The 115,700-nt window shown below is 39.1% G+C and overlaps 1 protein-coding gene across 1 annotated transcript; it reads left to right on the top strand.

Annotated features, from left to right (window-relative positions):
- Positions 1-11,604: 11,604 nt before the first annotated feature.
- On the top strand, positions 11,605-114,124 carry FRK (fyn-related Src family tyrosine kinase). Its single transcript, XM_010856573.1, has 8 exons — positions 11,605-12,564; positions 74,460-74,581; positions 95,816-95,979; positions 98,111-98,279; positions 100,999-101,157; positions 109,790-109,971; positions 111,639-111,804; positions 112,184-114,124. The coding sequence occupies exons 1-8, from the start codon at positions 12,191-12,193 to the stop codon at positions 112,390-112,392; spliced, it is 1,545 nt and encodes a 514-aa protein (XP_010854875.1). The 5' UTR covers positions 11,605-12,190; the 3' UTR covers positions 112,393-114,124.
- The last annotated feature ends 1,576 nt before the right edge of the window (positions 114,125-115,700 follow it).

The raw sequence follows: 115,700 nt of genomic DNA on the forward strand, positions 1-115,700 counted from the left end.
TGATGTGCTTCGGAGAAGGCAATGGCACCCCACTCCAGTACTCTTGCCTGGAAAATCACAGGGACGGAGGAGCCTGGTAGGCTGCAGTCCATGGGGTCGCTGAGGGTCGGACATGACTGAGCGACTTCACTTTCACTTTTCACTTTCATACACTGGAGAAGGAAATGGCAACCCACTCCAGTGTTCTTGCCTGGAGAATCCCAGGGACGGTGGAGCCTAATGGGCTGCCGTCTATGGGGTCACACAGAGTCAGACACGACTGAAGCGACTTAGCAGCAGCAGCAGAGTGTGCTTTCTTCAGTCAGTCTATTAGTAACATATGGTTTAATTTTCTAAAGCACAAGTGTTACACACAATCGCTTCTGATAGGCTAGTAGATGAGTGTTTCAGTAATTGAACAAAATTCCAATTGCGTTGGACACACCTGGGCAATGGAGCTTTAACAGATGACTTCTAGTGGCTGGAGACCCACCTCCACTGGAGGACAAAGTTGAGAGTGACAAGAGGGAGGTTTGTCACATTCTGTACAGTTGGGGCTGGGTTTGTAGCATGGATTTGCGTCTCAGTTCATATGTACTATTTTAAGTTTTGATATTCTGAATTTCTCTTAACTGGGGAAATGTAAAAATGTGTACAAGGGAGCCTGGTGGGCTACTGTCCATGGGGTTGCAAACAACAACAAAAATGTGTACAATCAACCATAGTATAATGAATACTTTTTTCTAAAGATGAATATAGCATGCAGATTATAGGTTTTTCATGTTAACATGAAGCAAATGTATGTATCACTCTGTACATAAGGGTCAAGATGTGACTTGTAGTTTAACTTCAACTGAGGAAATGTAAACTACCTTCTAATAGGCTCTTATTATATGCTGAAAATATTTTCTTTGATAATTCTCCAAGGAACATAAACACTGAGACTTGGTTACATTTCCAAGATGATCAACCATCTTTCAAGGTACAGGACAGCAATTACACCAAATATTACTCTGTAAATCATTGTGCCATTTGTACCTCTACATGTTATGTGGTTTAACAAGAGATTTTTTAATATAAATGTTGCTAAAACATCATTATTATGAGCTTAGTTATTAAAATGCCAGAAGTTTGAAAAAAAATCTAACCATCCTAAAGAGTATTTTGTTATTTTTGAAAATTTATTAGAGGTATTTATCTGAAGTCAACCCAAATATTTCCTTAACCTTGACTTTAAATAGTAGGAGTTTATGAAAATAATAGGATTTGTCTTTCTTTTAAATCAAAGGAACAAAGGAAAAGAAATACTTAAAAATGAGACCATTAGATAATAACCACTTATTGGAAATCTAAATGTTGTTACTTAGGAATAGTTCAGTATCAAAATAAAGAATGCCAAATATACTACTTATTGAGACAAAAAAAAAGGACTGGCTGAACAGGAAATTCTTGAAGCTCTGCCCAATTACTTGGCATGGACATTGGAAAATTCTAAATCTAGGAAGTTTAGTGTATTTAATAATATTTTCTTTGTGTTTATATAAAATCATGTATGTATAAGTAAGAACCAGTACATTTGTTATTGTTGATGATGAATAACAGAAATAAACCTAATATAATCTCTTTTAATTGGAGAATGCCTGTTGGACATATGGCAATATTCTTTTCACCCTTTGGGTTAGGATTTTGTGAAAAAATTTTTGCAAGTTCTAGGAATGCTAAAAAAAAGTACTATTGGGACTTATAGTTATCATAAATGCATCATTGTAGAAAGGGAAGCCTGGGTTCAGGTTAAATGATTCATGGTCATGGAAACCATAATCATTGCTGCTGTTGTTGTTTAGTCACTAAGTTGTGTCTGACTCTTTGCAACCCCATGGACTATAGCCCACCAAACTAGGTAAGAATACTGGAGTGTGCTGCCACCTCCTTCTTGAGGAAATCTTCCAGAACCAAGGATCAAACCCATGTATCCTGCTTGGCAGGTGGATTCTTTACTGCTGAGCCACCTGGGAAGTCCAGACACCATAATTCAGTTCAGTTCGGTTCAATTCAGTCGCTGAGTGGTGTCCGACTCTTTGCGACCCCATGAATCGCAGCACGCCAGGCGTCCCTGTCCATCACCAAGTCCCAGAGTTTACCCAAACTTGTGTCTATCTAGTTGGTGATGCCATCCAGCCATCTCATCCTCTGTTGTCCCCTTCTCCTCTTGCCCCCAATCCCTCCCAGCATCAGGGTCTTTTCCAATGAGTCAGCTCTTCACATCAGGTGGCCAAAGTTTTGGAGTTTCAGCTTCAGCATCAGTCCTTCCAATGAACACCCAGGACTGATCTCCTTTAGGATGGACTGGTTGGATCTCCTTGCAGTCCAAGGGACTCTCAAGAGTCTTCTCCAACACCACAGTTCAAAAGCATCAATTCTTTGGCATAATTAGAAGGATACAAAATAAGTTGTCCAGACTGAAAATAAGGAGATTGGAGTCCTATCCTGAAGCTCGCATAACCTGGTTCTGGGATCTTGAATAGGGCCATATCAAAATTATCCTTGGTCCTCTTCATCTTCTACTTCTTGATTCCTCTTCCCTCAACTATGACAACCAAAGATTGTATGGAATCCTCTTTTGACTGAACTTCTTGAAGCAGAATTCTATGTGGTGGAAAGGAAGGATCCCTCCGGGGCAGGAATGCTGGATATTCCTGACTTTATCATCAATAATAGCTCGGTGACCTGAAGCAAGTCACTTCTCATTTCTGAGCTATTTCCTTCATTCTAAAAATGAGGTTATTGGGGCTTCCTTAGTGGTCTAGTGGTTAAGAATCTGCCTGCCAATGCAGGCAGGGACATGGGATTGATCCCTGGACCAGAAAGATCCCACATGCCACAAGGCGACTAAGGCCCAACTGCTGAGGCTTGTGCGTCCTAGAGCCCGCAACAAGAGCACTCACTGCAATGAGAAGCCCAGGCACCACAAAACTAGAGAGTAGTGGCTGCTCACTGCAACTAGAGAAAGCCCTTGTGCAGCAATGAAGATGCAGTGCAGCCAAAATAAAATAAATCGAATAAATTAAAAAAACAATGAGGCAACTGGACTAAAAGGTCTTTAAAATCCCTTTCAGGATAAAAGAAAAAATCTAAGAGACTAGACAATAGCATTTCTATCAAAGGTAACTGATTGCCAACTGAGCATTTATATGCTGGTGTCTTGCTCAGAGAAGCAAGCTGAGAGTTGTCACTAAATTTCTGCTACACAAACTGTGGTCTAGAAATCAGCAGCGAAGGCATCCTCTGGGGCCTTTTTAGAAATGCAGATTCCCAGGCCTCATCCCAGATCTACGGAATCAGAATTTATGTTTTTACACAAGCAGATTCAAGTCTGAGGAGCAGCTGGGCTAGATCAAATTCGTGAATGTTGATGCCGGCTCAGTTATGCTTTGTGTCAGAGGTGAGAGGGACGGAAGGAAGTCCAAAGCCCAGCCAATTTCCCTTGACCATCTTCAGGTCCCTCAGCCTGAGTCCTTTCTTGTTTGAAGTGAGAAGTTAAGCAGAGTTGAGACTTCTCTGGACCTGCATAAGATCTCTTGGAAATGTCAAGTGAGGGTGCTGCTGCTAAGTCACTTTAGTCGTGTATGACTCTGTGCAACCCCATAGACGGCAGCCCACCAGGCTCCCCCGTCCCTGGGATTCTCCAGGCAAGAACACTGGAGTGGGTTGCCATTTCCTTCTCCAGTGCATGAAAGTGAAAAGTGAAAGTGAAGTCGCATAGTCGTGTCCGACTCTTAGTGACCCTATGGACTGCAGCCCACCAGGCTCCTCCGTCCATGGGATTTTCCAGGCAAGAGTACTAGACTTTAGTTTTCAAAGCACACCAGTTCTTCTGTTTCCTCTGGCTCTCTATGCTTGCTTTCCTTCCACCTGGCACACTTTGCATCTTTCACTCCCCCTTTCACTTATTCTTATTTCACTTATTCACTTATTCTTTCTTCAAGAATAAGAAATTCTTGTGTAACCTCATGAAACTCTTTAGTAACTCTTATTCTTTCTTCAAGTCTCAGTTTAGATGTCACTTTTTCTAAATGCCCCCTTTTCCCACATGCTTATCTGAGATATTTTTCTGTAGGTTCCAATCTTTCTCATTAACAGAAATATTGTGATGTGTGTGTGCATGTGCACACAATAAAATAATGTGCATTATTTTATTGCATGTGCATGCAATCTATTTACTAATGACTCTGTTAACTTACATGGCTCATACAGACCCATTCTCAGACTTTTCAGAGGCCCTTCCATATTGAAAGCAAGAGCAAGAAAGAGACCCCTCCACCCCTTTCATGGGGCTAGGACATAACAGACATGAACAAAGGCATTCTAGTGTTTCTGTAACATTATTTTATCATTTGAAACTTTATAGTAAATTTTGGTATTTTGGTGTCTTTCAACATCAAATCTTAAAATAACACAAAATATAAGATGGAAACGTATCTTAGTTGATCTACTTGGGCGATGCAGGTGTAATTTTAATTTTAGTTCACACAAACTTATAAATTGTTATTTTCCTGAAAGAAAAATGCAAATGAAAGAATGATGAGAGATGAGGAGAGGGGTGCAGTTGGGGAGGGTGAGAACTAAGAAATGATGGGTGGGATAGTAGTCATATGGAGAGAATTTCTGGGGAAAATCAGAGATTTTAAAGGATGTTTTCCCATGCAATCTGTTTCCTTCATATGCTCACAGAACAATAGTTTTGGCTATGTATGTAGCAATGCTTTTGAAACTGGATATGTAGCCTGCCTTTTACTTTTGCTTTAAGTGGGGAATGAGTTGGAAATGTGACAATTTCCTTAGTCGCTTTCAGGAGTACAAGGAGAGGGCACCTCTGGGTACCCAGAGGTGGCCCAGTTCATATTTTCACAATAATGACTAATATTTATTGGAACCTTTGTGTCCTGGACAGTGGGATAAATATTTTACTGTATTTCCACATTTAATTCTTATAACTTTATAGGGTAAACATTACTGTTTAGGAATTGTCAGCGTGTTACAGAAGAAACTGAGGCTCAGCAGTCAATAATTTATCCAAAACCACACAGCCAAAGAGTGCCAAGGGAACAGGAACTCTCACCCACAAGCCATGCTGCCTGTGACAGTACACCAGAACCCGCCACCCAAATGACATTAACAAGCAGTGACATTTGGGTTCATTTCTTCAGCCAGTTGTGATTCTATCTAACTTCACTGTTATCTGATGTACACCAGAAAAATCTTCCTAGCAATGTTGATTAAGAATTAATCTTTTGACAGGAGTTAAACCCCAACAGAGGCATGGCTCCGCTAATCTTATTTTGCACATGAAGTTTGGAATTAGTCAAGAAACTTACAAGATTGACAGTAGGAAGCATACTTTAATACTATACATGCTCATGCTCTGTCTATCCAGCCAGAAATTTTCTATCTCAAGTTTGTCAAAATAACAGAAGGGCTTAAGGAAGAAGCAAACAAACAAACAGAGACTTCTAGGTGTTTCCATTTTTTATCATTTGGGGAAATTGTGGTGGTCGCTAACAGACTAGAAAGATGCCTGGAGATTACTAAAATAATTTTGCTGCTAGATAAATGAGAACCTTGATGAATGAAACGTTTAAAAGGGAAGGACCAACCACCTGAGTGAACCATGCATATCTATCCTCGTCTTAGAAAAGGCTTATCAGCTGCTTCCAGGAGATTGTATATATGAGAATATTAACTCCTTTTTGAAAGCAAGTGGAACTTCCATTGGTGGGCCAGTGGTTAAGACTCTGCTTCCCCTGCAGGCTTGACCCCTGGTCAGGAAATTAAGATCCTACATGCCAAGTGGTGCCACCCAAAAAATTAAAGAAAGAAAGAAAATTCATTACCTCTTTACAGATATCTCTAGAATATTTGGTTAGTATCATGCTGAAATCTAGACATAGTATGTCTATTTCAAGTCCTTTAGTGCCAAGAACAAAACAAAGAGCTTTAAATAGGTTTTACCTTTCTTTCGTTAAAAATTTTAAAAAACTTTCTGAAGCTAAATTGATTTACTTGCAGGTAAGAGATTCATATCAGTAAAGAAATTCACTGCATAGTTTACTGAGGGGGAAAAATGGTGGTTTCTGAAGTATGAGAAATGGAGTTTCCTGGTTATACTCTTGAAAACATGCCCTCTGGATAGGACAAAATGAGTTCAGCATTTGCCTATGTTTAAAGTAGTCTATTGTCGCTGGTCAGGAAGGATGCCTTAGCTACAGTAAGGATCTAGCATGTCCCTCAAAATTCATACCCTTCAATAGTTTTACCTTGTTTCAACTAATTCTGAAACACAGGTTTGGCTTTGATACTCACCTCAGTGCTTCTATCCAAGGTGGCCCAGTGGTAAAGAATCCACCTTCCAGTGCAGGAGATGCAGGTTTGATCCCTAGGTTGGGAAGATCCCCTGTAGTAGAAAATGGCAACCCACTTCACTGTTTTTGCCTGGGAAATTCCGTGGACGGAGGAGACTGGCAGGCTATTGTCCATGGGGTCACAGAAGAGCTGGATACCACTAAGTGACTGAACATGCATGCGTGCACAAGTGCAACATTGTGAAACATTTTCCCTTTGCAAAAATTGGAGTTAATTTGGCTTTTTTTTTTTTTTTTTCATTTTTGAGTCCATGTTGGCGTCTAAAAATCAAGATGTCTGCTGAAGTTCTAGCCACCTCAACTCAACCGAGTTTCAGGCAAGAGGAAAAAGAAGAGAGGGAAGGGAAAAAGAGTAGATTCTCCAGCTGAGTCTGTTTTCTTAAGGGATTTTCCTGAAACTCCAACCAATGACTTTTGCTTACTTTCTTTTCTAATTTTAACTGGAGGATAATTGCTTTACAATGTTGTGTTGGTTTCTGCTGTACAAGGATGTGAACCAACCCTAAGTATTGATCACTTCTGGTTGTAAGGAAGGGTGAGAAATGTAGTCTCCAGCATTTCACTTCTGTAAAGGTAAGGTTCTGTTGGTAGGAAGAAGAAACTGGACACTGGGTAAGCAAGTAGATGTTTTTGTCTCAGAAGGAAAGAAGGTGCAGGGATTTGCAGAGGTAAATATATCTTTTTGATGCAAGAGAAGGACACTGAATCTGTTAATGTTGAAGAGATTTGGAATTTCTGTGAATTTCAGTGACAAGTTCATCACTAGAGAAAAGGGATATTTGCAGACAGTCTGAGAAGTATGGGGGACGATTTGGAATAGTGCTATGAAAAAATGACAAGAACCACATCTTAATGGACCGGAATATAAAAGGATGGTGATAAGGGCTTCGCAGGAGCTGGAGATCATTAATTTGTCCTGGAACAGAACTGAATAGCTGTGGGATTTTCAGCTATTCAGTGCTTAACAAATCAGATATAGGAGCATGCTAAATTCATTTAACATTGCCTGTGCGTTGGATGTGGGGTTGTAGGAGCTAGGAAAAAATCAAGGAAGAGAAAAATTATTTTGGCAGAAATGGACAGAGTAATTCCAAAGGAGGTGTGGGGTTTTTATTCAGGCCTCAAAATGCAGGCAGGAGTCTACTGAGAAGGGAAGGGACACCAAGAAAAAGAATGAAAACAGGATCAGAGATGGGAATGAACAAGACCTATTGGAGATACAGTAAGTCTATTTGGCTGAGTAGGAGGGTTAATCTAAGGCAGTAATAGAAGGCAGATATTGAAAGAGTACATCTGATAAAGACCGAATAAAGAACAAATTCTTTAGTCTTGAAGTCCAAGCCGTATTTTCCAGGCAATAAGAAACTGGTGAAGGTTATTGTGCGGGAGAGTGATTTAAGAAGACTGATGTGGTGGCAGTGTGCTGTACGGATGAGAAGAGAGTGGTTGTGGAAAGGAAAACTGGTTTAAGAGGCTGGCAAAGGACTCTAACATTCGGGAGATGATGCATGGAAAGGAGGGGACTAAAAGGCAATAGATCGAAAGTCACTAACGTTCGTGCTCCCAGCTCTTTCCATACCTGTGCTCTCATTTGTGAATACTTGTCAAAGTGTTTATCTTACCACACTGTCTCCTTCCTCATCCTTCCTTCCTTCCTTCTTTACCCTCCCCTCTCCCCCACCCCTCTTCCCTTCCTTCTCTCCCTCCCTCCCTCTTTCTTCTTTCCTTCCCTCCTTCTACAAATACTTACTGAATATTTACTACTTACATACTGGACATTTTATAAGGCACTGAAGATTCAGAGAAGGAAATTTTATTCCCTTGGGGAATGCAAACAAGTAAGGAAATCAAGTGGAATTTAATAGGGGATCAAGTAGAAGTGTGTGTGCCAGCTTTTAAGGGCACAGAGAATAGGGTCCTCTAATCTATTATGGCAGAGAAGATGCTACTTTAACTTGCCTGGAAAAATCACCAGGGAAGCAGGTAGAAGAGGGAGCAAAGATGCAGCAGGAAAGAGGACCCTGGGCCTCAGGGGCAGCTGGTGGCTTGGTGAACCTGATCACAGTGTGTCTGTGCAGGAGCAAAGGACCGTGAGGTCCAAGAAATTACCAGAATCTTGTGTGCCCTGCTGAAGACATTAGATTCTATTCCAAACATGTTTTGGAATAGGATTTTACAAAGAAGAATATTAGCCTTTTAAAGAGTCACTGAAGGGGCTTCCCAGGTGGCTCAGTGGTAAAGAATTTGCCTGCCAATGCAGGAGACACAGAAACACAGGAGACATTTGTTCAATCCATGGGTCAGGAAGATGCCCCGGAGGAGGAAATGGGAACCCACTCCAGTATTCTTGCCTGGAAAATTCCATGGATAGAGGAGTCTGGCGGGCTACAGTCCATGGGGTCACAAAGAGTCCAACATGACTTAGCGACAAAGCATGCAGGCAAAGAGTCATTGAAACAAAGGAGTTAAAATTTCAGGGCTGGAGTCAGATTGAGATGTTACTGGTGGTTCAGCTACTTGGGGACTGTGTGACCTCGGGCAAGTAACTTAACCTCTCTGCCTCAGTTTATTCTTCATTAAGAAAAGAAAAGAAAAGAAACAACAACAAAAACTACCTTCCTTGTAGGTTGTTTTTTTTTTTTTCCTGATATTTAAATGACTCACCATTATCCTTAGCACAGTGCCTGGCACTGAGAAAGCCCTCAAAACTGATAGCTGCTTTTACTAGTACTCATATCGCCTCTGGCATTGTTACTACTACAATAACTGTTCTGGGAGTGGTGTGGAAGATGAGATAAGCTGGAGGAAAGGAGATTTGTTAGGAGGCCTCTGCAATAATCTAGGGAAGAATATTTGTTTTATCCGATACTTAAATGTCATTCAGAAGGAATAAAAAATGTAGAATAAATGAAAAGACCAACAAGTAGAATTTAGTGACTGATTAGCTCAAAGAAACCAAGGAAGGAGTGAAAGATGACCGCAAGGTTTCAAGCTCAGGTGACTGTAGAATTCTGATACTATCTACATAAGGAAGCTCTTTCTCTTCCCACCCATTACCTCAAGCTTCTCAGGCCATTGCTCGCCTGACATCTTTCGATGGTCAGTTCCTTTTTCAGTTTCATTCACTAGGTCGGTGACTGTGCTATGTAGGTCTGCCACTCTGCCTTTTTCTGGAATGCCTTGTCAAAATCATAATGAAGGCATATTTGAATTTAGAACCTTCAAATTTCTGAAGTCTTAAACTCCACTTAGAAATTGGGTTTGAATAAATCTTCCAATGTCTGCGTCCTAAGTCGCTTCAGTTGTGTCTGACTCTTTGTGACCCTATGGACTGTAGCTTGCCAGGCTCTTCTGTCCGTGGGATTCTCCAGGAAGAACACTGGCGTGGGTTGCCGTGCCCTCCTCCAGGGGATCTTCCTGACTCCTGGGAACCTGCTTCTCTTACATCTCCTGCATTGGCAGCCAGGTTTGTTACCACTAACGCCACCTGGAAAGCCCATATATCTCTCTATATATGAGCCCATATATCTCTTTAGATGCTTCCAAATCTTATTTCATATTCTAGATCATATGTTTCATATTCTAGATATTCTAGATCACGTAGCTATCTCTAGAAAGACTTTAACATTTATGCCTCTGTTTAGAAGCATTAATAGAATTCTACACTTTTTATAATTTACATTGTGTTGGAACAAAATTTTATTATGGCCTCTTAATATTATATACTCTTTATTTTCTCTTCTGTTTTATACTGGAATTATATTTTTGGTTTCACATCACAAATAAAAAAGCAATCAAACCTGGCTTGGCTTTTGGCTTTTCTCTTTCTGCTCTTTCTGCTCTGACTCTGAGGGGTTCCCTGGTGGCTCAGTGGTAAAGAACCTACCTGCCAACGCAGGAGACACAGGTTTGATCCCTAGGTCAGGGAGATCCTCTGGAGTGGGAAATGGCAATCCACTCCAGTATTCTTGCCTGGAAAATTCCATGGACAGACAGCCTGTTGGGCTACAGTCCACACAGTGGCAAAGAGTCGGACACAACTGGGTGACTAAGACACAAACACTTACACACACAATCTGACTCTGAAGACAATTGGAGAAATCTGGAAGTATGACATGAGACCTTGTTTTAACCAAATGATCTGTTCATCATGAATGCCTGATTTCAGTACAAGGAAATAGGAAAGGGAGACTAAGGCCACAGTTCTTTTCTTTCTTTTCTTTTTTTCCTGTTTTTCTTGAGTTCAGTTATTCTGATTACTAAAAATGCTTTGCTGTTTGACAAAGAACAGAAATTCTGAGTTTGGATGGGGTTCAGGGATCCAGTAACATTCAGAGAAATTGTTTTTAAGAGAGAAACTTTAAAATAAATGCCTTATACAAAAATAAGTAACACAGCCTAAACAAGTTGGCAGAGTTCTCTGCTAGTGAAAATGGCCTTGTGTTGATGTGTCTAAACTCTCTGCCTAGGTTTCTTGGGATCGAGGGCACCTACCTGTGAGACAGCTGTCCTGAACTAGGGGAAGTAGAACAAAACTCACTGCCTATTGGAACCTCTGTCCAAGAGCTTGGCTTCCTTAGTTTCTGAGTTCCTGCTAATGAAGTTAGCAAGAACTAGTGCAGGCTTAGAGGTCAAAGTTGAACAGCAAGAGCTTCCACACCAGTTCATATGCAACCCTTGTACTCTTTCTCTCTACTGGTCACCTAGTCTGTGTGTGTGTGTGTGTGTGTGTGTGTGTGTGTGTGCCCCTGTATTTCAGAAATAGTACACGAAGGATGGGAAATTGTCTCTGTAGGAAAATGTACTATTTTGGGTTCTCAGCATTTTAGTCATCTGCTCTTGTATTTTTCCAGACTGTGAACTTATTTTGAGGCTATTAAAATCTATTCATGGTGATAAAAAAAAAGATAGGGACTCAATGACTCTTTCCCAATTGCCCTTTTGTCTAGTAGCAAATACCCAAATGCTTTACTTTTCATTTCTATTTCCCTTAGTGGTGGCAAAACAATCCTACTCGTCTTTATGAAAGGACCTATCTCTGCCTTTATTTTCTGTGCTGGTAGCTCAGCAGGACAAAACAGTCCCTGGGCTAGTTTGTCTGTCCAGGAGTAAGGATTTTGGCAGCTGCTTCAAGAATTGGCTCCCTGGTGAGGGCGCTGGTCTCCCTTGGGTGTGGGAGAAGGGAGAGGCAGAGGGGACTGGAATCCCATTAAGATCACAGGCACAAAGGAACCAGGAAGTAAGAAGAAATTATTACAGTCTGTTCATCGCTCAGGATGTTAAAGGCAATAGCCTGGGCAGGTTGGTTAGTCATTAGCAGAAAAGAAAAAGCGCTGAGGGTCAGGACCGGTCAAACCTCTGAGACGGACTTGAGGTGGGGAGAGAGCTGCTGGCAAAGGCAAGACGTGGAGACAGGCTTACTTGGAGTTCGCCTGTTTCTCTTGGTAACTTTTTCCTGGGACAAGAACCAAGATGCCTCTTTTCTGTTCTCAGGCGTTTGTCTAAATAAAGCGTTCTCAAATTTCTTTTTGTGGTGGGAATCCTGAGAAACCTTCCCACCGATCAGCTGCCCACTTTCCACCTGGTTTTGCCTTGGGGGCCAGAGAAAGCGAGCCGGTGAGTCTCTGCAAGCAGGTTGGCCGGACGGCTGTGAACGGGGCTTTGTACACTCTCCCAGAGCCGGCAGGACTGGTGCTGATTGCAAAGTTTCCGGGTGGAGGAAGAGAAAGTGGATCTGCAGAGACTGAGGGGAGAGGGAGAAGCCCCTCTCCCCCACTCCCCCTGGGGGCGCCATGGGTAACCTCTGCCTGAGGCTCCGGACCTACCTGGATCGTTGTTTCCCCTGCTGGTGGTCTGAGGAGGTGGACAAGCCTGGGGTAATTCAGAACCCATGGGCTGACTGCCCTCCTGATCCTCCCCGGCCGCTGGCTCCAGAGCCCGAGAGAAGCCAGGGCCAGTTCTTTGTGGCTCTATTTGATTACCAGGCTCGGACAGCCGAGGACCTGAGCTTCCACGCGGGTGACAAGCTCCAAGTCCTAGACAAGTCCCACAAGGGCTGGTGGCTGGCCAGGCACTTGGAGAAAAGGGCCGACGGCTCCAGCCAGCAGCTGCAGGGCTACATTCCTTCTAACTACGTGGCTGAAGACAGGAGCCTCCAGGCAGAGCCGTGAGTACCACACACACTATTTCTCAACTCTCTGAGGGTGGGTAATGGGTTTTTCTTTCTTACCTAGCTGCAAACCCATTAATTTTCAAAGAGCTACTTAGAAAGTTATGAGGAAGTACTGGAAAGATCCTTCTAATTGAAATCCACCTCCCCTGAGAGGTGTGAGTGAAACTGGAAGGTAATTGTTGAAGTGACTTCCGTTACAGTGGCATACTCCACCTGTCCTAGGGGCAGTTTCATCAACGTAAACAAACGGTGTATTTAATACTCTCTCTTTTCTTTGGCTGTAAAAGAAGTCAGGGCTTCCCTGGTGGCTCAGATGGTAAAGAATATGCCTGCAACAATGCAGGAAACCCAGGTTTTGATCCCTGGTTGGGGAAGATCCTCTGGAGAAGAGGATGGCAACCCATTCCAGTATTCTTGCCTGGAAAATCCTGTGGACAGAGAAGCCTGGCAGGCTACAGTTCATGGGGTCACAAAGAGTCAGATACGACTGAATAACTAAGCACAAAAGAAGTCATGCCTCACATTAACATAGAACTGTGTTTCTTTAGCAGGTAGCTCAGTCGGTTAAGAAACTGCCTGCAATGCAGGAGACCCGGGTTCGATTCTTGGGTCAGGAAGAACCCCTGGAGAAGGGAATGGCAACCCACTCCAGTATTCTTGCCTGGAGAATCCCATGGACAGAGGAGCCTGGTGGGCTACAGTCCACGGGGTCGCAAGAATCGGACACGACTTAGGGACTCCACCACCACCACCAGCAGCAGGTGTATCACAGGTCTTCCTTAAACCACACTTTCAAACCTAAAGTCCAGCTCTCTCTTTTTCTAAACTTTTGAAGCATCAACTCCAGTCCTGATAGACACACAAAGGCTAACTAACAAATTAATAGAAGGTCACATTTATAAGATGTCACGTTTTCCTAGTAAAATCATGACTGGATATTCTTCTTTGAATCCCATTTGGTTTTTATTATAATTAGAAATTAGCCAGCTACAGATATTCAAGAGGTTTTAACAAGGAAAATAATGACATTATTTCTCCAGAGAAGGGGATAGACTTTACCCTGATATTTGAATAAATCCTATGACTTATAGTGGAACCAAGGAAGAAAATTTTATGTACTTAGGCACTTATCCGTCCATCTGTGCACCTATCCATCCATCCATGCAAGTGGCAGGTGGAGCAGTGGCATGGGGAGTTGGGGGAAGGGCAAGGTTATGCTAGTGGTGGTTTGAATATAAAACAGATAGAGCAAGGTCTTGACAATGGATTCTTGGTGTGTGGTGAGATGAGAAGCAGGCTCTGACTGTTACTTGCCCAAACTGTTTCCACCTCGTTCCAAAGAAACCCAAGACTGGGAATGTTTCTCAGGACTCATTTTATAGAGTGTATATTCTTAGTGGAGGAACCTCTGGGGACTCACTCATTTTCTTATGTGTTTTCTCGTTTGATGTGAACTGCAGCATTTTTTACTGGTCTGGGGAAAAATATTGTAGGAAGAGCTATGGTGCATTGTTGCTGCTTTCCAAACTCAAATTCAAATACAGAGAGGGTTAGGGGACTTTGCGATTCTTTCCAATATCAGGGGTCTATGAATGTTAAGAAGTGCCTTATTTTAAACCTAAATAGAAATGAATTGAAATCTAGACTTCTGACAAATGGAATTGATCTGTTCTCAGATGAGAAAATCAGCTGTATGAACATTTATTTCTGTGATAATCTATATGAAATGTCTTTATTCACTGAATGCTTAGTTATATGCATTTATAATATGATTTTTTCTACTACGTGATTTCCATGTAAGGTATGGTATTATATATGTTTTATATTCAGTTTAACATACTATTAATGCTGCTGCTGCTGCTAAGTCGCTTCAGTCGTGTTCGACTCTGTGCGACCTCATGGACTGCAGCCTACCAGGCTTGTCCATCCATGGGATTCTCCAGGCAAGAACACTGGAGTGGGTCATAATATACTAGTTTTGAATATATTAAATTCGTTTAACTGCTTAGGGCTCCGTTTCCTCATCTGTAAGTTCTCTGGGGTCTCCTAGTCCTCTAGATTTCTCTATTATATAGGAACATGACCTCTTATTTTCAAATGTAGTGGTTCAACTACATTCATACTTGACAGAACAATAAATGCTGAAGACAGCAAGTGAATTGAAATAAGCATTTCAAAAGCAATAATGTTTTGGGTAACAGGATCAAACACAGCACCCTTACTTACTTCTTTAGATTCTTTCTGCCAGTTACATTATCATGGCTATTTTTCGATTCTCAGGGGTTGTCTGTAGCCAAGAATACTTTTCTCCCTCTGTACGAAACTCCTGACCTTTCCTCTTGGAATTAGTCCTCAGCAGTGTTCCCATGTGTTACTACAATCCTGTATATTTGTGGTAGGTTTTTCTTGGGATCTTCACATCCACCGGCATAAAAACTTGCTGCCCAGGAATAGAGACGCAGATGTAGAGAACGAAGCTGTCGACACAGGGGCAGAAAGAGAGGGGGAACAAACTGAGAGAGTAACATTGACATACACACTCCCATGTGTAAAGTGGATAGCTAGCGGGAAGCTGCTGTGTAGTACAGGGAGTTCGGCTGTTGCTCTGTGATGACCTAGAGGGGTGGGGTGAGAGTGGGTGTGTGGGAGGGAGGCTGAAGAGGGAGGAGATATATCTATACATATAGCTGATTCACATTGCCATATAGCAGAAACTAACAGAACATTGCAAAGCAATTATACTCCAGTTAGAAAATAATTTTTTAAAAAAAAACCTTTGATGCTCAGATATTGCTCTCATGCCTCCTGGTCAGCAAGAGCCACTTGTTTCCTTTTAAGTGTACACCATGACTTTCACCTGTGAACCCAGGTTGCTAATTGAGGTTCTTGCAACCAAACAGCTAAATTGCTTCAGTGCTGTTTATGCAGGTGGCTGTAGCCTCTAGAATTTCACCCCATTTCAAGTAGAAGCAATTTTAGTCTTCTAAGTGAAGGTATCCAAGTGACCCACAGTGCCTTAATACCCCGGGGAATTATTATTATTATTATTTTTAAAAGCTTCTTTTAATAACTTTCTTATGTGAGTTTTTAAACTTCTATTCCTTATGAATAAATAAATAAACTTCCTCTTTTTCCTTATGAATTCTATGAAAGTTAATGTTTATTTTACAAGGAGCTCAGTATATAGTATTAAGTAAAGATTATTATCTTCACATGTGTGAGATGAGAGGCAGTGGGGAATCAAGGAAAGTTATCATCCAGTTCCTTATTAGACTGGTTTAGTGCAATGCATTTTAGTATTTATTGTTAATATCTTAATCCTTGACTTGCATTAATAAGAAGACAGTGCAAATACTTTTGGAGTAATTAGTGGCAGGGCGTGTCAGTTAAGTTTCAGTGTTGGTTTGTTCCTTTGTTTCTTTTAACATTAGGAAATAAAGATGTTAGAAAAAGAACTAGACTATTATTAAAAGACAAACTAATATAATAATTGATTACTAAATTCCACCTAGAAATGCTTTACCTTTTCTGAATACTTTACATTAAATGATATAATAAATTCATTCTTAATGATTTGTTTCTAGGAAGAATCACTGGTTTATCTTCAATTTTAATCCCTAGATACTTTCATAGATGAGTGTTTTTCTTCCACATCTTCAACATGGAATCCCTCAAAAATCTTACTCTTAGGCACTGATTACTCGGAACTCACTGCACCCTTTTAAAATTCAATGTTCTTAGAGATATAGTTAAAGTTCTTCCAGAAAATAATGGTATGGAAATTACCTATGAATCTTGGAGCCAAGAACAATGGCTTTAAATTCTATTGCTAAAAATTCAAGTGATGAAATATATTGGTGAAAAGCAAAAAGATCAGTAATTGTATGTTGCTAAGCTGCTAAGTTGCTTCAGTCGTGTCCGACCCTGTGCGACCCCATAGATGGCAGCCCACCAGGCTCCCCCGTCCCTGGGATTCTCCAGGCAAGAACACTGGAGTGGGTTGCCATTTCCTTCTCCAATGCAGGAAAGTGAAAAGTGAAAGTGAAGTCGCTCAGTCGTGTCCAACTCTTCGCGACCCCATGGATTGCAGCCTACCAGGCTCCTCCATCCATGGGATTTTCCAGGCAAGAGTACTGGAGTGGGTTGCCATTGCCTTCTCCCCAGAATGCAGCTGCTGCTGCTGCTAAGTTGCTTCAGTCGTGTCCGACTCTGTGTGACCCCATAGATGGCAGCCCACCAGGCTCCCCCGTCTCTGGGATTCTCCAGGCAAGAACACTGGAGTGGGTTGCCATTTCCTTCTCTAATGCATGAAAGTGAAAGTGAAGTCGCTCAGTCGTGCCCAACTCTTCACGACCCCATGGATTGCAGCCTACCAGGCTCCTCCATCCATGGGATTTTCCAGGCAAGAGTACTGGAGTGGGTTGCCATTGCCTTCTCCCCAGAATGCTGCTGCTGCTGCTGCTGCTAAGTCGCTTCAGTCGTGTCCGACTCTGTGCAACCCCATAGACGGCAGCCCACCAGGCTCCCCCGTCCCTGGGATTCTCCAGGCAAGAACACTGGAGTGGGTTGCTATTTCCTTCTCCAATGCATGAAAGTGAAAAGTGAAAGTGAAGTCGCTCAGTCATGTCCGACTCTTAGCGACCCCATGGACTGCAGCCTACCAGGCTCCTCCGTCCATGGGATTTTCCAGGCAAGAGTGCTGGAGTGGGTTGCCACTGGCTTTTCCCCAGAATGCTAGTTACTCCTAAAGGAAATGTACAACATCTTAAGAGTCAGGTACTTAACTTCTAGTTCAAGAACTGTCATCACTGATTTAACTTTTTTTAAAAGGTATGATTCTGATTTGTTCTTGCAAAGTCGGTCATTGATTGAGGGCAGAATTTGACATAGGGTAGAAATTGCTTTCGACTCAGCAATTAACACTTTCAGTCATGTCCAACTCTTTGGGACCCCATGGACTGTAGGAGAAGGGGGTGACAGAGAATGAGATGGTTGGATGGCATCACTGAGTCAACAGACAGAAGTTTCAGTGAACTCTGGGAGACAGTGAAGGGCAGGGAAGCCTGATGTGCTGCAGTTTATGGGGTCACAGAGTCAGACATGACTTAGCAACTCAACAAGAAATTGCTTTCAGGGATCTGAACATTTATAAAGGCCAAAGATAAACTAAAACATTTATATATTAGATAGAGACACATACCAAGTTGTTAACAACAGTTACCTCTAAAGAGGGATGGTGGGGAGGGGGAGACCTGAAGAAAGATTTTCCTTTTTCATTCTGTATTAACGGCACAAATTAACCAAGTTTTCAATTTTTGGTAGCATGAAGTCTTGTGTTATGTAATGCTCAAAGCTGAATAAAGACTCGTTTTAGTTTGTCCTCTTTTTCCTATCAATTATACCTTCCCTTTTTTCCTTCTTTCCTCAAATAAAAACTTATTCTGAATAAAGTTCATGGGGTCGCAGAGACTGTATAATTTCCGCAAAGCATCAGTCATCTATGAAGAGTTTAAAAGTTGTTCCCCTAGTTGTTTCTGTGCTTTTGGTGGTTCCCACCTTTGATGTTAAACTGGACTAGACTCAAAAGTACTTTGTGAAAAGATTTGCCTACTCTTATTGCCATGTAAAGGTAGATTGGGCTTCCTTCATGGCTCAGTGGTAAAGAATCTCCCTGCAATGCAGGAGATGGGTTCGATTCCTGGGTTGGAAAGATCCCCTGGAGAAGGAAATGGCAACCTACACCAGTATTCTTGCCTGGGAAACCCCATGGGCAGAGGTGCCTGGTGGGCTACAGTCCATGGGGTTGCAAAAGAGTTGGACATCGACTTAAGGACTAAACACAACAGCAAAAGGTATATTGTTTACAGTTCCTCTCCTATTCACCATGATATAGACGGCCTTGAAAAAGAGCACAAGAATAAATATTTGTAACTTGTAAATTTGTTGTTAGTTTATGCTTGTCAGATACAAATGTTAGAATTTTATAAAGTTTTAAGATAATAGACTTTCTATTTGTTTAAGGACTATTTTTCTAATCATGCTCCTCTTTAATGTGTCAGACTAAAATTCTGTCAAGATTTTATCTAACTTAAAGTCATTGCTAAGGTCTGAAGAAAGTCATTGCTAAGTCATTGCTAAGGCTTGAAGAAAGTAGCATGGGGAAATAAACTAGTACATGCTCAGAAAGAGAATTCTCTTACACCACTATCTAAAAATACAATTGCAACTTTGCTACTTGGTTATTTGAATACTGTTGAATTTAATAATTATCCAATATAAGTTGTACACAATGTTCCTAGTTATTTTCAGCCTGCTGCTGCTGCTAAGTTGCTTCAGTCGTGTCCGACTCTATCCAACCCCATAGACGGCAGCCCACCAGGCTTCCCGTCCCTGGGATTCTCCAGGCAAGAACACTGGAGTGGGTTGCCATTTCCTAGATGTCAGTAGATGTCTTTCTTTACTAGGATATGAAGCCTGCATTTGAATCTTAAAGAGAGAGGAACAATGTGTTTTAAAAATTATTTACCATCAATAAATAAATAAAGAAAAAGGCATCAGGATATTCACAAATCAATCTAACATATCTACTTTGAGTAGTTGAAATCATTAGAAAATCACCTATGGGTAAGCAGTCGCATAAATATTCTTAATCCACATCATTTATTTCTTTTCCTTTGTTCTAGTTTTCAGGGAAGACTAAATGCATATAGGTAGAATTGGAAAATAAAATATTTTCAATTTCTCTCTTTGAAGACAAAGTATTCTTAGATCTATAGTTTAAAAAGCTAAGTTAAGTGTTTATTTTTATATAAAAGTAAAATGCATTATAAAAATACATGTGGCTATTTATCAAATTAAATGTTTTGGGTAATCCCAAGATAAGAATTTTCAGGCAAATAATTTAAATCAACAAAAGCATACTTCTATGCTGAGAGTAACTGGAAAACTTTGTAATTAAATGACTGCATTTCATTTAAAATTATGATATTATCTTATTTCTTTATCCTTTGATATAAAATAACAGTGTGATAAATTTATTGCTCAAATACTTTGTAAAAAATTAAGACCCAGCAAAGCCAGAAATAAATAAATAAAATTTTTAAAAAAGAAGTAAGTACTTTTAAAATTTATTTAAAAATTACATTTCAGGTATAGTATTACATGATTTTTCATATTAATATAATTGTACTACATTTATGTTTATATAACTGTTTATGTCCATTATTTAATGCATTATATATATTTTTTCATCATTTTTAAGAAAAATGATAATTAACTGCTACATTAAATACATTTTATAAGAACAATGGCAAAATCATAGAAATGGGGAAAAGAGAAATCAGCAGAACTTCATTAAAATCAGAGTAAAAGTATAAGTGTAATTAATAACAGTTAAAAATAGTTGATTAATAGCTGTAAAACTTGATTACATGCATCTCAAAATATTATTTCTTTGAGAAGCAATGAAGTACCATAGTATGGAATTATTAAAATAAATCAGGAGTCAGTCATTTAATTGGTAAACTTAATTTGGAAGTTTCAGCTGCAATATGCCTTTCAGAACCAGTCTCTCTTAATAAAAGTATGGGTTATTTTTTCCTTTTCAGGTTTTCAACAAATTTTTAGTGAGGGAAAACATTATATGTGCATGGAATATTAATAACTCATAAAGTACTGTGCTTCAGTCCTAAGATTAGAACTTAAATTCCAGCTTGATTGAATTCATTCTTTGAAAAAAGAAGAAAGATTCTATTGTTGTTTTTTTTTTTCAAACTGGTTTGATTTTGTTCAAGTGAATTTATTTAAAGGTTTGGTTTGTCTCTGTAGATAGATCCTAGTATTACTTTTTCAAGCATTTCACCAAACTGACATAAAAGTAGACACAACCTTCTATATAGTAAAGCAGGACTATTGTTAAGCAACCACTGTGTCCTATGGACTAGATCCTGAGGCTTCCCAAAGAGAAGCAAACAAGACTTTGCCTCAATTAAGTGTCTGATTTTCAGCTCAGAAAACTTTGCATTTCACAACTGCCTATACCACAGTGAGAATCTATACAGTAAATAAAAATCAGAGACATTTTTTAGTTCTTCTGGTGGATATTTTAACTTGGTCCAAATGTTAATGGTATAGAATTTTGATTGAGGTATAATGTTGGTTGCCTTTTTTGATTTGGCCTGTGGTGTGCTTAAAAACCAGGCTATGGGTCCCAAAGATCTGAATTTGAATCTGGCTCCGTCATGACCAAGCCATGTGACTTTGAGCAACTTACAGTAAACAGGAATAAAAATGACCCCTATCTCATTGGATCAACATGTGACATAAATTAATTAGGTTGTTGTGCAGAAAGCATGCACCATAGAGAACCTGACACATAGTCAGGACTTAAGAAATGTTATCTGTTATTTAGCTGGCCAGCTCTTCCTTTACCTCTCCCTAAATGGATAACACTTTGGACACCCTACTCCAGCCTCAACTCACATCTTTCCCTATAACAGCATCCACATGATGAGCATCTTTCCATCTTTCTTCCATATTCTCCTTTCCCTGTGGTCTTTAGCTTCCTGTGTGTGCGTGCCCAGCCGCTCAGTCACGTCCGACTCTTTGCGACCCCATGGACTGTGGCCTGTCAGGTTCCTCTGTCCAAGGGATTTTCCAGGCAAGAATACTGGAGTGGGTTGCCATTTCCTTCTGCAGGGGATCTTCCCAACCTATGGACTGAAGCTTCGTCTTTTGCATCTTCTGCCTTCTTTACCCCAGGAGTGGGTTATAGCGCTTGCAAACTCTCCCCCTTTTTTTTTTCCTGAGCAATTCTCATTCATCCCTCAGGTCTTACCTTGTTTGTTCCTCTCTCCCTGAAGGCTTTCCTGACTTTCTAGAAGACATCAGGTCTTCCTGCTCAGAGCCTTTAGTATCAGCTTTCATTATTCTCGTTATTTTCTCTAAGGCTCTAAGCTCTGTTTGTGGGAGGTGGGGAGATGAGCTATTGCCTTGGGCTCTGAAACTTCGTGTAGTGCCTGTGCATAATAAACACTCATAAATGTTGGTTGAGTAAATGAATAATTAAATAGTGATTGCTTATCTATAAATCTCAGGTCTTTTATTGAAATAAGAAGCACCTCTTTTCTTTGACTTTTTCTCTCTGAGTTACTTTTTTTTCAACCTACCAAGAAAACCTACTGAGTTTCCTCATTTTAGGGATAGGCTATTTTGCATTTTTTTTTCAATGAATTGTCCATGCCTCAATTTCTGGTTATACTCATAGTCATAATAACATAATTTCCAGGCTCCTAGAAATTAGTGGCTTCATTCGGTCCCTAAGGGAAAAATATTTAGGGAGTTATAGACTGATTTGAATATTCTTTGTAAGGTAGAATGAATACCTAAAGGGTATGTATATATGTTATTTTTAGACATCACTTCAGTGAGATTCACAATCAGTTCCTGGCTTGGTATTCATTGCGACTGAACTGAACTGAACTGAAACTATATTGTGGTTAATTTAAAGTAAAGGAATCACTGGCCTGAGCTTTTAATGGATGGAAACCAAAACCCAATTTACAAAATTAATGTTGTGGGACCAGAGTTATAATTTCAGTTTTTATGCTGAACATATACAACTTCAAATTATTATGTGTATGAAATATTTTTCAGTTTGTGCATGCTGAAAGTTTGACTTTTTTTTACTGAATATTAGGATTGTCACTATTACCTTCTAAAACATTACCAAACAAAATAATTGTCTTTTTTTTTACTAGCTTTCTTACTAATTAGCTGTTAATTTCTCTGCAGCATTCTCTGACTCCCAGTTCTTAGCACATCATAGCACTGGAAGGACTTTCTGGGGAAGGTAGTTGTGCAGATTAATTGCAGCTTGAATAATATTTCAGACCTCCTAAGGCTATTTTCCTGAAGACTGCAACTTTGGCAGTTAGTCTATGTGAATGTTTCTTTGAAGATGAACATAACAGAAGAATTTTTCTAAAATGCATAGATTCAAACGTAGAACATGTGATCTGTATTACCCAACTTATTGCTCATTTGGCTAATTTCAGATAAACTACCCTCGTGTAATATCTTTGTCATGTCATTTTTTCCCACAAGGTTTTTCAGTTAGATTTTTTTCTTATTTAAAAACTGAACTAATTTTAGTGTTAGCCTTTAATTTTTTTTCATGTTTTCTTTTTTATTCATATGACATTATTTTATACAGCCTTTAAATTCAGAATAAATTTCTCAATTAGAGTTTTTATCCATTAATTTTGCACCTTCTTAAGGGTAAAATGAAAATACAATTCAAGAAATATTATTGCTGAGAACTTTTGAACTTTATGAAAAGTGAAAGTGTTAGTTGCTCAGTTATATCTGACTTTGTGACCCATAGACTGTATAGCCTGCCCGAATCCTCTGTCCATGGAATTTTGCAGGCAAGAATACTGGAGTGGGTAGTCATTCCCTTCTCCAGGGGCTCCTCTTGACCCAGAGATTGAATCTGGGTCTCCTCCATGGCAGGCGGATTTTTTTTTTTTTTTTACCACTGAGCCACTAGGGAAACCCTTGAACTTTATATTAGGTTTCTAATGTGAAGAACATTTAGAATCTTATTTTAAAATAAATCTTTCCACTAACACAAATCTTGCGTAACACACTGGCAGTTGATTTGGATGATTTGATACGTGTGCTCAGTTGCTTAGTGGTGTTGGACTTTTTATGACCCCATAGACTATAGCCAGCCAGGCTCCTCTGTCCATGGAATTCTTCAGGCAAGAATACTGGAATTGGTTGCCATGTCCATCTCCAGGGGATCTTCCCAACCCAGGGATCAAACCCAGTCTCTTGTGTCTCCTGCACTGACAGGTGGATTCTTTACCACTAACGTCACCTGGGAAGCCATATAGTTCCAGTGAAAGGCCAGTAACTAGATAGACTAAAGTCACTCCAGTATCACCTATATCTTTTAGCCATTTCTGAAAATTAGTTACAACATACCAAGATTCCCATAAGGGACACTATTGCAAGCTCCAGAATTGTGCTTCTTGCAAAGTCGCTGCCAGAACGTTGTCTCTGGAGGTGCCTGTGTTATTTCTGTGAAATTGGACTCAGGATACTTTCTGCAAATCTTTTCAGCATTTCTAGTTATTGAAGAAGTAGAGTCTACCAGATTCACATATCCATTGAATACACTTTTTGTGTCTATTTACCATGTTTAAAGGCATTGTTTTTTGAACAATGGGAGATAACAAAATGAATAGGGCAGTGCTTTTTCTCCAGATAATTTTACAGTTTCTGGAGGTAAGACTATTAAACCAAGAATGTATGTCAATGCCTATTAGACAAAGACTACCAAGAACACACCTACAGTAGTTTATTATTCATTACAAGGAAAGAGATGACACTCCATGGACAAGAATGGAGCATCTCAGTAGGAGTATTAGGACACACGAGAGGATTTGGGGCATTGACTTTGGGGAGAGTTTAGGAAGCAAGACTGCTCTGGATGGATTACTGTCAGGAAGCAGGGTAACTGTATGATTTTGTATCTTAGTTAATCTTATTGAGAAAGAGGGAAGATTAGATCAAGATTAAAGTTATGGTTGGTAAAGAAATAGCAGTCACTTATGTTAACCAAAATAGGTGGATGCTTGGTCATTTTTGTGCTTGGACAATGTCCATTTTTTGGTGAGTGTTCAGATATGATTAAGGGTGAGCTGATCTTGTTTTTGTCTTGATCCGTCAGGGTCACAGAGTGGCCTTGTCTGCTGTTGGTGTTCTGTGAGGTTGTTTACGTTCAACAGGAGAACTCCCAGGCCTAGTCTGAAGTGGCAGGCAAACTCTTTGGTGCCAGGGCTGCTTTTCTCTCTCAGCCAGCATAGGACAGATGCTGATAGATGCCAGAGAGTAGCACAACTGTCTGTCATATAGCTTGCACTTAAAAATAGTATTTTAAAGGATGTTGAAGAAACAAATACATGAATGAATATGTGCAGAGGTAGAAGAGATATATTCTGGTTTGGGGAAAATCACACCTTTCTTTCAGGGTTCCGCTCTCATGACCCCCTTCCAAGAGTCTTTTTCTAACCTTTATAAAAATAATTCATAATTTGTTTCCCCCACAATCTTGTATATCTTGTTAGTAGAAAAATAGTAAATAATGTGCAAGCTAAGTCTCTTCAGTTGTGTCCAGCTCTTTGTGACCCTATGGACTGTAGTGCCCACACACTTTTCTGTCCATGGGATTCTCCGGGCAAGAATAACAAAGCGGGTTGCCATGCCCGCCTCCAGAATAATAATTAATAACTGGTATTTATTGAGGCTTTATCATTATCCTACTCAAAAAATACAAAATAATTGCACTTGTATTACCTTTATATATTACAACCTGCTGAGGTAGCTACTTTCCCTGGTGGCTCAGAAGGTAAAGAATCTGCCTCAATGCAGGAGACCTGGGTTTGATCTCTGGGTCCGGAAGATCCCTTGGAGAAGGGAATGGCAAACCACTCCAGTATTCCTGCCTGGAGAATCCCATGGACAGAGGAGGCCAGCCAGGTATAGTCCACGGCGTCGTAAAGAATCGGACACAATGGAGTGACTAGCACTACACTTCACAGATGAAGAAATTGAAGCTAAGAGAATTTAAGCAAACTGCTCAAAGTTACACAGCTAATAAATGATGAAAGTGAGATTTGCCTGCCTCCATCCTGCCTCTGGAGTCTCTACTTTTATCATATAATGGCTAGTTGCATAACTTCTGTCTTTCATATGAGACTGTGAAGTCTTAGAGGGCAGGTTACTTACATTTCCTGCATCATGACTGGAAAACTGTTTAAGACAATGTCTGTGCTCCAGACAATTTGTAATCCCAGGAGGTGAGACTCTCTATTGCGTCCTGAAATTGTAAATTCCCTGTGGTAGAAGCACTGTCTGATTTAATTTTACTCAATGCTTATCCCTGAGATAATTCAGTACAAATTGTTGAACATGGGGGAAAGGAAGTAAAAGTACATTCAGGGAATGGGAAGTTGAATAATTTAACTGAAGTATTTATGGAGAGAGCTATGAGAAATAAATCTGGAAAAAGAGGTTGGGACAAGGTTTTGGAAAAGACCATGTGTGCCAGGTTAAAGACTTTGGGTTTTGTCTGATAAGAAACAGATGAAAAGTCATGCTTTGAAAAGGCAGTGATGATGTGGAAGTAAAATGGAGAAGAGACAGGCTAGGTGGTGATAGAGAAGCTGTACCCAATGTCTCCAGCATGAGTTTATCAGGGTTTAATTTCTAATTGTGGTACTGTTAAAAAAGGAAGAGTAGGAATATAGGAATTCCATGAATGAAAAATCAAGAGGACTTAGGGGAAGAGAAATAATTAACATTTTTAAGTATCTTTGATGTGCTGAACACACAAAACTGTATACATGAGCTAATTTAATCTTTGTAATAGTCCTGCAAGGCAAGTTTTCTTATCACTGCTTTTAGGACAAGAAAGCTGAAACTCAGATTTAAATGAATGCAAGAGCATTCTTATCTGGTAAATACTAGAGGCAAAAGTAATTAGAAGAAAAAGAGAGAGGATTTAAAAATATGTTTTTGAGACCACGTGAAATATTAAGAGAAATATACATTTCATAAAGTCCTCTTTTTATTGGGGGCATGGTTGAATCAGAAAGAAAGACAATACATTCACTTTTAAGAAAGTTGAATGTGAAGTACTAATGAGTCATCTCAGTGAAAATGTCCAGGAGAAATGCAGAAATAAAAAAATATGAGTAAAAAGAGGTCTATTTTATAAAGATAGATATTTGAAGGAATTCACATTCATCTGTTATAGATGTTTCAGGAATATGAGAAATGCAGGCATTGTAGATTTCAGAACTACAGTGTGAGAGGCTAAGAAACAGGAGAAGGAGTCTAAGATTAACTCTTTAGAAATGCCCATAGTTTAGGTGAGTAGATGTGGTGAGTAGATTGTAATAATAACTGTGTTGTTCACACCTCCTTGTTATACACTCTTGGGTAATCTCCTCCCATACAAACTCTCAGTTGGCCAAGAAACTTGCTTTGTCCAGTGGAACAATTATAAACATGACAAAAATAGAGATTGAAAAGGGCTTACATGTTGGGGCTTGCTTTCTTATTGTTCTTGGAGTTCTGCAACTACTATGAAAAGCTCAAGCAACCTCCTGGAGGATGGAAGACTATGTGGAGAGAGGCCCTGTTTGTCCCAGGTGGCTCACAAGCTGAGTGGAGACTCATGATCAAGCCCAGCTAAGATCAGTTGAACTCACTCCAAATTGCTCACTTTTAGATTCCTGAGTTAACCAAATATAGTCAGCTCTTCATATCTGTAGGTTCTATATCTGTGTACTGGGGTCGCAAAGAGTTGGACACGACTGAGCAACTGAACTGAACTGAACTGATTCAACTAAATATGATAGAAAATATTTGGAAAAAAAAGTTCCAAAAAATGAAACTTGGATTTGTCACATGTTGGCAACAGTTTACATAGCATTTCTGTTGTATTAGGTATTATAAACAATCTAGAGATGATTTAAAGTATCTCTAAAGGATATGTGTAGATTGTATGCAAATAATATATAATTTTAACTAATATAGGGGACTTGAGCATCCACAGATATTGGTATTCTGGAACCAACCCTCTCCGATAAGGAGGGAAGACTAGCTGTTAGAAAGCAAAACCTAACTAATACAGGGAAGAAGAGCTCCTGAAGGAAACTGAAGAATTCAAAAAGTAGAAGAAAAACAAACAGCATCTTATCAAAATAAGCAAATGGAATGTCAAGAGGGAGGTTTTGGGTCAAATGCTAAGCAAAGGTCAGAGTAATGAGGAAGAAGTAAAGACCATGAGATTTATTGGAAGACTGCTGGTGATACTAAAAAGCAGTTTTATCATGTAATTATGGATGAGATCATGCAGTGAAGAGTGTAAGTGAGTTATAACAAGGAACTTCATGCTCTGACTGGGACTCTGCACTGGGAGGTGTAGGGCTGAGCCATAGAAGTTTTGTATGATAGGGCTCTACTCATGGGACTTGCGTCCATCCTGAGAATCAGAGCTGAGGAAAGGCAAAATCAAAAGAGGCAGTGGAACTTAGCTGCCTCCATCTCTGAGCAGAATATTCAGGGTCTTAAGGACTATGTTTGGTTGGGATTTTCCAAAAGTTTCACCCTCTTTAGGGCATCAGAGTTGGCGGCTTTGCAACATCCTTCGGTGAATTAGATATTTGATTTGGAAGTTAAGGCAGAATGAAGATAAATAAAGGGTTCAGCTCTAGTGCAGTATGGGTTTTCCAAAACTGTTGGAAAAATTAAAAAATTTTCTCTTGGATGCTATACTCTCAAGTTTTAGGGTCATGTGGAAAGACTGAGCTTAGTTCAAGGTCTTAAAGTAGAAGCAGCAAATACATAAATAACTTTTAAAGAAGTTTGTCTGTGAAGGAAAAGAAACATATAGGAAAATAGAGATGGTCCCTAACTTTCAATGGTTTGACTTAAGATTTTTCAACTTTATGATGGTGTGAAACCAATATGCATTTGGCAGAAATCATAATTTGAATTTTGAATTTGAAGTTTTGAATTTTGACCTTTTCCTGGGCTAGCATTACAGGGTCCTATGCTCACTCATGATGTTGGACTGCGGCAGTGAGCCTTGGATCCCAGGCAGCCATGCGATGGTGAGTTTTTAAACAATCCGTACTCTTAAAATCATCCTGTACCCATACTCCCATCCTGTTTTTCACTTTCAGTACATCATTCAATACATTACATGAGATATTCATCACTGTATTATTAAATAGCCTTCTATTAGATGGTTTTGCTCAACTGTAGGTTGATGTAAGTGTTGTGAGCACATAAAATGTAGGCTATGCTAAGCTATGATGTTCAGAAGGTTAAGTGTAATAAATGAATTTTTGACTTATAATATTTTCAACTTAGGATAAGTTTATTGGGACATAACCTCTATCCTAAGTCTAGGAAGATCTGTATATTAAATAGGCTTGATGATCAAAACTTACTTGGAAATACTTAGTCACTTTAAAAGCTCTTTGAAAATACTTCATACTTTATTATAAATCTTCATCTACATTGTTAATCCTTTTTTTATGGTATAGTTGTAGTACTATTTTACAAATAAAAAGAATGAACTCAGATACACCTGTTGCAGAATAAAAAGACATTATGTAGTCCTCCTTTGAATAAAAAAGCAATATGTAGCCCTCTGCATTTTCTTAGAAGACAAATAGGGCATCTGTTAGGTAAGTCCTGATTATCTTCTATTATGCTGCTGCTGCTGCTAAGTCACTTCAGTCATGTCCAACTCTGTGCGACCCCATAGATGGCAGCCCACCAGGCTCTCCGGTCCCTGGGATTCTCCAGGCAAGAACACTGGAGTGGGTTGCCATTTCCTTCTCCAATGCAGGAAAGTGAAAGTGAAGTTGCTCAGTCGTGTCCGACTCTTAGTGACCCCATGGACTGCAGCCCACCAGGCTCCTCGGTCCATGGGATTTTCCAGGCAACAGTACTGGAGTGGGGTGCCATTGCCTTCTCCATCTTCTATTATATACTATAGTTATAGGATACTCCTGGTTTAACTTCAGGATATTATCATAGAGAGAATAGAATAATGTTTCAGATAAAAACAGTACAAAAGTGATTCCGTTTCTTGTATCTATCTTATGCAATAGTTTATAGGCACCTATTGGTTTTCATACGAATCACTCTGAACTCTGTACTATCTCTTATCAAAAACTTTACTTTAACAAGCAGTAGTTTAGGAGAATGGAAAGTCTCATGCTATTGATTTTGTAGGTCCTGGTAAAGTGGTAGAAAGTGAAATAGTTACATGAGAATTAATGGACATCAAAGGATCTCAATAGATGATTTTTCTCTTATGATAGTGTTGGTGCTTAGTGAAACCACTGATAGCTTTTAAAGCATCATGGTTCACTTTATGAAAAATTTAATATTACAAAATATTCCAGTTTACCAATGGCTTTTAAAAAGTTCTATTTGAAAAACACATTTTATAAATACAAAAGAATGTGTGAAGCTTAAGGTAAGATTTAAAGCATGATGAATAATGAACATCCACTTTACCAGCCAGCTCATGACCTTGACTGTTACTAACAAATAATCTATGAGTTCTTCCCCTCCCCCTTCTCCATGGTAAATTTAACTGTTTCCTAGGAAATGTAGATAGCAATTCAATTTCTAATAGTGAAAGACTGGAATCAATCCAAATGTCCATTATAAGAGAGGGATAAACTGTGGTTTATTTATTCAGTGAAATATTAGTGAAAATGATGAATTGAGTGGCATGCAACAACATGGGTATGTTTTCAAAGTATAATGTTGAGTGGAAAGAAAATTTTAAGAAATTGCATATAATATGATTATATTTCCTGAAGTCTACAAATAAAACCAAACAATATATTGTTTGGGCATATATGTTAGTAAACTATAATATAAGGTGAAGGAATGACAAACAGCTGCTGGATTTGCTTATCTGAGTGTTGTAGATTCTATGCTTCTGTTGAACATTTAAAGAAATGAGTAGAAGAGTGATTTTCATGCATCAATCAGGAAAATTAAAGGTAACAATGTTGGCCAAAAGGTCAAATGTAGATATTGTGATTAATCTTACGTCGTTCATGACTCTGCCTTTCTCACAATATGGTTTTCACTGAATTATTCTTTAATATTGTCCTCCTAATATAAGAAAGACCTAAAAATAGAGCTTTTGCAATTACTGTTGTCTTTATCCACTACGACTTTTAAGATACTCCTCCAAATTTTGGTGACAATAATTCTTAACCTATAGACTGTGGATTCCTAAAGGTTCCAGAGAGGGGCCTGAGAGAGTTCATGAGCCCTCTGAAGTGGCAGACAAAATTTGTGTGATATATATTTGTGCATTTTTTAGGATAAGGTGTTATAGGTTTTATCATGTTCTAAAAGGAATCATGTTTTAAAAATATAAGAACCTGCCATTAAATTAGTACACATAGTTTGCTTCTCTTGAGAAATTGATTTACTTCCTTATAGCAGATAGTAAATTCTTAATTTATTACACATCACATTTTTATTCCTAGCTACGAGGAAGCTCAGAGTCCGGTTAAATGTGTGTTCATAATAATTGGATTTGACCTTAAGGCTAGCTTATTTTCTTCCTTCTCTCTCTTTCTGTTTTTGAATTCTTTTTCTATTTCTACTCTCAAGAACATATATTGAGTTTTATAGGGGTCTGTAGAGGTCTAGACATGTTTAATGTTTTGGGATCTTGAATTATAAAGAAAATAATTTTATATCTTAATCTACTTACTGATTAAAGAGTACTTAAAAAAACTGTCTTTTTTTTGAGCTTTGTCGGGAGACTAATTCTAAGCCAAACTAACAGGTTGCTTGATAGAATACAATTAAAGACTTGGCCAAAAACCTACTACTGCTCCCTTACCTTGCTCCCACTTTGCGTTTCTGGGTCTAACACTAGTTGGTGCTGTCTCTCCTGCCTCATAATTGTTTGTTTCATTTCTCTTCAATTTCAACCAGGGGCACATATCTTTGTCTGCTGGAGAATTTGATGTAACCTCCCGGCCCTTTCTCCTTGTTTCCAGGGTAGCAGTCAGTGTGTTTGTGTATGTGTGTAGGATTCATTCTGGTTATCTCTTGATCCGTAAGGCAAGGCAGAAAAGTGCCCTCCCTAGAGGCTTTAGCCTTCTCTGAGGCCCACGTGCGTTAGAGAAACATACAAAGAGCCAAGAACAAAAGGGAAGGAAGGCACGCAGAGGTTTAAAATGTGAATAAAAAGGCAGATGAATTTTTTTTTAACTTCTTATTTTACATTGGGGTATAGCCAATTAACAAACAATGTTGTGACAGTTTTCAGGTGAAGAGCAAAGGGACTCAGAAAAAGGGGATGAATTTTTAATAAACCCCATCAGAAGAAGAGATGTAAGGAGCAAACTGAAGTTCTCATAAGCTAAAATAAAAGAATATAAAGTAAAACTGATGTTTAAGAAAAACAAAGTGAGAGTATGTGAGGGATTAGAGAGAATGGGAAAGGGGATTGATGAGTAGACAAATAGCATGGCTTGGTTTGTAGTTGAGGAAAGGCTGGTAAGGATACTTAGCATCTCCATGCTAAGAATGGAAGTCAGACAAATGTGTGCAATTGGGAAGTCCATAATTCTAGGCTTATGGTATGTTAACTGTGTTAAAATATATCCTTGGAGTTTTTGCATTTGTGCTACATAAGTGTTTATACTAAGGAGACTATAACCAGATGTAACTTTTCAAAGGCAGGCTTTCTGTTGGGTCCTATAGTGAAGAAAATAAAATGCTAATCATTGTCGCTGAAAGTGAGTTACATCCTTTTCTTCCCTCATTCTACCTTTTTCTACCATCCAAATGATATGTTACATTTTAGTGCTGATCATCTTTCACAATGTAAAAAGAAAAGAACCCACAAAAATATTCATCATACTGAGAATGAAACCAAGGGATTGACTTCAGCGATCCAAGAATGAGTTGACCTCCTGCCTGGACTGTGGGCAGTTTGGATTAAGGCAACTCGATAGTGAGATAAGAAGCCTTTTGCATTCACTGATGGAAAATTGGCTGTATGGGCGAAGTAGTAAAACAGAAGACTTCTGCAGGGACTTGGAGGAATTAGTAGCCTTGCTCATTCGCACTGATTGAGAAGGTCTCACAAAGAAAGTCTGACATTCTCCATTTAGGCAAACAAGAAGGATTTGTTTTTATTAACAATTAACAATTTATTAACAATTAACAAATAACAAACTATTAATTGCTGATTTAATAGTCAAATACTATGTTCACAATAGTAAAACCACTTTTGTTCTGATGGCATGTTCACATATAGACTATGAAATCTCCTTTTGAGGATTTAAAAGAATAGATGGTTGAGTATTTATCAGGTCAGGTTTACGTAAGCTTTTGCACAGTTCCAGTGATGACTTTTCACTTTTCATTTACTTTGTTCACCTTATCTCTACATTTACATTTGCAGTTAAGAGGACTCATATTTATCTTATAAAGCTATTTCATTTATATAATGGACAAAATAGTATTTTTTTCCTTTCTGGAACTTTTTCAGTTAATTTGACTTTGAAATTAACTTAATAGAAGCTAATCTTCAAATGCAAAGGAAGAACATCTCCCAGGAATTTTTGCTCAACAGTTCTGGGAATATAAAATATTTAGAAAGCATTTTGTTTTAGCATTCTAACTGCATTGTTGCAGCTGATGGAGGTCACTGAACACGCCTAGTGATTTAGTTTTGTACAGACGGTATTGAGAGAAGAGTGATCCCAAGATGTTTTTCAAACCTACATTCTAATTCGTTCGGCATATGTCAGCAACTTGTGGTTGCTATAGTTTTGGGCCATTGTAAAAAAAAAGATAGGAGTATAAATAACATATGGTTTAGTTTGATCCAGCAGAAAGTAAGTATATTTGCTAAGTGTAACCCAAGTAATTGGCAAGGTTACTGCATTCCTGGAGTTTACCTTATCTGCTGGATCTTAGTCCCTGCTGAAAGAGGGGAGCAAACTAATCTTATCACTGGAGGATTTGTCATGAGAGAAGCTTTGTCCAAGCAAAGAAAGTACCTGTTATTACTTCTTAAATTGCAGATCTATTTTAGAAACCAAGTATTTTGTACGACAAACATTTAAAAAAGGCAGATGGATCTCCTACTGGATGATCCTTTTTTTTTTACAGACACTTTGCCTAGAATAAAAAATTGAAATGAAATCATGGTTAATGGAACCTAGAGGTAGTGGTCATTGAGAAAGAGAGTCAGATGAAGAGAAAGAAAATAGAATGAAGATAAGATGGAAGAGATGAAGGAGAGGATAAGAAGGCAATACTTAAATTTCTATGACAGAGGAAAGTAACATGTCAAACAATTGTTGTGCATGTTCTTCTCTACTGTAAACAGAAACCATAGAAACAGACATTCACCTGCTCTCTATTTATTTGTGAGAAGTTGTTGCAACACAAAAACTACCTGTTAGTTTAGCCACCAATATTGAAAAAAAGTCAGTACAGTGGAGTATTAAGGAAAATCTTTAATAATAACTCTATTAAGAGGTTAATGAGTTGGAACGCTTGATTGTAAAGAGTGGCTACACAATTTAAATGACAATTTCTCTTGCTTCTACCATTTTTGATTCAGTCATTTGTTACATTTAATTCAAATGAATTAACTATCATGGACAATACTTGGATAACCAAATATGTTAGCAGATTATAACTTTGAAACTGAATTTTCAATCAATGTTATTAGGTAGAAGGTTTCTGACAGTACGTTTTTGGTAAATGGATAAGAGTGAATAATGGCTGTGGGCATATTGGAAAAGAATTAGCAAGTTTAGAATGTGCTTGAATCTTTAGCATTCTGTAGGTTCAACTGAAATTGAATCTATGGATATTGATTTCTTATAAAAATTCTAGACCTCTCTTAAGTTCATCACTATAATTTACATCCTAGTTAGTAAAGAATTAAATTATCTTTCAGAACTAATTTCCTCTTGGAAAGCTATGCAGCAGCAAGCAAATAAAATCAACATTCTTAAATCTTAAAAGCAACCCTTCGCTCCTCTCTGCCTCTGGCTATTGCACATTAATCTCCTCTCCTGTACAGCAAACTTTTGAAAAGTTGCCTTTACTTGGAGTCTTTTTCTTTTTCTCTCTCTCAACCATGGTCCTCTTTTAAATGTTTTTCACAGAAAATTTCAAACATTTACAAAACTATAGAAAACTATATCCCATGTCTCATCACTCAGCTTCAACAAATTTCTTGATAATCCTTCTTCCAACTCCTACTCCCACCCTACCAATGGGTTCAGTCCAGTTCAGTTCAGTCGCTCAGTTGTGTCCGACTCTTTGCGACCCCATGAATCGCAGCACGCCAGGCCTCCCTGTCCATCACCAACTCCCGGAGTTCACCCAGACTCACGTCCATCAAGTCAATGATGCCATCCAGCCGTCTCATCCTCTGTCGTCCCCTTCTCCTCCTGCCCCCAATCCCTCCCAGCATCAGAGTCTTTTCCAATGAGTCAACTCTTCGCATGAGGTGGCCAAAGTACTGGAGTTTCAGCTTTAGCATCATTCCTTCCAAAGAAATCCCAGGGCTGATTATTTTGAAGCAAATACTAGGCATCATGGGCTTCCCTGGTGGCTCAAGTGGTAAAGAATCTGCCTACAATGCAGGAGCCACAGGAGACACAGGTTCAATCCCTGGGTCAGGAGGATCCACTGGAGGCGGGAATGGCAACCCACTCCAGTATTCTTGCCTGGAGAATCCCATGGACAGAGGAGCCTGGTGAGCTACAGTCTATGGGGTCGCAAAAAGTGGGACATGACTGAAGTGACATAGTATGCTCTCAGTAGGCATCATATAATTGTATCCATACATTCTTTTGTAGCTAGCTCTGAAATATAATACACAAAATACTTTTAAGAAACAAGAAACCAAACATAAGTACAATATAGTGATCACTCCTAAAAATATAAAATAACCCTAATATCATCAACTACCCTGTTAATGTGAAACTTCCCAGTTTTATAAATGTATTTTTAATACTTTGAATCTAAATTTTTATGGATTTACTTTGGGATTTGTTTGTCAATCCATTTAAAGCCCACATATTGCAATTGGTTTATCTCTTTTAATATCTCTTAACATGGATTCCTCTTCTATGTCTATTCCTTGCTATGTATTTCTTTTGCTTCCCAAACTGGATTTTGCTGACTGATTCTTTCTTGAACTAACTGCAGTTAGACTTTTATCGCTCGGGAAGCTGCTTTTATTAAAGGTCAAAGTCCATTGGTCAGGTCTTAGTCCTCATCTTAGTTATCTTATCAATACTATTTTTAAATTAATTTATTTTAATTGGAGGCTAATTGCTTTATAATATTATAGTGGTTTTGCCATATATTGACAAGAATCAGCCATGAGTGTACATGTGTTCCCCATCCTGAACCCCTCTCCCACCTCCCTCCCCATCCCATCCCTCTGGGTCATCCCAGTGCACCAGCCCCGAGCATCCTGTCTCATGCATCGAACCTGGACTGGCGATCTGTTTCACATATGATAATATACAAGTTTCAATGCTATTCTCTCAAATCATCCCACCCTCACCTTCTCCCACAGAGTCCAAAAGACTGTTCTATACATCTGTGTCTGTTTTGCTGTCTCACATATAGGGTTATTATTACCATCTTTCTAAATTCCATATATATGTGTTAGTACACTGTTTTGGTGTTTTTCTTTCTGGCTTACTTCATTCTGTATAATAGGCTCCAGTTTCATCCACCTCATTAGAACTGATTCATATGTATTCTTTTCAATGGCTGAGTAATATTCCATTGTGTATATGTACCATAACTTTCTTATCCATTTGTCTGTGGATGGACATCTAGGTTGCTTCCATGTCTTGGCTATTGTAAACAGTGCTGCAATGAACACTGGGGTACATGTGTCCCTTTCAATTCTGGTTTCCTCGGTGTGTATGCCCAGCAGTGGGATTGCTGGGTCATATGGCAGTTCTATTTCCAGTTTTTTGAGGAATCTCCACTTGTAAAAGAATGAAACTAGAACACTTTCTAACACCATACACAAAAATAAACTCAAAATGGATTAAAGGTCTAAATGTAAGACCAGAAACTGTATAACTCCTAGAGGAAAACCTAGGCAAAACACTCTCTGACATAAATCACAGCAGGATCCTCTATGACCCACCTCCCAGAGTAATGGAAATAAAAGCAAAAATAAACAAATGGACCTAATTAAACTTAAAAGGTTTTGCACAACGAAGGAAACTATAAGCAAGGTGAAAAGACAGTCTTCAGAATGGGAGAAAATAATAGCAAATGAAGCAACTGACAAAGAATTAATCTCAAAAATATACAAACAATTCCTGCAGCTCAATTCCAGAAAAATAAACGACCTAATTAAAAAATGGGCCAAAGAACTAAACAGACATTTCTCCAAAGAAGGCATATAGATGGCTAACAAGCACATGAAAAGATGCTCAACATCACTCATTATCAAAGAAATGCAAATCAAAACCACAATGAGGTACCATTTCATGAGGGTCAGAATGGCTGCTATCCAAAAGTCTACAAGCGGTAAATGCTGGAGAGGGTGTGGAGAAAAGGGAACCCTCTTACACTGTTGGTGGGAATGCAAACTTATCAATACTGTTTAACACACTTGATAATTCCACTACCCTTGATACACTTCTTTTAATTGATCACAAGGACACCCACTCACCTGGCACCTGGTTTACTCCTACGTCACTGCCTGAGACATTTGTGCTGGCACCTTTTCTTCTTCCTGACCATTAAATATAGGAGTGCTCAGTCCTTTAACTTTGATCTTCTTCTCAATCTGACCTCATTTTCTGTGTCAGTTCACTCAACCTGATGCATGTATATTCAGTGATCTACTTGACATCACTATATCCTCGTGAAAGTTTCCAAATTCTAGGCATTTCCAACATTCCAACGTTTCCAAAACTGAGCTTCTGTGTTTCTCCTGTGAACCTATCCCACTGTCTTCCCCAGCTCTGTCAATAACAATTTCTCCATTTACTCAGGCTAAATATCTTGGAATCACTGACTGCCATTATCTGGTCCAACTCACCTTGATCTTTCAGTCTGGCTTACTGTGATAGCATTACTGTGGCCTCTCTGATTTGACTGTTGGCCTTAAATAGAGTCTGTGCCCAACCCAGAAGGCAGAGTGACTGTTAAAATGCCAAAAGTTAAAATGACTTCTCTGCTTGAAACTCTCCAGCAATTTCCTATGTCACTCAGAGCTAGTGACCCCAAGTCTCCTTGAAGCGACCCGCCATGCCCCCCTTTACTTCTGACTTCACTCTTCATTTCTCTCCCTTTGGCTTATACTTCTGCCACATGACTTTTTTGGGAAGGTGCGGGCAGAGGGAGTGTGGGTCTAGCTGAAAATGATTTGTAAAGTTTTGTTTACAGTCTGGAATTTGAATTAGTATTGCTCATTAAACCTATAAGAAATAGGGAGAAATGAAGAACCTTGTAGATGGTCTCACAGATGCAATATCTTGCTCTACCCTGAACCATTGATATACAAGGTGTGGCTAAAATACTCCCAAATTATTATTTTGATATTAAGGGAGACATCTTTCTTGGTCCATGAATATGTACATTCATCCTAAGAATATTGGAGAACGTAACCAGTTTCAGTTGTATTAATTCATGTAGGAAAGATTATTATTTTCACTTAGATTTTCCGAATTGAAGAGTGGCCTTTTAATTAGCTTGTGCTGATGTTTCATCTGTATTTGGCATTTCAAACTGACTCTTATTAATAAGGGGCAGCCTGTAGGCCATTGTAAAGTTTTGAGAGCACAGTCTTTCTTGCCCATGGATGCTGAGGGCAAAAATGGAAAATCTGGGAGTTGAACAAATTGATCCCTTGTACTTCTAACATCAATGAAAGGCTCTGTTATTAATAAATGGGTATCTAGATTTCAGTCCTAGGCATTTCAAAACCTTTCATATTGCATTTGATCTTCTCTTATTTATGTCTTTTATAAGAGAATTTTTCTTAATGGATTCAATGCAATGTATGCACATCTAAAAATAGCTCTGAACACAAAAATATTATGAGTAATTCTGTGTTGTCATCATGTAAAATTATCCTGTGCATCTCAAATATGTTTCTCCCTCCCTAAGAAATTAAACACACACATGAAATATAAATAAATATGTGTTTGCTGTAATGCTACTTGACATTTTAGTTGTAATTAACAGGACTACGAATATTGGCCGACATTAATTAACAATGTAAAATGCCTTAAACATGAAGCGTTGGAACAATGCTGAGTAGATTAGGCACATTCGTCAATATACCTCACGGTAGTAAAGATTTGTTTTTGAGCACTGCATTATTAAACAGGTTTCGTATGTCTCCCACGTGAATCTTTGGTTTCTGCTGTATTTGTTCTGTAGATATTACTCCTTCCCGAGGCTATTGTAGTGTTGAGCACAGGCTCCATGGTCTGCGTATGCAGGGTGAGAGGCTGATTTGAGGTGTGGTTTTGGGAGAAGCAAAGCTGCCTTCTGTTTTTGATTTTGGTTATGTTAGTGTTTTATTTTTCTTAAGTCTCAGAGTGAGTGAGGCGGGGGAGGGGAGAGCAGAAAGCAGAGAGAATGACCCTTCAGGGGTCCCACAAATGCTATTTCTTTGGGTGTGGTATGCCCGGCCTCTCTATGAGATTGTAAACTTACTTCCAGTGAATCCAAGAACTCAGATAAAAGCGTTTCCCAGGTGGTGCTACTTGTGGATTCTATTCACTCATAACATCGATACCATTAGTTTTCATTCAAGGAGCGTGTGTCTAGAATGGCTTTGTGCCTTAGCTGCCCATCGTCTCATGACATTATGTTATACAGTCCCTGCCTTGGACACTTTTTATGAATATTACAGTGATTTTCACTTTTCCTTGTAGATACTGGTTGGCTTCCCCCTTGAGCCCTGATCCTACTTCTGAATAGTTCTTTTTGATTAGTGTCTCCAACTATCCTGCCTTACTGCTGTGTGTGTGTGTGTGTGTGTGTGTGTGTGAAGTTGCTCAGTCATGTCCAGCTCTTTGCAACCCCATGGACTGTAGCCCAGCAGGCTCCTCTGTCCATCGGATTCTCGAGGCAAGAATACTGGAGTGGGTTGCCATTTCCTTCTCAAGCGGATCTTCCCAACCCAGATATGTAACCCATGTTTCTTAAGTCTCTTGTACTGTCAGGCAAGTTCTTTACCTCTGCGCCCCCTGGGAAGCCCCCTTACTCCTGTACATTACCATGAAAAAAAAAAAAAAGCCTGCAAAGTTCTTGTTTCACTTTTCTTCTAACTGATCTCAATCTTTTTAATCATATTTTTTTCTTCTTTAAGCCATTAACATATTTTTGTTTATTGAATCTGTTGTAGACCTATAATACTGGATTAAAAATCTCCTGTTTTCACTTTTAATTTCAAATAGTTCTTTCTTTATGTTATTTTGATTTATCCTATTATATATATGAACATATTTTAATTTTTAACTATAATTTTTTTATCAATTACAATGACTTTATTTTGATACTATTAAAAAACTCCAAACTCCTCTTTTTCTAAATTAGTGTTTTTCTGAAATTAAAAAATTTAAGTGGATAAGCATCTATCTAACATTTGACTTTTATTATTTCTAGGTCTTTCTATCTTTAGTGCCCCAAACAATAAATCATGCAGTTAGGTCTGGTCTTTTAAACTAGTCTTAAATTCTATGACTTGAAGGACCATTTAGGCTGCTTATATCCATTATTCATTAAATAATATTAATTTGCTTATATAATGTTTATTGTTATAGGTATTGTCACTTATCATTCTATTTGACACTTTTAAAAATTATAGCTCCTTTTCTTGAGGGTCTTTATTTGAGACTGTTTTATGTTGCTCTACTAACACGATGGATGGAAGTTATTTCATTTTAAAGAATGCTGCTGCTGCTAAGTCGCTTCAGTCATGTCCGACTCTGTGTGACCCCATAGACAGCAGCCGACTAGGCTCCTCTGTCCCTGGGATTCTCCAGGCAAGAATACTGGAGTGGGTTGCCATTTCCTTCTCCAGTGCATGAAAGTGAAAAGTGAAAGTGAAGACCCTCAGTTGTGCCTGACTCTTAGCGACCCCATGGACTGCAGCCTACCAGGCTCCTCCATCCATGGGATTTTCCAGGCAAGAGTACTGGAGTGGGGTGCCATTGCCTTCTCCATCTTAAAGAATAGAAGTGTTTAAACACTGCTAGATGATTTAAATATGTTTTCTTATTAGTCCCTTCATCATGTGAAGTCATTAACACTAATATCTTCAACACAGCAGTCAGTTTAGGACGTCCCATGGCCAGCTCTTTAAGGCCCGATCCTAACCCTGTTGTGAGCATATCACTCTGCATAAAGCAAATATGATGGCCATGTGCAATACGTTTTGAGATTTATTACTCCTTATCACCCCTTCCCTGATCCATACCCTTATTTCTTGCCCCATTTGACTCATTTCTTCAGGTCCCAAGTCATGCCATCATTTATTATAGGCTGTGTTTCCCTTCTTCTGGTAAATCAGTTGTAAAGATTCTCTTTCTAATAACTCAGTTTTTGTCTTCTCAAAACCTTTTCTTTCCTAATTACTCTTCTTGGAAGAGTAGCCAGCTTTCTCTAACTTAAGTCCTTAAGAACTTGGCTCCTTGAAGAATGTATTATTCACACTCGACACTTTTTCATTAGTGAAAACAAATCTAATTTTCTATTTATTGATCTATCATCTATTAATATTACTTTCTTATAGTAACTGATGTTTGATCTACTTTGGCCCCTTTATTGTGTCTGTTATGCTTTTACCACAAATGTGGTAACTATTTAAAAACCAGTAATAGCAACACTGAGCTTCCCTGATAGCTCAGTTGGTAAAGAATCTGCCTGCAATGCAGGAGACTCCAGTTTGATTCCTGAGTCAGGAAGATCCCCTGGAGAAGGGATTGGCTACCCACTCCAGTATTCTTGGGCTTCCCTTGTGGCTCAGCTGGTAAAGAATCTACCTGCAGTACAGGAGACCTCAGTTTGATCCCTGGGTTGGGAAGACCCCTGGAGAAGGGAAATGCTGCCCACTCCAGTATTCTGACGTGGAGAATTCCATGGACTGTGTAGTCCATGGGGTTGTAAAGAATCGGACACGACTGAATGACTTTCACTTTCACTTCACTTTCAATAACGTCAAATTTTGGGGCATTATTACTCAAGAATTGCTCTAGGCACATCTCTTCTTCAATCACTTAGAATTTTCTTACTAATCAATAGGTCTTGTTCATCATCTCACTGACTTCAAACATTTAACTGGAAAACTGGAGCACAGGAATTGGTGCCCTGTGGCTTTTTCCTTGTCCTCTTTCTAGAAGTGGATGTTTATCTTCTCGTTTTTTTCTTTACTTTTTTTTTTTCTCTATCAATATATGTTATTTTTGTTTGCTGTTCCAATTTGGTTCCTTGAAAACAGTAGCAGATCAATTACAATCAATACTAATAATTTGGATACTTTTAAACACAAGACACAGTTGATATTTCAACATCTTGTACCACAGTAATTTGTAATTGCTACAACTACTCATGCCTGTGGCACAGATGAAATAAACCTGTTTCTTCTTTCTATTAATTTTATCAATATTTTTATTAATTAAACAATTTTATTTATTAACAATAAAGCACATTGAATTATAAGCAAGTGGGATAACTGATTCCACTCTGAGTTTTAAGAAACTGGGTGATCTGTAAGCATCAGTTTTTTGTTTTGTTTTAAATTGAAGGATAGTTGATTTACAATATTGTGCTAATCTCTGCTGTACAGTAAAGTGACTCAGTTTTACACATATACACATTTAAAAAATATATTATTTTCCATTATGGTTTATTCCAGGGGCTTCCCTGGTGGCTTAAATGGTAAAGAATCTGCCTACAATGCGGGAGACCTGGGTTCAATCCCTGGGTAGGGAAGATCCCCTGGAGAAGGAAATGGCAATCCACTCCAGTATTCTTTCCTTGAAAATCCCATGGACAGAGGAACTTGGTGGGCTACAGTCCGTGGGGTTGCAAAGAGTCAGACATGACTAAGTGACTAACACTTTACTTTTTATGGTTTATTCCAGGAGATTGGATATAGTTCCGTGTTCTAACATAGGACTTTATTGTTTATCCATTCTAAATGTAGTAGCTGTAAATATCAGCTTTTGAGTTAATCATTTTATTTTGAGAGAATGGTAAGTTCATGTGGAGTTGATAGAAATTATACAGAGATATTTGGTATGTCTTTTGCCCTCTTTTCCCTAATGGTAACATCTTTCAAAACTGTACTGTTGGGATTCCCTGGTGGCTTACTGGTAAAGAATCTGCCTTTACCAATGCAGGAGACACAGGTTCGATCTCTGATCAAGGAAGATCCCACGTACCTCAGAGCAACTAAGCCCACGAGCCTCAAGTGCTGGGTCTGTGCGCTAAGCCCGGGTGCTGCAACTACCGGGCCCTCATGCGGCCACTACTGAAACCCACGCGCCCTTAGCCCGTGCTCTGCAAGAGACTTCCCTGCAACGAGAAACGTGCACACCACGATGAACAGGACCTCCACTCACCGCAACTAGAGGAAAGCCTGCATGGCCAAAGAAGACTCAGTGCAGCAAAAAAAAAAAAAACACCCAAAGAACTGTGCTGTAATGTCAGGACCAAGAAATTGATATGGACGCTGTCAAGATTCAGGCAGTTCCATCACCACCAGAATCCCTCTTCTTACTCTTTTGTGTCAACTACTGCCCTGCTTCTCACCAGTCGCGGCCCTTCCAGCCCCTGGCCCCAACCCCTGAAAACTATTAACCTCCATTTCCTTAATTTTACTTCAAGAATCTTACATAACTGAAGGTATACATTCTGAGATTGGATTTCTTTCCTGCCCAGGACAGTTGCCTGGCAGTTCATGTAGGTGGTTGCGGGTATTAGTAGTTTGTTCTGTTTCATTGCTGAATAGTATTCCATGATGTGGATGCACACAACCATTCACCCACTGAAGGGCATTTGAGTTATTTTCATATTTTGACTATTATAAGTAAAACTTCTATAAACATTCTTATTCAGGTTTTTGTGAATATAAGTTTTCATTCCTCTAGGATGCATGCCCAAGAGTACAATTGCTAAGCCTATGGTAACTGCATTTTGTTGTTCAGTTGCTAAGTCATGTCTGACCCTTTGAGACCCCATGGACTGCAGCACACCAGGCTTCCCTTCCTTCACTGTTTCCTGAAGTTTGCTCAAACTCATGTCCATAGAGTTGATGATGTCATCCTACCATCTCATCCTCTATCATCCCCTTCTCCTCCTGCCCTCAATCTTTCCCAGAATCAGGGTCTTTCCCAATGAGTCAGTTCCTCCCATCAGGTGGCCAAAATATTGGAGCTTCAGCCTTAGCATCAGTCCTTCCAATGAATATTCAGTATTGATTTCCTTTAGGATTGACTGGTTTGATCTTGCTGTCTAACCTGCATTTTAGTTTTGTACAAATCAGCCAAACTGTTGTCCAGAGTGGCTGTGCCATTTTATGTTCCCACCAGCAATGTATGAGTGATCCAGCTGCTCTGCATCTTCACCAGCATTTAATATTGTCATTATCTTTTATTTTAGCTATTTTGAAAAGTAGTAATGATTTTTTTTATTTTGTTTTGCATTTCCCTAGTGGTTAATGATGTTGAACATCTTTTAATGTGTTTATTTACCCTTTGTATATCCTCTTCCATGAAGTGTCTCTTTATGTCTTTTGCTCATTTCCTTGAGGGACTTTTTCTACTATTGATTTTTAAGAATTCTTTATACATTCTAGACACTAATCTTTTGTCAGATACAAAGTTTGCCTATATCACACACATTTTCTTTCAGTCTGTAAATTGTCTCATCTCCTTAATGGGATCTTTCACAGAGGAAGAGTTTTTAATTTTGCTGAGGTTAATTTTATCATGTTTTCCTAATATGTGTCATACTTTTGGTGGAAAGTTTAAGATCTCTTTGTGTAGCCCTAGATTCTGAAGATTTTGTTTTTGATTTTACCTTGCTGCTAAGGTATTTTAATTGCATTTTAATTGGAGACTTACTTGCTACACTCTTCTGAACTGAAATCAGTAGTCTTGATTCCAAAGTCATAAACTATGTACATGAATACATGGATGAACTAGCCATAGTCTCTATATTTGCTGGAGTCTTTAAAAAATATCTTTGATGGCTCTAGCATTGTAAAGAAATACAGAGTGCCTCAACTGTAGGTATTGTCATGGAGGAAGAAGAGCATGGAAAGTTAGGACCCTTGCTCTCTGTGCCTTATAGCGCTATTGGTAGATTACCAGAATAAGGGACATCCAATAGAAATGTTGATAAGGAAGCTGAGGTCAGAGGTCATACAGCATGTGGAACATATTTATATTCAGAGATTAAATGGAAGACTTTGGACTCTAGCATCGGTGGAGAACTTTTAGCTTGTTCTCCTGAGTGTTTACCATCCTGGATTATGAAATCCATGTAACATGACTCATAGTATTAACAAAGGATTATGACAGATGAAAGATTAGTAATAGTTGAGAACATTGCTGAGAAATAGACTATCAGAGAAAGATGTCATCACATACGTTGAGTATTTGGGGCTTCTTATAAGCCTGGTCTTTCAAAAGGTCAAAATTGTAAAGGTGTGGCTTGCAGCTTCATTATTTCTAAAAAGGGCTTGATAACTTTGAAAATATGTTTGTAGTTCAGGCATAAGTTCACAAGGACATCATCAGTAGGGGTGGTTTCCTTTTAGAACCGAAATTTAAAGTAGTTTTTTATAGTTAAATAAGCACAGAGTCCATGTATAGATTTTAATATGAAACTTATGGTCATTTTTCAAAGAGTGACAGCAAACAGTGTGTTTTTGTTTACTTCTTGGCCTTAATATTTCCTTTCTAAGAAAACTAGCTAACCAGAAGCACAGCTTTGTATGACTTATTGAAGATTAGATACCTGCTTTCCTGTCTTCTGGCTTTAAGCCCCATGTTAGTCCCCTGAAAATATGTATCTATACTGTCATAATCCAAGAAGCAGTAGCAGTCTATGTGGTATCATTTGACAGATGTTATGAGGTTGCACTAATCCCAACTTTCCTTTACATGGAGCCTGGAATTTTTGCTGTCCTTTGAGTTAAAGCCTTCTTTCCAGAAGATTTTTTTTTTTTTACAAAGGAAAATAACTTACCAGGGAAGTAGATATTAATATCGCCAAGAGATTCACATAGCCATACCAGCCATTTTCCTGAGAATATGACCCTAAGGAAGCACAAGCCAGGACAGTCATATTCACGTGGGGCATCTAAAAAGTGGGGGTTTCTAGAAAGCTGAGTGCTGAAGAATTGATGCTGTTGAACTGTGGTGTTGGAGAAGACTCTTGAGAGTCCCTTGGACTGCAAGGAGTTCCAACCAAGTCTAACCTAAAGGAAATCAGCCCTGAATATACATTGGAAGGACTGATGCTGAAGCTGAAACACAATACTTTGGCCACCTGATGTGAAGAACTGACTCACTAGAAAAGACCCTGATGCTGGGAAAGATTGAAGGCAGGAGGAGAAGGGGACGACAGAGGATGAGATGGTTGGATGGCATCACTGACTCAATGGACATGAGTTTGAGTAAGCTCCAGGAGTTGGTGATGGACAGGGAGGCCTGGCATGCTGCAGTCCCTGGGGTTGCAAACAGTCGGACATGACTGAGCAACTGAACTGAACTGAACTGATGGTAGCGAAGGTACATTTTATTAAAGGGACATTTCTGAGAAGCTCAGACTTTCCAAGTGAATCTTTTTCACAAATGCCAACCTATGTATTTTCAAGTTGAACTAAGGAAGAATTGGCATTATAAAAACTAAATAGTATTGGCTTTTGAAAAAGTAAATTTTACGAAGTACAGAGTACACACCACAAAATGCACATATCCTAAACTTCAGTGAACTTTGGTAAATGTGTACTTATGCCTGTACAAACGACACAGCAATTAAGATGTAGAACGTTCCCATCACCTGAGAAAGACCCCTCACAGTCCTTCTCCAGACACCTCCCTTCTTTTGTCTCTGGACAAACACTGTTGTGAGTTCTTCATTTTGCTGTCTCTTCTGGTCCTTCACATAAATGGAGTCCTACAACATTTACTTTTTGGGGTCTTGCTCCTTTTGCTCAAGATGATGGTTCTGGACCTCAGCCATGTCGTTGCATGTATCATTAGTTTGATTTCTAGCATTAAGTACTAGTTCACCGGATGACTGTTCCACAGGGTGCTTTTTCATCCTTTTCTTGATGGATGTTTGGGCTGTTTCCCATCTTTGCCCATTACAAGTAAAACTGCACTCAGTATGGTCTATTTATGACTATGTTTTCATTTTTCTGAAGTAAACACCCAAGAGTGGAATGGCTGTGTCATAGGTTTACCCTATGTATGTTTAAGTTTATAAGATATTGCCAAATAGGTCTCCAAAGGGTTGTACTCCTGCAACGACAGATGAAAGATGCTTTGTATCTTACCCGTGTTTGATATTCTTGGCTTTTTAAAAAATTTTAGCCTTTCTACCGGGTATAAATATCTCATGCTAAGTTGCTTCAGTTGGTCCGACTCCGTGTGACGCTATGGACTGCAGCCCACCAGGCTCCTCTGTCCACAGAATTCTCCAGGCAAGAATACTGGAGTGGGTTGCCATTTCCTTCTCCAGGGGATCTTCCCAACCCAGGGATCAAACCTAGGTCTCTTATGTCTCCTGCATTGGCAGGAGGGTTCCTTACTACTAGTATCATCTGAGAAGCCCATATAGTTGAAATAATCTTCCTGCTCATTAGTAGTAGAAAAAGTAGTGTTAGTCGCTCAGTTGTCTGCGACTCTTTGAGACTGCACAGACTGTAGCCCACCAGGCTCCTCTGTCCATGGGATCCTCTAGGCAAGAATACTGGGTTTGGTTGCCATTCCCTTTTCCAGAGGATCTTCCTGACCCAGGAATCAAACCCTGGTCTCCTGCATTGCAGGCAGACTCTTTACAGTCTGAGCTACAAGGAAGCCCCACTCACTGTCGTTTAAATTTGCATTTCCTTAATGACTAATGATGTTGAGCACGTTTTCTTGTGTGTGTTGGCCAGTCTTATACCTCCTTTTGTGAAGTGTCTGTTCTTTTTGTCCATTTTTTTAACCCAGTATCTAGGCCTACTTGGAGTTTATTTCTATTGACTGCATTAGTTTTTTCTTGAGTGTGAATCACACTTTCCTGTTTCTTTGCAGTACTGCTAACTTTTGAATGAATATAGGACATCCTTGTAGCTACTCTAGATTCTGTCACATTCTTCTGAGAATTAGTGGCATTCTATTTTAGTAGGTAGCTAAAATTACTGGGCTCTAGAGGTAAACTTTGCCTCCTACAAGAAATATAACCGCTTGTATCTTTATTCTGTAAGATATATCATTTTACTACCACATGGGGTTTATACATAACTATATAACCTAACCTAATATTGAAGTCAATGGTAAAATCAGAGTATATATATATATATATATATATGTATATATGAATATATTCTTGGAATTATTTTACCAATATATTTTAAAGGTCCTGCATCTGAGCTAATGAGAGACATTTTTCTTGAAATGTCTTTGATTTTGATACCAGGTAATTCTGACCTCATAAAATAAATTGGAAAATATCCTTGTATTTTCTGAAAGGGTTTGTGTGTAAGATTGATATTATTTCTTCCTTAAATTTTCACAGAATTCACCTGTAAAGCCTTGGGGATATGGAGTTTTCTTTGTGGGAAGGTTTCAAATTACAAACACAATTTCTTTAATGAATATAAGGTTATTAAGATTTTATGTCTCCTTGTGTTTGTTGGGTAAGATGTTTTTTATCAAGGGACATGTCTATTTCATCCAAATTGTCAAACTTATTGACATATAGTTGTTAACAATATTCCTTTATTGTTATTTTGATGTCTGTGGGAATTTGTGGTGGTTCCTTCTTTAATTATAGATATTGATATTTTGTTTTTGATTGTTTTCTTGAGAGATATTGCTAGAGGCTTATACCTTTTATTAATCTTTGCAAAAAATCAATTTTTGTCTTGTGGATTTTTTCTATTTTTTGTTTTTCCCACCATTGTTTTTATTATTTCTTTCTGACTGTCTCTTAGGTTTAATTTTTTCTTCTATTATTTTTAAAGGGACTATTTGGTATGATTTTGAAAAAGCACTAGAGAGATGTATATGTATGCTTAGGAAATTTGTTAAACAGTTTTACAATCTTATTCTTGTTATCAAGGATATCTTTTCAAGTAACCTAATTATTCCTATACATTTAATTTTAATTAATTACATACAATAGACATGAATATTTACAATAGAGAAATAATAAGGCATAGAGAAATAATAAGGCAGAAAAGCCTTGTTTTTTGTTTGTCGAATCAAACTCCTAAAAATAGCACTTTAATTTGAAAGTAGAAATATAGTTATGTATTTCAAGCAAGTATACTGCATAGGTCTTTTTTTTTTCATAGTCTCTGCCTTATCAGCCATTATATGTGAAATTTTGTCTGCACCATTGATGTATTGATCATACATGTCACATTATGAAGTACTTTCTCACAATACATTTCTTTTAAAATGTATTTCTCCAATTATCTGACATCATAATGATGTATGATATGGTTAGGTAGCATATGTTTTTTGACTTTTTGTCTTTTTATACTGGTATACATGTATGTTTTTCCAATTATAATGTAAACTTGTAAGTAAGCCTAGTCTTGGAGTAGGTCTCAGTAAATATTTATTGTAATGTTTTTCATTTTAGAGAATTCTCAACGTTTAAAACATTTTAAAATCTACTTGTTTAGTTTCTAAAGAACAAGCAGAATCTGATTTTAAATATTAGTGGATCATAAAATATCATTTTTAAAAACTAACATAACACCATTGAAATTTTTGTAGTTAATTTTTTTCACTATAATTTTCTCACCAAATTTTGGAAACCACTTGTACTCGTATCAGTTAGATATATACAGGCATGTGCTGTGCTATGCTTAGTCGCTCAGTCGTGTCTGACTTTGTGACCCCATGGACTGCAGCCCGCCAGGCTCCTCTGTCCATGGGAGTTCTCCAGGCAAGAATACTGGACTGGGTTGCCATGGCCTCCTCCAGGGGATCTTTCTGACTCAGGGATTGAACCCAGGTCTCCTGCATTGTAGGCAGATTCCTTACTCACTGAGCCATTAAGGAAGCCCAAGAATACTGGAGTGGGTAACCTATCCCTTCTCCAGGGGATCTTCCCGACTCAAGTATTGAACCAGGGTCTCCAGCATTGCAGGCGGATTCTTTACCAGCTGAGCTACCAGGGAAACCCCATATACAGGCATACCTTGTTTAAATTTGCTTTGCTTTATTGCATTTTTCACAAATTAGAGTAAGTCTGCTAGGGCCATTTTTCCAACACCTTTTGTTCATTTTATGTCTTTGTCACATTTTTGTAATTCATGCTGTATTTCAAACTTTATTTTTATTAATACATTTATTATACTGATCTGTGATCAGTGAGCTTTGATGTTACTATTATAATTGTTTTGGGACTCCATGTACCACATACAAAACAGAGAACTTAATTGGTAAATGTTGGTTGTGTTCTGACAACTTCACCAATGGTCTTTTCTCTCATCTTTCTGCCTCTCCTCCAGCAGACATCCCTGTTCCTTGAAACACAACTATAATGAAGTTAGGCCAGTTAATAACCCTACAGGAATCTCTAAGTGTTCAAGTGAAAGGAAGAGGTATATGTCTCTTGCTTTAAATAAAAAGCTAGAAATGATTAAGCTTAGTGAGGAAAGCATGTTGAAAGCCAAGATAAGCTGAAAGCTGGCCCTCTTGTGCCAAACAGTTAGCCAAGCTATGAACAGAAAGAAAAAGTTCTTGAAGGAAATTAAAAGTACTGCTTCAGTGAGCACATGAATGATAAGGAAACAAAACAGCCTTACTGTTCATATGGAGAAAGCTTAAGTGGTCTGGTTGGAAGATCAAACGAGCCACAACATTTCCTTAAACCAAAGCCTAATTCAGAGCAGTGTGCTAACTCTCTTCACTTCTAGAAGGCTGAAAGAGGTGAGGAAGCTGCAGAAGAAACTTTGAAGCTAGCACACGTTAATTTAGGAGGCTTAAGGAAAGAAGTCATCCATCAATGTGGCAAAATTTATTGTTGTCTTATTTTAAGAAATTGCCACAACTGTCCCTACCTTCAGTAACCACTGCCCTGATCAGTCAGCAGCCATCAAACCATCAACATCTTGGCAAGACCTTCCACCAGCAAAAAGAATACAACTCACTGAAGGCTCAGATCCTAGTTAGCATTTTAAAGCAATAAAATGTTTTTAAATTAAGGAATGTAAATTGTCTTAATTAGGCACAATGCTATCCCATACTTTATTGTTGTTTAGTTGCTAAGTCATGTCCTACTCTTTCAAGACCCCATGGGCTGCAGCCTGCTAGACTTCTCTGTCCATCGAATTTCCCACACAAAAATACTGGAGTGGGTTGCCATTTCCTTTTCCAAGGGATCTTCCTGACCCAGGAATCGAACCTATGTCTCCTGCATTGCAACTAGGGTCTTTACCACTGAGCCACTAAAGAAGCCCATCACATACTTAATAGGCTACAATATGTGTAGACATAATTTTATATGCCCTAGGAAATTAAAAAATTCAGTGATTCACTTTATTATTGTGATGAATGAGTGAGTGTGTGCAAGTCGCTCAGTCGTGTCTGACTCTTTGTGACCCCAGTCCATGGAATTCTTCAGGCCAGAATATTGGAGTGGGTAGCCTTTCCCTTCTCCAGGGGATCTTCCTAACCTAGGGATCGAACCTAGGTCTCCCACATTGCAGGTGGATTCTTTACCAGCTGAGCCACAAGTGAAGCCCAAGAATACTGGAGTGGATAGCCAATCCCTTCTTCAGGGGATCTTCCCAATCCAGGAATCGAACCGGCATCTCCTTCATTGCAGGCAGATTCTTTATTATTGTATATACACTTTATTATTGTATATACACTTATTACATACACTTTATTTTGATGGTCTGGAACCATCGAAAATGCTCAGTATCTCCAAGGTTTGCCTGCCCTACAAAAAATAAGACTTCAAAAATGTTGATAAAGTAACAATTGGGTAAAAGTAAGTCATTAAACTATTCTTTCTACTTTGGAATATGTCTTAAAATTGCTATAATACTAAGCTTAAAAATTTGTTATGAGTATGAAACCAAAGGAAATGGGAAGCTTGCGTCTTATTAAGATTTTTTTAAGAAAATATATCTGAACATGGGTGGATCTAGGTTTCATGAATCTACAGCTTACATAGTCTAGAGGAGGAGCTTCTCTTTAAAAAAAGAATTAAAAACTATATGGACCAAATTTGTAAGAAGGAGAATGTTTATCTAGAAGGTTAAAGCACTGCAAATTATTTAAAGAAGCTGACAAATAATAAACATAACATCACATTTATTAGATAAACTACCTTCTCTATGAATTTTTTTCCTTCATATTTTGACTTCATTTTCTTTGATTGGGTCTTCATGTGAAAATGATTTTATAATACCATTTTGTATAGAAAGAATAAGTAATAATTTAGTTTTATTTTTGAGATGTCTAATCAATTTTTTGGTTGGTAGTATAGAAAATCTGCTTTAAGCTTCATAATTCATTAACTGTAATATCATCTATAATTTTAGGGCTGTTTTACTTATTTAAATATTTATTTGAATCTTATTTTGCTTTGCATTTTCAAATTTTGATCTTTGTGCAGCCAAGTCTGCCTCTGAACAACAAACAGGAATTAGTGTTTAACTTTTTAAAAGTATATTCTGTTATTCTATGAGAACATTTTTAATAAGTTGATTCATAGTAAGTCTAGACTGTTGAAAGTCCTTTGTGTTGTATGTAGTATTTTTTTAGGCAGGATGTCAAAGAAAATAAAAGGCAAATATCCTCGTGTGATTTTCTAGTTTTGTAGGAAATCAGTGAAGTTGAAGAGAAATGTAAAAAATGAAAAACAAAAATACATGATTTATTACAATAGTCCAATGCGATGGTTCACTCTGTTTAGCACTCTCTCTGGAAGATAGCATAAGAGATTATGTACTCACAATGAAAACGATGTATCCCTAAATATCCTGTTTTTTATCAAGACCATATTTTGGGGGCAGTTTTCTACAAATTTAGGTAAAATTTTTAAAATATCTTTTTATAATATTTTAACCCCTTTATGCAATCATCTCTTTTTATTTCTGACCCACTCTGTAGAGTAAAATTTTGATTTGTGGACATGTTTCTTACTCCACATTCTGCACCGTGTTAGAGAAATTGCACCGAAGTGCTTTGCACATCTGCTAACACTCTGGCACTGCCTGTTACGTACAAGACTTGACCAGGTCAAGCTGTTTCTCTTGGCTCTAGTTTTCTCCTCCACACGATGAGGATACTGAAGCACCTGCTTTGACTACCCCAAGATCTGCCATGAGAATGAGTTCCATGATGTAGGTTTGATGACACTGTGACTTGTGAAGTGAAATCCAGGTGCTGTCCTTATGGTGATTGTTGTTATTATCCCCTTATTTGTAGGACTGTGATCATCTGATTAGCCAATCAGATAGCCAATATGAGAATATTAATGACTGATAAAATCTGACTTACTTTTTTGTTCTCTGTTCCAAACCTTCAGACGATTCTCTCTATATTAATGTCTTATTTTTAGAAGTCATTTGGTCAGCTTTAACTTTGTAGGACTCTTTGACTCGGTAAGACTCACATCCCCAAATAGTCAGTTGTTCATTCATTCATGGTCTTTACTGAGAGTATATTTAATACCAGGTGTTGTGGTAGGCTCTGAGCATTGGAGTGATGAGCAGAAAAATAGGGTTTTGCTCTCTTGGCACTTACAAATATGGTAGGGAAGTGAGAATTAATCAAAAAATATTTTTTAAAAAACAACAAGGAAAGGAATGTGGTGCTCCTATTCACCTGGCCTGCAGACAAGGATTTCTTAGCCTGAGATACTTAAGCTACAATCCAAAGGGAGAGTAGGAGTTAAGTGGGAAGGAGGGGGTCTTATACAATAAATCTATCATCACTCAGTCTGGTAAAAACCTCATGCCTATTGAGAGTCCAATCTTGAAGCTCTTGAGTGTTCCTGTCCTGTGTTGTCATTTCAACAGCAGGTCTTTTCAAATCTGTAAGTTTTAAAAATCTTTTCTGTAGCACTGAAACATATACATTACCATATGTAAAACAGTAGGTAGTGGAAAGTTGCTGGATAACACAGGGAGCTCGACCTGGTATTCTGTGATAATAACTTAGAGGATGGGATGGAGGTTGGGAAGGAGGCTCAAGAGGGAGGGGACATATGTATACTTATGGCTGACTCACATTGTTGTATAGCAGAAACCAGGACAACATTGTAAAGCAATTATCCTCCAATTAAAAAAAAATCCCTTTTCTGGGATACAACTGACAGGTGAGTTTACTATACTATATATTTCACTGAGTTCTTTAATTAATCCCAGGCTACTAGTATTTTAGTAGGTGGGAAAGTCTTTGTATCACGAAAAGTATGAAATAAAATCTTACTGAATTACAGTTGGTTAATTAGTGAGGTAGCCATCCATGCAGGGCATAGTTCAGCTTCTTAGAACACATATCAATTTACCAGTGTGTGCGTGCTCATTTGTACTGGACTCTGTGACTCCACAGACTGTAGCCTGCCCATATTCCTCTGTCCATGGAGTTTTCCAGGCAAGAATACTGGAGTGGGTTGCCATTTCCTTCTCCAGAGGATCTTCCCAACCCAGGGATCGAACCTGCACCTATTTTATCTCCTAGCTTGACAGGTGGACTCTTTAACACTGACGCCACCTGGGAACTTGTATACAAATAGCTTATATGCTATTTATAAATAATATTTACATTTGTATCATTGGAATGTATCCCCTTATTAAGACACTTTGAGAGAGCAAATATTTTAACCTAATTCAAGAAATCCATTATTTTAATATTGCATTATTTAAAGGATAATTGTAACTGGAAGACACTCTGCCCCTTCACCCTTAAGCCTGGGTGTGTCCTTGCCCTTGACACAAGAATATACATAAGTACGCGGCCATGCTCTGATATGGCCAGTGGTGGGAGAGCTGCTTGCCTAAGGATTTGATGTGCTGAAGAAAATTCTGTTTTCAAAACTCTCACTTTGGTGTTGATGAGAATCAAGACCTGGAGTTCCCGAACCTTTACTGAAAGAATAATTTGATGTCTGTTGGAATCTCCAGGAGGCCCAGACCAAATTGCCTTGCCTACAGAAGCAGGGTTTATTTTACTGTAAAACTCTGTAAAAGTAGGGCCCTGGATCTGAGGGAAAAGAAGGTGTTGGCAAGTTTTCTCTTTAGGGGAAAGAATATTAAAATTTTAGGAACAAAGATTCTGGTATGTGTGAGCTTGCTTTCTATTCTAGATTGTCCCTAAATATTTGCTTTGAATTTTTAAATTTATGAATCAGTTCTAATGAGATGGATGAAACTGGAACCTATTATACAGAGTGAAGTAAGCCAGAAAGAAAAACACTAATACAGTATACTAACGCATATATATGGAATTTAGAAAGATGGTAACAATAACCCTGTGTACGAGACAGCAAAAGAGACACCGATGTATAGATCAGTCTTATGGACTCTGTGGGAGAGGGAGAGGGTGGGGAGATTTGGGAGAATAGCATTAAAACATGTATAATATCATGTATGAAATGAGTCGCCAGTCCGGGTTCGATGCACAGTACTGGATGCTTGGGGCTGGTGCACTGGGACGACCCAGAGGGAGGGTGGTGGGGGGCAGGAGGGAGGAGGGTTCAGGATGGGGAACGCGGGTATACCTGTGGCGGATTCATTTCAATGTTTGACAAAACTAATACAATATTGTAAAGTTTAAAAATAAAATAAAATTAAAAAAAATTAATAAAAAAAAAAAGAAAAGAAAAGAAAAAAAAAAAAGAAACGGTGGGGCTTCCCTGGTGGCTAGTGGTTGAGAATCTGTCTTGCAATGGAGGGGAGGTGGGTTCTATCCCTGGTCAGGGAAGTAAGACCCCACATGCCATGTAGCAACTAAGTCTGTGTGCCACAACTATAGTCTGTGCACAGTGAAAGATCCCACCTGGCGCAACTAAGACCTGATGCAGCCAAATAAATAAGTAAATAAATATATTTTAAAAGTTAAAAAAAAAATTATGACTTGTTGGATAGGTTGAAAATAAGAGAGTGGAGTCCAACATGGAGCAGAGTGGACCAGAGAGAACAAAGGTGTGAGGTTGAAGATACAGATGTAAGAGAAAGGCTGTCTCCTCAAAACACAGAGCTGAGCGCTGAGCTGAGCTCCCTGTGCTTTATAGCAGCTTCCCACTAGCTATCTATTTTACATGTGTATACACGTCAAGTTGAAACTCCAATACTTTGGCTACCTGATGCGAAGAACTGACTCATTTGAAAGACCCCGAGGCTGGGAAAGATTGAAGGTGAGAGGAGAAGGGGAAGACAGAGGACGAGATGGCTGGATGGCATCACCGACTCAATGGACTTGAGTCTGAGTGAACTCCGGGGGTTGGTGTTGGACAGGGAGGCCTGGTGTACTGCGGTCCATGGGGTCACAAAAGGTCGGACACGACTGAGTGACTGAACTGAACTGAACTGAGACATGTCACCGCTGCTCTCTCAATTCGTCCCCCCTCCCCCAGTTCCCCATCCCATGTCCACAAGTCCATTCTAAAAAATAAAAAACAAAACCTAAACAAGGCTGTGATTTTCAGACCCTGGGTACTTGGCTTCCTGCCTCTGAATTGTGTGCTACACTTGGGAACTTTCAGCATCCTCAGCTCCACCTCAGCCTGGGTGCATTCGTCTGGGACCTGCTCTGCCTGATTCTTATGCAGACTTAGGCGGTTGGAAACTGAGGCCCTGGAGGAAGTTAAGTGGTGCTGGTTGGTGTGTGTGTGGCGGGGTGGGTGTTGGGTGACAGCTTTCATTCTCTCAGACAGCCTTGCCTACTAACAGTTCCCAGGAGTGAGGTTTTAATATACTTTTGCAACCGCTTTTTTCTCTAACTCTAAGCAAAATCAGGCAGAAAACCAACTTTCAGGTTCAGAAACATCCACCAGGGCTGGCGGAGCCTTCTTTTTGTTTCCTGACAAATAGCTTGTTGACACTGAAAACAAAAGGTGTATTTTCTGGCACTGCTTCTGGCTTTCCTTTTGACAAGAACCAGCTGCTCTATGGACTGCTCAGCTTCTAGCATTTCAAAGTCCAGTGGGTGGCATTTACGAAGGTTATAAGCTTCAGTTATTTATGCTAGGGTTATTATTGGTAATTGTTAATTATATCCAATTTTAGTGGGTAGCTGCGTACACAGGGTCAGATTATGGAAAGAAAAAGGAAAAGCAATGTTTTTTCTGACCTTTACTGAATTCTTTGTCTCACTCCTTGTCTGCCTGGGAACACCTGTTTCATTTAAATCCCTAAAATGGCAGTGCAATTAGTGCACACCTGATTAATGCTAGCTGCAGATGCATGCCCCTCCCCCCCACACACATATTTACACATCCATTTCCACACATATGTGTGTGTCTTTGTGCCATGTATGGGTTAAGATTAGACAGAAATTTTGTTCTTCATTGTATATTTGCCAAATGTGAAAGATAATTTTATTTAAATAGTTTACTTTTATATGGCTTTAACAGATATCTATGAACGAATCCTACTTTATTTATTCTACTATAATCAGAAATAGGATTTCTATCCTATGTATAGTTATTTTTCATAAAACAATACTCTTCCCGTTAAACAGGTTGCTCACTTTTCTTTGGCTAAAGAGCCATTGCTTCCCAGGAAACCCTTGGAGGATACTTGTAGCTCCTGGTGTTTTGCATTTTCATAAACGTCACTGAAAAACATGTGTGAAGTGGATGGGCATTGTTTGTTCTTTAATTAGAAAAAAAATCTTCTAACAGATCTTGGCCAAATTGCAGTTGAAAAATCTGGATATTGGCTTCAGTCCTAGAGTAGATTATGATCCTTACTCGTTTACTCCTCTCAAAGATGCAGTTCAGTTTTTCTCCACATCTCTATTTATTTTGATTACTTTGAGTTTAGGAACACAAGACAAAACCCTCTGGAATTCCACCTGCCACATACTGCTGCCTACTAAGAGTGATTCTAAAAATGCAATCTCCCTCTTCCTTCCTTTGCTTCTTTCTCTTTCTCTTTTGCACATATCGCCTTTGAACACAATGTATAATTACTCCTGTATTTTGTTTGTTGCTGTCCTTCCCCATTAGTATGCAAGATCCACAGAGGCAGGATTTCGTGTTCCTTCCATTCTCAGCTGTAATTCTACCAGCCTGAACTGTGCATGCACAGAGCAGGTGTTTGCATGAATCCTTGTCGCTGTTGAGTGAAAAATGAATGAGTGGATAAATTTTATGCTGGTAGACTGTAGTTATAACTTTGTCACCAGTTCTTGTGTGAACCTGAAAAAAACCACTTAAACTTACTGAGGAAGATGAGTATTTTCTGTCATAGGCATCATTGATAATTTAAAGAAATGATGGATTCATGTCCCAGAAAAATGCATATACTCATTAAAACACATTTACAGTGAATTTCAAAGATTTACTCGTGGACCCACATAAAAATTTCTTTGCGCCTCTAAATTTCTGATCAACTCTCCTGTATTCCTCCCACAGAAGAACTCTTTCTTGTTCCCACACTCCATATTGTCATCTCTTAAATTTGTTCGTTAAATAATTTTTAAAGTACAAATCGAAATTTTCTGTCATTTTTGCTGGTGTGCCTCAAACTTAATACTATCTCCCATTTAAAATCTTAAGTGGAATATCTTACCCTCCCAATGAACTTTTAAAATTTTGCTGATGATCTGCTTCTCCCATTGAGTTAGTGGTTTCCACCTGCAATTACCTGTAAACATCAAAGAACTGGTTTTCTTGTTTGTTCCTTTAATGGTCCCTCCCCCACTCACTGTGGCCAACCAAACCACCCTGCTCACAGACACCTTGCTGGTTCTTCAGCTGTGCACATGCCCTTGCCCTTCATTTCTTTGGATTTCTCATCTTTTCCAAACCTGTACTCAAAGTGTGTTTTCTTTAAGAAGGTTTCCATCATTGACTCACTGTTAGTTGTTCATATCTCTGACAGTACACCTCGGTGATTAAATGTTCTTTTTGTTTGATCATTTTCTCTTTGAGTTATTACTCAGTTAAAATGATCTTTTGTCCCTCCCTTGATACTCTAAGATTCTCAAAGGAAAAGAAATGTACTCTTCTTTTCCTCTTTTGCTTTGTCATCTGTTCTTCATATACTTATGAAGCAAATATAACTGATATATTTCAGCATATAGAAAATTATATCAATATTACCCTGTATGGTAATGAGAAGGTAAAGATACTTTAAAGATGTTTCCTATCTTTTATATGGGATAAAGAATTCAATGAAAGTGAGGGATGACACAGTACATCATTTAGTGTTAAAATGATAAATACCATGTTTGAAAGTTAAACATCAGCCTCTGGTTTTGCTGGTGTCTATTCTAATAATGGGTACCTGTGCTGTATCAATCACAAAATATTTTGAATATAATCTCTGATATTTATAAAAAGGATATAAATGCTCCTTCTTTTTTCCTTTTTGTATGAGAAACTTTTATCCAGAAAATCCAGACTGGCCTGCCAAATCCAAAACATGGCTTTATGAACCCATCCAGAGCAGGCACACACAGCGACCACCCACTGATTAGACCCAAACCTTTGGTCTTGTTTTTTTTCATGAAGATGGTTCTCAAAGAAAAAGTTATTTTGTAGTTTTTTAAAGAATACTCAATGCTTTAAACAAAGTGGGTTGAGATAAATATCATTCATGACACTGGAAATTAAAATTCTATAAAGTGAATTGAAAAGTTCCTTTTAGCTTTCTGTCTTGGAGTGAGAAAGAAAATGATTCATGAAGGAAGGTAACTATTTTTGAGGGGTAGGAAACTAAGTCACTCTGAAATTAGTGACCCATATAACCATTAAAAAGAAACCTTAGTACCTCAAAGCTTATTCATATAAGAAAGAAATGTGAATGAACATGTGTGGTGATTTGTGAAGTAAAGCATTTCCCCAGGAATTACAAAATCAGTTTACTTTCTTTGGATGTGACAAAGATAGAAACTATTTAATGTTTAACGCTTTCAACTCTAATCCATATTCCGCTAGTTTCTAGGACAAGCATTATCACAAATGTACAAAAACAGAGTACAGAGGTTAAATTTTACACTTTCATTTCAGGCTTGATGATTGGAAATACCATCATATATGTACACATTTTGTTTTTTATTTTAACAATATTAACTTTTATTTCCTTTTACACTGTTGAAATGGTTGGGACGCAAAAACAGTGCCTTGAGACTGAATGCTTGTCTAAACTTGGTTGTATTCTTCCTAAACTTTTTGTGAGGAATTGTGTACTTTTGATGACTAGACTCAGGGAAGTGGATTCAGGTTACAATCAGATGCTGTCATAAACACGTGGTGCTGTACCTTCCTCAGTGGGGAAAGTACCAGTTAGTTAACCTTACTTCCTCCCTGAGAAAATTCTTTCAAAAGTCCCCTTTCATGATGACTACAAAGGTGAACAATAGCAACAACAAAGCTTTATCAAATGACCCATACAAGGAATTTCCTGGTTTTTCTGCGACTGCAAGTTCTACTTCAGATACTGGATGTGACATTGTCACTTTAACACACACGCTTTTCCTGTGTGCAGCCCTGATATCCCTGTGTTTTGGAGGACAGAAAAGTCAGTCTCATTTTTGGTCTCTACATTCACGCAGAACTGTTCCCTTTGGCAGAAGAGTGGTTAGATTGAAATCTGTGGTCTGAGGCCAATTAACATTCGAATCTGTGCTGCGACTGGCCCAGAGCAGATAAGGCTTCTTCCTTAAATGCTTTGCCCTCCACACTCTTTGGCAAGAACAAATAAAAGATTACGTGAAACACAGGCATTAAGTCCAACATTCGGTATAAATCAAAAGACTATATAAAATGCCCACACTGAAATACAATGTGTTAACTGCTTCATCAGCAAGTATTTATTTGAACTGCTCTCAAAAGCATATCTGGTGTTATCAGACTCAGTCTTTATGCCAGGGAGGTCTGCAGCCTCAGGTGAACACAGGGACTAATCTCAAGATAAAAAGTAATACTGTGCAGCACTAGCTTTTGTGTGCGTCTTGCCAAACCAGAGGAGTAGTGGCTGAGCACTGAAGGAATGCTAGGGAGGCAGATTTTAACTGATGCTACCACCAATAGTGGGAAGAGGATGTGTCTAGCTGGAGCAGAATTAATATAGGGAAAATAAGGCTGAAGAAATGACTAGTGGCCACATGGAGGTGAGTTAAAAAAGGTTTTACTCCATGAGCAAAGGGAACCCTTAAAACTTTTTTATGTGTATGTACTGGTGAGATGTACCAGGTCATGTTTTCTGATGATTAATCTAGCGGTGGTGGTGAGCAAGTGGGAGAGAGACTGAGGTGATGCACATAAACTTGTAGCCACAGTGCCTGGCTCCTTGTGTGTGATCTGGAAGCAGAAGCTATTAAGATTAAAGGTAGCAGTAAAACATTTCCATAGTCCAAATGGTGATGATACATGGGACAAAGGTTGTGGTGGGGGAAATGGAAAGGAGGGAAAACTAAGAGAATACATTGATCAGCATTATTATTATCTTTTTGTCCTTACCATAATAGGGGAGCGGGGAAAAGTGACAGGGTTAATTACTACAAGCCAAGAGGGATGCTGAGCCAAAGGGAAGGGAAGGGGAGGGAAGGGGAAAGGACGTGAAAATTACCTGGACCACAGGGAACTTTAAGCCAACTGTTTTCACTCTCCACTCTCACTTTCATCAAGAGGCTTTTTAGATCCTCTTCACTTTCTGCCATAAGGGTGGTGTCATCTGCATATCTGAGGTTCGGACATGACTGAACTGAACTGAACTGAATAGGGAACTTTGATAGAGGCTTTCCTGGCAATGTTACTGAAACACAGATTAGTGCAGGCAAGTCGTATAGAACCTCAATAGCTTAAGGGGTCATGATTCGAAGCCTTAAGTGAAAGTGATGTCGCTCAGTCGTGTCCGACTCTTTGCGACCCCATGGACTGTAGCCTACCAGGTTCCTCCCTCCGTGGGATTCTCCAGGCAAGAGTACTGGAGTGGGTTGCCATTTCCTTCTCCAGGGGATCTTCCCGACCCTGGGATCGAACCTGGGTCTCCCGCAGTCCAGGCAGATGCTTTAACCTCTGAACCACCAGGGAAGCCCATTGGAAGCCTTAGGTACCATAAATGGCTAAATGTGATTATGAATGTACCCTGCAAACTGTAGATATTTTGCAAAAATGTTAGTCTTGCTGATTCTCCCAAACTACACGGGTGGGGACAATAGGTGGTTTTTTATCCATAATAACCTGTGTTACCGTGATGACAGCAATAAAAACACCCCTAACCTGCATTCCATCAGGGGAGTCATCCCTGGGTACTTTCCCATTGGTGGCTATGCCAAGTTGATCTACCCACTTTCTTTTTTGCTATTTATGGGGAGGATACAAGTATTGGTATTAGAGATCTATTTTTTAGAGTCTAGCTAGCCATCTTTAGGAGAAGGCAATGGCAACCCACTCTAGTACTCTTGCCTGGAAAATCCCATGGATGGAGGAGCCTGGTAGGCTGCAGTCCATGGAGTCGCTAAGAGTCGGACACGACTGAGCGACTTCACTTTCACTTTCCACTTTCATGCATTGGAGAAGGAAATGGCACCCACTCCAGTGTTCTTGCCTGGAGAATCCCAGGCATGGGGGAGCCTGGTGGGCTGCCGTCTACGGGGTCGCACAGAGTTGGACACGACTGAAGTGACTTAGCAGCAGCAGCAGCAGCCATCTTTAGAGTTTAAGGCTAGCTGTCTTAGTTGTTAGGGAGACATTGGGAAAAGAAATTATTTGTTAAATTTCTAAACATTAGCCGGGAATTACTGAGAATGAGTGCCCCCTTTTAAAAAGATAGGAGGAAATCACCTCCATCTTATTGGAGTTATGAGTGTCTACTTTGTGCCAGTCAGTGAGGCAGCAGAGCAAATAGAATAAGGCTCTAGTAAATGAAATAAGGAAACATTAATGGAGATACCACAAGTATTCACAGGTTTATTTTCCTAAATTTTGATTGATATCTATATTATTTAGATGTTGGTATTCAGTTACACTGCATAAATTTTGTTTTTTAAAAAAAGACACACTCTGTCTTTTTTGTAAAATATAGTCCAGTTAACCACACTATAGCTTTAGTTAGCTTAATATATATTTCTATAGCTAGCTTAATATATATATATATATAGTTATTGCTTTAATTTCATGAAAAGGTGGGCACAATAAAGGACAGATATGGTATGGACCTAACAGAAGCAGAAGATACTAAGAAGAGGTGGCAAGAATAACAGAAGAACTATACAAAAAAGATCATGACCCAGATAACTACAATGGTGTGATCACTCACCTAGAGCCACACATCCTGGAGTGTGAAGTCAAGTGGCCCTTAGGAAGCATCACTAAGAACAAAGCTAGTGGAGGTGATGGAGTTCCAGTTGAGCTATTTCAAATCCTAAAAGATGATGCTGTGAAAGTGCTGCATTCAATATGCCAGCAAATTTGGAAAACTCAGCAGTGGCCACAGGACTGGAAAAGGTCAGTTTTCATTCCAATCCCAAAGAAAGGCAATGCCAAAGAATGTTCAAACTACCACATAATTTCAGTCATCTCACATGCTAGTAAAGTAATGCTCAAAATTCTCCAAGTGAGTCTTCAACAGTACGTGAACCAAGAACTTCCAGATGTTCAAGCTGGATTTAGATCAAATTGCCAACATCCATTAGATCATTGAAAAAGCAAGAGAATTCCAGAAAAACATCTACTTCTGCTTCATTGATTACACTAAAGCCTTTGACTGTGTGGATCACAACAAACTGTGGAAAATTCCTCAAGAGATGGGAGTACCAGACCACCTTACCTGCTTCCTGAGAAATCTGTTAGGTCAAGAAGCTACAGTTAGAATTGGACATGGACTAATAGACTGGTTCCAAATTGGGAAAGGAGTACGTCAAGGCTGTATAATGTCAACCTGCTTATCTAACTCATATGCAGAGTACATCATGCAAAATGCCAGACTGGATAAAGCACAAGCTGGAATCAAGATTGTTGGGAGAAATATCAATAACCTCAGATATGCAGATGACACTACCCTTATGGCAGAAAGCGAAGAACTAAAGAGCTTCTTGATGAAAGTGAAAGAGGAGAGTGAAAAAGCTGGCCTAAAACTCAGCATTTAAAAAAACTAAGATCATGGCATCCGGTTCCATCACTTCATGGCAAATAGATGGGGAAGCAATGGACACAGTGAGAGACTTTATTTTCTTGGGCTGCAAAATCACTGCAGATGGTGATGGCAGCCTTGAAATTAAAAGGCGCTTGCTCCTTGGAAGAAAAGCTTTGACAAACCTAGAGAGCATATTAAAAAGCAGAGACATTACTTTGCCGATGAAGCTGCATCTAGTCAAAGCTATGGTTTTTCCAGTAGTCATGTATGGATGTGAGAGCTGGACCATAAAAAGGCTGAGCACCGAGGAACTGATGCTTTTGAACTGTGTTGGAGTTGGTGTTGGAGAAGACTCTTGGAGCCCCTTGGACTGCAAGGAGATCTAACCAGTCCATCGTAAAGGAAATCAGTGTTGAATATTCATTGGACGGACTGATGCTGAAGCTGAAGCTCCAATACTTTGGCCACCTGATGCGAAAAACTGACTCATTGGAAAAGACCTTGATGCTGGGAAAGATTGAAGGCAGGAGGAGAAGGGGACAGCACAAATTGAGTTGGTTGGATGGCATCACTGACTCGATGGACATGAATTTGAGCAAGCTCCCGGAGTTGGTGATGGACAGGGAAGCCTAGTGTGCTGCAGTCCATGGGGTTGGAGTCAGACACAACTGAGCGACTGAACTGAACTGAACTGAACTGATTGCTGTAGTTCGCTTTTTTGGATTAGTAAAATGACTACTGCCACCTAGTGGTGGTATGGCGTAGTCAAGACTGGACAGGCAGGACAGAGAAGTCAGTTCAGACACAGAGACCTAAAATCAGGTTCACATATTCAATTGTGTTCTATCATTTCCTCCAAGCCACCATGTCTAAAAACAAATATATAACTTGTCCCTTCAATAAGTTCTCTTAAAGTAAGTGCTATTTATTAAGTGTGAGTGTGGCCAGGCATTGATCACTTTACACATAATTTTCCTTAATCTCAAAACAAGACTGCAGGGTAATGATTATTAGTCCCATGTATGAATGAGGAAAACGAAGATCATGGCATCTGGTCCCATCACTTCATGGGAAATAGATGGGGAAACAGTGGAAACACTGTCAGACTTTATTTTTTTGGGCTCCAAAATCACTGCAGATGGTGACTGCAGCCAAGAAATCAAAAGACACTTACTCCTTGGAAGGAAAGTTATGTCCAACCTAGATAGCGTATTCAAAAGCAGAGACATCACTTTGCCAACAAAGGTCTGTCTAGTCAAGGCTATGGTTTTTCCTGTGGTCATGAATGGATATGAGAGTTGGACTGTGAAGAAGGCTGAGCGCCGAAGAATTGATGCTTTTGAGCAGTGGTGTTGGAGAAGACTCTTGAGAGTCCCTTGGACTGCAAGGAGATCCAACCAGGCCATTCTGAAGGAGATCAGCCCTGGGATTTCTTTGGAAGGAATGATGCTAAAGCTGAAACTCCAGTACTTTGGCCACCTCATGCGAAGAGTTGACTCATTGGAAAAGCCTATGATGCTGGGAGGGATTGGGGGCAGGAGGAGAAGGGGACGACAGAGGATGAGATGGCTGGATGGCATCACTGACTCTATGGATGTGAGTCTGAGTGAACTCCGGGAGTTGGTGATGGACAGGGAGGCCTGGCGTGCTGCGATTCATGGGGTCGCAAAGAGTCGGACACGACTGAGCGACTGAACTGAACTGACAAATGAGGAAATATAGGCATAACTTCCCAGTGAGATGCTGCAGCTCTTACTTCTCATTACACTCTGCCTTCTGATGTGCTGCTGAGTACATTGTCCTTCTGTGATGTAGTTTTGATACCCTGGTGTCATGTTTGATCTTCCATCTCTTTCACTGCTTATCCACTTTCACTTATTTCATACTCCTTTGAGATTTTTCTTGTAGCTTTCAATTCTAACTGCCCAAATTTCTAGTCCAGATCTTTATAACGTGCAGTTTTTTTGTAGTACCTTTGTACCTGATTGACTTCTTTCAACATTTTTTGTGAATAAATTGTGAAATGATATAACTGCATCTTATTATAAACCTCCAAATTACAGAGAAGAATGCAGAATAAAAATGGAAAGTCCTTTGTCATCATTTTTTATCTGTCCCTAATCTCCAAAGAAGTAAGCACATATAATTTTTGACTTGTTGGCTTTTGGAATATAAATAAAACTATAATATTCCTCAGTTCAGTTCAGTTCAGTCGCTCAGTCCTGTCTGACTCTTTGCGACCCCATGAATTGCAGCAAGCCAGGCCTCCCTGTCCATCACCAACTCCCGGAGTTCACTCAGACTCACGTCCATAGAGTCAGTGATGCCATCCAGCCGTCTCATCCTCTGTTGCCCCCTTCTCCTCCTGCCCCCAATCCCTCCCAGCATCAGAGTCTTTTCCAATGAGTCAACTCTTCGCATGAGGTGGCCAAAGTACTGGAGTTTCAGCTTTAGCATCATTCCTTCCAAAGAAATCCCAGGGCTGATCTCCTTCAGAATGGAATGGTTGGATCTCCTTGCAATCCAAGGAACTCTCAAGAGTCTTCTCCAACACCACAGTTCAAAAGCATCAATTCTTCAGCACTCAGCCTTCTTCACAGTCCAACTCTCATATCCATTCATGACCACAGGAAAAACCATAGCCTTGACTAGACAGACCTTTGTTGGCAAAGTGATGTCTCTGCTTTTGAATATGCTATCTAGGTTGGACATAACTTTCCTTCCAAGGAGTAAGTGTCTTTTGATTTCTTGGCTGCAGTCACCATCTGCAGTGATTTTGGAGCCCCCAAAAATGAAGTCTGGCACTGTTTCCACTGTTTCCCCATCCATTTCCCATGAAGTGATGGGACCAGATGCCATGATCTTCATTTTCTGAATGTTGAGCTTTAAGCCAACTTTTTCACTCTCCACTTTCACTTTCCTCAAGAGGCTTTTTAGTTCCTCTTCACTTTCTGCCATAAGGGTGGTGCCATCTGCATATCTGAGGCTATTGATATTTCTCCCGGCAACCTTGATTCCAGCTTGTGTTTCTTCCAGTCCAGCGTTTCTCATGATGTACTTTGCATATAAGTTAAATAATCAGGGTGAGAATATACAGCCTTGACGTACTCCTTTTCCTATTTGGAACCAGTCTGTTGTTCCATGTCCAGTTCTAACTGTTGCTTCCTGACCTGCATACAGGTTTCTCAAGAGGCAGGTCAGGTGTTCTGGTATTCCCATCTCTTTCAGAATTTTCCACAGTTTATTGTGATCCACACAGTCGAAGGCTTTGGCATAGTCAATAAAGCAGAAATAGATGCTTTTCTGGAACTCTCTTGCTTTTTCCATGATCCAGCAGATGTTGGGAATTTGGTCTCTAGTTCCTCTGCCTTTTTAAAACCAGCTTGAACATCAGGAAGTTCACGGTTCACGTATTGCTGAAGCCTGGCTTGGAGAATTTTGAGCATTACTTTACTAGCATGAGAGATGAGTGCAATTGTGTGGTTTTGAGCATTCTTTGGCATTGCCTTTTTTTGGGATTGGAATGAAAACTGACCTTTTCCAGTCCTGTGGCCACTGCTGAGTTTTCCAAATTTGTTGGCATATTGAGTGCAGCACTTTCACAGCATCATCTTTCAGGATTTTAAATAGCTCCACTGGAACTCCATCACCTCCACTAGCTTTGTCCATAGTGATGCTTTCTAAGGCCCACTTGACTTCACATTCCAGGATGTCTGGCTCTAGGTGAGTGATCACACCATCATGATTATCTGGGTTGTGAAGATCTTACCCTTTCTTATCTAGCAATATGTCTTGCAGATCTTTCTATCTCAGGGCTATATAATTTACACACAGTAGACACTCAAATGTTTGCAAAATAAATCGTAGATTTCAATTACATACTCCTTCTGTCTAAAAAAGTATTGTATTTTTTCCTCCATTTTCATCTAATTGAAGCATTTTTCTCCAAGGTTATAGGTTACTACGAAGCTCCTCTTCTTTTTGGCTAGTCTTAATCAAGGTCTCTTTCATGGTGGATAAAGCATAGTAATAAAGGTTATTTTCATTAAATATCAATAAAATGTATATGTGTGTGTGTGTAGTGTCATTTTATTGGATAGTTATTCACATGTAAGTGCCAAATCTAACTTATTCTCTGATGTCTTATGTAGATTTCTAACCTGTTTACTGTTTCTGTACCTCAGTAGTTCTCAGTCTTTGGTGTGATCAGATTTACTGGGGGACAAGTTATTAAAACCCAGGATGCCGGGCCTCACCTTCAGGCTTTCTGATTCAGTAGCTAAGATGTAAAGCATGCAAATTTCCAAGTTTCCATGTGATGCTGACCCACATTTTGAGGATCAAGCTCTATAAGACTCTTCTTTGATGTTTTATATCCTCTTAGGATTTCTTGATTTCTTCTTGGCATTCACTGTTTGCTGCACATAAGAACCAAAGCGTACAGAGAGCGCTGAAAATGGCTGCGGTGGATGTACTCCTCCAGAACACAGCCAGCAAGGGCTCTGAAGGCAGAACCGAGGAGGATGACAGTTGTGCCCAAGGCTCGGACCACAAATTAAGGAACAATTTTCACATGTGCGGAGGGTGGACTGCACTATCAGTTGCCCATTAATCCATACAACAGCATATGCTCTAGTGATCACAGTCTATAGCAGATGCATCATCTTTGAGTGTGAAAGATGGCATTATAATGCCGCTGCATCCAGAAAACTATTTTTATTCATTTTCTTCACTTCTTTTAAATATTTATTTGTTTTTTGGCTGCGGTGGGTCTTCATCGCTGCACAGGGGCTTTCTCTAGCTGTGAGGCGTGGGGGCTTCTCTCTAGTTGTGGTTTCTCATTGCACTGGCTTCTCTTGTTGGGGAGCACGGGCTTCAGTAGCTGCGGCTCATGAGCACAGTAGGTGCAGTTCCCGGGCCTTTAGGGAACAGGCTCAGTAGCTGTGGCGTGCAGGCTTAGTTGCTCCAATGTATGTGGGATCATTCCAGATCACGGATCAAACCGGTATCCCTTGCATTGCAAGGCAAATTCTTTTGACCCAACAGGGAAGCCCTATTTTCTTCATTTCTTGATGGTAGCTCAGCCAAGTCAAATTCCAGATATTAAGTGAGCTGATACATCCAGTTAAGTATTGGGGTGGTCAAAAAGTTTGTTTGTTTTTTTCCACAAGATGTTATGGGAAGACCTGAACAAACTTTTATGCCAACTTAATAGTTTCATGTATTTCATTGTTATTATCAATTTTTCCCTGGTGTGATTTGCCTTGTAAAGTGATTGTCTAAGAATCCAGAATGGGTGAGACAGAAGTTCCTCTCTTCAAATGTCGTAAAATGACCGTATCTTTAACAATTTGATTTACAGGACTGTTTGCTTATATGTATATTGGGCAGAGAAAACATGTCATTTTATAAACTTGATTATCCAAAATACAAATGTAATGTTTGCATGTAAAACTTACATAATGGAGTGTTTATTCTTTAGAAAAATGAGATATAGGAGATATAGTTGTACTTCTAAGAATTTAATCTATAAGATGAATTATAATTCTCATAGAGGTTTACATATTTACATTTGGACAAAACATTTTAATGTTGCTGGATAATTAATGCACCAGAAATCAGGAAAATGTATGGGATTGATCAATATATTTGATCCATGTTGCTTCTTTGCTTGAAATATTTGTCTGAAGAAATTTTGCCATTGTTGGAAATGGAGTCTAAAAAGAAATTGCCTGAGTACTTTAACTATCACTTCAACAGTCACTCAGTCCTGTCCGACTCTTTGTGACACCATGGACTGCAGCACGCCAGGCCTCCCTGTCCATTGCCAACTCTCAGAGCTTGCTCAGACTCATGTCCATTGAGTCAGTGATGCCATCCAACCATCTCATCCTCTGTCGTCCCCTTCTTCTCCCGCCTTCAATCTATCCCAGCATCAGGGCTTTTTCCAATGAGTCAGCTCTTCGCATCAGGTGGCCAAAATATTGGAGTTTCAGCATCAACATCAGTCCTTCCAATGAACACACAGGACTGATCTCCTTTAGGATGGACTGGTTGGATCTCCTTGCAGTCCAAAAGACTCTCAAGAGTCTTATTCAACACCTCGGTTCAAAAGCATCAATTCTTCGGCGCTCAGCTTTCTTTATAGTCCAACTCTCCCATCCATACATGACCACTGGAAAAACCATAGCCTTGACTAGATGGACCTTTGCTGGCAAAGTAACGTCTCTGCTTTTTAGTATGCTGTCTAGCTTGGTTGTAACTTTCCTTCCAAGGAGTAAACGTCTTTTAATTTCACGGCTGCAGTCACCGTCTGCAGTGACTTTGGAACCCCCCAAAATAAAGTCTGTCACTGTTTCCACTGTTTCCCCATCTATTTCCCATGAAGTGATGGGACCGGATGCCACAATCTTAGTTTTCTGAATGTTGAGCTTTAAGCCAACTTTTTCACTCTCCTCTTTCACTTTCACCCAAGAGGCTCTTTAATTCTTCTTCACTTTCTGCCATAAAGGTGGTGTCATCTGCATATCTGAGGTTACTGATATTTCTCCCGGCAATCTTGATTCCGGATTATGCTTCTTCTATCCCAGCATTTCTCATGATGTACTCTGCATATAAGTTAAATAAGCAGGGTGACAATATACAGCCTTGACATACTCCTTTTCCTATTTGGAACCAGTTCTGTTGTTCCATGTCCAGTTCTAATTGTTGCTTCCTGACCTCCATACAGGTTTCTCAAGAGGCAGGTCAGGTGGTCTGGTATTCCTATCTCTTTCAGAATTTTCAACATTAGCTTTCACTAAATAGGCATTTATCCATAAAAATCTATGTTTTTTTTTTAATGTGTTTGCTTAAATTTTGTATAAATGGCATTATAATGTTATGGATCATTCTTGAACTTCCTTTTGTCCCTCAACAATATATTTGCTTTAACTCCCATATAGTAATCTATTTTATATGCATAATTAAGTTTATGTATCAATTCCCCTGAAGTGGACATTTAGGTTGTTTCCAATTTTCAATGTGAGAATTCTTTAGTAAATGTTTTTGTGGTATATTTCCTTGAGCACATAGAGTATACAACCTAGAAAGGAAGTTAAGTAGTATACAAATATTCAGTTTTACCAAGTATTGCCAAATGCTCCCTGAATGAATTGTACCCATTACCTTGCCACTAGTATTAGTACTGTATAAAGGTTCTTGTTTCACATTTTCCCCACTGTCTGAATGTGAAAGTTTTAAATTTTGTCCAGCCTGAAAAGTGAAATCACTTCTCATTTTTATATTTAAATATTCTTAATATTCATAATTATTGGCAATAGATAAAGGCTGTACTACCTTCCTTTTTTTTTTTTTTTTCTTTACTGGTTATTAGGTTTTTTTTTTTTCTGTCATCTATCAGGTATATACTATGTCAATTTTTGTCATAGTATATACTGTGTCTTATTTACTTTTTAGTGAATATAGATGTCTATATAATCTGAATAGTAATCTTATTCTTGGTTATATGCTGTGCAAGTACCTTTTCCAGGTCTGTGGCTTATATTTAAATTTTATTTCATGGCAATCTTGGTGTTGTTAGTTTTTAATTGTGATGCAATAAATGTCATCAGTCTTTCCCCTTAAAGCTTATATGTCTTCCTTTTCTTTCTGTATTGTTGAGGAAAACTTCCCTACTCCAATATCCTCAGAATGTTTTAAAGTTTGCCTTTTATATTAGGTCTTTAATCTATGTAAAATTATTGTGTATGCTGTAAGAAGCATGAATTAATATTTTCATATGGAATATGAATGGTACCAGCATCATTTATTGACTAATCTATACTTTCATCATTAATTTGTATGTTTGGTTCTGTTTGAGTTTTTAATTATGTTCCATTATTTTATTTACTTATTTATGCAGTGATGGAAAAAATAAATTTCTATTTTTCTATGAATTTATTCTATCCCCACCTTAGAACATTTCCAATCAGTTCAGTTCAGTTACTCAGTTGTGGCCAACTCTTTGAGATCCCAGAGACTGCAGCATGCCAGTCTTCCCTGTCCATCACCAACTCCTGGAGTTTACCCAAACCCATGTCCATCGAGTCGGGAATGCCATCCAACCATCTAATCCTCTGTCGTCCCCTTCTTCTCCTGCCTTCAATCTTTCCCAGCATGGGGGTCTTTTCAAATGAGTCAGTTCTTAGCATCAGGTGGCCAAAGTATTGGAGTTTCAGCATCAGTCCTTCCAATGAATATTCAGTCCAACTCTCAGATCCATATGTGACCACTGGAAAAACCATAGCCTTGACTAGATGGACATTTCTTGGCAAAGTAATGTCTCTGCTTTCTAATATGCTGTCTAGGTTGGAACATTTCCAAGCCTTTTATAATTTCAGTTGGGCAAACAATAGTCTATGGATATTAATTTGGTTCCTGTTATTGAATCAGTGGTAGTCATTAGTGTAGTCCACCCAGTGTTTCCAAGTTTTCTGCCTTCGAGGAAATAGTAGGATTGTATTTTCTCTTTGCATTTAGGCATGAACATACAGCCCTGGGATTTCTTTGGAAGGAATGATGCTAAAGCTGAAACTCCAGTACTTTGGCCACCTCATGCGAAGAGGTGACTCATTGGAAAAGACCCTGATGCTGGGAGGGATTGGGGGCAGGAGGAGAAGGGGACGACAGAGGATGAGATGGCTGGATGGCATCACTGACTCGATGGACATGAGTCTGAGTGAACTCCGGGAGCTGGTGATGGACAGGGAGGCCTGGCGTGCTGCGATTCATGGGGTCGCAAAGAGTCGGACACAACTGAGCGACTGATCTGATCTGATCATTTTTGTCCATAGGCTCATTCTTGACCAGAAGCTTTAAATAGAAGCTCCAGAAGCCAGCCTGTGATTTGCCACAGTTTCCAATCCTGCCTTCCTGGCCAGTCATGGAAGCATGGAGGTGGAAATTCTTTGGTAGACATAGAGATGGATGTAGCACAGATGAGCTTCTGTGTACACGCAGCTGAGTACAAAATAAATCTCTGGTGTCTCTAAACCACTGAGATTTTTGGAGTTGTTCATTGCTCTAACATAATCTGGCATTTCCTGGCTAATACAGTTAATATTATATAATTTGAAATTTGATAATTAGGAAAATGGTAAACAAACATCTTACTTTTGTCAGGAGGTAATTATATTTTAATGTCCTTTTTCCCCAACTTCTTCCACTTCTTCTTTCAATTATATCACCTTAGTGCCCTCATACTCCCTGATACCTGTGCCCTCTTCAAATAACTGGAGCCAATTTTGAGGGCCTCTCCCAGCCTGCAGTTCCTCACTCAGCCTGAATCTTTTCCCTCAAGCCTACATTTCCTTTTCAGTGCTTATATTTTAAAAGATGATAACCTGGAAAGATAAATGTTTTACCTAAAATCTTTAATGATAAAGATCAAAATTATGACCCCATAGTGAAAGTTTATTCATGAAAATCTGGCTATCTCAGTTTCCTCTTTATCATATTGGTGTCTACTTACTTGACATAGCCAGTTTTAAACTGGCTGTGATATTAATATCCATAACTGTTTGTTGGATTTGATCATATTCACCTTTATTGACTCTTGTAGTTCTGGAATTTTTTGGATAAGAGGGTAAAGATAAGAAGTGAAGGGGACACTGAGAAGATACTACTCAGGCAGAAGTATCTTTTCCATATAATCTTTCCACAGATGAAGGGGCTTCCTTTATAGCTCAGTTGGTAAAGAATCCACCTGCAATGCAGCAGACCCCAGTTCAATTCCTGGACGGAGAAGATCTGCTGGAGAAGGGATAGGCTACCCACTCCAGTATTCTTGGGCTTCTCTTGTGGCTCAGCTGGTAAAGAATCTAGCTGCAATGTGGGAGACCTGGGTTCAATCCCTGAGTTGGGAAGATCCCCTGGAGAAGGGAAAGGCTACCCACTCCAGTATTCTGGCCTGGAGGACTCCATGGACTCTATAGTCCATGGGTTGCAAACGGTCAGAAATGACTGAGTGACTTTCACTCATTCACTCCATGGATGAAAACTTCCTTCTAAACATGCAAAATCATCTTACATTACTGGAGGAGTTGACAGCAATGGATATGGGGAAAGGTGGAAATTAAAGCCTAGAGAGGGACTTCCCTGGTGGTCCAGTGGTTAAGAATATTGCCTTACAATCAGGGGACATAGGTTTGATCCCTGGTTGGGGAACTAAAATCCTATATCCCACATGCTATGGACAGCTAAGCCTGTGTGCTGCAAAAAGGAATAATAAAAAGAAGAAGCAGAAGAAAAAAAGCTCAGAGAACTACATTTTTGACTGTTCACAGTTTGATATGAAATATATGAATCCCTGGATTGGAATGTTTGCCTCCTAACACCTGGTGTTAGGAGAGTTAGTGGACAGTCTGATGGTGATGATGAGCAATTTTGAATCATGGAGCATGGCAAACTTAACTATGTGGTGGTAATCCCACCTTGGATGGAAGCTTTGCATTTGACAGAAAGTGAATACAGGATTTCTCAGAGAGAATGCATGTGTGAGAAGGGTTGTCATAACAGACATCACCCAAATTCCTATTTTGTAATGTATTAAAGACTCTTGATGAGGATTGAAGACATCCAGAAGAACCATGTCAAGTATCGAAAGCTACCATTTGTACCTGTTATAGTTTCACTGAAGAGTATCAAGTCTCTGTGATATTGAAATACTTTCTTGACAAACTTCTTCCTCCTTAAAAAAAACAAATGTTGATTGGTTAATTAAAATTTATATCTCTCTTTTTAGGTGGTTCTTTGGAGCAATCAAGAGAACAGATGCTGAAAAACAGCTATTATATTCAGAAAACCAGACGGGAGCTTTTCTAATCAGAGAAAGTGAAAGTCAGAAAGGCGATTTCGCCCTTTCAGGTATGGGAATTGTCTGTGTGATTTAAGTATGGATTTGAGAGTCTGTAGTCATGTTCTTCTGTGTGAACATGGACATGTTAATTTTAAGTTTGCCTTCCTATCTTCAGAATAGTATCAACAATAAGTGTACTGAACCGCTCTAGTAATATAAAAATTAGCAAAAAAAATTTTCTATCTATGGTTAGAAGTATCTGTAAATAGTTTCAAATACATACTCTCTAGGTATGAAATGAAAACTATATGGATCTGCCTGTGTTTTCACACTTTTGCATTATCTACTAGTCTATCCTTCTAGAGAATGATAAGCAAGAAGCAGAGTCTAAACTTGTCAGAATTGATCTTGCCATAATACTTTTTTTTTTTGTTTTACATTTCATTTGTATTTGCCTGGTAAATAGAAAATGAATTGAAATCCTGAATGCCAATGTGCTTAATTAACCCATGACATGTAACATTTGGTCAAATGTAGTTTTCTGGCTAAGAGTCAAGTATGTGTTTACTTAATAATATCTTAGAAGACAAGAAGCGTAGGGGACCCCAGAGTTATCTTTAAGCATTACAGGTGCTTATATATTAGGTAGTCATCAGTCAAAAGCTAGATTAAATGTTTTAGATCCTAGCATTAAAAATATAGAAGAAGAATATTTCCATGAGAAAAACACAGGAAAAGTAGGATTACTTGAGTCATATCTTTAAATAATTCCCAGGCTACAGTGACTGTTCTGAACACTTTATAAGTAGAATATTATGGAACAAAACAGCTTTATAGGCTTAGAATAAAATTACAAGGATATTGGCTGTTATGTGCTGAGAATACTCTAGCACTTGCCTATGGATTTAGGAAGCTTTGTAGGTTCTACTTGGAGACCAGCATATCATTATAGATTCCCTTTCAATGAAGTCAAGCCATTTAGAGTCTTGCAAACAAATTGTCTGATTGCTGTGTATTCACTGGGGGGGAAGTAAATGCAGACCTTTATGTTCTGCTGAAAGGGAAATTTTCTCATTAGCCAGAAGGAGGGTGATACGGGAGAAAAATGGGGAAAACGGGTCTTTGATATATCTACATTCAAACAAACAAATGACCGAACAAGCCAATTGCTGACTTTGATTACCACTAACGATCTTCAGGTATATCAGTCATGAATTTATTTCTTAGTGCAGTTGTCTCCTAATCAGTCTGAATTGATGGTCTTCAATTTTGCTGACAGTTGTGCCACTAAAGGAAGGCAAATATTATCCCTTTTCTATCTCTGTCTTTCCCACATGAGTTTTCCTTCGAAGTATTGTCTTTATTCCTCCAGCAGCAACGGTTCGTAGCTGTCAGAGAAGAGCTTCACGAGGAAGCGTGATTTATTGATGCTGGGGCAGGCGCTGAGAAGCAGCAGCCCAAGGTTGGGGTGGGTGCTAATTGGCTTGTTGTGATCCTTGCACGGCTGTCAGCTCTTGTGAGGTCTGCGCTGATCTGGGGAGAGAGTTGGGGCCGTGACACCTCTCATAATGGCATGACACTAATTAGCTGTGGATTAGAGCAGTGTTTTTGGATATTACATATTATATGTGGTAGCCAGAGAATCTGTCTTCATTAGATGCATGACAGGTAGTTTTAGTGGCCTTACTGTTATTTGTCATTGGTAGAGAGTTGTTTTTCTGATGAAAAATGTAAAATTCTGGCTTCATGTCAACTGGTTCGGCTATTTCTTGACTTCAATCAATTACTCTACAGGAAATGATCATTGTTATTGCCATTAATATTAATTCAATGTTTGGTGTCCCATAAGCATTTATATTATTGTTTAAGGTACACTTTCAGAAAAATACATCTTGAAGGCTGAAAAATGACTTTCAGTTGAGTTTTTCAGAAAAAACACTGCATTGCACATAGTGATTTTACTTTAGGTAACTGCATGGGAAAATCTCTAGAGGAGGAGAGGGAGTTCCAGATTCATCCTCAGTGAAACCCTTTCAAAAGCAGGTGATACTAGACTGAAGATAGTCGAGAAATGACCACCCTGAGGACATGAGACAAAAGGGTTCATCAGCAATATTCAGGTTGATACATCTAATAGCTGATATCATTTTTTAATACTATTTCTGGAACAAATGTTTGAGTGCCTACTCTGTGCCAGGCCTTTGTTAAATCAAGGGCATCAGGGAGAGCAGGGCACTGTCTTAGGAGGGTTATAACCCTCCTGTTGTGAGATGAGAGAGGGCAGGGGCTAAGTCTAGGAGAGGGCATTCGGAAGGTTTCCCAGAGGAGGCCGCATTTGTGTTCAGTTTGCCTCACAAGGTAGCGGGGTGACAGTGATTATTTCTGGCAAGGCCAACGCACAGGGTTGTGATATGTCCGGTGTTATGTGGAATGGAGGGTGGAAAGGGGGAAGGATAGTGCAGGTGTGTGTGTGTGTGTGTGTGTGTGTGTGTGTAAAGCAGTGATGGAGGAGAGCAGGAATGGCCAAAAATGAGCCTGAAAAGTTGGAGCTGAACTGTTCAGGGCCTTGTATACCAGCGTGAGAAATGTGGACCTTTTTCTCTAGGTTCAAATATAGAAGGAGGTGTTAGGTAGAAAGTGCCTTGGGCTAAATGTTGGTGGCAATGTGGAAAGCAGAACAGGTGAACAATTTATAGGTGATGGTCTGGGGAGCAGGGCTTCCCTGGTGGCTCAAATGGTAAAGAGTCTGCCTGCAGTGCAGGAGACTGGGCTTTGATCCCTGGATCGGGAAGATCCCCTGGAGAAGGAAATGGCAACCCACTCTAGTATTCTTGCCTGGAAAATCCCATGGATGGAGGAGCCTGGTGGGTTATACAGGTCATGGGGTAGCAAAAAGTTGGACACAACTGAGCGACTTCACTCACTCTGAGGAGAAATGACAGGTAAACACAGAAGCATCATCGCTGCTGTCTGAAATCACAGGTGTGAGACAGCAGAGTCAGTCAGCATTGCATGGAGTGGGGCCTGGGAACCTACAGTTAGCCAGCTGCGCTGATGCTTTGCTTGTCCCCAGAAGCCGCACGGCCCCTTTTTTACTCTCCTTTTTTTAATGGGGCAAGTGCAGGAGTGGCCTTAGGGCGCTCGAGAGCAGTCTGAGTTTGTTGTTGTTGTTCAGTCGCTAGGCCATGTCTGACTCTTTGTGACCCCATGGATTGCAACACACCAGGCTTCCCTGTCCTTCACTCCTGGAGTTTGCTCAAACTCATGTCAATTGCATCGGTGATGCCATCCAACCATCTCATCCTCTGTCTCCCCCTTCTTCTCCTGCCCTCAGTCTTTCCCAGCATCAGGGTTTCTTCCAATAAGGTCTGTTCTTTGCGTGTGGCCAAAATATTGGAGTGTCAGCTTCAGAATAAGTCCTTCCAAAGAATATTCAGGGTTGATTTCCTTTAGGATTGACTGGATTGATCTCCTTGCTGTCCAAAGGACTCTCAAGAGTCTTCTCCAGCACCACAGTTTGAAAGCATCAATTCTTCAGTGCTCAGCCTTCTTTATGGTCCAACTCTCACATCCATACATGACTACAGGAAAAACAACAGCTTTGACTATATGGACGTTTGTTGGCAAAGTGATATCTCTGGTCTTTAATACGCTTTTTAGATTTTTCACAGTTTTTTTACAGATTTTTCACAGATTTTTCAAGGAGCAAGTGTCTTAATTTCATAATTGCAGTCACCATCAGCAGTGATTTTGGAGCCCAAGAAAATAAAACTTATCACTGTTTCTACGTTTTCCCATCAATTTGCTATGAAGTGATGGGACTGGGTGCCGTGATCTTAGTTTTTTAAATGTTGAGTTTTAAGCCAGCTTTTTCACTCATCTTCTCCTGTGAGCACACTAAAACTGCAACTAGCGGCAACATCCATCAACAGGAGGACGTTGGAACCCACCAAAAAAGATACTCCATGTCCAAGGACATAGGAGAAGCAGCAATGAGATGGTAGGTGGGTACAATCACATTAAAATCACCCGCCAGGTGGGCGACCCACAAACAGGAAGAACAATAGTACCAAAGAATTTCTCACACTGTTGCAAATGTTCTAGGCCCCACGTCAGACTTCCCAGCCTGAGGATCTGGCAAAGGGACTGGGAGTCCCCAGGGAATCTGACTTTGAAGAACAGTGGGATTTGATTACAGAACTTCCATGGGACTTGGGGAAACAGAGACTCGTGGAGGGCACAGACGAAACCTTGTGTGCACCCGGAGCCTGGGGAAAGGAGACTGAGCCAGACCTGCCTGCCAGTGCTTGAGGGTCTCCTTCGGAGGGGTGCGTTGGCCGTGGTCTGCTGTGCGGACACGGGCACCGGAAGCAGCAGCAGTCCTGGGAGGCGCATGTTGGCATAAGTCCTCTTTAGCTCTGCCATACAGCCCATGGGCTCCAGGACTGGTTTGCCTTTCTGGGAATGGGTCGCCTCAAGCCAAACACCTAACAGGGAGGGAGCACAGGCCCACCCATCAGCAAATTGGATTAAAGGTTTACTGAGCATGACCCTGCCCACTAGAGCAAGACCCAGTTTTCCCCACAGCCAGTCCCTCTCATCAGGAAACTTGCACAAGCCTCTTAGCCTGATTTTGGATATCAGCTGTTTGCAGGGTGGTTTGGAAAGCCCAGCTCCTCTGGGCTTTGGCACTGTGGGAAATTGTAGCTCCTCTTTTGTGGAAAAGGAAACCATAGGACCTGTCAGAAGTATAATAGAATTCAGGTGCAGCCCTTCTTACTGCTCAAAGCGGGTTGTGGGGGGACAGGCCCAGTGGGCCCAGTATCATGCAGTTTAGAAGGAGCTCCTGGGGCTTTTTGCTAGAGAGTCCTGTTTGTCTCTGTCAGTGATGGCTTGAATCAGGGCAGAGGTTTAGCAAATAGAGGATAGGGCATGGAGGTGAGAAATATTTAAAAGATAAAGCCGACAGGAATTGGTGGCTGATCAGAAATGAGATAAAATAAGGGAGAATGGATAATCTATGGTAACTGTGATTGGGGGAAACTAGTCACCTGAGCCATGATGAAGTCCATGCGAAGACATGCTTGGAGAGAGGAGAGGGAACCAAAGGAAATTAGTTCAGAGGTGTTTGAAGCAATTGCAGGAGGGCATATCTATTTTTTAACTTGTGTCTGCTGAACTGAGAACTCACTGTGATACATCTCCATTACATTGAACACATAGGTCCCATGGAATGTGCAACACTTTTATAATAGTACTTTGTGATTGCTTTGAAGCCTGCTATCTACTCTTGAGAATATAAGGTAGGTCTCTGCAGCAACATAATTTAATTTTTAAAATAAATATACTAGAATTTTTAGAACTGAAGTATCACACAAATAGCAGAACTGCCTTTACAGAAAGGATATCACTTTATGTGAAAGGCCATAGCTGGGGCAATTTAATATGTTAATATGTTCATTAAGGGCAGCTTCAATACTTGGAAGTGGCCAGAATCACTGAAAGAAATTTCTGAATCATATGGCTGATTAACCTGAGTGATACCATGGACTTATAACTTGGTAAATATATCTGCATGCCTTCTAAATTCATTCTGAAGGCAATTCAAAAAACAATGCGAACAGCAGCAGCTTCGTCAGGGAAGAAGTGTACCCTTTCATGTTGACCTTGTGTGTATCCTTCATGTTGAACTTACATATTCAAAGACTCATTTACATTTATGAGTTACTCTTTCAGTGTAGGTAAAAACGTGCTTTTCAAACTAGGTGATACACTCCTTGAGCCGAAGCAACATACTTTTATTGCTTCTGTTTCATGCTTCTTCTCTATCTCCATGGTTTCTAGAACAGTTTGTAAAGATGGTAGATGCTCAAACACTCATGTATTTACCCTGTCGTCTACCAGCAGCAAAGATAAGCAAGGCCATTGTCGCTTTGTTAAACCTCAGAGGTCTGGACCATGTAAGATCACAAATAATACTGTGTGCTGTGTTTCAGACTTCTTTTAGAAAAAAGACAGCTTCTCACCTTAACAAATTAGTTGTTTTCAGGTAATAAGACTTGTAGGGGAGACAGAATTGGAGAAGGATGTCATTGGCACTGTGGCCCTGTATCTCTCTGCCTGGCCCAGAATTCAGACCCAAACCCACTTTTCAGTAACCGCTGAGATACCACTACTGCTCCCAAACTTTCTAAGACCTGCTGACTCATTCTAATCGGATGCTGACCAATGGCCAAAGGCTGTGTGTTTCATTATCAGTCCCCCCAGCCTCCATTTAGTTTTCATTTAAAATTAATGTGGACATAGTGGCCACAAGAGAATGTCAGGAATTCTATTACTATTAGCCATGGATATAAATACAATCGTACATCCCAAGGAAGGGCAAGTAATAATTGGTTGGGAAAAAAGTGCTCCTTCAATTTATTATGCAATGAAATGTCTATGGATTAGGGAGCATTTTGATATTGGTTAGAGATGTTTTGCTTTTTAAAAAGTGCAAACGGTGCAGAAAGAAAATTCTATGTTAACAATTCCAGTATCTCACATAAAATGTATTAAATTTTAAACATGTTGGTGCCATCTTAGAAAATGCCTTTTAATTAAAGTCATAATTTAGTTGTGTTCAACTTAATTGCAAATATCACTGCCCATAATAGCAAGTGGTGTTTTTTGGTAAGTAGTCATATTATGCCTGCCTTTTCTTAACATTACTACTGATAAATTATATTTCAGATGTTTTACTCTATAAAGTAAAATTAACATTTTATTATGTAGTACATATATCTGTGTTTATGTCTGTATACACATACACACACACACACACACACACACAATACACAGGCAAAAAACTTTTGTCTCCAGGCATCCAAATTCAATATGGATTATTATATTTTTGGATAGTAGGACATTGCCAGACCTGAGGTGTCAAACCAGTTCTTTCTGGATCTTGGGCTTTGATAATATATGAACTTGATGCTTTCAAACTGGGGAAAAGGGGGAAGGATTAGGACAAGAGTTGAGCAGGGGAATACAAAGGAAGCATAGATAAGGAAGAACATTTGAGGCATTGTGCTGAGTTTTTGATTGAACAGGAAACTAAGATATCTTGACTTTGGAAAGGAAAGTCAGAGACTCACAGGCCTTCCAATTCCTCCTCCTTACCACCAGCCTTGAGCAAGTTAGTTTAGTTTATATCTCAGGGAAATAATAACTAAATAAATGTTTATATTTCAAGGTTACCTGATTCTTAAATAAAGTGTCCAATTTCTTTTTGTTACACTAAGTGGAGAAAACATGTTATTGAAAAAACAAAACAAAACAAAATTGTAACATTAAGCCTAACGAGAATATTTCACACGATGTTTACACAAACATGGATGTTGTCTACAGTGCTGAATGCTATATGTGTACCTTTATTTTAAAACCAAAACACTACGCTGACTTCTATTTTCTGGTCCCCCTTCTTCGCAACTGTCGCCAAGCAGGGCTTTCAGTCAAGCATGTGCTCCCTCTAGTGGCATATCAAGAAATAGCATGCCGTTATGGAAACAATAGAGGTTTTTTTGGTTTAGATTTTCTGTTTCCACGACTCATTAATTTATAGAAAGGGGAAGAATATCGATTTTTAGTTGAAAAGAAGTTTCTAATTTTAAAATATCTCTAGCATCTTGTGCTATAAATAAAACCACATCCAACTGGCAATAATTTTATTAATTTCAAAAAATTGACCAAGCTTTGTATTTTCTTAATGATTCAGGTTATCTATTTTCCCTGTCCTGATAGTTACATAAGATGTGTTCATGATATACAAAGTAAATGAAATATACACAATCCAATTTAATAAATGAGTAGCTCTAATTTTTAAACTATATATTTCAAATGATACATGTATATTAGCTACTTTATAACTATTTGTCAGCATTGCATCAATCATGAAATCATTTCTAATGCATCTTAGAAACATGCTTTGCCTCAGGTTATTAGATGCTTTGGCAAGGGAACTACAAATTAAGAAAGTATTCTGTTGTCTTAAAAGTCTAGCCATGGCAGAGACTAAATTTATTTTCCTATTTGTTTCAGTGGGTCAGGGGCCTTCCTTAAATCCTCTTTCATAGCTATCTCCTTTTCACTTGCAGAAATCTTTTTCCAGAAGTAAAATATGGAGGAAAAACCATAAAAGGAAAGAAGCAAAAATTATATTTCTATTTTCATGTACTTTTAGTAAGCATCATTTTCTTTATATCTTTTATGTGTATAATCCTGAACAAAATGATGATTCAAGCCTTAAAGAACTTGTGATTTATTCATTCATTCATCAAATACTTATTTAATGCCTACTATGTGCAGTTGGTATTCAGAAGGCTGGGCTACAATGGTAAACATGACAGTCCCTGCCCTCATGAAGTGTACCTTCTAGTTGGCAGTGGAGGGGAAATGCCAACTAAATAGAAAAGACACACTTTTATAGGAAAGGTATCTACTTATTTGTTGTGTTAACTGTGGTTTTTACAAGACTAAGCGAATAGTTGAAATCAGGGAAAACATTTTGATTTTCTATATTGAATAGTGATGGATTGGAGTAGAAATGGGGATTGCTTCCTTACACTGGAAATTTGAGAGAAATCTGGAAGCAGAATTTTATTCTGAGGTTATCTAGGTTGGGACGATGAGGTCATCAGAGTGACAGTTGGATTCTCCCGTCAATAGTAATAAACTCAGCAGCATGGTTGCATGGGTTTGGCTTTTTTCTCTTAGTAGCAATGTGGCTTTGGGCAAATCACTCAGCCTCTGTGTGCCTCAGGTTCCTCCTTAGCAAGCAAGAAAGAGTTAGTTGCTCAGTTGTGTCCAACTCTTTATGACACCATGGACCTCCTCTGTCCAAGGGATTCTCCAGGCAGGAATACTGGAGTGGGTTGCCATTTCCTTCTTTGGGGGATCTTTCCAACCCAGGGATCGAACCAGGGTCTCCAGCCTTGCAGGCAGACTCTTTCCTGTGTGAGCCACCAGGGAAGCCCTCTTTAGTAAAATGGAGATTAAAGATAGTATCTACCTCCTGGTGGTATTTGGATTAGACGAGTTAGACCAGTTAATGCATGAGAAGTGCTTAGAACACTGCCTGGCACTAAGCTGGCAATGTAAATATATGTTATTGTCATTAAAATTCAAACCTAAGCCTTTGGAGAGCTTGTACCATGATCCTAGCTTAGTGTCATGGCTTAATGATGGGACTCTGAAACTGTCAATATGGTCATTGCTGTGTGGGATGGCAGGAAGAAGACATTGGCTTTGTTCTTTTCTCTTTGAAATTTGTGCTGTAACTTCAGCACTTTGCTATATTTATTTTGGTAATTTAGGTTGCAAAAAATGAGGGTTGGATACTTTAATGAAGCTGCTATTGGGTGGGAGGGTTGCCCAGTAGACAGGGCAGAATCCTAAGCGTCAAGCACTATACTCCACATGCAGCCCATTGTCTTTTCCTGCAGGTGCCTTTGTCATAATGATGAGTCTTCAGAATTTTCAGATTTTATATAAATGTTTAAGTTTGTGTCCCAGTTTTCTCTTCTGGAAAGTAGCAGTCATAATTTTTCTCTACCTCATTCGAATGTTATGATGACTATGTTTATTTCCTTGTTAGAATGCTAGACATTAGAGAATCTGAACTGGAAAGGACTTTCAAGACACTTATTTTGTAATTGATGGAACTGGAGACAAGACAGAGTAAGTTGCTCATCAAAGGTAACCTAACTAGATCTGAGCATGCTGCTGCTAAGTTACTTCAGTTGTGTCTGACTCTGCGACCCCACAGACGGCAGCCCACCAGGCTGCCCTGTCCCTGGGATTCTCCAGGCAAGAACACTGGAGTGGGTTGCCATTTCCTTCTCCAATGATGAAAGTGAAAAGTGAAAGCGAAGCCGCTCAGTCTTGTCCAACTTGCAGCGACCCCAGGGACTGCAGCACCAGGCTCCTCCATCCATGGGATTTTGTAGGCAAGAGTACTGGAGTGGGGTGCCACTGCCTTCTCCAAGATCTGAGCATAGCTAGTTCCAAAATTGGATCTTTGGGCAGCTTTTAAATCTTGTTCAGAAGTCATATTGCTTTCTTTAAAATATCCTGGATCAATCAGATGTTGATCCTGAATCTCAGTGGTTTACTCCTGTGACACGTTGATTGGTCACACTTGGTTAGATTCTGTCCCAGATAGAAAGCCTAGGTTTATTTCCATATAGCTTTCGTTCTGGGACTTAGGTCAAAGGAGTAGCCACTGACCCAGCTATGGCACTCTCCTGGTGGAGAGCAGAAGGTTGAAGGGGCAAGGTGGGAGGAGACCTGCTATTCAAACTCTTTACAGCTTTTCCTGGGATGTGCCATATGTTGTTTGCCCCCACTCCATAGCAAGTTACACACCCACATCCTAAGTCAAAGTGATGGGGAAGGATGCTGCACCTATTAGAAGCCAAGAAAGAATGATTGATTCACTGGCCTCATGTCTCACATAATTGTGTGTATGTGTGCATGCTCAGTTGCTTAGTCGTATCCAACTCTTTGCAACTCTATGGACTGTAGCCCACCAGGCTCCTCTGTCCGTGGAATTCTCCAGGCAAGAATACTGAAGTGGGTTGCCATTTCCTTCTCCAGGGGATCATCCTGACCCAAGGATTGAACCCATGTCTCTTACTTCTCCTGCACTGGCAGGCGAGTTCTTTACCACTAGCGCCTCTAATTAAATGCTATCAAAGGGCTCAAAAGCCAGTAGGAGAAGGCCAGTGTAAATACGCAGGAGCAGCACTGTGGAATGAATTCAACAGCAGAAGTCTATTAACAGTGGGATATGAAGGACCAAGTGAGTCACTGCTTGCTCAGGTCTGGAGGCTTAATCGAGGAGGAGAGCCTGAGCTGGAGCTTGAAAAATGAACTTGTCTCTAATATATAAATAGAACAACATTCTAGTTGGAGTAACTAGTTCGTGCAAATGCACAGAAACAGGAAACATCATGGTGCCTTCCAGAAACTACCAATAAGTGTTTAAACCTTGAGGGTAGGGTGCAGAAGAGAATTCCATTAAGGTGTATGACTATTAGGCAATGGGGCACACTTGAAGAGCTTTAAAAAGGAGAATCATATATTCAGATCTGGGTTTTAGAAGGTGACTCTGGTGACTGTGGAAGATAGACAGAGATGTTGGAGACAGGGAAAGCAGCAGCCCAGAAGAGAGAAACTGAGGGGACACGCCATAGGGTGATGGTGACGGGGAGTACAAATAGGATATAATGCTCAGTTGGAGATGAGAAATCAGGAAGACAGAGGAATCAGGGGTGATCCTTGAATCTCTAGCTTTGCTGTCTGGGTTTCAGGATGGCAATGCCATTCGCTGAGAGAGAATATTCAAGTGGGGAGGAAACTGGGGAATAAGATCATGGGAATTAAAGTTGTGACTTGGTACATCTGAGGTGCCGCAGGGGTCAGGAAGGTGCACTGGAGAGAGAGACTGGGGGGTCATCGCACCTCTAGTACAGTCAGCTGAAACCGCGTGTCTGCAGTGTTATCAAAGATAGTTGTGAGAGCTGAGGTGGTGGTCCAGGTCAGAACCAATATAGAAGAAGATGTAGGCAGAGAAGACTCAGAACTAGTAAGAATAAGAAAAGTGGAATCACAGCATTAGATGGAAGAATGTTCAACCTATGTTTCCCTTAAAAGGTGTCAGTTGCAGAAATAGACCTTCTCTGTAGCATTATCCTAATCTTGGGATTAAATAGTACCCATAAGCCTTCTTGCTCCCTGAGCTGTGAGCAGTGACTTGTGAGAGTAGCTTAAAAATACTTGCTGTTTGGCAATAGAAGGAGACAGTTGGTGGAGGGATTAAGTGTGTGCTATGGGATTCAGCATTTTGTTGCCTGGTTTCAACTCATAGAATGAAAATTTACCTGCTTTGTATCCAGGGGAAATTTACTTAATCTCCCTCTACTTTGTTTTCTGCTCTGTAAAACAATGAAGAAATATCCACATCCCTTAGGGTTGGTATGAAAATTAAATAAAATACGACATAAAAAGGCACTTAGCACAGTGCTTGCTTAAGGCGGGTGCTCAATAAAAATCCAATTGGTTTTATGTTTGTGCGTAAAGAGTACTACCTTTTGCACAGGAAGATGGAGGTGTTGACGCCCCCCTTGCACTGAAACATGTACTTTGAACTCTTTTTCTGGGGATAGTGATGAATCATGGTGAGTATCCATGGTTGTTCACCTGATTCATACCTGAACTAGTCAGAGGCATTAGGAAGATGGTTGGCCAGCCTTCCAAAAGCAGCCTATGACTAGGAGATGGCTTGTCTTTATGTGACATGTTTACTTGAACATGACCAGAGCTGTGTTTGCCACCAGCTATGACAAATGAAGCCAAATCTGAACAGACCTGTGTACACTTCACCTAATACTTGTCTGAACTAAACAGCAGGAACACATCTTATATCAAGAGTCCTCATTGGGTATGGAGAATGAGAGCTCTCTGCTTTTGGAAATGTGAAGGAATAATGAGCAAATGACCAAAAGTTGTCTTGCATATGTGAAAACAATGAAAAATGGAAGGAGACAGTATTCTGCTATGAAAATCAATTAGTTAATACATGAGAAGGTCCTTTGTATTTTCCTAAGGAGGTAAAAATTCATTTCAAAGTATTTCAATTATCTTTCATTACATTTCTCCATGACTTTCATGTTCATTCTGTTTAACATGTCTACTACTCACTGAGATGGGGTGCAAAGAAGGAGAAGAGGGATTCAGGGCTTGAGTTCTCCATCACAGAGAAGGCTTCCTGAGACTTTGGGGTGAGTTTGATAGGGAAGATAAAGGTGGTATTCTAAAAGTCCTCAAACATTCTCCTAAGAAATCAGTCAATTTCTTGAAAAAAAGAGAAACAAAACAGGAAACAGGAAATAATTGTTAAAGGTTTCTCCTATTTCTACTGTCATTAACAGGGCACCCTAGATGACTAGACGTGGATTCCAGCCCTGCAAACTACTAGCAGTTGATTTTGAAAATCTAGGTTCATTAGTAAAAGAGGGATTTAGACTCAGTCATGTGTAAAGTTTCTTGCCATTCACGTATCATGTTTTCCTTTTTTTGATAGACTAGTAGAATTTGCAAAAGCTGTCTAGACTAATATTGCTTTCCCCAAGAAATCCCTTACAATTTTAAGTTTCTAAGTGGAGCATTAAACCTCCCAGAAACCCCAGAGAACCAGCCTGTCCCAGTGTTGGGCAATTCATTTAATTAGAAATTCTTTCTTATGTTTGGCAGATATGCCATTTTATTTGATTGTATATCATTTCATTTGTGAATGTGTTTACTTCTACAAAAGCTTTCAAGTTGGCTTACATTGCTGAAACAGAGCTAAACATAAAAAAATAAGCAAACATTAAAAAAAAAACCCCATAAAATACAGCTAAACAGTAAAAAAGACAAATCAATGAAAAAGAACAGAGAAATAGATCTTGCTGAGCCTCTAATGGGAGATAATTATCACAATTTAGAAATCAGTTTAGCTTGGGGTTCTCTTGCAGTTAAGGCAGAAATGGAACCATATTGTGCTTCTCACTGGGTTATGTGAGAAGAGATGCATTATGATTTTAAGTGTCAAGTTCAAAGAGAAATGAGTTCATAGAGGTCTTTATATAAAGAATATCAAGTATCTTAATAGACAGTCTTGAATAATGTGTGTGGACATTGTCTCAGGTGGTTAATTATGTTGCCTCTCTATAAAGTGGGAAGCATTATGTATATGCTTTTATTTTAAATTCACTATACTTTTATTACAGTTGGTTTGAAAAAACAGAATGAGTAAAATATTCACAAATCTGCCAATCTAGCACAACTATTATCCTGTTGGCAAATTAAATCATCTCAGCCCTCATGCAATTATGGTTTTCACAAGAACCTCAGCTGGGTTTCTTCAGCAGGAAAGGACCCCAGGACATAGCAGCAGCCAAATGTATCCTCATGTTTGTAATTATACTCTTAATTTTTTACCCCACTTATTACACTGAACACATTATATATTTTTCTTGTTACTACACAATTTTTATGATTTTATTTTTAATTCTCAATTTTAAGATTTACTGCAATTTACCAGTCATTTCATGCTATAAAAATGTTGCATAAATATCCTTACACTTATTGCTTTCCCTGTTTTGGATGATGAACAGTGGTTAGTTTCCCATACAATGCTCTCATTGAATTTCAAGTTGGAAACTGGCTCACCTTAGTGGCAGTCTAATAACCAGCCCTTTGCAATGTGTTGATGTATTTACTCTTAAGAATGTTGATGGTGATATTGCTTATTACATTTTCTGTGTTTTTCTTTATGAGGACTCATGTGAGAAATTTCTCTCATTTCAGTACCAGAAATCATGTGTTTTTTTGAATAAGAATTTATTAATATTTTCTTCAGGGAATCAGGTAACTGAATGATTTTCCCTCATGGCTGTGAGCTGTCAAAAATGCAGAGAGCCAAATCTTCGGTGCATATCTAGCAAACATGAATGGAATGGAAATCTAAAGAATACCTTACATACAGTATACCAGCCTCGTTTCTGGAGTCATCATCCTTTTTTTTCCTTTTTGTCCTATTTCCTTCATCCACTTCCCTTAAATTTTATTCTATTTTGATGATTTATGCAAGCTTTTGGAGCTTTCTGGAACAAAGCAGAGATATAACTAAATAAATACATGTAAATACTTGAATTATTTCCTTAGGGTAAGTTTTGAAAAGTAGAAGCACTGGCTTTCGTGTCACATTAAATCTTAACCCAGTGAAAAATTATCAGTAGGAAACTGAGATAATATAATCCATGGATGTAAATTCCTGGTGATTTATTGCCCATGTAATACTAAGTGAGAAGTTAGAGTCCTGAGAGGAATAAACAGTCAAATTGATTCCCAGAGACTTTCTGTGCAATATCAGTTCAGTTCAGTCCAGTCACTCAGTCATGTCTGACTCTGCGACCCCATGGACTGCAGCACGCCTGTCTATTGCCAACAGGCGATGTTGAGCTTACTCAAAGTTTGAGTTTACTCAAACTCATGTCCATCGAGTTGGTGATGCCATCCAACCATCTCATCCTCTGTCGTCCCCTTCTCCTCCCACCTTCAATCTTTCCTAGCATCGGGGTCTTTTTCAATGAGTCATTTCTTCGCATCAGGTGGCCTAAGTATTAGAGTTTCAGCTTCAGCATCATGTCTCTAGCTCTGTGCAATATCAGAGGCTGCGAATGCTTTTTTCGTGTAAAACTGTGGTAGATGTTTTTAAATTAGATTATGACAAAATATCGATTGCTATAATTATGTATTAAGTAAAGTGATGCTCATCTTTGTATGATATTATAGGTATAAACAACAAAATTGATTATTTTGTTCTGAAAATTTAAGAGCCAGCTTTGACAGGGATTGGCCTGCCTTTGTAAGGAATTAGACCATATAGGTCTTGAGGATAAGACCAGTGGTTTTCTCAAAAATATTCTAAGTATTTGGACAGACATGTGATTCAAGCTCATGGATTTCTATGCTATGTAATATGGAAGAGGCAGTTGATTTTTGCCTGTAAGTATAATTGTTTATATTGTCTTTGACTAAAACGTACGTCAACGGGTTTCCTGGACCAGTAACAATGCTGGAAGACCTCAGGACACGAGAGCTGTCAGATGTATCCTCAAATAGCTTTTCTCAAAAAATTCTTAACTGGAGTATAATTGGTTTATAATGTTGTTTTGGTTTCTGCCACATAACGACGTGACTCAACCATAAGTATACATATGTCCCATGCCTCTTGAACCTCCCTCCCATGCCCCACCCTTCAAATAGCTTATTTTAGTAAGTTGTTTGAGTCACCTAATATAGATATTCTCTTAAAGAGCCTTCACTTACCCTACCAGTTTAGCAGTCAGACCTACTGACTGATGTTCATGGCTCACTGAATGTGCTTTGCAGGGAGGCAGGTGGCCTTGGGGACCAACACAGTAGTGGAGTTTTATGCATGAAAAGAGTCAAATCCGTTTGTTCTCTTTGGTTTTGGTGGATTTTTTTTTTCACCAAAAAAGAACACGTCTTCTACATGATGCCACTTTAATATTTTTAGATAGCTGTATCAATACTTTGTTCTTCCAAAACTACTCGTACTAGAATTCTACTCTGTTTGCTGTAGAACAAAATACAGTGCAAAATGGATGTTTGTTTGGATTCTGTTTTAATGGGAGCTTCCCTGATAGCTCAGTTGGTAAAGAATCCTCCTGCAATGCAGGAGACCCCAGTTCAATCCCTGGGTCGGGAAGATCCGGGGGAGAAAGGATAGGCTACCCACTTCAGTATTCTTAGGCTTCCCTTGTGGCTCAGCTGGTAAAGAATCTGCCCGCAATGCAGGATACCTAGGTTCCATCCCTGGGTTGGGAAGATCCTCTGGAGAAGGGAAAGGCTACCTACACCAGTATTCTGGCCTGGAGAATTCCATGGACTGTATAGTCCAGGGGGTCACAAAGAGTTGACAAGACTGAGCGACTTGCACTTTCACGACTTTCACTTCTGTTTTAATGGGGGATTCAGTGTAATGACTCAAAAATTATTTACTTACTGGTGTAGAACTATCTTGACATAAATTCTGAAGCAATGGCATAGTAGTTTCAATGAGCATAATAGTTTCAAAAAGTACAAACCAACCTACTAAAGAGAAGCCAAATAAACGGGGGTTTACATGTGTAGGAGTTCTCTCACACGAATTTATAGCAGTTTCTTTACTTAATGTGTTTGGTAGCCACTATGTTATGTAGTCATTATTGTGCAAAGAGTGGAAAATTTTACTGTGGAAGTGGCTCTCTTTTGTTGACAATGCTATTTGATAATACTGATATTCTAATACAGTACTCACAATTGGACATTTAGAAATATCTATCATCCTTTGTGAATAATGACACTCAAACTACCCCTGTGGGAGTGTATAGATAAGATCATTATTTTCATTTTCTAGATAAGGAAACTGAAATGAAATTCTTTGCCGAAGGTCAAAGAACATATCACTGGCAGAATAAGATTAGAGCAGTGAGTTCTTGATTTTCAATCATTTGCTCAATCATCTAAGTCACATTGTTTTACTCAGTATGAGAGCAGATTATTATCAGTCAGTAGGAATAACGCTATGCCCAGATGATGCCAGAAGACCAGCTGAAAAATGAAAATCTGCTCACTCAACCATTTGTTTATCTGCAAAATGCCAAGCTGCTCATTCTGATATTTTTCACTAAGCCTAATAAGTTGTCTTCATGTCTTGCAGACACAGCCTCTAACTCAATGTTTATACTGCCTTCTAAAGTTAATTTCTGGAGGCTCTGTCTTTTAAAAACAATTTTGGAGTATCAGAATTATTTAATATGTTCTGAATATGTTAGTCGTGGTAAATTGAGGAAAAAACTCTTCGAAAGTGTTTTTTTGATGAAATACCACTCCTTTGTGCAGTGGTGAACAAACACCTTTTCTAACATTAGAGACTAAAATAAGATCTCATCATTAGGAGAAAACTGGGCTTCCATAACTGCCACCAACTCCTTGTAAATGCTTTTGGGCCTGGCATATGGGACTGAAATCGTAAGACTGCATCTATATCACATGGATTTCTGCACAATCAGTTGCCTTCATTGTGAAGGTGGCCAAAAAAAAAAAAAAAATAAAAATCAGGTAACCAGTGTTACAATCCAAAAATAATAATAATAATCAGGTAACCAGTGTTACAATCCTTATAGAAGGTCTTGGGCAGAAATAGCTGAATTCTTTCAATGTTCAATAAGCCTTTATTGTACTCTGCATACATGCCTACCTGCATCGCTGCAGTATATCCTACTTCTTGGACATGTTTTGGTAGATTAATCAGTTGACAGGTGAAATATTTTCCCCTAGGTCAAACAGTGTAAATGCAAGTCAAGATGCCAGCTTAGGATGTCTGGCCTTCTAGTAGCTCAATTCATTCAATTGTGCTGCTCCTGAGTTTGTTGATGGATGATTCCATTGTATAGCTAGCCTTGTATGTTTTGCAGTTAAACTACTAAAATACTTTAACTAGTCTGAACTCATAGTAATTCACAATAAGAATGGCATAAGCATTATCATTCACTTATAGCCTATAGAATGTAGAATAGATTTGGTTCAATAAAAGAGATCACGGTGAACTAGAACAGGAATAGAAAATTCATTTTTCCTTGGTTCTGAGATCTGAATTCAATCTTTATTAGGAATGGGCAATTTACAAATGTGTGGACCCATTACTAACAAATTAAAACCACTTTAAGAAAACAACATGAATTTTGGATTTGATTACTCAGGAATATAACTTAAAGTGCTTTCATCCTAACCCAGTGTATTGAATTTACCTTAGGTGGCTTCTGTGATCTAATTAAAAAAATATATATGTGTGTGTATATATATATCTTTTAGTCTTGCCTAGACTGAAAACTTGAATGAACTATACATAAATAATCTGTGATGTTGATCAGAGATGAAGTACACATCCTGTGTTATTGCAAAACTTAAAAAATTGGATATAAACATGAATGATTGTCTTTTAATGGTATTTATACACTGGGGTTAGGTTTGTTTTCCTCTATTTAAAAATAAAATTCTGGGGGAGTCTTGACTTCAAAGTACTTACAATTGTAAAATTTGTTGCTGTTGTTCATTCGCTAAGGTGTGTCCGACCCTTTGCCACCCCACAGACTGCAGCATGCCAGACTTCCCTGTCCTTCACTATCTCCGGGAGTTTGCTCAAATTCATGTCTGTTGAATCAGTAATGCTAGCTATTTAATTTTGCAGCAGACATTTAAGAAACTTACATTTTATTTCAAATCTAAAAGTTAGTGACATCGTTCACTCAACTAGCAAATATTTGTATTAGTTACTCTGTCTCAGGCTCTGAGTAGGTATTAGTTCATGACACAGAGACCCTGTAATTCACAGAGCCACCTCTACTGAGATAAATCCATCATCACAATTAACCTGGGTGATGTGAGAGAAAGGAGCTGCAAGGGTACATGCAACAGGGTGATGGGAGGAGGCTGGTTCTGAGGATTTAAACTGAGACCCGAAGAAGATCTGGCTTTTAGAAAATTCATGGGAAAACCATTTAAGGGGTATTTAAGGTTGTAAGGTGGGAATGACTTTTTCTTTTGGTAATGTGTAGTTTTCACAATTTGTAGTCTTCTGAAAGGACTACAAAAAGAAATTAAAATTCAGAAAGAGAAAGCAACAGTTATTAGAAATGTTGGAACATTACGGTAGAAACGTTTGGAAATTTTGAAATTTTTTAAGGCCTGCTCTTTTATTTTAATGTTGAAGACATGGCTGTTCAGTGACATTGCTGTGTTTTGGTCACATACTAGTTAGAAAATATTGGTTTTTACAGTTAAGAGTTTAAATTTTTAACTATAAATAGTTGGTAAACATTTACTTAGGTTTTCTCTATAATCAATAGCAATTGCCAAAGCCATATCAATCATTGGGATTTGCATCCCTTGTTGAGAAAATCATGAGTATTTTGACCCTTCAGTCATCTGTTGACTTTAGTCTCTGGCTTAGAAGTCACTAGGCCTTGTGTGATGTGTTAAAAGATAATTCTTGAGTTTAATTTCCGGGTATTCCATTTTAGTTTGGAGCCAGATATGGTCCATCTTGATTAAAAAAGAATTTTTTTATTGGAAAAAAATGTTGATGCTTCCTATCATTTCCAGTTGGAGACATATTGCTTTGCTAGACATCTCAGTTATAATTTATGTACTTTTCTTTTTGCTAAATGGCAACTGGAATTTTCAGGCCAATATTTATATAAATTGCAGGTATGATTTATAACATAGCTACCTACTTCTAATATTTTTTATTGGTTTGTGGAGAAATACATTGAGGTTAATATTGTTTACATCTGTTTTTTTTTTTTTTAGCTTTTTAATCCATATACATAAATCTGTATGCATTTAGTTCTATATCCTAATAAAACCCCTCTATTTGGTGATGATTATATAAGGCAATTAACATTGCCTCAAGAGTTATAGTCAAAGGGAATGGTAACTTGACAGATCAGAGTACAAGAATGTGTTCTAGACACTTAAAAAATTATGATTTAAGAACCTTATGTTATTTTTAGAAGAGCTAAATGTTCGCCTGCCCTCTGCATTTATTTATTTATTTATTTTTTGCCCTCTGCATTTAATATAAAGAACTGAAAGTAAAATATTTTCATGATGCAGATGATGTGATTTTTTCAGTTTTATGGAGGTTTAATTGACAAAAAGATATTTAAGTGTACAACATGATGATTTGAAATACATATACATCATGAAAGGATTCCCTCTCCCTACACTGAGTTAATGAAAATATCTGTCACCTCATATATTTCTCTCTTTTTTTGGTGAGAACATGTGACAATCTCAGCAAATTTTGCCTGTATAATATAGTGTTATCCCCTGCTGTCACCATGTTATATACTAGATGTTTAGACCTTATTCCTCTTACAGCTGAAATTTCATGCCCTTTTATCAGTTCCTCCCTATTCCTGTTCCTCCCATCCCACCCCCAGGCAGCATTTGTCTACTCTATTTCTCTAAGTTCATTTTTTAAAAATTCCACATATAAACGATACTATGCAGTGTCTTCCTCTCTTATTTTACTTAGCTCAGTGGCCTCCAGTTCCATTCATTGTTGCAAATGACAGGATTTCCTTTTTTTTCTTTTTTTAAAGGCTAAATAATGTTTGTCTCTGTCTCTCCTTCCTTCCCTTCCTATATCTGTATCTATATGTCTATACATAGATTTTGTTTCCTGAGAGCGCTTTTATTTCAGTGTCCATGTTATATAATTTAATGGGAGAAAATTATCCTTTGTCTCTGTACCAGAAAGAACTGTTTCTAAATATCTTGTGTGATTTTATCTTATGAACACTGTGATTTCTGAAACTATTTCCTTCTTTACATTGCTAGAATAATACAGTCACTTTTATAGCTTGTTTTAAACAAGTATACTAAGCCTCAAAGCATAGTTTTTTAGTGCTAACCATACTCTTTTATTTTTATATTTCCTTTAAAATATAATTTTCCCATTCTTTTTTCCTTTTTATTCTGCTATATGCTTTTGTAAGCCTCCTGAAGTCTTTTCTGAAAGAAAAGTTGAGAAATAAATAGAATTTGTTAAAATTTTATTCCATGCATGGAGCTATCATCATAAAAAAAAAGCAAATCTCTTTTGCTTTGGCAAGTTTATTAAAAGGACTTATTCTGGGTTCCAGTTTTAGATGAAGGGGTTGTGAAACACTACAGAATCAGAAGACTGGATGAAGGGGGCTTTTTCCTCACCCGGAGAAGAACCTTTTCAACACTGAATGAATTCGTGAGTCATTACACCAAGACAAGTGATGGCCTGTGTGTCAAGCTGGGAAAACCATGCTTAAAGGTGAAATGCTTTCAAGCTGTGTTCCTTACTTTTGAAGTTACTTTTTTCCTTCAGATATAGGAGTTTTTTGTCATATGATATGCTAGCTCAGGAAAAAAGAAAAGGTCATTGAATACCTAAGGCATGGATAGGCAAACTATGGCCTATGAGCCAATACTACCCCACACTTATTAATATTTTTATGAAAGTGTAAAGTGTTAGTTGCTCAGTCATGCCTGTCTCTTTGTGACCCCATGTACTGCAGCCCACCAGGCTCCTCTGTCTATGGGATTTTTCCAGGCAAGGATACTGGAGTGGTTTGCCATTTTCTTCTCCAGGAGATCTTCCCGACCCAGTGATCGAACCCCAATCTCCTTCTCTTCAGGCAGATTCTTTACTGACTGAGCTACCAGGGAAGCCCCAATATTTTTATAAATAAGTTTTATTGGAACATAGATACGCTCATTCATTTACAATCGTCTTTGCCTTTTTGCTATAATAGCAGAGTTTGGTAGTTGAAACAGACTATATGGCTCACTAAGTCTAAAACATTTATGATCTCATCCTTTGCAGAAGAAGTTTGCCAAGTCCTGACCTTAAGCAATCACTGAACACAGAAAATATTCATTCTTTGCACTAAGACACTAATCTAATATCCTGATATTGGAGCATTTAATGATACAGCTGGAGGAGAAAAAAGTGTTGGAATATAATTCTTACTTAGATGATCTGTATTCAAGAATATTAACATGAAATGACCAGGTTCATTATCCAGTTGTCTGCATATAATAGATATCATTTAACTGTTAAACAGTTTGTTTGGCCTGGTGTTTGGTGGAAGGAGATAACATTTATAGAAATTTTATCTACATCTGTCATTAAATTCCATTGTTTGCATGTTTTACCTAAATGTGTTTAAAGTTAGATAGTGGTCAGTCACCTTAGTTGGGCAAACCCTCAGCTCCTCATCAGAGTTTAGGTCTCATGTACCGTCAGTGGTATAGCCAGTCCTGTGGTTTATAACTGGATGACTGCTGAAAGCGTCCTGGTGATGCCTGATTATAATACTATAGACAAGTAGAAGCTGAAGAATCCTGATCATTATGTAGGGAATTTATTGAGTTAAATCCTGCCAAGTGAATATGCAATTTTGATATAAGTATATACATCTTAGGGTATCACCAGTGGCTCAGTGGTAAAGAATCCACCTGCCACTGCAGGAGATGTGGGTCTGATCCCTAGGCTGGGAAGATCCCCTGGAGGAGGAAGATGTAATCCACTCCAGTATTCTTGCCTAGAAAATCCCATGGACAGAGGATCTTGGTGGGCTGCAATCCATGGGGTCACAAAGAGTCAGACATGACTGAGCCACTGAGCATGCATGCATATACATCTTAGATGGTACAGAAATGACCTCACAAGAAAATCTAAGCTTATGCTAAGAAATGTCTCACCTGATACCAAGACATGATTTAAAAATACTTAGTTTAACTCATAGTTTTGAATTCAGATAGGGAAAAGATTTACAAAACATGGGTGACCTTCTGTGCACTCAAGATGCCAATGACTTAGTGGAGGAAATAAGATAAATATCTAACGACGGATGACAAGCTAGACTGTGAAGTATGAGAGCAGAGGCCTTGCCTGCTTTGTTTACACAGTGAAGCCTAGTTGGTGTTGAAAAATATTTATTTATTAAATAAATGAATGAACAAATAAGTAAATGAAATTGAAAAAAGGTGAAATTAATTATGAGAAATTTGATGATACATATGGTAGATGCTACGGGTCAGAGAGTTGGGGAAATAACTGTGGATGAGATGGAACTTCATTTGACCTTGAACCTTGATTTAGGTAGGCAAGGATACAGAGAGAATGCATACCAGATAAGTGGGAGGGGACATTGGGGTTTGGGGTGGGACAGATGGACAGCAAGGTGCCTGATGCAGCAGGATCTGGGAGGAGAGCAGCTGGACGAGGTGATAGCGCAGATTCTACCACTACTGCTTTTCATTTTAAGGTAATTGGGATAAAATTTACAATATTTTGTTTTTAAAAGTGATGACTCTAAAAGTACCTAGGTTATTTTCAACCAAAAAATTGTTAAATATAACTTTTTTCTTACCAGTATTCTAATTATTCTGTGAAACAGATACAAGTTCCAGCTCCCTTTGATTTGTCATATAAAACTGTGGACCAGTGGGAGATTGACCGCAGCTCCATACAACTTTTGAAGCGATTAGGATCTGGTCAGTTTGGTGAAGTGTGGGAAGGCCTGTGGAACAATACCACTCCGGTAGCAGTAAAAACATTAAAGCCAGGTATGAGAACCAGAATGGCATACATTGATTTTTATAACCTACTTGCCATTATAAATGTTCAAGAGGTCATGGGACAGATGGTTTGGACACCAAGCAAGTGTTTTGCTAGGTGACCACAGTACTCAATCCCAGTACCTGAGATTTTCACAATTACTGCAGATGTGTGGTTTTGAATCCTAATCCTGTTGAAAACTGAGACTAACCTTTACTGTCCAATCTTATCATCTTTTTTTCCAAAAAAGAAACAGCTAGCTATCCATCCTAACATCACTCTCCAAGGAAGGCCTTTCACAGGTCAAAAGAGAACAAAAAAATTAGATTTCTTTTATTAAAAAAAAGCTCCACGATAGTTTTCTCTCCAACAGGAATAATTATTATTGATTTACAGTGTAATAGCAGCAAACAGCTTTGGTGATTGCTTAAATGTCTTCACTTCACTGGGGTCATTAATCAATCTTCTCAGCTATTTATTGCTTAGCAGACTGCCATGCAATAAAGACGAGCCTGAAATCAACTCCCACAGTAGCTTTGACAGGCAAAAATTAATATTTAATGTTGCATTACTAGCTGAGTTGAGATTGGGTCTCTCTTGCTGTGCAGCTGGTCAAGCTTCCCCTGCAGAGGCTCCTGATGTGCTGTGGTTCCAGCTCTAGTGGATGGTCTGATTTGGCAATGATTTAAGCTTCCTTGGTGGCTCAGATGGTAATCAATCTGCCTGCCATGCAGGAAACCTGGTTTTGATCACTGGGTTGGGAAGATCCCCTGGAGAGGGGAATGGCAACCCGCTCCAGTATTCTTGCCTGGATAATTCCATGGACGGAGAAGCCTGGCAGGCTGTAGTCCACGGGGCCACAAAGAGTTGGACACAACTGAGCAACTAAAACATACACATACATAAGTGGCCTGTATTCCATGAATCTGATGACCACGCAAAGCATCAACATAAAAACGTATTGTAGATAAATTGTCTGAATGAAGATCATAATTGTCTGAATGAAGTTTCTTACTGGAAACTTCATGAATCAGATTATTTGGGGGTGGGGGCATGATACCACTATATATGTAATTGACCATAGGCCAAACTAATTATAACAACCCTAAGTGGTCCCTTATTATGGTGTGGGTGCCTCTTTTATTCTTAGCTCCATTTTGCCACAGTCTTAAATTAAGTCTTGATTCAAGACTTTAATCCTATTTGATTATGTGGAGCAAACCAGTGGTAAAAACTGAAATAAGCGAGCTCAGTAAAAATTGATGGAGAAGAGAATAGGCCATTTCCCCATATTCTTTCTCTGTAAGTCCTTGACTCTTCTCCTTAGTCAGTGAAGAGATATTTATAGTTGATCTGTTTGGTTTTCCTAAGAATGTGATTGCTAATAATAGTACAAATATGGCCAACACTCATTGAACACATATGTGCCAGACAATACTATTACCCTGACACTGATTCTATGATGTCAGTGGAATTATTAGCCATGTTTTAGAGATGAAGAAACTGAAGTTCAGAGATGTTTGGTAATTTGTTTAAGATCACAAAGTGAGGTAGGGCTTGATTGAGCCTGGGTAGTGAAGTTCTAGAGTCTCAAATGGCATACCAAAGGATAGATTGCCTCTGTGAAATAGCCTGCATTTCATTAATACAGCCTGCATTTCATTAATAAGGCTATTAATAAATAACCTTACTAATGAACAAGTCAGAGTGTTAGCTTGGAGTGTCAAAGCTTATCCATGCTTGAGGTTCAAATAGTAGCTGTGAAGTCTTCAAAACGAGAGAATAAGGAACGAAATGGACTCTCTGAGCATCACTGAAAGTGTTTGCACTATCTATAGTGAATACTGAGAGGTGAAATGACAGAATTCCTTCAATTACATCAGTGAGTCTGAAACATCATATTGTATAAGAAATAAAAGATTTTAAAACGACTAATGAAATGTAAACTCCAGGTAGCCTTTTTTCTCTTAAATTCTGTGTGATTGTAACTACTTGGCACTCTGCATGGTGAGTCAGAGTCGAGCCAATATAAATGCAATTTAACTTAGATGAGTCTTCAAAATAGGCTCCAATGTCTCTCTTATCAAGCTATTACAACTCCAGCTGTGGAGGTATTAATACATGAGAAAATGTGGAATGCAGTTTCAAGTGGTGAAAAAAACATTAATTTGTGGGAGGGGCCCATGAATGTTTTCTGCTTGGCCTATACTCTATGTCCCTACAGAATTAAAGACACAAACGTGGTAGATGTCATTGTTTTTTAGGATAGTTATCCAGCTCTTCCCACAGTGGGTCCCAAGGACAGGGCAATGATTAGTCTTTGGATCCTGGGCAGAAAAACTCGCTGCAGTGATTAAACATTCAGTGTCTTCCAGCGTTCATGTTAATAGAATGTCTTCTCTTTGTGTTCCTAAGATGCCTGCCTTGTTTTATCAATTAGACTGTCAGTCTCTCCTTTTTCCTTCATTTTTCATATGGACCTGAAGCAACCTCTGTTCACCGACAGGTCATAATACATAAGCTGCACAGCCCTGATGCACCAACACACCAGTTATTAGGTTGCCCTGGTTGAACTGATTCTCTTCCTTGATAAATCTGAAGATTTGTGACACCAATGCTCTTACTTTACTGAGAGGCAGGAAGCAATCTCCGTGATTCCCACCAGGCTGCTCTGAGGACAGGAATGCCTCAATAACATAAAGTGATTTTCCCCTCTTCTTGTTTCAGGTTCAATGGATCCAAATGACTTCCTGAGGGAGGCACAGATAATGAAGAACCTAAGACATCCAAAGCTTATCCAGCTTTATGCTGTTTGCACTTTAGAAGATCCAATTTATATTATTACAGAGTTGATGAGACATGGAAGTCTGCAAGAATATCTCCAAAGTAAGCTGAAGACTTAATAAAAGGAAAAAAAAAGGAATTTAGTTTAGCGAATCCTATAAATGTCAATTTAGCAAGCCTTCTATAACCCAAAGGATATTTACTATGGCATATCTGTGACAATGAATGTCTTAACATTGAATTGCTCAACTACTCTTTAATAGGCTGTATGCTGTGTACTCAAAGGGAGGAAAAATATTTATGTAGTGGAAGAACAAACTGTTTACCATAGACATATCAGAGTACTTAAATGCAATGTGAAAATTGAAGAATAGATGTTTTGCCTGATGCTTTGTTTCCTACAGTAAGTAATTGAACAATATCAGGCATGGAGCAGTATTTTCCATGGCCCAGAATTAGGAGACATAGAATAGTTTGCGGGGAAGGGAGGGAAAGTTACCCTCATTTTTGTCTTTGCCAGTTTTTGACAACACTGTGCTTGTTGGTATTTAAAATACTTCCAACTGCTAGAAAACATTAGAATGTTTAGGCTAAAAAGCAGACACATACTATTACCTTATTTTTACATCTGCTTCCTGTAGTCTGAGAAGACTTAAGGGTGCTGTAGAATTTTGGTGTTTATTACAGATGAATAATTTAATAAACAACAATATTATAAGCATTAAAATGAGATGTTCAAAGAAATGGAGATCAAGTACTGAGAGAACAATTCATGCTTAAAGAAGAGGCATTTTCTATACTTTCTTGACATGCCAGAGTGGGACTGATACAATGTATGAGGTAAAGGGAGGTGAGAAAAACAGAACAAAGATGTCAGAAAGATAGAATTTTCTTATTTCAGGGTGACTGGTGAAGCTGGTGATATTAAATTGCAAAACTAGATAGGAACAAAGAGCATAAGACCTGCTAACTGTTAAAAACAAAAAATATACCTAGCTCCCTTGCATAAATATATCATATTTAACAGTATTGTGTTACCCACCATAGGGAGACTAACCTCAGCACTGACTCCTTTTGCCTTATCCCCAAGGACAAAAGTACAGGAGCCATCTCAGGTCATCTCTAACAAAAATGTTTTGTCAAATGATAAGCCTTCAGGCTGTTAAACAGCAACGTCAATTCTCAGTCCTCAAAACTAACAGCAGTGTTCAATTCAATGGATACTCTCTCCTTCTGGAACCACTACCTTCGTTTGGCTACTGGGACACTTCATCCAGTGGCCTTTTCTCCTTTCTTTCTTTCTGGTTTTTCTCAGTTTATGTGATTTCCCTCATCTCCCCTACCTCTGGATATCTTGGGATTTTCCAAAACTCTTTTGCAACATCACTAGATTCCTTGCTAATCTCAACACTCTTATTGTTTAGTAACACTTATGTGTTACCAATTGCCCAAATCATATCCCTCCATTACTTCAGAGTCGTAATCTAACTGTCTTTATAACTTCTCTATGTGAATGCTGTATCAGTCTGGATGATGTGGGATAATGTGGGTATAATGCAGTAATGAACTCCTGCAAATCCCAGAGGCTTGACACAAGTATTTATTCTTGCTCATGCTACATATGAAAAATAGACTGGCTAATGTCTCAGGTCTGTTGATCACCTTGTCAGGAGCAGGAAATATGACTAATCTCATTCTGTCTGTTAAAGTTTCTGACCAGGAGTGACAGAGGTAACTTCTGTGCCCTGTTTATTTGGTTAAATCAAATCAAAGGGATGGGAGAGCACAACCCTCTAAAGTGCTTAAGAGCAAGAAAAAAACAAAAGTTTATAAATAGCCCTCATTTCTATTACATATATCTATTGGATATCTCAAAATAACATGTCCAAAAACCAATCTCTGATATTATCCTCGGTAACCTGCCCCTCTTGAGGTTTTTCCTTCTCTCATGATGCCAACACACAGGCTTACTATCTCAGTCTTCTCTACTCTCACATCCTATGTCAGACCAACCAGCAAATCCCACTGGCTTGCTTTTGAAACATATCCAGGATTTTACCACTTCTCAACACCGCTACTCCAGTGCAAACCATCATCAACCCTCTCCTGGATTCTGCAGTAGCCTTCTAATTGATGTCCCTCTTTAGGTTCTTGACCCCTTACATTTCTTCTTAACACAGTAGCTGGGGTGCTAAGTCTCTTCAATTGTGTCTGACTCTGTGTAACCCTAGGGACTGTAGCCCACCAGGCTCCTCTGTCCATGGGATTCTCCAGGCAAGAATACTGGAGTGGGTTGCCATGCCCTCTTCTAGGGGATCTTCCCAACCCAGGGATCAAACCTGCATCTCCTAAGTCTCCTGCATTGCAGGTGGATTCTTTACTCACTGAGCCATCTGGGAAGCCCCTACTCATTTCGTAATGAATGATTTATTTAGATAGCTTATTTTTAGTCTCTTCTAAAATACAACTCAGTTTTAGTGCTTGAACAATGTCAGGGGCACAGAAGGTGTGCACTAACTCTGTGTTGACTAATTGAATGAATAAATGATGAATAGATTAAGTTGGGGCTATTGTGAACCTAATTTGAGACTTGGGGTTACACTTGTTTTAAGACTCTTGATATTCAGCTTGAATGCCAGGTACACTTATATTATGTTGCAGACTCCTTTGACATTGAGGATTTCTGTGGCCATTGTGTTTTACTCAGGGTTGAGCATGAACTCTGTTGTCTTCTGGGTTTAGCCATCAGGGTCGAGTTGACAAAGGCCTTCATTTGCCATGATTCTTAGTAGCCAGGGGGAGTAATGAAGGTGTGTTCATTACAGGCAATTCCTTCCCAATCAAGAGGGTTTCATTTCAACAAAGTGGTCTTAAAATGAATATTCCACTCTTAAACAGCCCATCATGATAAATATTATTAAGCTGAAAGGCTCTTGAGTAATGGAACATTATGAAAATATTTCCTTGCTGCAGATGTAAATTTTCGCAGGTCTGTGAACCCTTATATCAGTTTTGACATATGGCTGTTGTATTAGAAGTGTGCTCTGAGGTTGTACACATTTCCTAGGCCACTGCACTCTTTCAGGGCAGGAAATGTATTACTCAATTTCCTTCACTGTTGTGCCTGTCAGTGAAAACCTTTTTATATCCACTGTAATAGGATTAGATGTTGTATTTGATAGTTGAAATAACACATTTTTCTATAGAACCATCTTTGTAGTCCCTAAGCTTGGCTGAATTTTTTTTTTTTTTTGTAATAAACTTCTCCAAAATGGGAGAAGCCTGTCAAAAAACTTTAGCACTATGGGTAATTGATGCCTGGTATTTCTTATTGAAACTTAAAGAGGATAAATACCTGCATCTTTTTAAGTTTAGTTGGGCTTGTTTGCTTTCCAATAAATACTTGTAGAGCATCTAGTATATGTCAGTATATTTTCTTTTCCTATGAATCGAGCTCCAGCATGTAGTTCATCATTCTCATGGACAGTCCACCTAGTGGACTGATGCAGACAGGGATGTTTTGACTGAGATACCCTTTAACTGAACAAAACTATAGAGCTATTTACTGTTTGTATGAATGGAAGTCTCTTCATCACCCCTGACTTTTGGGTGCTCTGGAGTGTAAGGCGGATTTTAGAGAGGCAGTATAGAATAAATTTGAGTCATGAAATTTCAGTCTCCAGCATATCCTGGATTTGAATCTCTGCAATTTATTACAAGACAACCCCGATGGTCCAGTGGTTAAGAATCCACCCGCCAGTGCAGGGGACATGGGTTCGATCCCTGGTTGGGAGGATTCCACATGCAACTAAGCCCCTGCACCACAAGTATTGAGTCTGTGCTCTGGAACCTGTGAGCCCCAACTACTGAGCCCAGGCATCCTAGAGCCTGCGCTCCCCAGCAAATGAAGCCACAGCAGTGAGAAGCCTGTGCACCACAGCTGGAGAGTAGCCACGGCTCATGGCAGGCAACCAGAGAAAGCCCACATGGCAAGGAAGACTCGGGGCAGCCAAAAATCAATCAATAAAATATTAAAAAAATATTATTTGTTCCTCTGAGTCCCAGGAATCCCTATCAAACAGGGCAAACTACTTCCTGTAGTTTCTCTGAGTATTAGATGAGGTGACTTACTGGAAATCAACCATATGGGATGGTGGTAGGAGAGGAGCATATATTTTTAATTTTTTTCTTTAAAGAAAACTTTATAGCACTTACTATGTGACAGGAATGTTTCTAAGTCATACACAAGCATTAATTTAGTTCATTCTTCTAACAACCTCATGAATTCTTATCATCATCATCCCCACTTAGCAGTTGAAGAAATTGAGGTATGGAGAGGTTAAGTATAGTAACTTATTCAAGATGGTTGCATGAGAATTCAAACCTAGGAAATCTGGCTCCATAATCCATTAAAAAAATAATTTTATTTATTTATGGCAGTTCCGGGTCTTCATTGCTGCCCAGGCTTTTCTCCAGTTGTGGCCAGTGGCTACTCACCAGTTGCTGTGCAGGGCTTCTCATTGCTGTGGCTTCTCTTGTTGCAGAGCACAGGCTCTAGGGAATGCAGGTGTCAGCGGTTGTTACTTCCCAGGCTCCAGAGCACAGCCTCAGTTGTTGTGGAGCACAACATTAGTTGCTCCGTAGCATGTGGAATCTTCCCGGATCAGGGATCAAGTACGTGTCTCCTGCATTGGCAGGTGGATTCTTTACCACTGAGTCACTAGGGAAGCCCCATGGTCCATGTTTTAAATTGTATACATAGCACTGATATTTTCCGGATATCAAACTTCTATCTATTGCTGCACAACAAATTACCCCAAAACTTAGTAGCTTAAAGCAGCAAACATTTATTTCCTCACAGCTTTTGCAATCAGGAATCCAGGTGCAGATGAGCCAGGTCTCCTGGCTCAGGGTTTCTCACAAGGCTGCAGTCTTTTTATTTGCTTGTAAACAGGATTGTTTTATTGTCTTCTCTTTCTGATAGTTCATTATTAATGTATAGACATGTAACAGATTTCTGTATATTAATTTTGTATCCTAAAATTTTACTGAATTTATTTATTAGCTCTAGGAGTATTTTTGATGGGGTCTTTAAGATTTTCTGTATACAGTGTCACGTCATCTGCCAATAGTTAACGTTTTACTGCTTCTCTTCCAGTTTCTTTCTTTCCTTGTTGATTGCTCTGGTGTGGACTTCCAATACTGTGTTAAATAGAAGTGGTGAGAGTGGGCATACTTACCTTATTCTGGACCTTAGAGGAAAAACTTTCTGCTTTTCACTGTTGAGTATGATGTTAGCTTTAAGTTTGTCATCAGTTCAGTTCAGTTCAGTCACTCAGTCGTGTCCGACTCTTTGCAACCCGATGAATCGCAACACGCCAGGCTTCCCTGTCCATCACCAACTCCAGGAGTTCACTCAGACTCATGTCCATCGAGTCAGTGATGCCATCCAGCCATCTCATCCTCTGTCATCCCCTTCTCCTCCTGCCCCCAATCCCTCCCAGCATCAGGGTCTTTTCCAATGAGTCAACTCTTTGCATGAGGGCCAAAGTACTGGAGTTTCAGCTTTAGCATCATGCCCTCCAAAGAAATCCCAGGGCTGATCTCCTTCAGAATGGACTGGTTGGATCCACTTGCAGTCCAAGGGACTCTCAAGAGTCTTCTCCAACACCACAGTTCAAAAGCATCAATTCTTCAGCGCTCAGCTTTTTTCACAGTCCAACTCTTATATCCATACATGACCACTGGAAAAACCATAGCCTTGACCAGATGGACCTTTGTTGGTAAAGTTATGTCTCTGCTTTTCAATATGCTATCTAGGTTGGTTATAACTTTTCTTCTAAGGAGTAAGTGCCTTTTAATTTCAGGGCTGCAGTCACCATCTGCAGTGATTTTGGAGCCCCCCAAAATAAAGTCTGATGCTGTTTCCACTGTTTCCCCATCTATTTCCCATGAAGTGATGGGACCAGATGCCATGATCTTCATTTTCTGAATGTTGAGCTTAAAGCCAACTTTTCACTCTCTTTCATTTTCATCAAGAGGCTCTTTAGTTCTTCACTTTCTGCCATAAGGGTGGTGTCATCTGCATATCTGAGGTTACTGATATTTCTCCCAGCAATCTTGATTCCAGCTTGTGCTTCTTCCAGCCCAGCGTTTCTCATGATGTACTCTGCATATAAGTTAAGTAAGCAGGTGACAATATACAGCCTTGATGTGCTCCTTTTCCTGTTTGGAACCAGTCTGTTGTTCCATGTCCAGTTCTAACTGTTGCTTCCTGACCTGCATATAGGTTTCTTAAGAGGCAGGTCAGGTGGTCTGGCATTCCCATCTCTTGAAGAATTTTCCACAGTTTATTGTGATCCACACAGTCAAAGGCTTTGGCATAAATCAATATTACTCAAGTCCTATTTAAATACACTGCTTGTATTAAACACACACACACAATGCTTAGGTCTTTCTCATTTGAAAACTTTCCTTGACTCTATTTAATTTCGTTTTCTTAATTATAAAAGATGACAGACATGTAGAATGGAACGTGTATTATTTATGCCCTTTCTACATATATATTTATCATGTAATTGTAAAGTGAGCAAATAAACAACTATGCAGCCGATATGCAAATCAAGAATAAGATACTCAGCATTCCAGAAACTGCTCTAGTACCTTATCAATGACAATCCCTCACTATCATGAACTTCATGATAATTGCTCTCTCTTCCTTGACTTCATTTTCCTCTGCCTGCGTTTTGTTATTTTCCCGTCTTAATAAGGCTTTTGGAAATTGATTTCTCTTCTTGCTATCTCCATGTCCTCAATTCCCATTCAGCCCTTCACCTTTTATACCCCATCTCCAGTGAGATTTTCTTCCTGTCACTAGTGTCTCCAATGACTTATTAATTGCTATATTTAAGAAATGCTTTTTAGTTCTTATCTTGCTGTATTTATTTGACACTAATGGTGACTTTCTCTTCTCAAACTTTTGACTGTTAGGATGTTCTCTTCTGGTTCTTCTCTCGTTCTGTAGGCTGATTCCTCTCAGTTTTCTTGCAGGTTTATTTTTCTATGCCCACTGTAAATGTTGGCCTTTCTCATGATTCTATCACCTTGCAGCAATCTCAGCAACTTTTAATGTTTGACTTCCACCCATAAACATGACCCTTAAATCCATATCTCTAGCTACACGCTTTCCTTTGAGCTTCCGAACCATATGCTTGTCTTCTTTTAGACATTTCCACTTGGGTAATCCACATGCATCTCTAGTTTCACAAATCTTAAACTGTTTAATTCTGATTAGGCAGCAGCAATGATAGCTAATAAGAACAAGTAGACTTTACTGTGTTCTTCCTATGTCAAGTACTATTTTAAGTGCTTTATGTGTATTAACTCATTTTAATTCTCTTTTAACAACTAATCCCATGAAGTAAGGGCTTCCCTGGTGGCTCAGATGGTAAAGAATCCACCTGCAATCTGGAAGATCTGGGTTTGACCCCTGGCTTGGGGAGATCCCCTGGAGCAGGGCATGGCAACCCACTCCAGTATTCTTGCCTGGAGAATCCCCATGGACAGAGGAGCCTGGTGGGCTACAGTCCATGGGGTCACAAAGAGTCGGAGACGACTGAGCGACTAAGCACACCATGAGGTAATGGTAATTATTGCTGTATATATGGGGAAATTGAGGCACAGGAGTATTAAGCAGCTTGCCCAAAGTCAGGAAGAAATCTAAGGTGGAGCCCTGATTCAAAGCTGGCACTCTAGCTTCAAACCAGTGTTCCCCCCTCTTATAGTAATTACCTCTAAAGTCAGGAGTTGTGTGTAAGACTCTTGACCATAAATTCAATGCATTTTTGGTAATGTTTGGCTTATTCAGACAAGGATAATGATAGTTTGGATTTATGTGAGACAATTTCAATTCTCCAAAAATTTGAAGGTATCTATTAACAGTATAGCATCTCAACTATCCAGGGATGGCTGACACTGTTTCACAAAGTCATCATAAGATAACACTAATCTCTCTGTAATTATCAGACTGGCTCTACTATATAAATTTCCTATACTTCATTATGCAGAATCAGCAGTAGGAGAAACTATGTCTATGAAAGGTATACCATGCCTGGAGAGACGAGCAACCTATTCTAAGAATAACAGACTAAGAAAGAAACTTTAACACATGCATCAAACTTGATGGAGTACAAATGTAATATACACAGTTTATAACTACACATATAGAGCCTCCATTTTTTTGTGAGCTAGTTTTTAAGAACAATATGATGGAAGAATGAGACCTTTTCATTGGCTCAACCATGCAAATTAGCATTATTTTTAGGTTCAAAGACTAAAGAAAACTATACAATGAAAGAAATCCAGAGGCAACCAAATAATTTCCAGGAAGAGATGAGTCAGTGACATGTGGTATTCAAAATGGCAATAGCTGGACTCTTTCAGATATTTATAGCTGTGTTTGGATAATGTGGTACTTTTGCTCCTTTCTCTCAGTAATGTTCATTTAGGGAAGGGAGGGACTCAGCTTTGAAATGTGTTTGAACTCTGAAAATTGCTGCCTCATTAACCCTTCACAGGAAATAGGACGGTTTGTACTGATTATATTTATTTTCTCAACAGATCAGTGCTATGGCACTTAATCCCACTGAGAGCTCAGTCATCAGAATTCTTAGAATTTGCTTCAATATTTCAAATATTCTCCAAATTGAACCTCTTATTTTCTCTTTTTGCCTAGATGATGCTGGATCAAAAATCCATCTGACGCAGCAGGTAGACATGGCAGCCCAGGTTGCCTCTGGAATGGCCTATTTGGAATCCCAGAACTATATTCATAGAGATTTGGCTGCCAGAAATGTCCTTGTTGGGGAACATAATATCTACAAAGTGGCAGATTTTGGACTTGCCAGAGTTTTTAAGGTGGATTTGGCTTTGTTTTAATTAGTTGGTAATGAGTCAAAAGGCGCACAGGCCAGGAGACTAGTAGTATTCCTGCTGTTTTTTTTTCCACAATATTTCTGAGAGTCCTATGGTCCATAGATCCTGTCAGGATACCAAGGCCCTACAGACAAAACTACCTTCTATTTCTGTTTCTTCATCAATTTGAAAGAAACAGAGAAAACAATGACCAACCACATGGGAAAGTATGTAATTAAGTTTGTGGTTGAATTAATGATCAGTTTTTCATATCAGTCTCTGGTAGCTCAGTGGTAAAGACTCTGCCTGCAATGCAGGAGAGGTGGGCTCAATCCCTGGGTCGAGAAGATCCTCTGGAGAAGGAAATGGCAAGCCACTTCACTATTCTTGCCTGGAAAATCCCATGGACAGAGCGCTTGGTGGGCTATAATCCATGGGATCTCAGAAGAGTTGGACGTGACTTAGCGACTAAACAACGATAGCCTCTGTCTGCCTTTGTTTATTTATAAGCAGCACACTTTGTATGTATTGCTGTTCACTTTGTGCCAGACTAATATGCATGCTGCCAGAACTCTACAGCAATCATTGGTTTTTAAAATACTGCCTTCCCCTACCTCCCTCAATTTTGTGACATCAGGCCAGAAGACACTGATATGGAAAGTGTAGTATTAGCTGTTTTTCTCTGAATTTAAATATTTATTTCTGCATTATATCCTAAAATATGAGTGTGGAGCATGAAACACAAGTATATGATTCTCTTTTGATTTTATGAAGTTGTCTTTCCTCTTTGTAAATTAATTAGATCCCCAGTGAGTTGATATAGTAATTTAAATCATTTGGATCCTACATTTCAGTATTAGAAAATGGTTATATGGTAATTCTCAAAGTCAGTGGCTATTCAATACCAGCAGTAAAAAAAAAAAAAAAAAAAAAAAAGGCTTTGTTTTCACTTTTTTTAGTTTGTTAAAGACCAGGTATAAAACCCGTGTCATCACAGACGAATTTCCCATATGTAATATAATGCTCCTTCCAGTACTACTTTTAGCACATAGTAGGATCTCAAAGGGCTTCCCCAGTGGCTCAGCAATAAAGAACCCACCTGCAATGCAGGGGCCACAGGAGTCTTGGTTTCCATCGCTGGGTTGGGAAGATCCCCTGGAGGAGGGCATGGCAACGCACTCTAGTGTTATTTGCTGGAGAATCCCATGGACAGAGGAGCCTGGTGGGCTACAGTCCAGCCAACTGCAAGTCAGACATGACTGAAGCAACTTAGCACGCATACACAGGCTCTCAAATAGGGCTTCCTTGGTGGCTCAGATGGTAAAGAATCTGACTGCAACGCAAGAGATGGAGATTTGATCCCTGGGTCAGGAAGACCTCCTGGATAAAGGAATCGCTACCCACTCCAGTATTCTTGCCTGGAGAATTTCATGGACAGAGGAGCCAGGGCACTACAAAGAGTCAGATAGGACTGAGTCACTAACACTTTCACTTCAGGCTCTCAAATAATGTTTCATTAATGACTAATTTGCTGCTGTACTTATCACCTGAACTAAACTCATTTTGAATCTTTTCCCTCTATATTTTAATGAGAAGTAGATTACAGACGAATGAGGGTGGCCAAAAAAAATACCACTTTAACTTGGCTTGATTCCTTAATGCATTAACAGGTAGAGAATGAAGACATCTATGAATCTAAACACGAAATAAAGCTGCCGGTGAAGTGGACTGCGCCTGAAGCCATTCGTACTAATAAATTCAGCATTAAGTCCGATGTGTGGTCATTTGGAATCCTTCTTTATGAAATCATTACTTATGGCAAAATGCCTTATAGTGGTGAGTAATTCTAAAGTGGGCCTTTCTGCTGTAGGTCACTTACTTAGGTGTGACTTTAACTGCTTTGCCCAGACTTAGAGGGCAGAGTTATGAGGCTGACCACACCATGCGCCTGTGGGAGCATAATAGATAAAATTTGATGATAATGATTTGCATTAATGAGGTGCTTTATTGCCTCCTTATCCTTTGCTCTTAAATTGCAGTCTTATAGACAGTACTTGCTGCAGGATTTAGTCTTGACAGCCTGGAAAGAGAATGGTGGACTTCACAGTTTCTCCGAGGAAGTCAATTTGCTTTGTCCTCTAGGGTATCAGTATCTGTGGATTTAAGACTCTGATTTTCAATTTGTTTTTTGTTGGTTCCATTGTATATGTTTTAGGTATGACAGGTGCTCAGGTAATCCAGATGTTGGGTCAAAACTATAGACTCCCTCAACCATCTAACTGTCCATTGCAATTCTACAATATCATGTTGGAGTGCTGGAATGCAGAGCCTAAGGACCGGCCAACATTTGAAACACTGCACTGGAAATTTGAGGATTATTTTGTAACAGAGTCTTCATATTCGGATACAAATAACTTTCTATGAGGAACACTGAAGAGGAAGAACAAATAATGAAGCAGCAATAAAACCGAATAATCAGTTCAGCAATACAATCATATTAACCAACTGTAAAAATGAATTTCTCTCCACATATTCAAGTGATAAGGTAAATTTGGCCATATGATATAAAAAAGATTAAATGTGCATTTTACCAACTGGGCAATACTGAAGGACAGTCTAAGATGAAATATCATCTCCCCACTGCCTGGCCAAATCAAACGTACTAAACAGAGTTATTTTTCTTTTTAAAAGAGACATACATTTCTATTTATTGTTTGAAATGCCGATCAAGAGGATCAAGAGATGATAGTCAATTTTTACTCAGTGACTGTTGTAGCATTTTCCTGTTTACTGATTAAAGTGGTTATTCATTATTCCTTGGATTGCTGAATCCCATCAGACTGTTGTTATGAAGGAATTTGATTGCTTTGCTGCACAGCAGGACCTGTGCTTTGAGATTTTTTTTTCTCATTTAAAATATCCTGTAACTACAATGATGGCAAAGCCATGTTAAATGACTTGATTGTACTTGGAGTAATTGCACATATTTTTTTCTATGCATAAAAAAATGAAGCAGCTGTTGAGAAAAAGAATTAAAATCTCCCTCATTTTGTAGAAGGAAATGATGGAATTTTTCTATACCTCGATGTGTGTCATCTGAGATTCATCTACATTAGTTTTAGTCTCTTAATGTTAAGAATCAGATTGCAAAGCTGATGACTTATTATCTATGGAAATATGCAAGAAACATGTAATAGCCTGCAAGATCTGAGAAATAAGTATCAAGATAGTTCAGGAAAATGAGAGGAGATCAGTAGGATTGTTTTATGACCTAGGATTTCTGAATAATTAAAAAAAAATGTACCTTTGGTATATAGGCCAGATTTTCAAACTGACTACAAAACAGGTCAAATTCTGCTTCAGATCTAGAGAGTATGAATCAGGAATAATAAGGTTTCATAACCTTGGTTTTAAAACTGTATTTTTTGTCTGGTTAGGCCAAAAGGATTTTTTACTCATCTTAAGTTTTAATTAACCTTTGCAAGAATCTTTTTTCTTTTAAGCAGTTGGTTTATCAAGTTTTGTGCCTCATTAGATAAGTGTAGAGAGTCCTCAAAGAAGGTTTCAAATAAAAATATATATGAAAAGATCTTCTAATGTAAAGCAATATGAATGAAACAATAAGAAAATTTTGAGTACATTGAGAATATTTTGAGTATATTCTCTCTTCTTTCTTTAAAGGGAAGGAAGAGCATTTCTAAGCAGTTACGGAAGCCCCAACACAAAGTAGATTAAGCACTAAGTAAATCTGTAACTCTAATTGGAAGACAGAAATGGTTAAAAAGAAGATAACAGGCCCCGGATAGGGAGTCACTCATGCTAAGCCCCATGTCAGCAAACCTAGACTTAACACTTAACCTAATTGCAGTTTCAGCCTCTCCCAAGAATGTAACCTTTAACCAACCAGTCAACCTGGAATCACTGGGCCAGCACGAGGGAGGTAATCTTCCTGATAGACCCCTTCCATCCCACTTAGGAGGACAACCTTGTCCAAAACAATGCATTCTTGGCTAATAACTTCCTTTGCCCACCCTCTTTTCTGTTTTTAAAAGTCCTTCCTTTTCTATGGCATGGCCTACCTGTTTTCTATTTGTTAAATGAGATGCGGTCTTGATTCAAGAATCACTGAATAAAGCCAATTTGATCTTTAAATTTACTCAGTTGCATTTTTGTTATTTAACAAAGGAGACAGGGTTTCATGAACAATACCATTAGCAATTCAGTGATGCTCTTGTTGTCCAACTCTTTTGAGGCCCCGTGGACTGTAGCCTGCTAGTCTCCTCTGTCTATGGGATTTCCCAGGCAAGAGCACTGGAGCAGGTTGCCATTTCCTTCTCTGGGGCATCTTCCCGACCAGAGATCCAACCTGCAGCTCCTGCAGGATTCCCAGAGATCCAACCTGCAGCTCCTGCACTGGCAGGTGGATTCTTTACCAGTGGCCACCTGGGAATCCCATCAATGGTGTTAACAAAGATTGAAGTCCTTTCCGAACCTTCCCTCTGCCATCAGCATTGTTCTCATTCCTATGATCATAGACGGCCATCAGAGCCAACTGGGGTTGCCTTTTCTCCATCCAGCAAGAAAAATGGGAAGTCTCTGTCTTTGCATTTTCAGCTTGTATAAAAATCATTCTTTTTCTTTTAAGGCAAGTTGGGGTCATATGCCCAGCCCTAGACCAATAACAGACTGTTTTGTGCTGACTTAGAATAAGTTCTAGGCTTCCCTGGTCGTTCAGATGGTAAAGAATCCACCTGCAATGCAGGAGATCTGGGTTCAATCCCTGGGTCAGGAAGATCCCCTGGAGAAGGAAATGGCTATCGACTCCAGTATTCTTACCTGGAGAATTTCATGGACAGAGGAGCCTGGTGGGCTAAAGTCCATGGGGTCACAAAGAGTCAGACACAACTGAGCGACTAACACTTTTGCTTTTTTTTTCAGAATATGTTCTGCCACTGAAGCTGGGAATATGGGTACCTTTTCTGGAGGCAGGCTGGGAGGCTGGCTTATCTGAATAAAATTAGAGAAGTCTGGGTAGCTGTCCGTTAAGAAGAAAGTCCCCTAGAATAAAGTAGCTATGCAATATACATATAATAGTGTGTGTATATACACTTAAACTTTTTGAAACTAAAATGGGCCATGTGGAGCTAACAATTATAGAGTCATTTGGTTCCTTTATGTGTGTGTGTGTGAGTATGTGTGTGTTAGTTGCTCATTGGTGTCTGACTCTTTGGGATCCCATGGACTGTAGCCTGCCAGGCTCCTCTGTCCATAGAATTCTCCAGGCAAGAATACTGGAGTGGGTTGCCATGCCCTTCTTCAAGGGATTTTCCCGACTCAGGGGTTGAACCCTGGTCTTCCGCATTGCAGGCAGATTCTTTATGGTTTGAGCCACAAGGATTATTGAATAGCAAATATTTGTAAGGGAAGGTCAACACTAATCTTTCTAATTATTTGACTATGTATATTCAAAAGCAGAGACATTACTTTGCCAACAAAGGTTCGTCTAGTCAAGGCTATGGTTTTTCCTGTGGTCATGTATGGATGTAAGAGTTGGACTGTGAAGAAGGCTGAGTGCTGAAGAATTGATGCTTTTGAACTGTGGTGTTGGAGAAGACTCTTGAGAGTCCCTTGGACTGCAAGGAGATCCAATCAGTCCATTCTGAAGGAGATCAGCCCTGGGATTTCTTTGGAAGGAATGATGCTAAAGATGAAACTCCAGTACTTTGGCCACC

Source organism: Bison bison, unplaced genomic scaffold, assembly GCF_000754665.1.
Source record: "Bison bison bison isolate TAMUID 2011002044 unplaced genomic scaffold, Bison_UMD1.0 scf7180017864373, whole genome shotgun sequence".
In the NCBI taxonomy this organism is placed as follows: Eukaryota; Metazoa; Chordata; class Mammalia; order Artiodactyla; family Bovidae; genus Bison; species Bison bison.

What these genes read in the sequence shown, in the direction of transcription:
- FRK (XM_010856573.1), top strand. Translation starts at nt 12,191, where the DNA reads ATGGGTAACCTCTGCCTGAGGCTCCGGACCTACCTGGATCGTTGTTTC. An exon ending in AGTAAAAACATTAAAGCCAG is followed by an intron (nt 98,280 to 100,998) that starts GTATGAGAACCA and finishes TTCTTGTTTCAG; the next exon opens with GTTCAATGGATCCAAATGAC. An exon ending in GACTTGCCAGAGTTTTTAAG is followed by an intron (nt 109,972 to 111,638) that starts GTGGATTTGGCT and finishes ATGCATTAACAG; the next exon opens with GTAGAGAATGAAGACATCTA.